General features: G+C 38.9%; 3 protein-coding genes across 9 annotated transcripts in view; 2 read left to right on the top strand and 1 right to left on the bottom strand.

Annotated features, from left to right (window-relative positions):
- The first annotated feature begins 44,216 nt into the window (after positions 1-44,216).
- LOC139453259 (clathrin interactor 1-like) lies at positions 44,217-87,070 on the top strand. Of its 7 annotated transcripts, none has more exons than XM_071234890.1 (15): positions 44,217-44,373; positions 52,194-52,395; positions 56,256-56,394; positions 56,910-57,029; positions 59,791-59,953; positions 61,028-61,343; positions 65,737-65,899; positions 67,530-67,602; positions 68,026-68,344; positions 69,725-69,814; positions 70,974-71,078; positions 73,453-73,500; positions 76,960-77,086; positions 81,074-81,226; positions 81,865-87,070. In XM_071234890.1, exons 1-15 carry the CDS (start codon positions 44,342-44,344, stop codon positions 81,999-82,001), a joined length of 2,187 nt encoding a protein of 728 aa, XP_071090991.1. In that variant the 5' UTR covers positions 44,217-44,341; the 3' UTR covers positions 82,002-87,070. The 7 variants fall into 7 exon arrangements, with proteins under 7 accessions (XP_071090991.1, XP_071090990.1, XP_071090989.1 ...); XM_071234889.1 differs by having other exon boundaries at positions 56,910-57,044; positions 76,963-77,086; positions 81,865-87,069; XM_071234888.1 differs by having other exon boundaries at positions 56,910-57,044; positions 81,865-87,069.
- A 1,385-nt stretch (positions 87,071-88,455) lies between these two features.
- LOC139453346 (actin-interacting protein 1-like) lies at positions 88,456-123,948 on the bottom strand. Its single transcript, XM_071235017.1, has 16 exons — positions 123,846-123,948; positions 120,148-120,269; positions 115,586-115,676; positions 112,371-112,518; positions 109,605-109,785; positions 107,364-107,441; positions 106,462-106,539; positions 105,542-105,633; positions 104,534-104,675; positions 103,897-103,978; positions 101,936-102,089; positions 100,247-100,328; positions 99,636-99,740; positions 98,603-98,773; positions 96,186-96,336; positions 88,456-95,676 (listed from the first exon to the last, which is right to left on the bottom strand). The coding sequence occupies exons 1-16, from the start codon at positions 123,859-123,861 to the stop codon at positions 95,570-95,572; spliced, it is 1,800 nt and encodes a 599-aa protein (XP_071091118.1). The 5' UTR covers positions 123,862-123,948; the 3' UTR covers positions 88,456-95,569.
- Positions 123,949-139,189: 15,241 nt separating this feature from the next.
- The window catches only part of LOC139453350 (cyclin-J-like), a 6,454-nt gene continuing 1,464 nt past the window's right edge, over positions 139,190-144,179 (top strand). Inside the window, exons 1-3 of the mRNA XM_071235022.1 lie at positions 139,190-139,466; positions 140,558-140,869; positions 143,693-143,852. Of these exons, the coding sequence (XP_071091123.1) occupies positions 139,190-139,466; positions 140,558-140,869; positions 143,693-143,852 (749 nt within the window). The remainder of the gene's footprint in view (positions 139,467-140,557; positions 140,870-143,692; positions 143,853-144,179) is intronic.

Raw genomic sequence — 144,179 nt, 5'->3', positions numbered from 1 at the left:
CCACTCTTCTTGCATTGATAAAACAACATTGATCAAAAGGAGCTGCAAATTCCATCATAACTGCGACTCCAATTTGCAAATAGCATCAAAGCAAAACGGCAAAGGGAAAGCCAAACGATACGGAAGTTCATTGACGGGGAAATGTCCCATTCAGTCGGTGTCCCATTCAAAGGTGAGCCTATGAATTTGACAATCGATAATTGAGAGAGGACCACATCCAAGTGTATTCTAAGTGCTTTGAGAGTTCTGGAATCACGTACTATGTATGACTTAGATTGGATCCTATGATCGGACAATGTAGTCTTTTGGTGGATTTAGTGCCCACGAAAAACCTCAGTGCTTATCAGCTTGATACTTGGTGAAGCTTTTTTACCAGTAAGCGAGAGTTAACAGACAGGAACTTAATCACCTGCAGCACATGGTGGGAACCCTTGCTGAACGTAACGGCCCCGCTTCTGAAAGGAACCGTCTGATCTCATCCACTTTGTCATGATCGCCCTTACTTATGTCTGCTGACACCTAGAATAAACGTATGAGAGACGATCATTATCATCTGAAGAGTTGAGATGACATGAAGCCGTATATTATCATGCCTTGATCACTACAGCCTGTGTTTCATGACCTGTGATAAGCTGCATAGTCGCTTTGCTGCAATAATCGGCAGTGACACACCTAATCATTCCACTGAACAGGGCCCCGACAACAAAGTATGTTTAATTCTGCACTAAACCCATCAGCCCTCCAACACGTTAGTCCTTTATGCACTTAATTTATCGAAAATGGTCAAAAAGATAATACCCTTCCACAAAGCTAGAATAACAGAGACCATTGAAATTTTCGAAACAGCCTCATCTATTTTATGTTTAGGTTTCTGCATAAAGATTGAGAATGACAAACACTATCCACAAGACTGTATGACAAGAGGGATGACTTCAACTTTGCAATAGGCATCTTCCCCTTTATGTCCAGGAATATCAAAGCAGCTTACAACTTTACAGCCGTTAACGCTCTTTCTACTAAAATTTCAAAGAGCGTAATACGCCAGGCGCCATCAGGGGGATAAAGACCAATACACCGTAAGCCACAACTAAACTAGGTATGTTTTTTATCAAACACCATATCATGGTTGAAATTTCTTCTTCTGAAATACATACCACAGTTTGGTTTGATTAGGCCTGCAAGGAAACAAATAAGTCACAAAATCTGCGTTAAATGGAAGAATGATCAGTTCTTCAGTTAACAAACTAAGGTCTCCACAGGCGAAGAGTGAGTGAGTGAGTGAGTATGGCTTTACGCCGCTTTTAGCAATATTCCGGCAATATCACGGACACCAGAAATGGGCTTCACACATTGTACCCATGTCGAACCCGGGTCTTCGGGATAACGAGCGAACGCTTTAACCACCAGGCTACCCGATCGTCCCACAGGCGAAGAGCGTACAGGAACAAACAAGCTTGAACCGATTTCTTATTCAACTGATAAATACAAGTCATTTAATATATTAATATTTAATTCATTCATTCATTCGGGAAAATGCAAATGCATACTAGAAATATTCCTAAAAAATTAAAACCTATCAAAGTTACCCCACAACTTTTAACCACTGTATTCATGTACTTAATGATGTACATATATTTTTAAAAAAGAACGTGAAATGCATCCGTTATAACGGTCGTCTTATATACAGGTATATAAATTTTACAATAAATTAAAAATGGTGTTCATTACAAGTGGATTACAGTGAAAAGAAGAGGACTTGAGGACTTGTTTCTTATGTTCTCCGACCCGTGAAGATCCGGGGTAGAAAAGGTCTTCAGCAACCCATGCTTGCCGTAAAAGGCGACTATGCTTGTCGTAAGAGGCGACTAACGGGATCGGGTGGTCAGGCTCGCTGACTTGGTTGATGCATGTCATCGACCCCAATCGCGTAGATCGATGTTCATGATGTCAATCACTGGATTGTCTGGTCCAGACTCGATTATTTACAGACCGCAGTCGTAAAGCTGGAATATTGCTGAGTGCGGCGTAAAACAACAAACCAAACACTTGGCAATGACGGAACTTCCTTTTCCTCTCTTTTTTACCTTGATGATAGAACAATTCCTTGAATAACCTATGCTACCAGCGCCATTCGAACCTTTGAAGTCCTCAACGAAGGCTATCGAATGTAGTCTTCTGCCACGGCGACATGGGATAAATTATATGAAATTGACAACTAAACATTTAATTACATCTGTGAACTGCGAAATGTGTGTTTTATTCAATTTTTATACAGTATGTTAATCTATGCATTGTAGTATTTGTATGTACTTGCATTTCATAACCCGAGTCGACGAAGTGCGAGGTGCACGTGCGAAAGTCCAGGGGAACACATTTCACGTGCATTACGCAAGGGCGACTCTCACAGTTGAGCATCGAGTTCTTGAATATCTTTCTAAATACCTTTAACAAAACAATGTTCTTTAGGCATTTTAAGTGCTATAAATGTTGGACCATGGTGTCTAATCGTTGAAATGGTTAGTTAGAGTCGGACTCAAACAAACCATTTCAACGAATAGACACAAGGTCCTCGTGCTCTAACCTATACGTAAATGACAGATGTTTCAAAATGTGCGAATTGACGTGTTTGGCCTCATGTTTTAAAATCAAATCATTCTATAATCACGTACAGGTTTGCACGTTTTACGTCGGCTGATATGAGTTGGTTTTACCTGCTTGGATAATTTCAATTTTAAGAAATCATTTCTGAAGACAAAAGGATAACGGTGCAAACATCTTCATGTATACGTCGCCATATGCAATAAACCAGAAGTTGTTATCCATAAAGTTGTACGTTTTTCTTACTTAAGACAAAAGGAATTGGTGAACTAGGTAGGGCTACAAAGAATGGGAAACAGAAGTCTCAGTGTGTCACTGGTCTGTGTAGTAATTTTCCATACTCAAAACTGACTTCTTGTCAAAATAAAAAAATGAACTTGATTTGTTGAGGTACGTACTTAGGAAAGGAGCATTTTAGTTTGGGGCGCCCTTATTCGACTTTCAAAGGAGAATCCATGCTTTTTTATCTGAAAATGCACGACCTAAATAGAAATATTTTAGCAAACATCCAGTTGCATTGCATGCTAATCCTTACAAATCGATTGATGAAAAGGTAATCAGATTTTTGTCGATGTACTTTGTTTTTTTACAAAACAATTTAGTTAACGACTTAATGGGAACAAAAAGCGGGATTTTCTTACTTCAAGTCATAATGGCATCGCAAATCTTGTAAAGGCCGCTTTCCTGTCCAATTATATGTGTATCATTGGTTGAAGACTTTTGCCGTGTGAGAGTGGCATTAATGTCGGAGCCGGTCTGTTTCAAAACACTTCTTTAAAGCCATGAAGTTGAATAACATGAATAATCAGGCTTGTTTTATATTTGGCGATGGAGAAAGTCAGAGACGCCTTCCCAATATGGAAACGATTCCAATTAAATAGTTAGCGTTACCTAATAGCGTTTCTTTCATTTCCTTCCTTCCATGTAACAGTAAATCAGCAAAATATCATTAACATTACAAGAATCAACAGTTATTTCATTCAAAACAATGGTAATCTATAAAACAAAAACCTGCATCTTTGAGAACAAAATATTTTTTTTTATTTAATGAAGAAATATTAACGAGGATATCATGTACATGTCTATCTTAACAATCAAGCTAACTTAATATTAACAAAGTATGAACATAATACATGATAGACCCCTCGGCAAGTGCTACAAATTCAAAGGTTTCTTGATCAAGTGTCATCTGTGCAAAAAGACAAATGATTTCTTTGTGCATAGGGTTTGCGAGTCAAGGGATAATTCTTTTGAAGGCGGAAGCCGCATCAAAGATCACAAACAGCTTAAAAGCGAAATGGCTTTAACAATTCAAGGTAATGATTGAATCATGACATAACAGATGGAAGAATTGGTTCCTGTACTCTGAATACGTTTCTGTTGCAGGGTTGGTGTTACAGCATCGCCGCTCTTCCATTACTGAAGTGAGTTAGAAATAAGTAGATAGTTTATAACACCGATCGTCTTGTGGTAGGGGTAAATAATTCGTTGTCACTTCCCCTTTTCGCCCCTACTTACCTTGTACGACCCATGTACGTTTAACGTGGTCTTTTGCTTAAAACATTTCTGGAGAATATCCTCTATACCAAACACAGTTATATTAAACATGAGCCGTGAACTGGATATAAATGTTGAATTCCATCTTCAAATAACATCAAAGACTTCACACATTGTACTGATTATGTGACACATTTAACTAAAGAATAAATGGATACATAAAATATAAACTATACTATCAATGCAAAGTGCTCAGTGCTCTGAACAAATAGTTACAAAACCCTCAGAACATTTCTCTGTTTCATTCAGTTCTGGTTTGATTATCAATCCAACTGCTCCACAATGTGAAAAGGCTAAATGCTGGGGACTTATTCTCTTTTTATTTGTCGAATAAACAGCTTCCTCTGTTTCAATCAACGACCTTGAACCTGCTATAGATCATGAAATCCGATTATTTGATTCATTCAAAACTCATTGATGCACAGGAATACCATGGCGCGATTTTGCACTCTACTTTAAGTGATGAAAAACAACATTGATCAAAAGCAGCTTCAAGTTACTTAATTTGGAAACAGCCAAGCCATCAAAGCAAAACGGCAGTGTGAAAACCAACCGATACGGGTGTTCATTGATAGCGAAATGGCCCTATTCGGTTGTGGTCCTTTGTGTATTCTGTCTTCTTTGAAGAAAGGTGAGTGTGTGAACTTGACAATCGATAAACGTGAGAGAACCGCATCTATGTTTACTCGTAGCTTTGGGATTGCTGGAATCGTGAACTGATACTAGTGATAATTATTTTGAGCAACCTCATACGCCGTACGATGATATTCAGTCAACCAAGACACTGAGTCTGGCTACCCGGTCCATAAAGTTGCCTTGTATAACAAGCATATGTTGCTGAGGACCACTAACCCGAAATCCCGAGTGGAGCTGGTCACGGCAAGAATCACATCACTGATACTTTCTCACCAATCAAAGTCTATTTCCATATTTTGACACAAACATGAAGCGTTGTTGTGTTTTTACAATCGTAAACATTGTAGCGCTGAATACCAATTGTGACGTTAGCTGATGAGGTTTATAGACAACTATAATAGAAACAAAATCATGTTTAAGTATACAAATATCCAAACATGTGTACATAAAACATTTTAAATGTAAAGCAACATCTCACATATGTGGCCTGCCATAACAAATGAAGGCGTGTGTCTTCGTCAAAACATGGTAACCCTCTACCCCATGTGATCAGATGCCAGGGTGTTGCTTTTATTATAAAGCTGCAAAATATTAGGCAGCAATCCGGGTTCGAACCCTAAACCACAGTAGTATATGCCTTATCACTCGCTCCAAGCGTTTTATCCATTATACCAAAGACACTTACTCAGACTGAAGTTGATCTTTTAAGTATCATAATAAGCAATTACATTTTAATTGATGTGAAATGTTAAACCAAGTGTTCTGCACTTGGCCTATTAAACATGCTTAAGTAAACTTACAATGTGCAGAACTAACATTCAGTGAAATGTTAAACCAAGTGTTCTGCACTTGGCCTATTATACATGCTAAAGTAAACTTACAATGTGCAGAACTAACACAAAATATAGTACTGCAAAATACAATTGCATGAATAACAAGCTGATGATGATGTTCAGAAAACTATAATAGAAACAAAATATCCAAACATATGTACATAAGACATTTTAAATGTAAAGCAACAACTCAAAAGAGTTACAAATTCAGCGTCAAATGGAAAAAACATGATAGTAAGTGTCACTGACGTTAATATGCTGACCACATTAGTCTCCACTGACTTAAGGTGTACAAGAAGACAAACAAGCTGAAGCCGTTCAACGATTTCTGTTTCAACCTATAAGTGTAACATGTGTTATCAGACACTATTTACAGATTATTTAAATGTAAGAGATGTTTAAAAAATCTGGGTTTTTTTACTTAGTCTATAAAATAAAATCATTCTATAAACACGTGTTGGGTTTGTTTCGCATTAGCTTATGTGAGTTGGTTTATACGCGGGGTTAATTTCATTTCTGAGAAATCGATCATGAACACAAAATAGGATTGAGTGACAAAAGTAGGAAAAAAACAGAAGGAGACTCAGTGTGTCACTGGTCGGTGTAGTATTGCTCCGTCCTCAAATTTGACTTCTTGTCAAACTAAAAGTAACTAAACATGATTTGTTAATCTATGCACTTAGGGAAGGAGCATTTTAGTTTGGAGCGCCCTTACTCGACTTTCAAAGGCGAAACCATGTTGTTTTATCTCAAGATGCACGACCTAAATAGAACCATTTTAGCAACGATTCAGTTGCACTGCATGTCAATCCTTACAAATCGATTAATGAAAAAAGTAATCATATGTATTTCGCTGAACTTGTTTTTCAGAAAACAATTCGCTTAACGACTCCATGTGAACAAAAAGCAAGATTTGTTACTTCAGGGCATCGCAAATCGCCTAAAGGCCGTTTTCCTTTTCAATTATATGTGTATCATTGGTTGAAGACTTTTGGCTTGTGGAAGTGGCATTAATGTAGGAGCCGGACGGTTTCATAATACGACTTTAATACCATGAAGCTAAATAACATGAATGATTGTTTGATATTTGGCGTTTGAAGCTTAACGAATATGGTAAAGATTATAATTAAATAGCTAGCGGTACCTAAATAATCCTTATAGCGTTTCTTTCATTTCTTCCTTCAATGTAAACGTAAATCAGCAGCTTGTCAGTAACATCTCAAGAACCAACAGTTGTTTATTCAAGACAATGGTACCCTATAAAACAAACACCTGCATCTTGGAGAACAACAAAGACTTAATGAAGAAATATTGAAGACGATATTATATAAATGTCTATCTTAACAGTTAATATTAACATAGTGTGAAAATAATATATAATTAACCCCTCGGCAAGTGCTCAAATTCAAAGGTTTCTTGTCATTTGTGCATAAAGACAAATGCTTAGTTCGTACATAAGATTTTGGGGGCCAAAGATATATTCTGTAAATGCGGAAGCCACATCAATGATTATAAAGCTGATAAGCTAAATGTCTTTAACAAATCAAATCAATGATTGAAACACTACATAGCAAGTGGAAGAAGATGTCTCTACACAATAGAGGCTTGTCTGATGTGGGGTTGGTGTTACAACATCGATATCCTTCGATGACTAAAGTGATTTGGTAATAATTAGATTATTGTATAATACCCATCGTAATTCGTTTTCACTACCATTTGTCTTGTGCTATCTTACATGCAAGCTTAACATGGTTTTCTGCATTAGACATTTCAGGAGAATATCCTCAAAATCAAACAACTATAACATGCAGATGTCACAGGGTCACAAGGGTCTTCCGTGTGACACGGAATACTTTAACACATTTAACTACATGGACGCATAAAGTATGAACTAAACAAGCAATGCAAAGTTCGATGGTCTAAACTAATATTTACACAAACCTGATTAATTTTTTGTTTGATTATCAATCTTACAATCAAACAAAGGGAAAAGGCTAAATGCTGGGAACCATTTGTCTTTTTGTCTGTGGAATAAACAGCTTCCTCTATTTCAATCAACGACCTTGAAACTACTATGAATCATGAAATCCGATTATTTGTTTCATTCAAAACTCATTGTGGTCACAAGAATACTATGAACAGGTTTTGCACTCTACTTTCAGTGATGAAACAACATTGATCAAAAGGAGCTCCAAGTTACTTAATAACTGCGTCTCCAATCTGCAAATAGCTGAGCCATTAAAGCAAAACGGCAAAGGGAACACCAAACCGATACGCGAGTTCATTGACAGAGAAATGACCCATTCGGTTGTGGTCCTTTGTACATCGCGTCTTCTGTAAAGAAAGGTGAGCCTGTGAATCTGGCAATCAATAACGTGAGGGAACCACGTCCAAGTTTACTCGAAGAGTATTGAAATTGTCGGAATCACGAACAGTGTATTAGTGAGACTGGACCCTTTTACCAGACAATGTATAGCCTGTTGGCTGATCTACGTAAAGATCAATGCTCACGAAGAACCGCAGTGCTTATCAGCTTGATCCTTGGTGAGACTAATTGACCAGTGAGATTAATTGGCATTTTCACAACTACCTGCAGATCATATTCCTGGGTTTGAACAATATCTTATCTCAGTTTATCGCCATTGATAAACGTTACTGGCTGCATGGTATGCAGGTAATGCCAAAACTCAGAACATATAAATTGTTTAAGTCAGAATTTTATTCTGAACCCTACACTCAACTACCACGCCATGATATCCGTCCGTGCTTCCTAGAGATGTGGCTCCCTCGAGTTGGAGACTGAAACGGGCCGATGCAGTAACCCACCAGTCCTAGCAAACCAACGTTTTCGTAATTTCTGTTCCGATGGTGTTGGAAATGAAGCCATTTCCTACTTCAATATTCTTTTTATCATGATATTCTCTGACTTTTATTGTCTTTATGTTCAAATGGTGAGAAATGAATAAACCACTTTGTTTGTTTGATTGATTATCAGATGGGGACTTAAGCTGTTCAGCACTGGGGAAAACCCTTGCTGAACGTCACGTGCTGAAAGGAACCGTCTGATCTCGTCCATTTTATTGTGATCGCATTTTACTTATGTCTGCCTGATAACTGTGTGGGAGTGGATCATTATTTCCCAATGATGTGAGGATGACATGGAGTCGTACATTTTGTCTTGATACTGTTATATGGCAGGGAGTGAGTAAGTATGGTTTTACGCCGCTTCTAGCAATATTCCAGCAATATCACGGCAGGGAACACCAGAAATGGGCTTCACACATTCTACCCATGTCGGGAATCGAACCCGGGTCATCGGCGTGACGAGCGAACGCTTTAACCACTATGCTACCCGACCGCCCCGTTATATGGCAGTGTATTTTAATGTTTAACAATGATTGTAACTGTGTTACATTGTTTCTGTTGAGATTCAGTAGACGCTTATTGCATTGTGTTTAGATAGTGATCAGGAAGTTAATATATTTAGATGTTAGTGTGGTGTGTAAACTTCCGTTATGCCGTGGACTCATGTAGGATTTTTTGTAATGTTCTAGTGCCGCTAGAGTGGTGAGGGTATTGTGTGGAACTTTTAAGTAGCTAGTTATACCATAGAGATAGTGGAACAAGAGCGTGTTTACATATCCTTCACGCATTTCATCACGTCAAGACCAGCTTTCATGTGAGGATCACTCACTGTATTTCTGTATCTAATACTGACCACTCCCATCATATTATATATGGCCATTGACTATTGTACTGCCACTCTATTGCGTACTGCCATTGTAATTGCTGTGCAGTAGTTTGTATTGATTTGCACACTTAGTAGATTTTTGTAATACAATAAAATTGTTAATTATACCACTTCTTTTTTTGGTTGGTTACTGGTTTCACACGAACATCTTTTACGTACAGATTTCTGTGTTAACATATTGTTTCCATTAGGGCAGAGACAAGTAACAATACCTCCAGTCTATGTTCACGTCGTTTCGCTGTGAGAGGCTGCGATTGTCCAGGATGGTGTCGTGAGAAACTGTGTGTTGTAGCTTTACTGTCAAATATTAGCTCCAGTCATGAACTTGATGATACTACAGGTCCCATGAACAGATCCCAAAGTGATCATAGCACCACTAGTGTAACCCTATGATGATATATATGAGAGAGAGTGGGTTTGATTTAACTTCATGTGAACATTATTTCTGGAAGGGTCAGCATTGATATGGGTGTCAAATGTAGGAACAGTATCAGAGAGATTCGAACCCACAAGCTTCTGGCACACCTAATGGACGTAACTTTGCTGCAAAATAAATTCCGTTGCCTTCAACGACAGAACCATCTATTTCTCATTTCTTATAGCTGTTTTTTTAATGTATTGTTCTGTCTAGTGATGTAATTTTATGTTTCCATGCTAGTTTTAAATCATAAACTGTGATAAGTCTAGTTATTTTTCTGTCCGTTGTTGACAGTTTGTTTATAGTTTATGTATTTATTTATTTTTTTATTATTATTATTATTATTATTATTATTATTATTATATACTTTGAAAGTCACGATATGGCTAAAATATTGCCGATGTGACTTTAAATTTTAACTCACTCACTCATTTCAGCTTACATAATGTAGTTGATCACACCAAAATAGTATAACCAAAAACGGAAAGTTGTCAGCCATTTGAATAATTTTCCTAACTATTGTTTTCCATAAATATTAAATTACATATTACCATTATGTCCAATATGGGCCCTTTTCACACCTTGTGCCCCAGAGCATGGCATTCAATATTACATAAAACGTCAACGCCAGAGAATAATCAGTCTCTATTAACTGCCGAAACAGTTGCAATTACAGTGAGTGAGTGGGGTGTTAACGCCGCTTTGAACAGTATTCTAATTATATCACGGCGTGAAGTGATGCAGGTCTTAGACGTTTACCACTTTGGTGAAACTCACAAGCGGTGCTGACAAACCTAAAAACATAATTTGGGCGAACCGGGATTCGAACCATCAATCACGGGTTTTTCTGCACAGCGAATTGCGGCGCCTTAGACAACAGGACCACCCTTGCCGCAAATGCATTTACACATTGTCTCACACTCAGGGAAACTGATGTCCCGCTGTGATATACATCAGTTTCTAACGCCAGATAAAACAATATTTCAGACATATAAAGCCGGGTCAGTTTAATTTTGAAGGAAAGTACAAACGTGGGTCTATCTTGGACTTTTCTAATTTGATGAAACTCCCGGGCACAGAGCTAATGCCACAGATTCGAACCAATGGTCATTTGATCCTAGCAAAGGGTCATAAGTTGGTGGATTTCTAGGATGCCCTTACAAGCTGTTCTGAATAGACGTGTTCTATATTAAAAGTATTAAACGTTCAGGCAGCTTGATTATGTTGGACTTGGAGTGTATGAATACATTCGTGACCAACTCGTGTTATTCCGGGACAAGCCGTCTTGCAGGTTACGGGGCGAGTGGTGACGAATGTGTATGAATTGTGCCTTCCATGATAATGTGACATTCTAAATTGGCCTTCACAACTCTTGCCCGACACTGTGTGACGCCAGACGTCATTTAGGGCAGCTGTCTGTATTTTCGGTCAGTTTCTCACAACGCACAGCTCATTGGTTCAATATGGCTAAATATCGCGAGACGATACGTGACCAACGCCATTTTCTAGGGAGAATACCCAGACAATCTCGGGCAAGTGTCGCAGTAAGTCGTTCTATCTATATCTTCTTCATAACCATAAAAATAGCTGGCTTTTGAACTGGATAGCACTTGGCGGCGTTTGATGGTTCATTTCATGGCGTTTGTGATTGGTTCTTTATAAAAACAAATTGCTTTTTTAGCCTGTCTCGATTTCAAACAGTATTTTAAGACCACAGCAGTACTAAAAGTGACGTTTATGCTGCTTAGTGCTGTCTGTGTTAAAGACAGCTGGGATCAAAGAAGAGGCTGGTTTGGTAGAAGTCGGTAACCAGGTAGTTTTTGGTGCACCATTCAGGTATGGCTCCAGGTTGTTTTATTCAATTTAATATGTTCATAAACTGAACCAAGGCCATTTTAAAACACCAACAGCAACAAATAGTGTCATTTCAACACCAAGTAATGTTGTTTTTCATTTTTCATTTTCATATTTCTGACACTCGTTTCCTAAAGTCAGCCTTGCTCACACTAATTTTACAATATGTTTTTGTCATCTTAATATTAACATTGTAGTTGACGATGAATTGACTATAATACTCTAACAATAACATCCCTAATTTCCTTGAAGTATGAAATATCACGTTCCCTCGGCTTGAGTCAAGTTTTGTAATTAAAGGGAGGCAACTATGTGAGTACAATTCTGCTCGGCTTCCGTTTGTACAGTATCTGGCTTTTGAGCTTGAAAGCACTTTGGAATTTGATCTTTATAAAATTAATTTCAAATAGTATTTCATAACAACAGTTGCACTTAACTTGTTGTTTATACTGCTTTGTACAATCGTTCATTTTTCAAAAATACAGCTTGGTCCAAAACAAGGTACGCATGAGTTGGTTGGTTGGTTGTTTAACGCCGCACTCAGCAATATGCCAGCTATGTGACGGCGGTCTGTAAATAATCGAGTCTAGACCAGACAATCCAGTGATCAATATCATGAGCATCGATCCAAGTAAATGGGACCAAGAAGGCGAGCCTGACCACCCGATCCCGTTAGTCGCCTCTTACGACAAGCACAGTCGCCTTTTACAGCAAGAATGGGCCGCTGAAGACCTATTCTACCCCGGATCTTCACGGGTCGGTACGCATAAATAACCAAGTACTTTTGACGCACCACACAAACTTTATTTATTGTTCCAATACACAAATGCCAGGTCCACATTTCGGATATTTGTTCAATAATCAATGTGACAGTCACGCATCCTATTTTTTAACCTTAAAATAAAATATATGCCTCATCTTTCACTTGTGGAGCAGGAGGGGTGTTGATCAAAAACGTTTGTGTTTTTCAACATTTCTCTTACATTTTCAAAGTAAACTAAACCACCATAATAAAACGGCTGATAATTTGTTTGTTTGTTGGTTGGTTAACGCCGTGCTCAGCAATATTCAAGCTACATGATAGAGCCCAGTAAATAATCGAATATGGACAAGATAACCCAGTGATTGATATTGTGAACATTGGGGTATATTGTCACGCTATCATCCAAATCAGCGAGCTGACCAACAGATCCATTAGAGTCGCCCCTTACGACCCGGTCCAGTAGATCAATGTGCACTCGATTTTATTTCTCAGCTCCCCGGGGAGCTGCCTGTGAGGCGCTAGAAGGTTAATGGTTACAATACCATCTCCTCTTACCAGGGACCCATTCAGGGTGAACAGACATATTTCAAACAAAGTGACTTACCTACGGAGACACCACAACTGCAGCATGTGATTCAGTATTGGTCAGCACTGAAGCAGTCAAGCCGCCGAAGACAACCACCCATTCAACTACTCTCCGCGATCAACGTTGCTAAACTTCACCTGATTTGTGACCTGTGCGCTGCATACGACACCACCCAAAACCAGGTACCAGAGTATATCACGACTACCCGTAAACAGATCGATTATGGGCTAGACAATCTAGTGGTTGATAGCTTAAACAACACAATCATACATTAGTCGGACCTTGTAGCCACAGGATCCTAACTTTTGTCCGTTCCAATCACACACAGATTTCTTTAAATGGTGGCACAGAGATATTTCTAAAAGGTGATGTACTTCAAATAAATTATATGCCATATACGTCTAAAAGTTTAATTCGGGAAATAAACTGCGTCTGTGCGTTAACATGATTATTGTGCTACAAACGGAAGGGGCGCTTCCATGCATTCTCTCCCCGTACAGCCACCTCGGCATCCCCCAACCCCACCATCTGGAGCAGCGTATGTCCCTACAGTTGCATGAATGTCGGCAAACGCAATCCTGCCTGTTGATATTGTTTCCGTGTATCTGTCACGTGGTATGTCTAATCAATACCTATCTTCTCGCATGATCTGTCACTGGGGGCAGCCTAGTGGTAAAGCGTTCCTCGTCACGCTGAAACCCCTGTTTCGATTCTCACTTGAGTACAGTGTATGTAGCCCATTTCTACAGTCCCCCGTCGTGATATTGCTGGAATTAAAAACCACCCTCACACGTTCAGAAAAGTAATATTAATGTCAACATCGAACCAAAATAGTTTCCTTATCAAGCATACTCCTACCAGTATTATATTATAATTACGGGAATCAAACCGTTCTTGTGACAGCTGTTGATGAGATTAGTGAGTGGGCGCCCAACACCGCACGTCATATTCGCAGCATCAGCAAGAATGAAGTGGGTTGTGTAACATGGTGACGTGATGACATGCCAAGCCGCGTGTCACGTGGCCCTGAAATGTACACGGCTCAGGCATGTGAAACATTACCACTGCATCGACGAAAAATGAAACATGTTTTATTGACAGAAAAATGTCAGCAGTTTTTGTAAATGGTTAAAAACTGAAATCCTTTTCTGCCGGAACATATCTATTCCATGTTTTATTGCGAATGTGAGAATACACGCATGGGTCGATGACGCACAGATATTGCACCCATCTTGTTGCTAGATTTTGTAAAATGACCATGATATTAATGTATTATGACGTTCGAGCCGATTCTGGCATTCGAACCCTCGGTGAAAAGAGGATTTATTGAGAGGCCATCTAAAAGTAGGTGGGTTGTTAAAAGCTAGATATTCATTTCGTAGTTATAAGAGATAAATTCCATATAATTGTTGTCATGATAACAGACTATATTTCGATTCACAAGAAGTGAAAAATGAACGATAGTTTGGAAAGGGTCCAAATATAGAGACATTCATTCATTCCGGGGGTAAGTTTAAGCAAATTCATTTTTTTTCCCCGCCGGGCCAGAATGGCCAAAGGGGGATTATGTCGTGGCGCAGTCCGTCCCTCCGTCCGTCTGTCCGTCCCACAGAGGGTACTAAGCTTGTGAAATCAACTCCTCCTACAGTTTCCAGAGAATATCCCTGACACTCTACACACAAGATGTCGACATGTTGATGATACGCATATGGCAGTCCCGTTTGATTTCGACTAATTTTGACAGAGTTACTGCCCCTGTTTTAAGGAGCTTCATTTGCCTAATTGTGAGAGAGGGTACTAAGCTTGTGAAATCAACTCCTCCTACAGTTTCCAGAGAATATCCCTGACACTCTACAGACAAGAAGTCGACATGTTGATGATACGCATATCGCAGTCCCATTTCATTTTGACAGAGTTACTGCCCCTGTTTTACGGAGCTTCATGAAATCTTCTCCTCCTCCAGTGTCCAGAGAATATGACAATATCTAACTACAACTATAACTATAACTATAGTTAGTTTCCGTGTATAAGGCTTTTGGGGGTGAGCTGCATCCTTATGGCGCTAGCATTCAGAGTGGATTACACCAAACAAAATGTTCTGCACAATTTGTTTCAAATGCAATGCCATCTACTGTTGTTATTTCATAAAATACAAAGAAAATATAAACTCATTAAAAAAATTCATGCGGGGGATGTACAAGTAGTTGGCTTGGAATTGTTGCCACGAATTCCTCACGAGACATGTACATGCGAAAATCGTTAAATGAGCAAAGAACTCTTGAGATTTGGCTGGTTTAGAACTTCTTCAAATTTAGCTGATAGAACTGGGTTGTTATTTGTCTAACTTTACTTTTGTGTCCCATCGCTGCCATCGGTCGGTCATTCGTCCGTATGGAAGAATCAGTGACATTTTACGTTCGCTTCAAAAGCCCAATTGCTCATTGACTCAGTGACATTGAAAATTGTTTGGGTGGGATGGCCACGGTGCTGTAATTTTAAAAAGGAATTTGTTCTAGAAAACACTTGCAAACTATAAAATCATAGAAAATTATCCTAGCTTCATCAAATTTCAGCATAACTCAGCACACTTCACCCACCCCACCCAAACCGTCCACCCAACACTGTCCATCCCCACCCACAAATATTAAATGATATGCACCTTATTAGCCCTGTAATAAAACCTCCATTACTGTTTATATCGCGTTGAAGTCAGTCAGCATATTTCTGTATTGTGCCAATAACCTAAGCGGTATACTCACTTCTCTTCGAACTGTAAATCAAAAACTATAATTTTATATCCATTTAAGAAACTTAAACTTGAACGGCAATCAATACATGAACACTTTCCAACAAGGTACTGAATGTTCTCCTGAAAGGACAGATTAACATTCTATACAAACTTTAAGTTGTGTCATTGCATCCATTCTTGGAATATTTATTTGGGAATATGCGGTATAACTTGTGTTTCTTGGTTTCGTTATTCGCTGGAATACGGAATATACGATAGATAATCGATTTTGTATGATGTCAAGGATAGCGTGTTTTCTTGTTTGTTGTTTAACGACGCACTCAGCAGGTTATCATCTGTATGACACCGGCCTGTAAATAATCCAGTCTGGACCACACAATCCGGTGATTGATGTTATGAGCAACGATCCACGCCGTCAGGGTACGATGCCACGCAAGTCACCTAGCCTGGCCACCCGATCCATTAAGTGCGACAAGCACAGATAGATTTTGACCTATTCTACCCCTGGTTCCCACAGGGGCCTGGGTAGCTGCTATCACCCCATAGGTGGATTTGTCATTCTCTCAAACACCCAACCACACCACGTCAGAGTGTACCGACACACATAATGTCAACAGAGACATCCGTACGCTTGTGCAGGCAACCGCTCTGTTTCGAGTGAGTTGGGCCTTTGAACAGTATTCCAATTACATCCCCGCGTGTCAGCTTAATGTGGAGTGAGTGAGTAAGTATGGCAATATTCCAGCAATATCACGGCGGGGGACACCACAAATGGGCTTCACACATTGTACCCATGTCGGGAATCGAACCCGGGTCTTCGGCGTGACGAGCGAACGCTTTAACCACTAGGCTACCCGACCGCCCCAGCTTAATGTGGAAGGAAAACCCAAAGTGATGCAGGTCTCCGACGTTTACCACTTTGGTGAAACCCACGAGCACTGTTATGGGATTCGAACCCGCAATCATAGGTTTCTCGCGTGCCAAAGGAACGCAACTCTACACAGCGAACGACCAACCATTACGACCAATCCCAGATATGCCAAGTCTTTAGATGGTTAGTTGGTTAGTTGGTTAGTTAGTTGCTTGGTTAGTATTCTACCCCGGATCTTCACGGGTCCAAGTCTTTAGAGAATAACCTTCACGTGAAATAATGTGAAAAGTTAATACAGACGGCACAAATAATCCGCGATTCCGTCTTGCGAGTAGGTTATGCTAAATATTTGGATATGATGCCAGGCTGCTATGTTGGGTTACGGAAACAGTGTAAACAATGGAACAAGTGTCATCGTCCAGCCAATCAGCATAACCCAAGAAATATGACGTTCAGTGATAATTTGATATGGAGGGGTTGGGGACTTTGTATGGAGGCTAGAAATTCTTTTATAGCTACATCTGCTGTAAATATTTTTAATTAAAACGAGCCTTAATATTTTCTTTTCTTTTTAAAAAAAAAAGAAGCATCTCGCAACAATGTTTTTTTATGTGGCAGACAATTTCTTCTTTTCCAACATTCTGAAGCATAAATATTTTTATTGAATTTTCTGAAATTCAAATAAAATTATTATTGTTGTTGTTGTTGTTGTTGTTGTTGTTGTTGTTGTGATAGTGATATTTTCATTGCATGTACATAACACTTGATATTTAATTGCTGTGAACATTACACTTTAACGGAACCAGTGTCATACAAGAGTTACCTCCCCTCATATGGTCTCCCTTTATCGTATGGTCTGCGCCTATACAAGTTGTTGATTTCATTTTAACGTTAGTTTCACATTGACAAGGGAAAATAATGACAGATCGATGTTTATGGAGCTAATATGCCGTTTGTTATTGTCTTGAAAATGTCTCGTTATAAACTGTAAATTTCTTATTTAACTCGTCAATCGAGACTGATCGTTTCGCAAAGCGCCATTTTTGTTATTTGACCAGCGTGCATGCATTCTTTTGCTTCCAACAGCGGTCTCGTAATTTTCAAGAATATTATTTGTTTAAGTTGATTTTCTATATAATCATGTCTATATGTATGATACAGAATGTTCGTGACCCAAAATATTATTTGATACTTTTGTTTATACTGTCTAAGATTTTGCAAACACAAAACTACTTTTATATTCGCAAATACAAGGGGTGGTAAACCGTCCCTGTGTCTTAGGTAGAGAGAAATTGGGTTTCAAGGTTTTACATTTGTAATGCAATAATGTAATTTTCCGGTAGACAACTACACAAAAAGTATATAATTAATAGGATATTCTATGTGTCTCGTGAAATATCCTGTTTCTCTCATCTCGTGACGGGGGAAAAGGAAGTATGGCTACACTTAAGGGAGTGTCTGGTGAGTTCTTTCCCATAGATGAAGCTTGGCAACTAAGATAAACACAACAACAGAGCGATCGCATACAAAAGCGGGAGAGATATGACAATCGTTTGTTTGTTTGATTGTTTGTTTGTCTGTTTGTTTAACGCCGCACTCACAAATATTCCAGCTATATGACGGCGATCTGTAAATAATCAAGCCTGGACCAGCCAATACAGTGCTTGATATCATAAGCATCGATCCACGCAATTGGGATACGATGGCATGCTTCAACCATGTCAGCGAGCCTGATCACCCGATCCCGTTAGTCCCCACTGACGACAAGCATAGTGGCCTTTTACGGCAAGCATGGGTTGCTGAAGATCTATTCTACCCTGGTTCCTCACGGGCCTGAGACAATTAGGAGAAAAAGTACAGGTCATCGACGTGAGGATTGCGGGAAATATGCATAAAATGGACTTGTCCGATATTATCGAGGTCGGATTCTTGTTAGGGAGTCATCATTTATAATTTATTAAATGTTATTATTATCTAAATATTTTTAGAACTTGTAATTTTATCATCATCCTTATAGATGCCGTACATAATGTTAATGTCTGCTCATGGTTTATTCTCCCTGCAGTGTTTCATTGTACGATTTTGTAGGTCGTCTATTTCTTAAATAACTTTACTTCAATAGGCATGTGTTTTTTCTCTGAATATGTCGACGTCGGGTAGGCTAGATTCAATGTAAAACAGCATATGTCCTGTTGACTGAGTACAAGGATAAGGAGCCACCTGTCACCTTTGAACTTTGCATCGGAGAAAATATGCTAACTATGTGTGTGTAGGTAAGATGTGGGGAAGTGAAGGGAGGGATAGACGCCTCTTGTGTGTTCATGTCGCAGTGTGTTTATTGTGGGGTCACTGGATTGTGCATCTTGACTTATCCTTAGTCATCTCAGTGAAGATCTGAAACATAAATATAGATCAGTAAAATATACGCATTGTATTTGTGGATGGCGTTGGGAAAAATGTAAATACTTTAGATTGCAGCAGTAATTGCAACACCCTTTAACACCCTACAGCCCCGACACTTGTGACCCATGTTCGCAGACACGACCCCAATCCCTGTGTCAAATACCACATTTGAAACTTCACTTCCACAAGCTCACATGACAGCCACCCGCCCTACAACCCATACTTACAAGCACACCGACACACAGTGACGCGCACAAACACACGCACGCAAGCACGCACGCACACGCACATGGTCCTCTCACATACCTGACACCTATTATTCTGTTGCTGAGAAACCGGGTAGGTGGAATAATCCCGAATTAATTGGTGTTCCTCGTCCATCTGTGGAGTAGTGGTGATAGATGACCCTCTCCCCAGTTGGTGGTCCTGGTCCGTCTGTGGAGTAGTGGTGATAGATGATCCTCTCCCCAGTTGGTGGTTCTGGTCGATCTGTGGAGTAGTGGTGATAGATGACCCTCTCCCCAGTTGGTGAATCTGGTCCATCTGTGGAGTAGTGGTGATAGATGACCCTCTCCCCAGTTGGTGAATCTGGTCCATCTGTGGAGTAGTGGTGATAGATGATCCTCTCCCCAGTTGGTGGTCCTGGTCCGTCTGTGGAGTAGTGGTGATAGATGATCCTCTCCCCAGTTGGTGGTTCTTGTCGATCTGTGGAGTAGTGGTGATAGATGACCCTCTCCCCAGTTGGTAAATCTGGTCCATCTGTGGAGTAGTGGTGATAGAAGACCCTCTACCCACTTGGTGAATCTGGTCCGTCTGTGGAGTAGTGGTGATAGATGACCCTCTCCCCAGTTGGTGAATCTGGTCCGTCTGTGGAGTAGTGGTGATAGATGACCCTCTCCCCAGTTGGTGAATCTGGTCCATCTGTGGAGTAGTGGTGATAGATGACCCTCTCCCCAGTTGGTGAATCTGGTCCATCTGTGGAGTAGTGGTGATAGATGACCCTCTCCCCAGTTGGTGGTCCTGGTCCGTCTGTGGAGGAGTGGTGATAGATGATCCTCTCCCCAGTTGGTGGATCTGGTCCATCTGGGGAGTAGTGGTGATAGATGACCCTCTCCCCAGTTGGTGGTCCTGGTCCATCTGTGGAGTAGTGGTGATAGATGACCCTCTCCCCAGTTGGTGGTCCTGGTCCGTCTGTGGAGTAGTGGTGATAGATGATCCTCTCCCCAGTTGGTGGTTCTTGTCGATCTGTGGAGTAGTGGTGATAGATGACCCTCTCCCCAGTTGGTGAATCTGGTCCATCTGTGGAGTAGTGGTGATAGATGACCCTCTCCCCAGTTGGTGAATCTGGTCCATCTGTGGAGTAGTGGTGATAGATGACCCTCTCCCCAGTTGGTGAATCTGGTCCATCTGTGGAGTAGTGGTGATAGATGACCCTCTCCCCAGTTGGTGGTCCTGGTCCGTCTGTGGAGTAGTGGTGATAGATGATCCTCTCCCCAGTTGGTGGTTCTTGTCGATCTGTGGAGTAGTGGTGATAGATGACCCTCTACCCAGTTGGTGAATCTGGTCCATCTGTGGAGTAGTGGTGACAGATGACCCTCTACCCAGTTGGTGAATCTGGTCCATCTGTGGAGTAGTGGTGCCAGGTGGCCCTCTACCCAGTTGGTGAATCTGGTCCATCTGTGGAGTACTGAGGACAGATGACCCTCTACCCAGTTGGTGGTCCTAGTCCATCTGTGTAGAAGTGGTGCCACATGTTGCGGCCTCAATGACCCTCTACCAACTTCATGGTGACATATCGGCTGTTGTTCACAATGTCAGCATGTTGGATCGGGTGCAGGGAAGAGGTGGGATGTCTTTGGTTCTAGAGCAGTACAGTGAGGCCTCTACACTGTGGTAGGCCGGACTTCGCCTTCTACGTCGTGGCAAGGGTGGGAAGCTAAAATGTAATAGATATTTCCTCTCGATAGATGGCTGGAGCAGGACAACGAGGAGGGTGTCGACACTCATCTGAAGCTGGTCTGCAGGATGATCGTGTTTATTTCTATACCTCGACACTATGCCGTCTTGAGTGTTGATAGTTGCCCGAGAGGTGTGTTTGCAACATATCCAGTGAACAGTCTGACCTCTCCAAGACTTCATGCTGAACCTGTACCAATCGCTCAAGTTACTTTGCAAACTACCACACATGTTACATGAATAGATACTTAAATATATACACTAATCAGCATTCATATTTTTAAAGAAAGTAGATGTATGTCAAAACATTATATTTGATTATATTAATTATACTCAAGGTAAAAGTACTTGTACAATAAATATGGCCTAATTTAATCGAGTAATTTATATATTTTAAATACATTTGGCTAGGTGAAAGATTTAGTAGAAATTAAGTCGATTCAATGTTGGAGAAGAGCTTCACGTCTAAAAAGATAATGTAACTCGCCTCCAACTGCAGTAGAATTACAAAACTGACAATGGTGATTATCTCTGGTAAACCACGCCATCGGCCTGTCTCAATGGGTATGTTACGATTAGATGTTTGGAACTTTAGTATGTGGATAGACATATTTTGGGGGAGAAGATAACGTCCAGATATCCCATGTACAACAAGTGCTGACCGCCTCCACCTTTAGGAATAAATTCCGTGTTAATTTGAGCGTTTGGCATGGTGCAAAGAATGTCGACTAAAGATTGATTCATACTAATGGTCTTCTCCATGTAACAACTGACTGAGATTAGTTCTAATCATTACTTCATATGATTTAATTTGTTTGTTTGTTTGTTTGTTTTTTGTTGTTTTTCTTTGTTTAACTAAGCAATATTCCTGGCTATATGACATCTAATATCTATATCATCCCAACGCATCGACACCCTCCAAGAAATACCCACAATTCCACTTTGATATCCTATCCCCGAATCCCACTTTGGGGTCGATCATTTGAATTTGATGGGAGTTTAACGAAAAACATTATTGTCTTGAAAATTCTTGAAATAAATTATGCTTTGGACGGTTGAAAAATAAAAACAAATTGTCTGACAATATGTACATTGATGAAAGGTGTTTATTTTAGAAAAAAAATGTTTAGACCCATAGTTTTAATTAAAAGAGTATCAAGTTTTGAAGCTTTGGCTGAAAAAATATCTAGTCTCCATACAAATTCACCCCACCCCATACAACCCCAGAATATCAACTGGTCGGTCCCTTACCTACTTTCCATATTCACAACCCCACGACTCGGAACGCCACGACCCGGAACCCTACTCTCACATACCACGTATGTTCACATATACCACGTGACCATGATAGTTGAGGCCAGAATAGGCGTGAAATATTTCAATAGCGGGGTGTGGGGTAGTTTACAAGCTGAATGGAATGATAGCGATATCAATACCGACAGACAAATCATGACGTGAAATGATACTAATCGTTATTGGACACATGTCAGAACGACCCCCATTCAACGTGATAGCATTGCCGACCTTGGTCAACCTGTAATGCTGTATCCATGCAAAACGAATTTGAAAACAAATAGTCCAGTTTGTCGATGTTTCAGTCTACCAATTTATGTGAAAAGTATGTGTGTTAATAAAACACAATAAGCTTAAAACATTCTTAATATGGTTATTTTACAATGTTTAAAAATATATTTTTTAAGCTGAGAAATTTAAATCGCCATGTAATAACTGACTATTTGATTATACGTTCGCGTTGTTATATAATGACAATACAACTGGATAATTCTGCAAAATTCATAGTTTATTTTATTGATCAAATTGTACTACCGCGATGTTTATGTCCGAGATGTTTTTGTGGCTACCACACGGAAGATGCACTTCATTTCTTTCTTACGTGTCCCTTAAAGGGTACATTAAGGCAAAATTTGTAGTATTTCGTGAAAAGCTACGATTTGAATTCACATTTAACGACTGTAACAAATCTTGAAATTTTGAAATCCGTGCCCAGTTTTATTCTATTTTCTTCCCGATTTCGAGACTTTGTCTGAGTTATTTTTGTTTTTGTGTTGTGTTTTAATGTTGGCTTTGCTATATGATACTGCGATGTTGTGTTGGATGTAAATAATAACGTAGCTGCTGTAACGAATGATAAAACACTTCCAGAACAAAACTTATCTTTAATGTCAATTATGTGTTGTATGCTATTTCTCATGTCACTTTAAATACATAATTGTAATTTGTATATGTATCATGTTTTGGAGAGGCATTCAGATAAGCAAAATTTGCTTGCTGCCAATGGTAATAAATATGTTTATATCATATTTTCCTTTCAACAAAGGGTTGAGAATACTTACATGTCTCACGTGGATAATATCTTTTATTGTTCAAGTGCTTCTGGCAGTTGCCTTGAAATTGATTATTCTACCAACATCTGTTGTTAAATTCACTGTCACGCCGATATTGGGTTACGCTGTTCTCTGACATTAAGTAGAATAAAATAAAGTATTGACATAGTTTCCTTTACCCCGTACAAACACAGTGCGCCTGTAATGAATTACAATGTATGTTTAGTTTTCTGTTAAAAAAAGAGTTCCTTCTCCACCACAACCTAAAATATGTGACGAAGCTGCACGTGGGATAGGTGTAAGTTGTTAAACATAAGTGCACGGATATAATCTCACGAAGTCGACCTTTTGTTATTTGAATATGTGTGAGTCGGGACGCTTGCTGCATTATTTTAGGAGACTTGTTAATTGATGTAACTTTTTCATGTCCTTTGGCTAAAATAAAGCCAGAGACGCACTCCTTCAGCTATCCTAAACACAGTCCTGTGTGTTTTATATCTTTGATCCGCATTCATTAATACCATACATATTCAACATGTGTTATGCAATTCAGACGATGCCTCTGTGTATTACTATACGGTCCTGATCCCTTTTATTGTTAATGTTTGTCACATTTCTTATAGTCATTTAAAATTCATCAATTCAGCTTTCCACTTCTATGCGTGTCATTTTTTTTCATTTTTTTAGATCTCTTTTGTTGGGTTGTATACTAAATGCGCAGTTAGACACATTTTGACCTTAACCTCTACCCGGTGTCACTTCATCATACTTGTATAACAATACACCCACCCAAAGGCATCTACCCGTGTCGGATAATATCCTGTTTCACGAAACAGACAAAACAAGTCTAGTCCCAAAACACGGCCCTGCAGTAGACCAGTCTTCTTCCTTTTTTTTAAATACGTGCGGGACAGGGGAGATTTAACACGTACATCATCGTGTGGTGTATCTTTCACCACCCACACAAGGGTTTCTCTGACTTGTAAGCCTACCGCTACAGGTAACAGCTGTAATTCCAGGTAAAAATACGCGCGTGTGTACCTGTAATTTATTGCCAGCTTTGAGAGAGACGACTCGATCGATGCGGCTGGATATTACCACAAAGGCCGTCCAGCGTATTGTGGATAGGACAGCTTTAGGAGACGAGCGATTTAGAGATTTGGCATGGACTTTTCACCCTCTTTCGGATATTAGCAAGGTATTTGAACCTCAGGGGACAGTCAAGGAACATTCGACCACGGTTTGTCTTCACCAGCTGTTTAAAGGTGTATGAGGGACTTGATTTGCAGATCAATACGTGGCGTGATGTTGTAGATGACAGAAAGCGGATAGTGTAGTAAGCAGAGAGAGGTGAACAGAGCATTGCTGGAGACAAGGATAATAGGATATTGTTCATCAACCACCTCGCGGATTGTGACAGGTTTTGTGGTAAACGTTCTGGGAATTCTAAAGAGGAGACCATTGTGTGGGTATTTGTTTTAATCAGAAGACAAAATACCAACAAGTGAAACTGATTTGAGATTTATCGTTTTCAAAAAATTATGTCAGATTCTTTCCCGGAGGATGACACCCCAATAAAGGACCCATACCAGTTTTATAATAACAGGTATTTAAGGAGGCATGATGGCAGTTCTCCTCAAGTCCATTCCTATACAGGAGAGAATGGGACGGGACAATATCGGGAGAAGAGGAAAATCAAGCTTTTTCCGGTCTTGGGGGACATGGGCTCCGATGGAACCTTTGTTGCCACCGATAACAAGATGGATGGGACATATTCAAACGGGGACCAAACCTACGAGCCCAGCGATTACCTTCCTGCTCAGTTAAACGTTCAAGACTTGTTACCAGGTAAACAAGATGGCGACAAGCAACCGCTACCAAATGGAGATGTTGTCATAGTAACCGCTCATGACTCATCAGTTCTTGGAGAGATGAAAGTAAACTTGGCGGCTCAAGATAACCCTTACAATCAGATCAACCAAAAGTTCCACTCAGCGCTTTGGTTTCCGGTATGCATGTTCCTGTTTTTCCTGTTCTGCATCCCAGCTATGATGCATATGAGGAGGTCAGATGAAGCGTATGCCGACCATGACTTCAAACTGGCCAGAAAGCATGGTGCCATGTCAACCGCCCTATATATTGGCGGAATAATCTTCGGGTTATGTTTCTACGCTTTTGTCATATTCGTTGCAATATATTTCACAAAATACTACTAGACTTAGACTGTTCCTTATGGGAAATAAAACAAGGTCGTCATGATGATTTCTTTGAAATTAATTTCGAGCTATAAGCTGCCATAACCATGGCAGAAGAAGAAAACTATTTTTTTAAAGGCTTCGGGGCGAAATGAATGTATTGTAAATATAAAACGTCAACCTCAGAGAATAACCAGTCTCGATTATCCGACGAAGTAATCCATAAGACGTAAAAGACAAAGGCACACGGGGACATGGTCATTTTTAGAAATAGAAACTTTTCAAATGACTCTTTTGAACAACTAATGTTTGTAGTAATAGCATGGGCTCCTCCGTCCAAGTTAGGTCCTTCTACTGTATACATTGCTGGCAATGTAAACCTGGATAAAGGCTATTTGATCAGCCTTAGTGAGCCCTTGAAACTAATGGTACCAGGATTTTGAATTATGTATTGGGTAATTTTGGACGGTTGTGGGTTCGTATATTTTTCTTTATTTGAAGTTAGCATTTCGTTTTTGTTTACTCTGATAATTATCATGTGGTAGTGAAATCGTTTCTCATACTGGTACTGAAGACACGATGTCAGACGTGATAAGGATCCGGAAATGAGCTATCGACGTGGTATCAGAGACACTTTTCTCATTGCTGGTTTGGGAAACACCATTTCAAAATGTTTTGAAGACAAATTATCGAAGTGGTGTTGGAGACACTCCTTCAATGTGGCACTGGGGACACTGTCCTCATACAGTTACTTAAGAAACATTTGTGGTATTGACGACACACTTTAAACTTGGTATTAAAGACACGTTTTCAATGATGCATTGGAGAGACACTTTCAATATGGAATTTGAGACACGGTCGACGTGGTATTGGAGACACACTTTCAATTTGGAATTTGAGACACTGTCAACGTGGTATTAGAGACACACTTTCAATATGGAATTTGAGACACTGTCGACGTGGTATTGGAGACACACTTTCAATTTGGAATTTGAGACACTGTCAACGTGGTATTAGAGACACACTTTCAATATGGAATTTGAGACACTGTCGACGTGGTATTGGAGACACACTTTCAATATGGAATTTCAGACACTTTCAACGTGGTAAGGAAGACAAACAGCCAAAGTGGTATAAGAGACACAGTATCAAGGTGGCACATTATGTCATATTCCTTTGGGACACACATTCTGTAATACTGGAGAAGAGACATACTTTCAGCAAGGTTATTGGAGACACGCTTGTCAATGTGCTTTTGGAAGCACCCAAGTGAATGTGTTATTTCATAACGGTACAGCTGTGTCCTCTAAAGGCGGTGTTTCGAGTTTGGAGCTTAAAACAACGGATATGCTGCACACCTCTCCACCGTGTAAGCATTTGGAAATACTATTGTAAAATAAGTCAACTATATTTTGTTATCTATCGTCCAGCTCGGAATATGACAAGTGTTGATGCAAAATGAAGTCGACGTCTCTTCACCGTAACACGTTGTGTTGGAAGTCATTGTATACAGGACACAAAATCCTATGCCCTGTATGTCGTGTATATGTTATTGATTTGTTTACTCGATATGTATGGCTAGCACTTATATAAACTTACATGTTAAATATTAGAAAGAGAGTTTATGGATGACAACGTCTTTATTATGAGGAACACAACGTTTCGGACCATCAATAGTACTTTTGTTGTTTTTAAATTTACATATATATTCTCTCTGCCTTACAGCATTCATTCACCTGATGAAGGAGAAAGTATATACTCTGAAACGTTGTGTTTCCTCATAATAAAGAAGCTGACATCCGTAAACTCTCTTCCTTTTGTGTATCACTTCTAAATGCCTTTCCAAGACATGTAATTTATTTTTTTAAATTCCACGAACCTTACAATAGCCATAGTCTAGTTATTTAATTTAAGTATGTCTTATCTGCCGACCGATCGTGTATTCCCTACCGATCCTTTAGATAGTAAGATGTATATAGAATATTCATTAGATGTAAGATTAGCTTCGCCTAGAATAGATTAATTATTGAATTACGATGCATGTATAAACAACCTTTTAAGATCAACGAAATACCAGCCACGTCAATGTATTAAGGTACGAACTTTTTAAAAATACAGGTCGAGTATTTTTCGAAGATGAACGTGTGGAATTCTAAGATAATAATAAATTATAAATCTTAAGAAGACAACCGTGGATATTTCACTTAAGGCCTTTAAAATATCAATATTTGCACCATTTAAGACTTTATGAATTATTTGCGTTACATTGAATAAACAAGCCGACCCCTAAAGGACCGTTTAGGATGTCTGAACATTGAAATTAGGCGTTATAAAGAAACATGAATACTTCCTCTACACTACCCATACTTCCACATGGTCCACTACAATTGTTTCCACATGTTTCACCTTCTATACAGTGGGAACCCGTGGCGTTGCCGGGTAACATAGGTCCCTTTCAATCTATGCTGGTCTACTTTGGAGATTGGATGGTCAGGCTCGGTGACTTGATTGATTGCATGTCTATGATGTCAATCACTGGATTGTCTGGTCCAGACTTGATCATTACAGACCGCCGACATATAGCGGGAATATTGCAGACTACGGCGTTAAACAAGTACACAAATTATACAGTGTTCCTATGAGCTTTATTTACACGTAACAGTGAAAACCCGGATGAGTATTCAGACTGAATACAGTGATAAGCTTCCATTATTAAGTATTTGTAGACTAGAGGTAGATCGCTTAACCTTCCAACACATACCTTCCTGTTTAAGAATTTGATGCAATAAAACATGTGTGGTAGATCTTGGTGCTAAGAACTTAAAGAAACGCACATTTATAGCAGAAATATACAATAGGATATAATAACAACTCGTCAAGTCGAACTCTTTTAACTCGATATAGCGTTTGAGGCAAAGTTACTTCATAATCTCGGTAGAATCCTTTAAGTCAATATTTTCTTCTATCGCACTCCGCTTGTCTCCAAGTACGGATAACTCTATTAGAGTACGGTCCACAACGATGTATCGAGTTCATGGGGTTCTAATTCACGAGGCTTTGTTCGCCCTATATATTTCTGGCTTTGAAACAGTGTTGACGTTATCATAATAACTGTTTCATTGTGCCTGTGACGTATTCTTCTGTTAAACACGTAACATTGTAAATATTTTCACCTTCTGTTCTACATGTCGGCAACATTGTGTTGACACAAATATCCAAAGGAAAGCACGATACGTATCCAATATATCTCGATCACTATCTTTAAGTCGAATAGTTAGGGGAACAGGTTCGATCCTTGCTATGACAATGGTTAGATAAGGATTCAAAAATGGATGCCAACGTTAAACAATTATTGATACACGTCAATTGGATGTTAAAAATAAATTCATCTGTGGAATACATATAACTAGTTCGCCTTTTCTGCTGCCTCACAGACCAAGCGTATATTAAACGCGAATGTATTACAGAAAATACCGTGACAGTGAACACAGTGCTCTGTCAGCCTAAACCCAATTATCCTACTATTCGCACGCTGTTAGACTTGCACCAGTCACTAAGGCAATAATGATTAGTTTAAATCATAACGTCTAGATTATATAAAGACTAAGAACAAGTGGTCCTCATAAATGACAGGCGTCCGCTTATCCAGGGTTGTTATTATAAGGATAGATTTACTATACACACCATGGACTTATCATTCAGTAGAGCCTTGGAGCAAGGCTAGTACGCTGTCCGAAACACAGCCTTGTCATACAGCCCCTGAAACAAATATATCCAATACAACCAATATAAGTCTATAATATTTGGCAAGTCTAGACAACTGCAGTATCTGAAAATTAAGAAAGTCTCTTGACCCCTTTTTTATCATAGTTTATAACAATAATTTATCAACTGTTTTTTCTGTAAAATATGTTCACTTCAGAGACTAGATGTTCGTAGTGTTATGACTGGCGAAGCGTGTGTTACAGTATTATCTTCACGGATCTTAGTTTTCTAGGTCGCACAAGTGAGACTATAACAATCTTGGTCACAGACTTCAAGGTTCGTACATAAACATGATGTGTGAGGATAACCAGGGTAGTGATTTTGGATAGCGGCACGGACTTATATAAGTTATTCAGACCCGTGATAGCGGGTAGATTAACCCCACGGGCACGTTAAGGGATGTGTTACAAAATGGAACATAAACATTTGAACATGTTTAAGTGAGATTGTATGGTGCGGGTGACCAAGTCGTCTTAAGACACTGCCTTTTGTTTTTCGGAGTAGCCTCCCTTGGTAGCTAGTGGGTTCGAATCCTATATTCGACACGTTTATGATGCTTGGTTTGTTTGCCCCATACACATGCTATTGAGTTTTACCAAAGTGGTAAAGGTCTAAAACTTGTATCACTTGTAGCTGAAATACTCAAAGCTTGCATGTACTGGGGAAACGGGATACTGCAATCAGGGTAATAGCGGACAGCGTTATATGTGGAAAACTTCAAATTTGTGTCGACTTTTAGTTTCCTGAACAGTCAGTTATACCTATTACTATTCATAAGTAGAGATGCAATAAAGATAAACTGAATTCAGATTAATTTTATAGATTTAAATAAAATGATTTAAAAAATCTAATTCAGATTCGTGTATTTGCTCAAAAAAAGGGGGGGGGGGGGGGCGTGCAATATATTAACAGAATTAGATAAATATGCATAGCATGATTCAACGGAGAAATGTCATACATTGTTAAATACCCATGTACATTGAGAAAGGGAACAAGCCATTATTCTCTTTCTAAATTAACATAAATATGAGGGGATAAAATTAGTGATCAGAACTGATTTGATCTTCTGTTTGATATATTTAGAAAGGGTTCTCAGATGTTTGGTACTGTTGTTTTGCAGAAAATGTTAACTAGTTATGAATATGGGGAAATATATAATAATATTGAGGAATATTGGGGTTTTTTTTAAGAAAGCAAAGAATTCACATGTAAATAAATAATGGAATTCACCAGCTACACCAGGGGAATAATAACATGGTCCTTCTACACACATTAATGTGAATCAACACCCCTAAAATCAACCTGTCAACCACCTGCCCGTGAATACAATGTACTGTTATGTTGAAAACAGGACTGATAATGATTTACATCATTTATATTATGTTGGGTTCGGTGTCATTTTATTTCTTCTTTCAATGCACGAGAGGTTAATATTCAAACTTCACCTGGTGTTATGCCATGGCGATGCCGTATTAACACGGTGTATATGATCTTTTCTACTCAACTTTTCATAGGTATTCTTAGATTTAGATTTCTGATATGATCCCGTCCAGAAAAGACTATATATTTGATTCCGATATATACTGTGATTTAATGAATATTCTCTTCACGTGTTCATTGCAGTGCCTAAGGAATCAAAACTGCCGGCCAAAGAAAGTATACACCCATGTTTGATGGTGGATAAAAAATAAACCAAAATGTAATAAGGAAGAGAATATATGGATGTCAACTTCTTTATCATGAGGAACACAACGTTTCGGAGTATATGCTTACTCCTTCCTCCACCTGATGCCTAATGAAGGAGTAAGCATGTACTCCGAAACGTTGTGTTCCTCATAATAAAGAAGTTGACATCCATATATTCTCTTCCTTATGTGTATCACTTCTTAAAATGCCTTTCAAAGACAAAATGTAATGGTTATTCGATAGTGATGTATTTGATATGGGTAACATCGTTGTGTGTTGGACTTTAAGGTTGTTGTGTTTCGGTGACTGTTTCCACTCAAGTGACGTTTTCATAACGTTTGTAAGTCTTCGGTCGAATCCAGTTTTCAGGTGTATACTTTCTTTTGCCTAGCAGTTTATTTCAAAGTACAAGTGCTTAAACTATTTTAAATGCCATTGTAAACACCAATTGTAATTCCCTAAAACATGAACTGAATGTCTATAACAAGATATATTTTTATTACGTTTTTCCTCTTTGATCTTTTACCGTCCATTGTACAATGGTGTTCATTGCTCTTCGCCACTGCAATATGTTGCCTTGCCTGGCGAGCAATCAATACATTTACTGTAGGTATCGAGTAAGCGCGTTGTGGTTAGGGATTTGGATCTATGTTTATTATGTATGTGCGTATATCAATATATGTTAACGAGACCTACACACAAGTGTATGCAATGTGGCTGCCATTGCGTCTGTAAGCTTGGTGGTCTGGGACAGCAGAGGTCTGTTGGCCTTACATACGAATAAAGAATACAAAATATCCTTTCGTTTTTTGTTGTTTATGTTTAGTGTGGAACAATATTAGGGTGAAATGTGGTGACACTGGGTTGAATATCGTGTTCAAGATTATTGCACATAAATAGCGCTGTGCATTCACGCGTCTGTCTGTCTGTCTGTCTGTCTGTTCTAGTCCGAGCTACAGTTCCAGCCAACTGATATACCATGCCGCAGTTTAACATGGTTACTCAACTCGTTAAACTGGCTCTGAGACGACCAGAACTTGTCTTATTCCCTAAATGCCAACGCCAGGGTAATAACAAGGGCTACTTTTCAACGCCTCTTATCACGCGGCCGGGGATCGAACCCCCGACTTCTCCAGGCAGATGCTCTATCTACTTCAACACGGAGGCAGTCAAACAAACTTAGGCAGATTCATGGGGGGGAGTGCGTCTTTGCAGTGGTACCTAGGACACAATTGGTCCGGACGCGAGTGTATAGCACGGTTCACCCTTTCGTCTTTCTGCAAGATGGCAGCAATGATGGGAAGCGCCGGAGCGGAAATGACGCCATAATGAAAATACAATTTGTTAGTCATGATATCTGTTAATGTGGACGATATCACTATGATAGGCAGCATCCGGATTTTATTGGAAACGCAGACGAGCGGATTACCAAATATTCTCTGTAATCGATGTCCCGTGGAAATAGTTTTGTTTTTTATCTGTCTGCATCATTGATGTGAATGATAGCATGACCAATGCATCACGACGTCGGGAACAGATCACATACAGTGAGACAAGTATAGTCGTAATTATCGGTCAGTGATAGCATGAACAATGCATCACGACGTCGGGAACAGATCACATACAATGAGACAAGTATAGTCCTAATTATCGGTCAGTGATATCATCAACAATGCATCACGACGTCGGGAACAGATCACATACAATGAGACAAGTATAGTCCTAATTATCGGTCAGTGATAGCATGAACAATGCATCACGACGTCGGGAACAGATCACATACAATGAGACAAATATAGTCCTAATTATCGGTCAGTGATAGCATGAACAATGCATCACGACGTCGGGAACAGACCACATACAATGAGACAAGTAAAGTCCTAATTATCGGTCAGTGATATCATCAACAATGCATCACGACGTCGGGAACAGATCACATACAATGAGACAAGTATAGTCCTAATTATCGGTCAGTGATAGCATGAACAATGCATCACGACGTCGGGAACAGATCACATACAATGAGACAAGTATAGTCCTAATTATCGGTCAGTGATATCATCAACAATGCATCACGACGTCGGGAACAGATCACATACAATGAGACAAGTATAGCCCTAATTATCGGTCAGTGATAGCATGAACAATGCATCACGACGTCGGGAACAGATCACATACAATGAGACAAGTATAGTCCTAATTATCAGTCAGTGATAGCATCAACAATGCATCACGACGTCGGGAACAGATCACATACAATGAGACAAGTATAGTCCTAATTATCAGTCAGTGATAGCATGAACATTGCATCACGACGTCGGGAACAGATCACATACAATGAGACAAGTATAGTCCTAATTATCGGTCAGTGATAGCATGAACAATGCATCACGACGTCGGGAACAGATCACCTACAGTGAGACAAGTATAGTCCTAATTATCGGTCAGTGATATCATCAACAATGCATCACGACGTCGGGAACAGATCACATAGAGTGAGACAAGTATAGTCCTAACTTTCATAATTCATGTAGGAGTAGTGCGTGAGTTGACAGGTAGTTTACAAATATCATTATATGAATATGTTGTGCTAATATGGGAAATATCTGATAGGCATTGCCAAATACCATGATATAAATGTTCTATGTAAATTTGGAGGATATCTTACAGGTATTCCCAAATATCATAATATGAATATTCTATGAAAATACGGGGAAAATCTGACAGGTATTTCCAAATGCCATAATATGAATATGCTTTGCAAATATGGGAAATATCTGAGAGGTATTCCCAAATATCATAATGTAAATAGTCTTTGAAATTATGGGGAGTATCTGACAGGTATTCTATGAAAATATGGCGATTCTGCTACAAAGCAGCTGACGTCGACAGAAAGGCAACACTGCGGAATACCAACAACCTGTTACATTGTGTTTGTCACAGTCAATCAATATATTGAGGTTATGGGTATAGGTCTGTCTGTCTGATATAGAAGCGAAATCCATACGCAATGCTCTCTTACTGCAATACCATTTCACATGGCGAGATACGTGTTTGTATATCTACAGGTGTCAAATGTGAATTGGTATTTTTACAGGTGTCAAATGTGAAGTAGTATGTTTACAGGTGTCAAATGTGAATGAGTGTATCTACAGGTGTTAAATATGAAATACTGTATCTACACGTATTAAATATGAAATACTGTATCTACAGGTGTTACATATGAAGTACTGTATCTACAGGTGTCAAATGTGAATTAGTATCTCTACAGGTTTCAAATGTGAATTGGGGGCACGGGTGGCCCAGTCGTCTGAGGCGCCGCGATTAGCTGTGCAGAGTTGCGTCCCTTGGGCACACCAGAAACCTATGATTGCGGGTTCGAATCCCGGTACGCCCCGATTATGTTTCTAGGTTTGTCAGCACCATACCCGTGCTCGTGGATTTCACCGAAGTGGTAAACCTCTGAGACCTGCATCAATTCGGCCTTTCCTCCAACGTTAAGCTGAAACGCCGGATATATCTGGAATGTTGTTAAAAGTGGCGTTAAACCTAACTCACTCACTCAAATGTGAATTAGTGTATCTTCAAATGTAAAATGTGAAGTGGTAAAACGTTAAGCAGCATATCTACAGGTGTCAGATGTGAAGTTGTATATCTACAGGTGTCGAATGTGACTAAGCCTTGTTCGGACGAAGGTGGTAACGAGTGTGAGTAAAAGTCAATGTGTGACTTAAGTTTGCTCAAACAGTTGATCAGTTACGTCAAGGCGTGTCAGCTAAAACATTCTGGGATAGGAAGGCGCGAAGTGATGCAGGGCAAAGCTTTTCATGCATGGATTGGTGCTGAAAACCCATGAAACTTAATGGGATTTTAACCGAAAACCATGTTTCTGGCACGCCAATCTGTAGACGACGGTGCGACATGTACCACCTCGCCCTCACAAGTATCTGCGTAAGACATGCATTAACTTTGTACACATGCGTAGTATTTGCAATAGAATGTATATTTGTCATGTGAACGCATTTGCTTTCTGTCTCCCAGATCCAAGAAAATAAATTAAGAAATTAATCTAACTAAAATCTAGAATGATTTGGCAAGTATAGATTGCCTCAGATCTGAAATTAAGCATTGTTCTAGTCTCCATTTCAATCAATTCTTTTTGTTTACAGCTATATATTGTTAAATAAGATACCTCTATTTCTGGGTCTCAATGTTAGTCCAGCATTTGCAAACGTGTGCATACGTGTAGATACCACAGGGGTAAATTTATTGCTATGGAAATAGTGAATTGTTTGATAGGCATATATTTTAGAAGTTGACGGAATACAAAGTTGTTATCCATGATTGTGTTTATTTGTGCACACAGTGCCACGTGACAGAGGAGGACAACCGGCGGACGGCGGTCACCATGATGATCCATGCCCAGTGGATGACATACAAGCACGGCTTGGCAGGACAAAGGGGGACGAAGTTCTTCACATAGAAAAAAAACATTTTCTTTTTGTTGTGCGGAAGGTTTGAACTGATCGTGGTCAAAGATTTCCCAAACAACATGATTCCACCGTTCACGGGATCTTTCCTTCATTGATATTCTTTGTATCCTAGGCTGGCTCAAGAGCAAGACCCGTTTTCAAAACGTTGTATGTTCAACACGACTGGTGTTGAAAGACTCGGAAGCGATAGCCCGTTCGCAAATATCATATTACACCATAACATTAATCAGATATAAACAGAAACTAAATATGCTTTTCCTTCCACGTGTATTTTTACTTCATGTGCGACAATATCCGCATCAGTAGAAGTCTGCACGTGGATGGGGCTAGGATGTGACGTTTCTAAAATTTATCCAAGAGTGATGTCCGATGTAATTCCATATTTTGATGTTCCCGTTTTTTTCAGGTGAACATTTGGCTTGCCTTTGAATGACGATTGTAATGGCGGGGGTGATGACGGGGGTATCATCACTATCATCACTATTTGATAATGTCAGGTCTCTTCCTTATTTTCGACCGTCTCCGTGGTCTAGTGGTAGAGCGTCCGCCCGGAGAGCGGAAGGTCCGGGGTTCGATCCCCGACCGCGTCATACCAAAAGACGTTAAAAGATGGTACTTGTTGTTACCCTGTCTGGCGCTCGGCATTAAGGGGCTAAAACAAGGACTGGTCGGCTCGGAGTCAGTATACTGTGTCTGAGTGGGGTATTCATGTTAAACTGCGGCATGGTATCTCAGTGGGCTAGCACTATAAATCGGCATCAGTCCGGACTAGTACAAGCAGCCACACAAACACACACACGTACATGCACGTCGCTACATAAGTGCAATAATCTCGGACACGACGTTAAACCCCATTTTACCTCACCTTATTTGAAGGTGATTCACAAACACATGATCAAGATCTAGTCGGAATCGTACAATCGACACAGCACAGATTTCTTATCAATATGGAAAGATTTTGTCGCTTTTATTTAGCTTTCGGCATACATAACTTCCCTTTTCACTCAAAGGGTTAAGATGATGCGATACTGATCCCATGATGTCTCCAACTAAGCCGACAATATGTACGTCCCAGGGCAGACTTAGCTATAAACTGAAGAACCGGGGGCTGAGGTCGGCTAACATATTCAAGTGGACAGCTTATGTGCCCTGATAACTGTTGACACTGCAGGTGTAAAAGTACGATCGTAAATATGAAAGAACCGTTAGAATGTGGCGTGTTTGCATATCCACGTTAATGCGGAGCGATACGCATCACTTATATGTAGATGCGGCCTGGAGATATTCTATATAAAGATGTACGTTGTAATAAATTGTTATCAACCTACTATATTCGAATCCACGAGGTGTAATAGTGCCTAAAGTATGAATCGTTGTCTGCAACATGGCTTAAACGGAAATGTACAGCTTATTTGTCGTTTTTATAGGTTTTTTAGATATCGCTATACATTTGTTTCTTTTAATTTGTGCCTGCGAGATATAGGTTGACACACAGTGAAACACGTATTACGTGAGGTTAGCAAGTATGTGTTGCACCGCGAACACACCAATGTTTGTAACATTAAGTTTTGTGCATAATGTTAAAGAAAAATACTTAAGTTTTTGTGGGACATTTATTTGTTCAGAGCTCAAATTAATGTGTGAAAAACTTTGTGACAGTCGGTTTTGTGTTTATTTAGAGCTCGACACAATATGTGAAAATGTTCGTTCGATTTAGGAATGACAATAATATTGATTATGATGGATGTAAATTATGCAGATACAAGTTAAACATGTGCACTGTTGTTCCCCTAAAAATGCATTCCCTCCGTACGTAAAATTTAAAATGTGACTGGAAAATTTCTCAGCTCTCTTTTATGAAAACACACACCTCCAACCCCCAACATCGATGTCCCCTCTCGGCCACCAAAGATATGGCAGTCAATGCATTTGGAATGGGCGATCGATAGCAGCCTGGGTAAAAAATAGAGTTACGTCCCTTTGTGCGTCTGCTCGGCTTGCTTTCCCGTGACTATGCCTTCCCGCCAAGGTGAACATGTATTTACGGACATACACGGAATTTAGGGAGGATTTATGAATTGATACATTTTACAACTTGGTGTTATGATATATGATAAAAAGGTTATCTTATGGCACATTTAATACCATACCCTCGACCCCATATTCGCTGTCTTGTCTTCAGCCATCGGTCTGATATGTGGGTCTCGGGTTGATATGGGGTAGTATATGAAAAGTGCCATATAATAATCTCTAAATATTAACGCAACACAACGTGTGGTTCCATGAGTAACACATATTTTTCCTCTGCATGACAATTAGTTTTACAGCCTGTGAAAAGATAGATGTTCATTATAATTGGGCAAAAACACACAATCCAACTGTGTTGGGAATCGATCTCGGGTCTTATGCGTTGATAATGAATATGTTTACCACTCCCTCGGCGTAATACCACTCACTCACTCACTCATTCACTCAGGCGACTAACAGGATCGGGTGGTCAGGCTCGCTGGCTTGGTTCATGATTCATGTCATCGTATCCCAATTGCGTGGCTCGATGTTCATGATGTCAATCACTGGACTGTCTGGTCCAGACTCGAGTATTTACAGACCGCCGTAATATAGCTGGAATAGTTTGCTGAGTGCGGCGTTAAAAACAAACGAACGAACGAACACTCACTCACTCACTCACTCACTCCGAGTGAATGGTTATGTTTTCCAGATTAAAGGGTTCACAGAAGAAAGAACATATGGTGAATACACTCCTAGCATCAATCTTCAGGTTAACGGAGTAGCGGTGTCTCGACTAGAAAGGTGTCCGTAGTATCCTGATCAGGGGGCCTGTTTCGGTTACACAATAACAAGTATGCCGTCCAACAGCGTTAACCCCAGGTACACAATTTACTGCCTCTGATCATTTCATTGCTATGTCAAACGAGGGTCAGTCGACACTTTATTAGTGAGTCCCCGACACTCCTGACAGGGAGTCTTAAAGTGTAGAGACTTAGTGGGAAACAGATCCGATGTTATACAAAATCACAGCGTTTAGCTTGAGAACGGTGTTGATCATTACTAACACTGGATCTAGTGTAACCACAAAGGCAGGCATTCATGGGATGGTTCATTGAGCTTTAAGTGTACCCGTCTGACAAGATTGTAACCATTGATTTCAAACCCTGGCTTTAACCATGGTATCTGAATTTGATACCTTGTCACAAACAGACAGGGCATTGAATATAGTGCAGTCACGTTAGTCCAGAACTCGTTAATCCGGAACACCCTATATTCCGGACATCTGGTTCTATAGGGACCTCTGTTTGAATGAAATGACAACGCAGAAACAGTGATTCGTTAATTTCTAACACCCTCGATTCCGGACACTTGGTTATGTAGGGACCCTATTTGTATGAAATGACACAACGCCGATACAATGATTCGTTAATCCGGAACACCCCGTATTCCGGACACTTGCTTCTCTAGGGACCCTACTTGTATGAAATGACACAACGCCGATACAATTATTCGTTAATCCGGAACACCCCGTATTCCGGACACTTGCTTCTCTAGGGACCCTACTTGTATGAAATAACACAACGCCGAAACAGTGATTCGATAATCCGGAACACCCTCGATTCCGGTCACTTGGTTATGTAGGGACCCTACTTGTATGAAATAACACAACGCCGAAACAGTGATTCGATAATCCAGAACACCCCGTATTCCAGACATTTGGTTCTAGGGACCTCTAATCCGGAAAGGACAGGAAATGATGGGAATCTTTTCGGGTCATGTGACCTGCATAATTTACGAAATTAGCAAGGACTGGGTATTCTCCTATGATGCGAAGAAACTGCGGAAGCAGCTGAAGAAGTAAGCAAAGCAACTATTGTCATGGAATAGTTACAAAATATATCTTTACATAATCGATTTCGGATTCTGTGTTTCAATATTAGCCACTTTATAAACAGAAACAAATGTGCTTGTCGGAAAATAAATACAGTGCTATTTATAAAAAAAATAAAATCGATAAAGTTGTTAATTATTTTCCAGCTGTGTGTATATACAAGGGCATTATCCATCATTCGTTAATCCGGAAAATGTGTTCATCCGGGTTTTGTCCTGATTAAAGACGTTTTATAGTATATGTCACGTGCAATTTCTAATTTCACACCCAGCAAATGACATAAATGATATTTTTTTTCAAATCCAGAAGTGTCGCAGTATTACATGAAGCATGCACATACTGTAACTTGTCACACAACGGATCTATGTGGATTCGAACTCGGAAAACTTGATACACACTAACACAATGACGTCTGGTCTCGGTAACCGCCTCGACATATATTATGTCGTCCCACAATCGCTTGACTTAATGACGCGGAACCGTCACTTCCTGGTTGACAATGGGCATGTCAGCAGTGAATGCATTATTAACCGTTCATGGACCTGTTAAGGAGCCAGGAGAAATCAATCTCTCGACAAGCAACATTTAGTTCAAAAGGAAATTCAAGATATTGTAAAGTTTTTGTGGGTTTATTTAATAGGCATTCCTGTGTGTAAGAGCTCAACATTGGGAATATATGACTCGTGAAAATCCCGAATAAGAATTGGTCTTCAGCAACCAATGCTTGTCATAAGAGGCGACTAACGGGACGGGGTGGCCATGCTCGCTGACTTGGTTGATGCATATCATCGTGTCCCGAATGCCAAGATCGATGCTCATGATTGTCTGGTCCGGACTCGATTATTTACATAGCCCCGTCATAGCAGGGATATTACTGAGTTCAGCGTTAAATAACAAACAAACATTGGGAATATAATTATAAGAGGAAGTACACGTACTTGTGTTTTAATTGCACTGAGAGTTAAACAATATGCTTGAATAATAAACTGTCGAGCAAAAAAAAGTATACACTTGAAATTTGGATTTGACCCAAACATTACAAACATTATAAGGCTGAAAACAGTCGCCGAAACACTGCAAAGTTCAAAGTCGTTACTCCTACTTCATTTAAAGCGTCATTATCCTCAACTCACTCACTCAAAGCATCGTTACCCCCCAAGTCACTCACTCAAAGCGTCGTTACCCCCAACTCATGCACTCAAAGCGTCATTATCCCCAACTCACTCCCTCAAAGCATCGTTACCCCCCAAGTCACTCACTCAAAGCATCGTTACCCCCCAAGTCACTCACTCAAAGCGTCGTTACCCCCAACTCATGCACTCAAAGCGTCATTATCCCCAACTCACTCCCTCAAAGCATCGTTACCCCCCAAGTCACTCACTCAAAGCATCGTTACCCCCCAAGTCACTCACTCAAAGCGACGTTACCCCCAAAGTCACCCACTCAAAGCGTCTTTAGCCCACAAGTCACTCACTCAAAGCATCGTTACCCCCAACTCACTCACTCAAAGCATCGTTACCCCCCAAGTCACTCACTCAAAGCATCGTTACCCCCCAAGTCACTCACTCAAAGCGTCGTTACCCCCCAACTCACTCACTCAAAGCGTCGTTACCCCCCAACTCACTCACTCAAAGCATCGTTACCCCCCAAATCACTCACTCAGAGCGTCGTTACCCCCAACTCAAACACTCAAAGCGTCGTTACCCCCAAGTCACTCTCTTAAAGGGTCGTTACTCCGAATTCACTCAAAGCGTTGTTACCACCAACTCACTCAAAGCCTTGTTACCCCCAAGCCTCTCTCTCAAAGCGTCGTTATACCCACAACTCACTCAAAGCATCGTTACCCCCCAAGTCACTCACTCAAAGCATCGTTACCCCCCAAGTCACTCACACAAAGCGTCGTTACCCCCAACTCACTTATTAGTCATTAATGTATAAGGTATTGCCATTTAAAGTCCCCATGGGATAATAAAGATGTATCTTATCATGGATGACACAACGCAATTCAACAATTCCTACAATCATATCACTTTTGACAACACTTAAAAACCGCCTCCGTTTAGTGGATACAGCGTCAGTCTGGTGAGTGGAATGTACAGCTGGTAGGATACCGGGGACCCCCACTTTTTCATAAAAAGTACTTGTGTGAACCCATGGGCGGATACAGAGCCCCTTTTTATTTCGAAAAAAAACTTTATTTCTGTATAAATTACCACCAAAGACATTAAATAGATCTTAATTGTGCACCACCCCCACCCCCACACCCCCTTTCAAAAAAGCTGTATCCGCCCATGGAACCTATCGAGTTCCGGGTTTACTTCGTGATTTTGGGAAATTAGGTACCTGTGTGATATACACGAGTACATCCGCGGTCAAACCTACGCCCACAAGCAGGAACACCACTGATCTTATATACGATATCTGACCACGCCATACCCGTAGGCAGTGCCTGGAATCCCAAGGGCCATGTACTAAGTGTTGCTGGTTTGGCGTCAATTTCAGAGATTAGCGACAGTGTCAATTTCAGAGATTAGCGAGACATTCGGGACATCCGTGTAACCACTCAGCTGATAACGAGGCTGATACGGACTTGGTGTTGCAATCTGGGTCAGCTCCAGTTGAAAACCAGCATTGCAAAATATTGATATGAACAAACACAAAATGCACTGTAGGTACGATGCAAGATATGACATGACCGAGTCAAGGGTGCGTTTGTTTGTTTGTTCTTGTTTTTTCGCCGCACCACTCAACAATATTCCAGCTATATGACGACGGTCCGTAAATAAACGAGTCTTGATCAGCCAAACTATAGCGTTGATATTGTAAGCAACGTTCTGCGTCGTCGAGCAATACAGATTTTTGGGAAAGATAAATAAATGCTTGAAAGAATTAGCGATTGAAAGAGTAGGTTACTGAATGAATAATTGAGTATGGTTTTACGCCGCTTAAAGCAATATTCCAGCAATATCACGGCGGGGGACACCAGAAATGGGCTTCACACATTGTACCCATGTCGGGAATCGAACCCGGGTGGACGAGAAACTGTCGACAAAGCATCGTTACGTGTTCATTCTGAAAAAGACAGGCAACAAAGTACCAAATGGCTGAGCAACTATCAACACTTATCATAATTTAAATAATCAGGTCGGGACATATCATATTACAGTATATTGGGGTTCAATCTCGTTTCCCACCGCAGTCAGCATAACAAGATTAACCTCTCACGATGGCATTTAAATAATCGAAGTTTGAAAAAACAGTAATTGCTCATTGTATTAGCTGCACGAGCAACGATCCACGCCATGGGGCATCTGTACGATCCACGCCGCGGGGTATGTTGACACGATTTGACATACCTGTTATGCAAGTACAATCAATGACCATCCTCGGTAAACCAGTGTATAATATACCACGCATCAATTATGATACTAATGGATGCAAAGATACTGCTCCGCAAGAAACATTTCAACGTGTGGAATGTCAGTGATCTGTCAAACTAACACTTATAAATATTTCTGACTATCTAGGTTAATATTCTGCTAAATTTAAAAACAACAACAAATTAATACACAATCAACTTTGACCACACGATTATGCTTCAAGGGTGGAGTGTGTGTGTGCGTGTGTGTGTGTGTGTGTGTTGGGGGGGGGGGGGGGGGGGGGGGTAAACGCGTAAAGTATTTTAGCTCAAGAAGCAATAACTTTACTCAAAGCCTGCTATAAATGTCATCCATACGTGGCATAAAGCTGTATATAGTGTTGTCATTATAGTACGTGTGTGTTGTGCTTGACCTGGTATTAACACATGGGTGTGGCCTTTAAGAATTATTTATGACCTAACAGAGTGTTTATATTATGGTCATTGTGAATGATGGGATTTCCCCACGAATGACTACGACATACATTTTATGACTTTGTGTTTAAATAATTTGGAATATATGTTTAATAACTGTTATTCAAATACAATTTACAAAATGTCACACTGCCCCAGCAGTGACTTTAACAGGTAACCGAAGTTACAGAACCTATCCAACCCGGAATAGTCACATGACACTCAAACACGGAGTAAGAACGGACTGTTGTACTACAAAGGTATTCAACGCCTGTACATAATTAATGTTGATTCAGAGTAAGGACGAGGTGTTGTACCGCAAAAGCATTCAACAGTTAATCTAAATAATTCACGTTGACTGAGAGTAAGAACTAGGTGTTGGGCTACAGAAGTATTCAACACCTGTATATAATTAATGTTGATTCAGAGTAAGGACGATCGAGGTGTTGTACCACAAAAGCATTAAACATTCAATTTAAATAATTCATATTGACACAGTGTATAAGGACGAGGTGTTGGACTCCTAATATCAAACACTTGTAATATTTATGAATAGGCTTAATTAGCCCATGTAGTAGGTCATATAAAACTTTAAGTACCGATAAATAGATGTTGCTAGATCAATTATTTTAACAAAGATAGTCTTTACAAATTGAACTGATGAAATTACTTCTTTCTAATGTCACGAGATTCCCATTCAACATTAATGTGTTTTTTCTAAAGGGAATTTCAAATTTGTTGTCAATTTAGGATTTATCCAACCACAAATATCTTTAATAATAATATAGGGAAATCCAATACTTTCACAAGACGCCTAAAAAATGTGGGAATGTCACAGTGGTTAGAGAGAAAAGGTGATTAATGGCAGTTGAATAACAATATATAATGTCACGTCACATTCATATCAGACCGCATATTTGTGTGACGGTGAGGTATCGGATTCATTTTGTAAGAGAGCGAATTCGAAGTGCTTGTGGGTCTGGCTTTCTCAAGGTGAAGGTTGCTCAGATCACGTGACAACGCCATCTTGTTGGTTAGGTTATTTCCGGCCAAATAATACATCCGAAAAATCCACTATCATCGGGGTTGTTAATAGAAATCCATCCATTTTGGCTGGAGATTTTGGTCCACTGATATCTACCAACCAAAATGTGGAAGCTTCGTGAAATAACCGACAAGGTGTAAGTATATATCGTATTAATTTTGCTGAAGGTGTTGATGGTTGTCAACCGGTATCCTAAATTTGTATCATGGCGTTGATGACCTCATATGGGGGTCCACGTAGCATATGTGAGACCGACATGTCACTCTTGTCAGCTAAACATACATTTGCAATAAAATGGTCTCTTTTTTGTCGCGTGGTTAATATAAATCGCAGCCAAATAATTGTATTTCTGATTGAATGTCAAATCAATTATTTGACAGTTTTCATAGAGGGGAGGGGCAGTTTAGGTAAAACGGAGCATCTGTCAAACTGACCAGTAGCAATGGTCACCTTTTAGTCTAGGTTTTGTTTCTGTGAGCCGATCATTAAATCTTTAAACTTATAAGTAATGATTGAGATCAAGATCAAACGGCATGTACACCTAGACAATTTGTAAACACTCTGCATCATGTCGTTACAGAACTGTTGGGCTGACGAGCAGTTTCCAATAAATTGTTTACTTTAATGTCCTAACACGTAGATCTTATGATATACGTGTATCATGATATAGAAAACAGTGACATGAAAAAGAGGATAGGGCAGAGTTGTTGACCCAAATGGATGCAGATCTTTGGAGTTTCAAACCAGGAATGCAAAGATGCTGTGTTTTATTGTTGTGTTGCCAAATTGTTTTGAAAATGAAACGATGTAAATATGAATTTACCACGTTAGGGGTCTAATGTAACTATCCTAATAATCCTAATGTAACTATCCACATTTGAATGGACTATATCCTTTCTATGATAAATGTAAATACTGTCGCTGACACATAAATATAGAAATAACCCTTATCTCATGACTCATGCTTTGACCTACAAACATATGTATATTTTTGTTTTTCTTAAGTCTTTGAAATCTGCTATTTCCATTGATATTCAACGTGACTATTCCTGCTGAAAAGAGTAGACTAATTTTGTAAAGTAGCAAAATTATGCTGTTCACTAATTTTCTGAGAACATTTTTGTGATCGTAAACAAGAATAAGATGATTTAGATATGCTAAAACATGTTTCCATGATAAGTGACTATGAGGTTGTTATCAAAATTGAGACTCTTCATGAAATGCATGTATTACCTAACCATTAATATGACTGTAAAGACTTCCTGGAATTGATACTGCTTGTGATTATGTGCAATACTTTTCATCAATACAGGGAATAACATCAGCATAGGGAGCTAACTACTCTGATCATAGGTATAAGAAAAGTTCCAAATTTTAGTAACCACTTACTCGAAACAGTCTATATCAATTACTTTTGAGTCTACTAGCCCGAACGTGGCTCTAAGATCATTTTCAGTAGATTTTAGTGTTATAATATGGACTTCAATTAGCTCATCTTTGCAGACCGAAGAAACTTTATCTAGACACAGGATTCAGACAAATGGCTAACGTCACAGTCTGCTTTATCTTATGGACACCAAATATGAATTTTGGATGCATAGTTTTTATCTATACCCAAGAATGGACCTCATTATGAACCCATGATGTGGACTAATTCAATCTTGTAGCAAATAGCTCAAATCTGGTGATCTGAACAAATTTGTCTGATGTTAAGGTGTGGTACGCTAGGGGATTCCTCTGTGTTATCACTAATATCGGTTAGTACTAGTTGATTTTAAAGGTTTAATTATGTGCCTGCAAAATATTATGATGCACTTATAATCAGTTAACAGCGCTCTAGGGTGTGTTATTTTTGTGAGGGGGCCAAGCAGCTCCTGAAAGCAATATTTTAGTAGTCAAACCTCTGTTTTTGAGAGCCAACAGATTTTGTCGGCAGTTATGTTTACTTTTAGATAGCCAAGTGGTGAGCAGTCAATAAATTTAGGTCGCCAATCATAGATATAAGTCGCATTTGGCCAGCAAAATGGTATCTACTTGTTTTGGTTGTTTTGTTGTTTAACACCGCACTCAGCAATATTCCAGCTATATGACGGCGGTCTGTAAATAATCGAGTCTGAACCAGACAATCCAGTGATTGACATCATGAGCATCAATCCACGTAATTGGGATACGATGACATGTATCAACCAAGTCAGCGAGCCTGACCACCCGATCCCATTATTCGCCTCTTACGACAAGCATAGTCGCCTTTTACGGCAAGCATGGGTTGCTGAAGACCTATTCAACCCGACTCTTCACGGGTCTGGTCTCTACTTAGAGGGCTGGTTAATGTGGACCATGTTTGAAATTGAGCATTTGTTAAGTGTTGTCCTTGAGTTTGTTTCAGTTGAATATGAATCAAGGTATTCTGTTAGACTTAGTTTTTAGCATCAGGGTCATGACAAGGAATCCATGACATGTATGTTTAATTTCAAATACTGGTTATTGTGAAAAATTACACTCTTGAAGTACATTTTGAGTCATTGTTACTATGTCTGTACCATGGGCCTGACTGCCTTCGCTCCTGAATTAAATGCAAAATACTAACAGGGATTTCTCTAGACCTGATTAGAGTCCGATATTCAGTCAAAAGTCTGCAGCAAATGTCACAAAAATTCCCAAATTGGAATGAAACATTTCCCATTTCAAGCTGTTATACAGTCAGACTCCAGTATCTTGAACCTAGCAGGACCGTGTTGTAACTTCGCGATGAACACCCAGACAGCACAAGTAACCATAGTAATAGATGATGGCATGCACAAGAAAGTAAGAACACAGCAGATGTATTCAATGACAAATTAAAGAGTTGGTTGAAAAATGTGTTCAAATTGCACTGTACGTTTACAGCGATGTTAGGAGAGGTCTTTTTTCTGGTCCTCAAAATTCGGCTTATCTGCGGACATGTACGGTACTACAGATGTTGGAGAATTGCTCATCGCTGTGTGAAATGCACATTTGCAGTTCTCAATTGTGGCAGTATGGCAAATACCAACTTCGAGATAAAGGTACAAAATTCTGCAGTAAAGTCGCAGATACGACTAAGTCAAAGGTTTGTGGTAGTGCTATTTATTTTTATCTCAAATTCAAGATATTAGGTCAGATTTATGTAATTTGTTACATTGAGGCTGTGGGGACTAGGGAATAGGTTCCAGATATCGGTACATTCAAGATAACAGGGTCAGACTGTATTAATAACTGATGTTATGGCTTTGTAAGGTGATTTGTATTTCACTGATAACAGGATAATCGAGCAAGAGCTTAAATGCCTAGTTTAACATTATTGCATTGAATGCATTTTTGACATTCAATGTTAAATACCTCTGAATGTAGTAAAATGAAAACTTTAAAATTATTACCAATTCTCAACAAAGCAATTTTTCCCAGTTTGCCTGCCAAGGGCACTTAGATTGAAATCCTGATTAAATCCCTGCCTAATAATATGTCACCAACAGGGATACAGCATCCAGAAACATGTTCTTTCCCATTGATTGTGAAAACACATATAAGGACATAGGGCTGCAACGATACAGGAAGGTCACGATACGATACGCATCTCGATATTCTGGTCACGATACGATACGTATCTCGATACGCAATGATAAATAAAACAAGACTTAAAGCATGTCAAGATTGAACCTTGATTTTGGAACAGTCAAAATTATTGTATAATAACAAGAATACTGAAGTTGGAACTTTCTCTAACTTTCCTTAAAAACAATTCAAAGTTCAAACACCAGAAACTAATTAATGTACTCCACAGGTGATACAACTTCAAAGAATTTTATCAGGAATAATATATTTCAATATCGTGTTACCTTAGTTGCAGCTTTTACTATATATATATATATATTTCAAATTATAAGAACCACAAGTGTAGCATTTTGGTACTGGTGATTGCTGTTGCAGGATATTTTTACGTATGGAACAATTTGATCAGTCACCTTAGGGACTTCCTGTGCTACATGTATTTCGATTGCGAAAACGTTATGTTGACATATATTCGCCAAATTGCCACACACATGACTTTTAAGGAGTCAAAGTATGGCATTTTTAATATATGTATCCATTCTCTAGCAACTAAAGTTCGTTTCAATACGTCAAAAGCGGTAATCTGACCGTGGTTGCAGTATCTCTTCACACACGATTTCACATAACTTAATGAAAACAATATTAAATGAAATTTTGAATAAAATTAATGAAATATATTACAAACACAAGTCCAGATATATAATGAACACGTTTCAATAACAAGATAGTATAGTAATGGTATTTGATTGCGTACTTCAGTTCGGATTTGCTGACAGGTATTTCCGGTGTTATGTGCTTGCGGGGATCAGCTGATAATGTTTTTTGAGATGGGGAAAAACATGTCGGTGTAAAACCTGAGCTTATTAAAAATGTAAGTACGTTTTGGGGAGCCATGCGTTACCGCGCGCTATAACCAAGTTAGCGGTTTATTGAAAGGCACAATAGCGAGGAAACGCTTTACTTGAGATTTGCGTTCCGTATCGTGGCGTATCGATAAATGGGCCCACGTGTATCGTATATCGTATCGTGGGTCAAGTATCGCGATGCATCGGAATATCGGTGTATCGTTTCACCCTTATAAGGACAGTAGGACACCCACTAGAAAGCCTGAAATTCTACTAGCCCTTAGGTAACCTTTACATCAGACTGACTGACCCAGGCTAGCGGCTGGTGATAAGTTGCATCCCTGCACCAACTTTATGTCAACCAGTGATCAGCTGAACCACTCCTGGTGTCAGTTGTAATATGTAATTCTTCATATCCTCAGTTGTGAGGTTTTGTTGAGTGATGTAGGATCTCCAGTCTCCACTGACTGCAGCCTCAGGCTTATTGTCATGCTGATGTCAATGTTGCCCTGTGGGCTGTTACATGTGTTTGCATCAGATGTTTGCTTGTGTGCAGCCAGGACCATAGATTTAATACTGATATTACTCACTGTCCTTAGTGACCCACTTTGTTTGGACACTTACCACTCTGGTCATGGCTACCTGTGTTTGGAGAATCTGAAAATGTGAGCCTGATCACCTCAATCCATTAAGAAGGTCTGGGTTAGAATAGGTCTTCAGCAACCCATGTTTGCCGTTAAAGGCTACAGAGCTCCAGATAAGCTGCGTAACTGCGTAAAATACGCATCAGAAATGCAGAAATACACAGTAAAATATAATCCAAGCGTATCAAATACGCAACGAACATTACAGATACGCTACAAAAATAAAACTTGTGCGTATCATCAAAATATTGTGAAGTAACCCTGCGTATTCGATTAGCAAATCAGCAACCTATTTTGAAAAAAACGGGCATTCCGTCAACCTTGCCAAACACCACGATGACAGTTACATCATGATTATTTGCCATCACACTTTCTTGTGGAAGTATCGTGGTATTTTTGAGTCCTATAAAGCTCTCGAACCCACACGACACCAGTTTGCAGGGACTAGAATAGTGTTTTAAAATATTTAACTTAAATACCCACATGTGTAAAAACTAGTGGGTAACAGAAATTTGAATACGCAGATATAATTACTGATACCCAATGATTTTAAAATGCATGGGTAAAATACCCACAATACCAAAAGCTTATCTGGAGCTCTGAGGCTACTATGCTTGTTGAATGAGGTGACTTACGGGTTAGGGCGGTCAGGTGCATCTCACTGTATCCCAATTGCATGATCAATGCTCATGATGTCAGTCACTGGATTGTCTAGTCCAGACACCATTATTTACAAACAAATGTCATATAGCTGGAAAATTGCAGAGTCCGGCATTAAATAACAAAGTTGAAAATAATTCTGCTGAAGATGCTGTTTCATGCAACTTCAAATTTGTATCTGTTTGTGTGCTCTGAGTGTGTAGCATGTCACATACATTCACAACAGCGAAATACATGTCTTATTAATACTAAACAAAACTTTTTCATATATTATTCTCTGCAGTTGAGTTCAGGTATGTGTGATTCCTGAATTCGATCAGTAATTATAGGTCTGTAAATTGGTAAATTACGCAGAGTTGACATTCTTAATGCATATTTGTACCCAAATAAGCCTAAATTGATCAGGCCATGGTGATTTCTGCAAACAATTAACATGCAGCTGATCTGGAGCTCTGTTGACATGTGGTTAACATATTGAAAGGTTAAAAGTAATAACTGTATGCAGAATATTTTCACTGTACCATTTTTCGAAAAATAAAGTCTAAATTTGAAAGTCTATGAGTTTAGTAGCTAATACTGATGTTGATCCCTGCTTTTCCCTTATACTATACCATCTAATTAAATAATATGCAGCTAGTTAGAAAGTCCAGCCCCCATGGGGATTGTGGATTAATACTGGTCCTTGTCATTATGTCAACATATCGGTATGCTTAAGAGGCTTGATGACTTGGATGATTGCATGTCATCGTACCCTAAGTGTGTCATAAGTGAACATATCAGATAACTAATGTTGGTAAGCCAGGACAATCATGACAATTTGCAGAAGAGTATATGTGATGATGACATATATTTGATGATTTTTTTGTCGGAGACCTAAAACACTTAATTTTTTTCCAAAATAGCTTTTGAGAATTTTTTCAATTCTGTTTTTCCTTTTTCTACTTAAACATTTGTACAACCTATAACTTGAAAAATACTTCATGGATTCTGTTCAAATGTAGCGAACAGTGTCCATACTGATAACAATAGAAGAGGTACAGTGCAAAGTATTATTTTGATATGTGTATTTTCTGAGAAAATATGAAGTTTTACATGTTTTGGACTTAGAATTTTTTTTTACTTCAACATTTGTGAGACCTATAACTTATAAACTACTTCATGAATTCTACTTCATGGGGGGGTACAGTTTCTAAACTATGGTAATAGGAGAGGTGCAGTGCAAAGTTTGATTCCGATAAGTGGATTTTCTGAGAATTGTCCTCTTTCTTTTTCATGTCAAGTGTACCATATCTGGCAAAGCTTGCCAATGATCATGGCTTCATTTCCTGTGTGCTATTTGTTATTCTTGTTGTACATTTGGCTTCATCCAAGTAACTTTATGCTACTTGTTATTGTTATTAATTGTTGTTGTCTATGTTAGTCTGTTGCTTATCACAACATCTCATCCATATGTACCTCACATCCCTTGTTTGTTGTCACACTAGCTTCATTGCGGTGTAAGAACCCACATCGGAACACCGCAATAAAGCCAAAGTTGTTATCCATAAAGTTGTATGTTTTTTACTTGTCTAGATCTGCTTCAAGGCCAATATTATCAGCAGTAGAAACTAACATTTTTAGTCCGCTAGTCCTGATAATGATAACAAATAGCAAAACACTTGTAAGTAGCATATTTCTACTTGTCCTTATGATACCTTAACTATTGGGCAGTTTGGCAAGGACCACAGAACTTGTGCAAGTTTCTAACCCTGATATTATGCCCCAAATCTGCAGCAAGTGTCTCTACAAAATTCCCAAATTGGAATGAAACATTTCCCAAGTCAATGTGTTATGTGCTTTGTAGAGGTGACTTGTATTATACTGATACAGGATCAATATAGAGGAAGAGGCTTTCGTGATTAGTTCAACACTATTGCATTGAAGTTGAACGCAATGTAAAAATTCTCTGTTAAAAAAATCTCTATTTTCAACAAAATCGCAAGTTTTCCCAATTTGCCGGGCAAGGGCACTTACTTTCAAATCCAAGATAAGTCCCTGCTGGTTTTAATGCCTTCATGCCACGCTCTCATAGTAGGAACACAGGAAGCTCAAGGTGTAATTTGAATTTACAACCGCATCAATTCCAAGTTCGGGTTTGGTAAATGCTTTTAATTATTTATTTCAATTTGTATCTGTAATCAGACTTGATGAATTGTGACCCAAATGAGAAGAATTAGCTTCAATGTTGCCTTTGTTTTCAGCACCAATGTGGTGATGAACTACAGCGAAGTGGAGGCCAAGGTGCGGGAAGCGACCAACGATGATGCATGGGGTCCGCACGGCTCCTTGATGAACGAGGTCGCCCAGTACACATTCACATACGAGCACTTCCCGGAGGTGATGGGCATGCTATGGAAGAGGATGTTGCATGACAACAAGAAGAATTGGCGCCGTGTCTACAAGGTTGGTGACTGTAACTTTTAGAAAATTAAGAACATATGGATTGATCAGCCTTAGAAATTTGGTTAATTTTAAGGCTAGTCCAGAGGACATGTGTCCTTGTAGCTAGCTGGAATGAAACAGATATGGGAACTATGTTTCCATTTTCTATCAGTTTAGCTCAGTTGCAATTTGTAGAAAAATTGAAGCATTGAGAACTGGTTCAGAGATAGAGCCCTCAATGAGGACTGCCATCATTGAAGTTAACTTGTCTTCAGCCGGTGTCCGAAATAAGTGCCTGCCCACCTTCCCGCGGCTGGTGACTTTTCTGTCGGGCTTCATGTAATGCTCCTTCACCTGCCCAACTGTCTGGCAGAGAATTTTAAGCCAACTTACATCTTCAGTTTTGTCATAACTCCTCGTAGATTCTCACAAATTATATTGCATTATTTCAACTGAATCTAGATGTGATTTGTCTCATACTGTCATCGGCATTCCTTTATTATATAAATTATTAACGGTGGATGAGAGGAAGTGACTAGGCTTTCATTGGTCAATCTAGTCTTAATATCAGTGTATTTGGATTGATATTAAGACAGAAATAATTTCTTAGGGGCTCGAAAAAACAGTACACTATTCTATATTCTAATAATGTGGGGAGGTATCTTGAAGATGGGCATGCATCAATTATGTCTTTTTTTTGTGTTTTGAAATTGTTTCAAACACTGGCCCTAACCACAGTTTAGTAGTCTTGGGCTAGTGGACAAGTTTGATTTTCAGAGACTGTTGACTCAGTCCATGGTTTTACTGCTGTGTCCTATGTATACACATAGAAAACGTGAAGTGACACAAGTAAGATATATTGCAAGTCTTGGGAGACACAATAAAGTTTGTCTGTTTGAATCAAAATTGTTGATAGCATGTTACACTTACCTGACGTTTCTATTCTGGTAAGAAATAAACTAGAAGTTCAGTGTGTCATTGGTTGATTTTCTCCAATCTAACATCGAATGTATGATGAGCTTAAGGCTTTTGAGCATGTCCATGATATGACAACTGCGAAAGTTTTGGAAAATCAAGTATGTCACATGTCACCAGACTTAGAAGCCATGTTCTGGCCTTGAACTGCACCAACTGTAACTGAAAGTCCCTTGTCCGACCCATCTACAGGAGTACAGGACCCCGTGGGGATTCCAGTTTTTACTATTGCTACGATTGTTGCATCACAACAAATTGTTACAAAACCCTGATTTATCGCTTATGTTATCATATAAAACGTATGTATGTAACAAACTCTCTTCAGCCAATTAATGTAAACAGCGAACTGATATTTGATCCTGACAAGCCCAAATACCACTTATTTGTGACATGTAAATGAAGAGCAGACTGAAAACTCTCACTCAGTGTCAATTAGTGTCACTGATAATTGACTGATAATAGTCAATCAGCGGTGAGGATTCAACCTTCTTAAAACTTGCTTTATGTTAATCTTACCTGTAATCTGACTAGTCATGTATGTAAAATAGACATTATTTGCCGTATATAACAAACAACGAATATAACAAACTGATTTCTCTGAACCCTTGTAGTTTGTTATATCCATGTTCTACTGTATTTATGTTATGTGACAATGTGTGTACTGACCGACAGAATGCTTTGAGGTGGAATAATATATCACAGTTACTGTATTCGACGTAATAAGCGCCCAGGGCGCTCTCAAAATTACAAATAGGGGGCCCTTATTAGAATATAATTTTGGTGAAAGAGTTGAAAGATCGTATATTACGTGGTTTATGCTGACATGCTGAAATGATACAAAAGAAAGTCTGTGCGTATTATACTCAACAGATATATTTTTCCAGAATTTAATTGCCCGTAATTAAGGGTGCATATTATACACGAATAAATAAGTCTTGTGTACATTGATCATTCGGAAGGCGTGCTAATTGGGATTGTTCACTTGCCAATATATTAGCAAATATCGCCGTGGGCACTTATTGTGTCAAATACAGTATTCATAATTCTTTTGAGAATTCCCCAATATAAGGCCCAGGTTGAGGTAAACTCTTGTTTGACAGACTTTTGTTTCTGCTTTAAGACAAAAGAATGAAAAGAGTTGTGACAATCTTGAAACACACCTTTTCGTACTCAATTACGTCGACAACCAATCTAGAGCAATTTGTCATGACTCGCTGCCTCTGCTGTGTCACAAGCTGAGGGATTAGAAGAAGTACATGTAGTGGTGTATGTCTGTGACTTTGGCTTCTGAAACATGTTCAAGGAGCTCTGAATGTTATGTTTAGGAGTGTAACAATATATCAAACTATCACAATTGTTTGGCCTACGATAGTCCTATGTCCCACCATGGTGGTCTCACTGTTAGTATGCATAACAATCAATAGTTTCGATAGTTGCAATTACAGCCCAGGGCTCTCTCAAAATTAGAAATAGGGGGCTCTTATTAAAATATTATTTGTGTGAAAAAATTAGAGTTGAAAGGTAAATTTCGTGGTATATGCTGACACTAGTGACAGCCTGAAATGTTTATATCCAACCGATGTATTTTTCCAGAATTTAATTGCCCGTAATTAAGGGTCCATAAATACGTCTTGTGTACATTGATCAATCAGAAGACGTGCTAATTGGGATTGTTCACAAGCCAATATATTGGCAAATATCGCAGTGGGCGCTTATTAGAGCGGCTCGCTTATTACGTCGAATACAGTAGTTATAAATAATATGTATATTATGCGAATTTCAAACCTGCCTGTGGGGTTAGTTAGCAAGGATTACACAACTTCAGATTTAGATCACTTTCCTTTGGTTTGAGTAGTAACAGGGAAGAAAATTGCCATCTTTGAGATTGTCAGCAATACTTTATTCATTTCTATTACATTGATTAATATTATTATCAAGCTGTTGGTTTACAACAATTGCAATACTATTGCCATAGTTGACAACTATCACCATTCTATTGCATTAGTGCAGGGCACTATTGCAACACAATTGCCCCAAAAGTCACCCCTAGTCTTGTTATACATGGCTCAAACAGGGGTTTACTTGGTCCATTACTAATAGAAATTGGGAATGGACTCAAATAATATCCATTGCATGTCCTTTGGGATGCAAAACAGTATGGCTGTTAATTGTATTGTAGATAGCATCTTACTTGTAACTGAGAATTCTATTCTGATAATATACATGTGATACCTCCTAATCTGTCCGGGAAGCTGCCTGATTAGTGGCCCTTATCAAGGTCAATTGCCAAGGAGGGTTGGATGAGTCTTAACTGCTAATTAAATCCATGTGGTGAACAATTTAACAATGTAAAGAAAACTCTGATACTAGTCCTAATAGTTGTGTGAAAGGAGTACTTATCCCTTCCTGATATGATCTGTTCTCATCTTCATGTTTTAAACATGTTTATTCCTGCATAATTTAATACAAATGTACATATGAACAGCTCAGTCATACATGGCTATATTGGTTGTCAGATTTATCAGAAACTGTGTTATTAACTTAAGATACATAGAAATACACTAAAAGTTCAGCATGTCAGTGGTTGAGTTCTGTTCAGGAGATATGCTGATTTATATGGCTGTCCAATGAGATTACACTTGAGGGAGAAATCCTGTGCTACATCAATAACAAGGATATTGATTGAGATGGGCACTTCTGAAAGTTATGTAACAAGCACCAGATAATGGCCTTTGGTCTCGTCAGTACCATGAATAAGGATTGATTGATTGAAAGCTATAGTGACGAATGGGTTCGGGGTATTTATCATAATAGAATGTAGATATGATACCCTTGATAATGGAGGATAATTTACCGCAGGGGGATTCAATCTGGAGTTGACTCAGATTCGTGTTCAACATTTTCAGAGTTTGATTCTGTTGACATACCTGGTGCGGAACGGCTCAGAACGTGTGGTTACCAGTTCCAGAGAACACATCTACGATCTGAGGGCGCTGGAAAACTACACCTTCTCGGATGAAAATGGCAAGGACCAGGGGCTGAATGGTGGGTAGTAGATGCAGGCATACACCATCAGATTTATCTCGGATTGCAGACTAAGTGCTCTGGGCATGCAAATTGTCCAAAAAATCATTGTATTTTTATGAAGTTCTTATTTTTCTAAATTTCAAATGTATTTTGACCTTACATTCAGTGCAATAATGAAAAACTAAGCATTAATCCTCTTTATTGGTCCTGTAATCAGTGGTGGCAGTGGGGTTGCCAAGTGGTTAAAGTGATCGCTTGTCAGGCGGAGGTCCAGGATTCTCCATTTGGGCCCACTTCTAGTGTCCACACTGTGATAATGCTGGAATAGTGCAAAAAGCAGCATAAAACCATATCTCACTCACTCACTCACTCACTCACTCACTCACTCACTCACTCACTCACTCACTCACTCACTCACTCACCCATGATCGTCAGGTTGGTTGGGTTATCAGTTTTGTAAGTTTGGGATTGTATTTAAGAGTTGTGTGGGTTTAGAATCAATGACTGATGCCACCAACATGTTTTTTTGTTAGTACGCCACAAGTGCAAGGATCTGCTAGGCTTCATCCAGGACGACGACAAGATCAGGGAGGAGAGGAAGAAGGCCAAGAAGACGAAGGACAAGTTTGTGGGCGTGTCAGGAGAAACTTCAGGTTATAACTCCTACAGTAAGTGTTGTAATGTGAGCCTAGGTTGTAGTCAGCATGGCTTAGCATGATTCTCCTACTGAAGCACCTGCTGCAGTACTTCCAGAGCGATGGAAACACTCCTGATTAATACTTTGGTTGTCATGCCGATGACCAGGATTCAATTGTCGAAGGATTAATTCAGATTTGCTGCAATTCTTGGGGTCACCAGCCCTGATATTGTTGGCACTGTTAAAACTTGGCTGGGAATACCGTAATGGAACAACATTACAGTTCTGCTTTATGTGATTCTTACATAGAGAGGCCAATAATTATGATTTTGGTGGAACCATTTCAATATTTGGAACCAATTTCCACCAATGCTATCCTGACCGCCTCCATGGTGTAGTGGGTAAAGCATCTGCTCAGAGAACACATTAAATTATTGTACTTCTTACCCTGCCTCGCGCTTGGCATTTAGGGGATAAAACAAAGACTGGTCAGCTCAGGGTCAGTGTACTATGTCTGAGTTGGGTATCTTTGTTAAACTATGGGGTGCTATCTCAGTGGACTAGCACTAGTCCAAGCAGCCACTAACACATGCATACATGGCTGCTATGTAAGTGCAATAATCTTGAAAGCCATGTAAACCGGTAACCCCATTTCACATCATATCACTACCTTATTGACATATGACCTTGATATTGACCCTAATCTAGTGGGACATATAATGTTTATATATGTTATCCCAGCAATTGTGGTTTCAAAATTGATTTCATGGACGGACATGATAGAAATCTAATTTATTTTTGTCGATACCACAAGTTCTGCATTATAAGGGGAATAACTCATATTTTCAGTACTTGACCCATAATATCAACATACAGGTGAATAAAAAGTGACATAATATAGGTGAAAATTTATGACTTGTGTATGACCTTGCAAGCTACAGAGCTTCATGAGATTTTGTCATGAAATATTTTTTGTTTGCCTGAGCATGCCTGCCTGATTGTTACTTGTGTATTAGTAGAAGATGTGATTTTTCAGCAAGTTGTACTGCCTTTTTATGTCAGGTTTGCATGTGTGTTATGAATGTTGGCGTATTCTTTTACTCCAATACAGTACCTCTCTGCACAATCTCATTGAAGTCAGATCTTAGTTATCACTACTACTAAACAAAGATCTAAGGACATCCATCCCATTATCAGTGAACTTTGTGAACCTTTGAACGACGAGAAGTCGATATTAGCTGCCGATCAGAAGGCAGCTTTCTCATATTTAAGGGCACTAGTTTCAAACTAGCGACCAATCTACGAAACATTTTGGCAAATTCTCGATTAAAAAATTGAAAACTGAACAAAAGAACATTTTGGAATGCCTAATAGATAGGGGTGTCACGATTAATCGAAATATAGATATATTGCTATTGGTAAGCACTTAAAGTCAATAAATCGATTGTTAAATCAGTTTCCGATCAATAATCGATTTCAGTTAGGAATATCAATAGTGACAATTGTATTTACCATATCAATAAAATATATGCAATGCTGTTCAAATTTGTTTTTCTTTTGATCATGAGTGGTAGTAATTTACACATGGTAATGTGGAAGTTTCTTTTTCTGAAATTATTAGGGTAAAGAAAAAACAAGAGCTCCATGGTATCAACACCAAAATAAGAGTACCATTGAAGAAATATTTGTTATGCCTGGGATAAGTTTGGTTAACATCAAACTGTCTGAATCTAGGTGGTAAAAGAGAAGCCAAATTTGCTGTCTGTGACTTTAGCCAATAATCTGAAGCCCAAATCTCGTAAAACTGTGTTCAGTTTAGTAACAACAGCTAAAATATTCCATATGATTATACTAACATGATGCTTAGAGCCATGTCCAGACTTGTTCAAACTGAACTTGGACTTGACAGTTCACCTTCTGTTGAGGTGAGCTCAGATATTGACACAGAGAAGTATTGAACAAATGTTAATGAAATGGAGTAAGCATGTGTGTGTTTGTGGATCAGTGTGTCTACACAGGGATCTTGAAAACATTTATCTATCATCTTGTGGTCTTGATTCAAGGATTTGTCAAAAGATTTGTGTAACCTATGTAGACAGCAATTTCATTTGAAATATCCGACTATTCATCAAACTATTTTATGGGGTATCAGGGATTTACCCGGCTTATTTGTTTTGGGGTCCAGGAGACTCAAAGCCTTGGATTGAGGAGTCCCAGTTAAATGATACAACACTTGAAAATGGTACTCTGCCACGAGTGACATAAGATTGGGCATGCACGGATGCAGAGAGGCTGTTTGTTAACAATAAACATGGAGTTCACCAACTGAAACAAATCTATGTGCACTTGATGATTATGAAGCATTAGACTGTATGTGGTATTTTGTAAATGATTACATACATGTACAGGATTTAATTTTTTAAGTAGAGCCAAATTATGACAAAGCAGCATTTATTCATAAACATGCACTCTCTGTTTTGTTTGCGTCTGTTTTCAATTTTGATGCATGTAGGAAGCAGGATTTCTAGCCTGGTAAATCCCTGGGGTATAAGTTGAATTTTGAAGATCAACATCCAAAAGGTTTGGTACTTGAAATAGATTCAGTCATCAAGTTTTCACAATAGGTAGCCACACGATGACTCCAGACAAATCAGCAGCAGCGAACTAGTAGACATTCTAAGGTAATTTCCATCCTGGTAATGTAACAGGCTTCATTAAACTTGGAAAGGTGCCATCTGGATTAACAAGGTTTCAGTGTAGATGCATTACCTATCTAGGTGACCGGTATGAGGAAGAGCCACGCAGGACCAAAAAGCTTGATGACATCGATGACTGGGGCGGCGGAAAGAAGTCCATCGCCAACGAAGCAGTAGACAGGGTCAAGGATGTATGGAACAAAGTCACGGGCCGACGAGGGGGAGCAGAAGCACCAGACTTCTAGTAAGTCAGCCTCTTCATCCTCACCATGGAGATTCTGAGGCAGAATAGGTCACCTTGATCTTAATATACTTCTTGTAACAACTGACAAATGAGAAGCAAGGGCATTTTAGAGGTCACAATGACAATCCACGTTATAAAATAATGCAAAGACTTCCACCATATTTATTGGCTGAGAAGTGGTCACATGTTGTTTGGCAGAAACACAAATTGACTCCAAGTGAGGTCTGATAATTATGGTATTCACTTGAGCCAATCAGATGTCTCCCTTTGTTGTACCTCCTAATGTTATTTTATATATTGTTTTATAACATCGTTTGATATGTTGAGTGTGCTTTTTTCTCTTTATCATATAATAGACCAATTAGATTTTGTTCATGTCCATAAAAACAGGTGTTGAGCTCATATAAAGTCTATAATTGTGTATTATTCCACATGCTACAAGCCACTGTTTTGTCGGATCCAGATTAAATTATTTCCATGTCTCTGGAAAGTTTATTTGTGAATGTGGTATAAAAATATTCCCACTTCTATGACATTTGGGGTGACAAGTATGAGTACTATTCGAATACAACAGGTAAAGGGGGGTTTGCTCTATTACATAGTAACAAGGGTGGCCCAGTCGTCCCAGGGCACCGCAATTCCCCGTCTTGAGTCAGTTCCTTGTAGCACGATATGGAAATCACGGGTTCAAGTCACATATTTGTCTTGATTAAGATTCTGGTTTTGTCAGCGCTGTACCCTTGTTCATGGGTCTCACCAAAGTGGTACATATCTGTGGCTGGCATTACTCTTGACTTCTCTACCACATTGAACCTACTCCCTGTGATATGACTGTAATATTTTTCCTGCAATAGAAACTGGCATAAGTCCTATAGTCCTTGCACAACTTCTCAATAGTTATGGTATCATTAGGACAAGTAGAAATGTGCCATTTTTGAGGGTTTTGCTGTATGTCATCATTATGAGGACTGGTGGACTAAAAGTGTCCTTTTCCTTCGCTGTTTTCAATGCAACATGAAAACGAACTCCCTTGTTCTTCAATTTAATGAAAACAAAATATGATTTTACTTTCAGTGATGATGATGATAAGGGAAGTCGCTATGACGACAAAGTCAGTCGCTATGACGACTACAAAGAGAGGAACCGAGACAGAGACAGAGACCGAGACAGAGACCTTGATCATGATGATGATTACAGTGAGAAAGATAGAGACCGTCCAAGGGATCGTGATCGTTATGAATATAAAGATGATGATGAAAATGAATTTACATCAGTTGAAAGAACTCATACAACACGTACAGAAAAAATTACGACAAATAGACGATCAAGACAAGCAAAGAAAATTGATCTCGGAGCTGCAAGCAGTTTGGGCAAAGATTCTGATTCAGTGGTAAGTCACAATTACTTTTGTTTTGATACACTTTATACCAGATAGCTGTTAGCCATATTTGTTTGAAGCTTCTAATCCAGTCTTTTGAAAAATAGGGAGATGAAGCTTGAAATAACCAGTAACAATGACCCTGCTTGCACTTGTATGGTATATGATTAAACCACAAACTTGAATATCAAAGCAATTCATTAACATAAAAAATAAGACATCAACTACGAAACATAACTCTATAAACTTCTATAATTGTATATGGCAGCCTCATCAGTTACATGCATTAGGATTAGAATTTTTTGGCAAGCCATCCCAAACTCCCTGTTACTGGTGTTAATTTAGTACTTTTTTTCCAAAAAACACAGCTGTGTAGAAGGGGGTGCGCATTATACACGAAATAATGAGTTTTGATGTTTTTTCCCCCATGGAAAGACATTACCGTGGGGCACGTTACACCGGAAATACCATGTCAACAAATCCATACTGAAGTACGCAAATTAATCATGTAATTACACTGTCTGGCTATAAAAAGTGTTCTTTGTATATCTGGACTTATGTTTGTAACTTATTTCATTAATTTTATTCAAAATTCCTTTTAATATTGTTTTAATTAATTTCGGCGAAATCGTGTGTGAAGCGATCGGAAGGTTGCACAACTCACCGTTATTAACAGCAACCACGGTCAGATAATCGCTTTTGACGCCTTGAAACGAACTTTAGTTGACAGAGAATGGATACATATATCATAAATGCCATACTTGGACTCGTTAAAAGTCATATTTGTTTTTGTTGGACGATTCTATGTCAACATGTAATTCTCGCGATCATGTGCACGGGAGCCTTGACGGTGACTGGTCAGACTGATTCCATGTAAAAATTATACCCGGCAATAGTGATCAGCTGCTTCGCTTAGGGTTATTATTATTTTAAATATGTTTAGTAAACGCTGCATCTAAATTCACAAGATATTGGAATATATTATTCCTGATAAAAAAATAGTTTCAGATACAATTTTTGCCGATCCTAGCATTAAAATCCTTTAAAGTTACATGCTGTGTCCGGCTTAGTTTACGAGAAAATACACAAGGTAATCTTAATCCCTGGATATAAAACAATGCCTAGCAGAACAAAAAATACAATTTAAACGGTAAATCAACATGTCTGGTGATTTTTTATCTCAAATTTCGAATTTGTACTGACCAAGTTTCTCATCACCCGTTCATTTGCCGGACTTCGCTAAAGGGGTATGGTGTAATTTTTTTTCCGCTAGAGAGGGGTGTGCATTATACATGGGTGCGCACTATACTCAGGTATCCGGTATATTGCAGTCTGAAATACATTGTGCTTGAACTATCATAATCATGTACCATGGTTTGTTAACAATAATAAGTGTGTCTGGAATGAACACAAGTCAAGCTTAAATTCCTTGTTACGAAATCAATGTAGGTCCCAAGTAACCCATGAAAATTAGAGGTAACTGACCAATGGCTTGGAGCTCGGCATTTAGAGGATAAAATAAGGACTGGTTGGAGTAAGTAAACTGTGTCTGAAGTCTCAAAATCATGAATGACCCCCTACCTACATGCTTGGAGGAATGGCATGATCCACATGCCATGGTTGGGGTTTGTTGTGGCGTTCTATCTCTGGCAGTCATTTTTCAAAGTTGATCTTTCTTCTGACAACCGTTCACAACATTTATATTTCATGATGCTCTACGTCTTTTAGGAGATGATATATAGTGAACAACAAAAGTTCCTGTGATATTGAATAAGATTTAATGCAAAGTTTTGTTTTTTACCAAATCTGAAACAATTTCGGTTCGCAACAGATAAAAGACTCCTGTAAGTGTTCAAATGGTTTAATTTGCAATACTGACTTCAGAAAATGTGTGATTTCATTAAAAAAAATATGAACATGCCAAAATGTCAATTTACAAATCAATAGCCTGTGTGTCCACCTCTGGTTGCGGTGCAAGCAACACATCTTTGTCTCATGGAATGGACCAGGCATCTGTGGGTTATCTGTCCATATCTGCTGGAGCATGTTTCGAAGTTCCTTGAGTGTCAGTTGGAACACGTGGTTAACGTCGAAGGCGCCGATCCATCTCATCCCATGTGTGATCGATTGGTGAGAGATCAGGGGAGCGAGCCGGCCAGGGAATGACATTCACATTGTTTTGTTGAAGAGAATCCTGAACAAGTCAAGCAATTTGAGGCCGGGCGTTGTCATGTTGAAAGGTAATGCCAGGGCCATGATGAAGCAAAATCGGTAGAACAACAGGGCCGATGATCTCGTTGTGGTAGTGCTGTCCATTGAGATTTCCCTCTACCACTATCCAACGGGTCCTCTGTCTTGCTGTAATCCCACCCCATACCATAACGCTGCCGCCCCAAAATCGATCTTCTTCCATGACACGATTGACGTAGCGTTCACCTCGACGTCGGTATGCTCAAATCCATCATGATGTGAAAACGAGACATGTCAGTGAATAGAACTTGTCCCACTGCATGGCCGTCATGCGTAGACGCTGTCTGCACCTGTAGACATGCTTGACGGTGGTTTCCTGTCAAAATGGGATGTCTGGCGACAATCCCGATGTACGGTTGGTGAAGATATTCGTCGAAGGCCAGGGATGCTTCTTGCAGTCACTGTTGCTGGCTGGAATCGATTTCGTAGGTGTGTTGTTCGAATCCAGTTGACTTGTCGATTATTGGTTATGAGTGGCCTGCCACTCCAAGCATGGTCTCTGACTGCATTCGTCTGTTGCCATCGATGCCATAAACACAAATTGGTGTTTCTGTGGACGTTAAATTGTCTTGCAACATCATGTTGACTCGAACTTGCTTCAGGCATACGAATGGCTCGCAGACGCTCATTTTCGGACAGGCGTGACATTTCGTAATGTTGAATAATTGCATAATTTTGTTGTTTTTCTGAGTGGTTGTTGTAAGCACGATGCTAAACAATGCATATGGAAAGCCGTTAACGCACATGCTTTTATACCCATTCTTGGGTAGTGAAATGCATGGGGCTTGCATAAAAGTCAACTTTTACATGGAATGCATGCTTTTCTGAAGCAGTTGTGTTTTTGTGACTTGATTCCATACATGTACTACAATATTGAAAACCAAACTTTACTTGTTTGAAAAATACACTAAAATATTGGTGTCACAGGAACTATTGTTGTTGAGTATATAATTTTTATTCCAATTTTAGAATTTTTAATAACATTTTCTGCAGACTGGGGCAGAATATCAGCCTCTGAGCAGGTTTAGATAAATCCTGAAACTACATCCCTGATCACACTAATGATGCAGATGTAAAGCTGATGTCTCCAATGCCTGTCCCACTTGGTACTGGAAATGTTGAGATAGTTCTCACAGCCTGTTTTATATCCCTGCTAATATTGATTAATCTACTTGTGAATGTTATTCATAGATAATTCATATTAATTGCAAATTTAGTTCCGCCACGGAAATTCATGGCTTCATTTACCAGTTGGCAAGTGCGGTATTGATTAATGTGTCAATGTGTACCTTCCCAGCATGCCATGTGTAACTAATGACAACAGATTCTCGTTTGGTCTTTATCAACAACAGTAGAAACTCACTGATATGATTATGAATGTGTGCCTTGAGTGAAATAATGGATGATTGGCCCTAATCTTCAGATTAGGTTTCAGTGTTAATCATGTTGGTTGTGTTCCAGTTAGAGGACTTCATTGATCATCAATTGTTGATGTTGGGTGATTCCATATGCCTTCCAAAGAATCAGTCATGAATTCTGTAATCTGTTAGGCTTATTATTAATAATTATTTGGTTTTAAGAATTGTTGGCTCAAAATTCAATGCAGGTGGTCGAAAAAAACCTTTTAGTACTGCTACTGATTCATGCAGAACAAGCTTGTAGGTCACACAATCACAGAAGTATGATTACGAAAAAATACCAAAAGATAATTGATTGGGATTTTTTTTTGTTAGAATAAAGATATATTTTATTTATTTCTTATGAACAACAGTGATAATATTTCTTGTTTTTCATTTCACCTAATTGTGAAAACAGTTATCCACATTCATTTACTTGCAAAAGTGTCTTTTTCTTCTTCTATTAACAGTTTCCCTTTGTCAGACAGTCTCATCAACCAGCATTTTTTAAGGCCTTATGTTCAAATTATATTAGTTCATTATTTTCTAGTTCTGTGGGATAAGATTGAGTATAAAGAATCATTTTACAGGTCTTACTTGAAAGAATCGTTTATACGTTTTACCTGAAATTTGCAAATGATATGAAAAAGGATTGTTCGTATTTATCTGAATGATAGTACTAGAAATGTTCTCTATAAATATATACATTTAGCTGTTTTCAAGTGATTATGATATATATATAATTTTTTTTCTTTCAGAGTGTAAATAGTAATAATGTAGACAGTGCACCTAGTCTTATTGATATGGGACCTCAACAGAAGACGGGAGATTCTTCATTTGCTGATTTCAGTGGATACCAGTGTGCAAATGCAAATGGAAGTTTTGATGAATTTAACCCTAGGGCAGCAACAACACCTCAGTGTAAGTGGAAGTTGATAACCCTGTGGATATTCCAGGTTGATTGGTCCCCAGCAACCTAGGAAGTAGCGGCTTCATGGATCGGGTGGTCCAACTCACTGACAGTGTGTATTGTGTGTCAGTGTAACCTACAAGGCATAGGTCATTGCTCATAATATCAATCACTGGATTGTCTGGTTTAGACTTGATTATTTACACGCAGTCATTATATTGCTGAGTTCAGTGTTAACATGGTTGCATCAAACAAACAAACAAATCTAATGTGATCAGTAGAATGGCTGAACACCTGATCACTACTCAATTTGTGATGCTTTATGTCACAGGGTCGACACAGGGCTTGAAAACACTTTAAATTTCAACAGCTGTCTTGAAAAAACCATGAATTCAATTGAAAATACTGAAAATTCAAAAATCATCCTAGAATTTCTCTCGTTGCTAGATTTATGGGCCGTTTATGTAATCAAGCAGCTGTCAGTTTGAACTGGCAACATAACGTGAAGTCAACAAAGCTCTGTGTTAGGCTTGATGTGTCTGGTTCCATATATATAGGAGACCCGTCTGATGCAATCAGTTTCGCAATTTGGTATTTCAGGATTGTATGAGAAGTGTTATGTTGTTGCATTTTTTGGGGAAAAAATTGACACTAAGTGACTCATGTCTCCTGTTAAGTAATTTTCTGAGGATTGTTTTGCTGTTTGGAAACAGAACCTCACACCGCAATCTTCAACCTATACAACACTGGGGGTATATCATCTTTTTTTTCTACTACTTGTCATTGACTGGGGGTTGTCAGCTATAGGCCTGCTCTCAGTACCACAAAGCGATCGTTGCGCTAAGATGATCGTAACTCTCATACTTCTACATAGACTTACGGCAGTCTTAGCGCTAAGATCGCTTTGTTGAACGGATCCCTGGTGTTCCATACACATCCTTCAGTTAGATTGGGTGGTCAAAGTTCGTTCGGGGTTATCCGTTTCTCAGAAGGGATTGTCAGCTAATCACTCCGAGATAATGTAAGGATGTAAAAGATCTGATATCAATGTGAGGTTTCATTGCCCATGTTTTTTCTGGGCCAGACTTGCTTCTTGGAATCTCTCTGACAGCACCATGCATTCACGTTCTCACTCACAGCTTCATTATGCATTCCCATCCTATTCCAAGCGTAACTGGTGCCTTACGCTCTTTTAAACTTTTTCCAAACTATTTTTTCTTGTGTCTATGGAAACAATTTCAACATAGCCTCAAATAACTCTCATCTTTGTTTCTGAGCCTCCACTCTCAAACCAATGAATATTTGTGCATGGTTCCATACATGTGCAATGACAACATGCTCAACTATTGCCTTTTCATATTTTTGAATTTTTCATGTTTATAATTTCTCTGTTTCCATGGAAACGATTTGGACTTAGTCTTAGTCAAAGAAGTAGTGATTGTTCCCACCAAAACTCTACAGCTAATAAATATTTCTGCATGTTATCATTATCTCTCCAGGCTATAATTTGCAATTATTGTTTTGTGGATTTGCTGCAAGGACATTTGTAGTAATGACTTGAAATATTGTATCAAAAAAAGGAGGGGGTAAAAAAATATGTTTCAGTGAGTAAAAACACATTCTACTTGTACCTGTTTTCAGCACCAGGTCAACCAGCTGATTTCGGTGACTTTGCGCAATTTCAAAATGGAGGAACAGTCTCATCTCCCACAGGGTAAGATAGCATCATGAGCCATCAGTAGATCGTACATGAAAACGTGACATTTGTCTCGATCATAAAACATGTTTGTACTAGAGTCAGCTGAATGTACAACGGCTGAAAAACTTGTATGTATACTGTTAGAAAATAAAAATGCAATGATTTGTTTTTCCCCATACAGTATGTCCTATATAAAACATTTTTGTTATTTTTGCCATCATAATTTTTTCACTCTAGATGTGACTGAAAATGAGATAATAATGGATTGTTTTGCTATTCATGTACCCACATGATTAATTTCCTGCAACAGCTGAAATCCTGAAAATCTAATAAATTGCTTCCTTAAGACTCTACACACACATTCTAACTTTGACTGGTACATAACAACGGGTGATAAAACTTGGTCTCTCAGATGAATACGGTCTCCTTGTTTCCCAGCTCTGCCAACTTCGCAGATTTTTCTCAGATGAACACTGCCAACTCTCCGACGTCACCCAACACTGGAACACCAGCAGCTTCCAACACAGCCTCCGCAACCAACGATCTCTTTGATATGTTAGGATCAACGTCCCCCAAGTCCAACCCCATACAACCTATGCAAACAGCCCCCAACCTCATGTCATCGCCGGCTGCAGCCCCTTCAACCATGATGCCAGCCCAGCCTGCAATGGGGGCGACATCACCCATGATGAGCAACCCCCCGATGGGGATGGGGATGCCAGTTAAACCAGGGATGCCCATGGGGCCGCAGATGGGGGTGAGCGGGTTCATTCTTCGGAGAGCAATGTAGGCCTTGGTGTCACAGAACAAGGATGATGGTTCCATATGGATATACAACTTCTTTATTACGATGTATACAATGTTTCGGTGTAGATACTAACACCACAATGCTTGATAATGGTGTAAGTATCTACACCGAAACATTGTGTACATTGTAATAAAGATATATCCATAGAACTATCTCTATTGTTCGTCATACCAACTTCTAAATGCCACTTAAGGATGCTTGTCATAGGCGAATAATGGGATCGGGTGGTCAGGCTCACTGACTTGGTTGATGCATGTCATCGTATCTCAATTGCATGGATCGATGCTCATGATGACAATCACTGGATTGTCTGGCCCAGACTCGATTATTTACAGACCGCCGTCATATAGCTGCAATATTGCCGAGTGCACCTTTAACAACAAACAAACAAAACTTGCGGAAGTTATCCGTGGCATCACAGGTTCGTGCAACATCACTACACATTCCTGCCAAAGTATGATTTTGGTAGGGATTAATCTCACACAAATGTAAGCTGTCACACATTTTCAGTTGTGAAATGCAAGACCAGTGGATATCTCCAAAGATACAAAAAGTAAGCTATCAAAGCAGCCTTTGAGAGATCTTGCTACAATTTTGCATGTGACAATATTACCATGGTCCAATAACAATTCACATTACAAAGTGGATTATTCCGCAGTGCATGTTAGGAAGCACCTGATGCAAGTAGGTCATTAGTGCATGTTGTCTGACCCAGCCTCTAGAGGTATGATATAGCTGGATCATTGCTGACTGCAGCATACAACAACAGACAAATGTATGGAGGGCAGGCATCCTCTTGGGGGTTCCAGTGCAGAATAGGGGCGGTCGGGTAGCCTAGTGGTTAAAGCGTTCGCTCGTCACGCCAAAGACCCGGGTTCAATTCCCGACATGGGTACAATGTGTGAAGCCCATTTCTGGTGTCCCCCGCCGTGATATTGCTGGAATATTGCTAAAAGCGTCGTAAAACCATACTCACTCACTCACTCACTCCAGTGCAGAAAAGAACCTTGAAACCTGCTTGGCGTAAGGGTCGACTAACGGGGGGAATGAAAGTGGGACTAGAGTGACTGCTTAGCATTGTCTTGGCATCATTGCATATACTATCAAACACTGTTGATCTAGCATAGGCTTAGGTAAAATAGATGTATGTGAGGAGAAAACAACTAGTCATTCAACTGGTACAAAAGTCTTGGACCAGCTGACTTGGGGCCTTGCTCTACCCTACGAAATATGATAAGTTTTGTCAATACTTAATAGTTGGGGGTCACTTGACCATGGTCCTTCTTGGAAGTTTCCCGAGTTTTGGCAATTGTGACTGGTGTTTTTCAGATGGTTGGCATGGCCCCCGGCATGGCAATGCCAGGACAGATGCCGATGGGGATGATGCCAGGGATGTCGCCGCACATGATGGGCCAGCAGGTGATTACCGTAACATATAACTTCAGCGCAGCCATTGTCCAGTGATCCACTGCCATGTCCTGATGCTCAATATTACCACGAGACTTCCTCTAACTTTATATCAAGCATTAACAAAATAAGCATGGTTTCTTTGAAATTGTGTTTCTTACTGTTAGGACAGATAAATCTGATTTCTTGTTTTACATACCATCTTGGTCAGTAATACATGAAATAATATAAATTATTTTTAAGACTGTCAGTGTTTATTTGAAATTGTCCCAGAAATTCAGGTTTCAAAAGAAACACAAATCTAAAAATGGTTTTAGAAATATAGGGAAATGTTGTCAGTGAAACAAAGGAGGTAATTTGATTTTGACCAGTGGGAAATAAAAATAACGATAACCTCCATGTTTGGCAGTGTGTGGAGGCTGGGAAGCTCTCTGTGGTGATGTTTGTGCATGCTTGTTTTGTGTGATCACTACTGAGGCTTCTGCATCACTTCTGTTTGGCTTTCTGTGATCCTGGTTTCTAGTGTGTTGTCAAAATGGAATAGAGATTATGCTTTGTTATAGTTATTATATGCATATCTGCTTTTGTATAAGTTTAACATAAATCAAGTTAGGCTTAAAAAAAGTAAAAGAATTGGTTCTCAGGCAATGACTTTTGAAAATATAGTCCGGACGGGCGGTAGTTTCTTGTCGTTGTTTTTGCTTGTTCAAACTAGTATGTAACCAAATAAACAGTTGTGTACCATCAACCTGGGAAAGGGCCTCCCTACATAAACATGCATACAAACAAGCAGGAAACATGCAGCGGACTTTATGATGATGCAGAAGGTGCCTGAGAACCAAGACTATTATGTTTTTTAGCCTTATGTTGTACATGTTACAAACGAAACAAAATAATTTCTACTGAAATTCTTCATAGTTTTATAGAAATTGTGAAGAGAGTTTCCTTGGGCACGACATTAACCCCTAATTTGGAGAATATTTTTTCAGTACCTGAGAGTATATCCTAATGCTTCAGAATTCCTTGATAAACCATCAGTCTGTGTGAGGTTGAATCAATAACACACAGCAAGGAAAATATTCCCTGCGATGGTATTGCATGTAGCGCCCAAGGAAGGTCTAAATGTTGTTGGTGCTAGTAGTTAGTCATCACCCTCTCCTCCCCTCCCCAGCCCATGATGTCGCCCATGGCAACAGGTATGATGCAGCCCATGCAGATGACTGGTGCAGGGTTTGTGCACTCCTCAATGCAAAAATCCATGTCCTCTTCCATGCAGGTAAGATGGTCGTCCCTTATCATATATATCTGTTTGATGTTTAATATTGTTCTGCAGCTGAATATTTGTGTTCGTAATTAGTTGTGTGACTATTCAAGGATTACTGCTTTGATTGGTTGATTATATAAATGGAAAATAAACAGTTTTAGTTGGTTTCTGTTGAGGTGAGTATGGCAGGTAATATGAAGGATATTGTCTAGTATGTCCATGTCTGCTTTAAAGCTATATTTATCAGACTTTTTTGGTGTTTCAGTTTGTCAGCTTTGCACATTGAATATAAACAGTATTGTGCTTTGTGTGACGCCTGTAATATATGTGTTTCAGACTTGAGTAGTTATTGGGTTAATATATGTAACATTCAATCTGTATATGTTTTGGCATTGGTGGGTGATGTGAAATTTGGATGTTTACCATGGTAACTTGGATGTGTGATCTGGTAAACTTGGATGGTTGACATGGAAAATTTGGATGTGTGAAATGGTAAACTTGGATGGTTGACTTGGAAAATTTGGATGTGTGAAATGGTAAACTTGGATGGTTGACATGGAAAATTTGGATGTGTGAAATGGGAAACTTGGATGGTTGACATGGAAAATTTGGATGTGTGAAATGGGAAACTTGGATGGTTGACATGGAAAATTTGGATGTGTGAAATGGGAAACTTGGATGGTTGACATGGAAAATTTGGATGTGTGAAATGGGAAACTTGGATGGTTGACATGGAAAATTTGGATGTGTGAAATGGGAAACTTGGATGGTTGACATGGAAAATTTGGATGTGTGAAATGGGAAACTTGGATGGTTGACATGTGGTAACACTGAGTTTTTAGACAGGTCTGACATCTTTCTTTTTTTCCCTCTGTCATGTGGACAGTGTGTTTGTTGCATAATGTCAATTATGTTGAACATTAGCAGCAGGAAAGAATCTTGATAATTCTTTGAGTTTAATCATTCATTTTCATTTTGATGATTAAACTTTATTTTGTTCTTTGTTAGCAGTAAATCATCCTTGAGTATTAGGACCAATTCATCACCAAGCACGGTTTCTTTGGTCACGTTGAATGGATGAATATGTCCACCCCATTTCCACCCCATGTGCAACCCATGTTTTTTACCCAGTCTTCGAAAGTGCCACATTTCTGTGCCTAATTGTTGCCCTTGGCTGTGCCAAGATCTGTTGCTCATCTTTTTCAGTCGCCAGATTTATTTTTATCCTATGATTCTTGGTTTGTCAGCGCTTTACTCATGGGAATCAAAAGAGTGATAAATGCATCAATTTTCAGTTTTCGAATTCAATGGGGGTTGTGGAGTCCTTGAGGTCCTTGCCTCTTGTATTGGTAAAGTCAAGAGTGCTTGTCATAACACCAATGTTAAGATTCAGGGTGTCCTAGACTATAGCAGCAAATAATTAGGGCACCCTTAGTTTTGAACACTGGTTATAACAGCCTGGGTACTCAAGGATGATCAGCTGGAAAGAAAACTTTTTATATTTGGAAAGCTATGTTCTTTGATATATCATGGGTTTTTTCTGAAATAACTGTAGAAAAGCTATAAACTTTGAGATGATAGGCTTTTGGGTTCCAAGGTTTAAGGGGGCAGGGGTGGCCCAGTCTGCTAAGGTGCCGTAATTTGCTGTGCAGAGTTACGTACCTTGGGCATGCCCGAAACCTATGGTCGTGTCTTCAAATCATGGTTCGCCCGGGTTATGTTTCTATTTTGTCAGCACCATACCTGTGCTTGTGGGTTTCACCAAAGTGGTAAACGTCTAAGACCTGCATCACTGCGGACTTTCTTCCACATCAAGATGACATGCTGTGACACAACTGGAACACTGTTCAAAGCAGTGTTAAACCAAGCTCACTCGCTTCAAGCTATTATACATCCTAATGTTCTTGTTAAGCCTCAGCTCCTCTTCTTCAGCTGAGAGATGGAAGATGCAAGACCTATGTTTCAGTTACTATCCATGACACTGACAACTGTGTAAAAGCAAAGTCAATAAAGGACATGAATAAGTTTGCAGCAGGACATTATTTGATAAATGTAAAATAATATCGTATGAACCAAGAATCTTCACATTTATGCATCTACTTTTCTCTTGAAATGTGGCTAGACACTTCATGGTATCGCATGAATCTGAAGTTCTGACAACAAAATGTACACTATTTTATACCCTTCTTGGTCTTTACAGTAAAACACCCCTTTGCATCTTCTGGAGGGGTGTGTTTGATATTTACGAGAACATAAAGTTTGTTTTTTCAATCCAAACTGATCAATGTAGAGATCAGTTTCAAAATGGCTGAGCCTAAGCATCACCGTAAGCTGATTCTATGTCTACCCCTTCTCTCACATTGTGTTTTCTGTACACGTCACTCAGGACACCTCAACCTCTGACCCTTCGTCAGCAGGGCCACAAACACCCAAGGTTTGTTTCTCTTTTTTTCTCACCCTTTAAACCCCAGCACATTCAACAGATCAGAATACCTTGGCTTCAAGCAGTAGCTTCAGAAGTAAGGTGTTCGTGGATAATGAGGTACTCTCCGCAGTACTGTTTTCTGATGTAAGCTCAATTTGACCATTACAAAAACAATTTATGAGTAATTGGGAATGTTTAATGTAACATTTTAGACATATCTTTAAACCAGTAATATATATTTCATAAACCATCATTGCTTAATGATTTGAGAGAACAGGTCAGTGATTTTTAAAGATATACCTGTCTAAACATGTAATGCCAACATTTATAAGACAGGTGTTATCTTGAGCCCCCAGATCTTTTCTTTGATAATATCTGTTATTTTTTCAATAAATTTAGTTTGGTTGTGTAAAAGCCAAGATATGCTGATATTACTGCTCCACTACTCATTTTTTTATGCATTTTGATTCAGTCATGCTGGTTGGCTGTAGAGTAGTCGCTTCTCAATCTGTCACTATCCACGTCCCCGCCCCTTCGTTTCTCTGTATGCTTGATGAACATGACAGACATTGTGTCTCCCTTTCTAAAATTATTTGGTTTACCGATCTTTTTGTTGGTGGTTGAAATTAAATTATTTATTTTATCTTTTTACTTTATTTTTGTTGATATTGAATTTGAAATTTTGATAACTTAAAAAGAAGTGTCTTTGAAAATTAATATATTTTTATGTTATGACTTAAATGGTGAAGTAAAGTGAGAATGAAATGAAAGAAATAGCCCTTGAGAATGACCAAGTCCAAGAGTTGCTCCCTTCCTCTTTCGACCTACTTTGACAAATGTACAATCACTGAAAGTCAAAATCAGTCCCAACAACCCAAAATAATGTTGTTTGTGTTCTTATATTGTGAAGTTTTGGTTTGGGTATCTGTAAACCAAATAGCATCATGGATGTTTTTACATGAGATGTAGGTCCTAGAGATGCGGAGGCGGCATGTTGCTGCAGGGCTGTTGACTTCATTAATATCCTGTCATATTGAATTTTGTCCTGTTGGTGACATTTCAGAGTAAGCATGTTGACTTGAAAGGCTAGAATAGTAGGATATTTGTTGCATCTACCTTTTGAGTCGTACAATCCAGAGTTTCAAGATGCATGAAAGTAGATGGTTTGACATGATTACGAATCATGGCTATCCACTGTATAGACTCATGTAGCTTGTGAAACTGTACTTCTCCAAAAAACTCATGCAACAAAGATCTCTTGGTCAAAACCCTGCTTACTGAATAGTACATTTACTAAAAGCAAGTCCCCTGTGTTGATTCAGGGTTTGAATAGATCCACAGTAGTGTGTTGCATGTCAGGGACATGGATCCGGTTGTCGGGCTTGGTGACCTGGTTGATTGTGTCATTGTACACTGCCTGTGTGGAACATTGCTCGTGTTATCAACCACTTGTTACTTAGCTAAGCCCTGTGACCACAAGAGTATAATGTGTCTCCAGCACCCCATTGCTAGTTGTAAGAGGTGACTAAATTTGAAATCTGCTCCAGGATTCCTGTTGGGATCTTGTTGCTCATGATATCAATCACTGGGTTGTCTAGTGGTATATCGCTGACTCTGCAATAAAACAACAAACTCTGGTCAAAACCAATGATTAAGTATGCATGTGCAAGGAAAAGCGGAAATCAATGGTATTACCTCGCACTCTAATAGTTGTGAAATTTGTTACGTGTTAATTTATTTTGACAGGATGGGAACTTAAGATTATTGATCTGGCCACACTATTGCATGCCATGGAATAACAGGCAGGAAGGTCTCTGGAACACTGCTTTTGCATCTTGATAAGTGCTATACAATGTACAACTGTGTCGATATGCATTCTGTGATTGTTTGCATGTGGTATGCTGTAGACATAAGGTCATTGTCTGTTTCAATGAAAGTGTGGATGCCAAGAAGGCACATGTTAGATTCAGTAGATGACAATATCTTAACTCTTAACGAAATGTCCTGTTGTGGGCTGTCAATCAGTGTTTATTGTGTTGTGTTTGATTTCTGAGGCAGATATGGGTAAGATATTCCTGTAGTTGACTCCTTCCTGTTAAACCCCATTTCACCACACCTCAACTGTTTCAGATTCTTTCCATGCTTAGTAAAACTTAAAATTCAACAAAGATATTAGTTTGTTGTAAGCAAGTTTGAACACTTTTGAGAGTGAAGTATATGGTAGTATTAGAAAACTATGGTAATCAAACAACAATGATCAAAGTTCCTTTTATTTTCAGTGTTTCACTCTCTTTTTGTATTTGTCTTTGGTATTCGGTGACAGATTTAAACTGACACTTAGCCTCGTCTTTCACACGCTATCTTACACTGAAGCGGGAGCTGGTGGTAGTAGGGATGATCAAACCTGTTGGTCAGTTAGCTTGACCGTGCCATTGACCTCATGTATCTCATTATGATACATCATACCCCCAGATGCTTGTTGTAAGAGTTGGCTGAAATGAGTATTAGGTGATCAATGTTGCCTTGGTTATTTATTGTGTGTCATTGTATCCCAATGGCATGGATCTGTGCTCATACTGTCAACCACTGGTTGACCTGAGCCAGACTTATTGTTATGTCTGAAATATTGCCGACTGCGGCATTAAACAACATTCGCTTATTCATCTGTTATTAGTGTAAATAATGTAAATATAATTGAATTTTGCATATTGTCTGAACTAATTTCTAAGCTGTTTTGAAGACTTCTTTAGAGACCAGTTGTCTTTTTCTTTGTGCACTAGAACATGTAGAATACTAAACCATTTCCTTTGTTCAGTTTTACAATGTGAATACCATTAGTTTTGCATCCTCATTCTTAAAGGGGAAGATTGTGTATTATGTGTCTACAATGGCGACTACCAATGAACATGCTCATAGATTGTACACGACCAGGAATATCAACTCTTGGCTATAGCCTGACTGTATCACAATTCCCTGGACCAGGCAGTATGTGTGGCCCTGGTAACTGGTTTGGTTGGTCCAGGCCTCTCTGATACAGCTGTCATAATGCAGATTATTGTGAAAGCTCCTAGCTCATCTATACTTCCTGTATATGTGCCGGGCCACGGCTGGCATAGCTGTCTATGCCGCATTGTGTTCCTTAGGATGGCCAGAAAGTGATTATCATGGGTTCGAATCCCAAATTTGCCCTGATTACGTTTTTAGGTTTGTAAGCACCATACCTGTGCTCGAGTGTTTCACCAAAGTGGTAAAAGTCTAAGACGCCCATCTCTTTCCTCCCCATCAAGCTGACATGCTATGATGTAACTGAAATATTTTGTAAACTCACTCACTGTATAAGAGCTTTTCTACTTTGTCCCATCTTTAGTGGTCATCACCATGGACACTGCTAGGGTAAACATAAACTGGTGCATCATTAATGGAGTTTTGTACAATCAGAACAGACTTTTTAGGGAGTAATTGTTTCAGAAGCCGAACACCTGGTCTGAGTCAAAGGTAGACATAAGCCTGGACACCCTCAACCCAGCGAACCGGTTCCAAAAGCAGGCCCAGCCCAGCATGAACCAGCTACAGCAGCAAGGCATGATGGGATCAGGTGGGCACCATAGTAAATTACAGCTTTAGTTTTGTATTCAGTTCAGTAGTAAAAATTTGGGACCTGTTCCACAAAACGATCATTGTGCTAAGGTGATTGTAACTCCCATACATCAACATAGACTTGTGAGTGTTGTAGTGCTATGATCGCTTTGTGGAACAGAGCCCAGGTCGTGGTCAGTGTTCGAAACTTGTCTAAAATCACCTTGAAACAACTATTTGTTTAGTAAAATAGATATGGTTCTTTCACAGAAATTTTTACCAAGTCCTGATGTAAGAAATGCCAATTTCACACTTTTGACATATTCAAACACTGCTTAAGACCTGAATATTAACATCATGGAGGGTCAGGTCATGGATGTTTCTTTGAGACTTGAAATTATTATTATTTTCCCTGTGTATTAACAAAGTTGTTAGCTGTAGAGCTTTGTAAACTGAACTGGCTTACATGTGTGTATATTAGAAAATAACTTAACATGCTTGCTTATCTAACCCACTTTGACTACATTGTTGCCAATTATCTTGTTTTGGCTAAATTCGCTGTGCAGAATTCCATCTCCCAGTGATCTTAAGACGTATGATAGGCACCTATGTATGCAGAGTTTACTAACAAGGAGCAACCTGTAGTTATGCAAGTTAAAGACAACACTCTCTTCTCATTGTCAATACGTCACTGGTTTTGTGTGCACTCTTCCTCCATCACCTGTGAATATATACAGACGAGTAGTGACATATGGCTATTTTTTTCAACAATATGAGACCGTGCATAACTCTCAGATGTCAAATAAGCCCTCCTACTTCATGCATAACCTTTTTTCTGAATTTTTCGTTACTTGGTATTGAAGCAATGTGTAGAGCAGACGGCACTTGTATGAAAAATAAAACGTAATATGAACGCTCATTGGGCTGAACAATTTCAGGTATCTCTCGCTAGAACCAGGCCCTGCCTTGATTCATTGGTTAAAAATACAAACTACAACACAAATTGTCCATATGCATTCATAGGTGATTGAGAAACGTAGGGTATACAAACTTGTATCGTGTTGCCAGTGTGTCCTCGGAGAGATCTAATGTTGTGACTGTCGTAAGTCTGGTTAAAATGTTGAGTTGTAGAACTAGGGCCCCCCACTGGTTGCGTGGAGGTGTCTAACCGTCACTGTCTCGCTTCTCTCCCAAGGTGTTGTAATCTGGTACCCTGAGATAAACTACACAGGTCTGTACACAGGGTCGGCCAACGTTCATGCATGTGTTCAGTATGGCAAGCAGGGTTGATACATATGTGTGTGTGTGTGTGTGTTACTCTATTCATGTGTCTCATTCAGTGTCATCAACACAGCATTGTAAAATACACACTTTGGTCAGTCATGAGAATAGACTTATGTATACATCAATTAGTCTGTGACTTTAGCCACTAGTATGAAGCCCTGGTCTTGTAAAATGTCTTTCAGTCAAGTAAGCTCAGCTAAACTGTATGCTCATATCCTAACAATAACATTACCCCAAGATGATGTCAAGTTCGGGCTAGTCGAAAAATGTATTTTTTGCAGAAACTGGTATTATATTTCGAAGAATTGGTACATCATACTTTTTTCTTATTTTGAGATTATTTATTTTCCGTAACTGATGTCAGATTGGCTGATTGTCTTGCCCTTAGAGATCACCAGATATTATTTAAAGAAACTACCAGGTCATCTTAGGGTTCTTATGGACAGAAAATCCTTTTAAGATTACCCGGTAATTGTCAATGGAACAACAATTATGGAAGCATTCAGAATAAATGGAAATTCTTACATCTTGGAAGCTTAATTTTTCACTGGGAATAAAATAGTCTGCCAGAAGTTAGAGTTAGAGGTGTAGTTTGTTCATTTGGAAAAGAAGACGTTATAGAGAACATTACATAGTACAGGACCCAATCTCATTAAATTCACATTTTTCACTCCGATTCGATACCTGTCTTTGTCAAGATCTGTGGACACCGTCTTAAGTCAGATGAAACCAGAGCAAACTTTGACAGTCCAATCAAAATGAAGGATGCATGGGTTCTTGAGCCAGTCAGATGACAGCTTTCTTATCAATTTAACTTCATTTCTATTCCACCTCAATTTTGCAAATTTTTATCTTTATCAAATATAACCGCCACCTAACACAAATGTTCCCTTGATAGCACACCCTTTTGGGTGTACCATGGCGCTTATACTTCATTAAAATTGTTTTCAAGATAAAGAAATCAGATATGCTTGTCTGAATACTTCGCTCACTTGTACGGAGAATTCAGAATCCTTGACACTGATTGGCTCATTAGGAAGCTTACCTGACTTTGAACTCCCATGGAGATGTCATCAAATCTTCACGCAGAGAGGTACCGTATCAGTGTAAAAGATTTGATTTTAATAAGATTGGACATGAACAAGCTGAGAATGGATGTTTTTGCATGGAAATATGCATGCCATGGACCAACTGCTCCTGTCCTGTCCAATGCTTGGAGAGGGGACTGAATATATCCTACCTTCATCTCTCCTCACTTTAAAAATTTTCCAAATTTCATTTTCTATCTTTGCTCACCAGATCCTTCAAGACTATGGATGTAATGTATCTGCACCTTGCTTGCTCTCTCCCTCCTCACATATATAACCTGCATGACATGATATTCCACGACTGGAATGTTTGTTATCTGTTCGTGTCTTCAATACTGGGTTTTCTCCATATCCTGTGAATACATACGGCTGATATCCGGTGTACCAGTGATGTGTTTATTGTTTGTACTCTTATGAAATGAGGCCATGTAAAACTCACAAGACGAAGGCTGCTTCTTGACTGGATGGCTTCATGCTAACCCTACCATTGCCTGTATTGAAACAATGTAAAGAGCAGATGGCCGCAGGGATGTTGCAATCTAAGCAATCAGTGGTTTCCCGTGTGTTAGAACCAAGCCATGGCTTGATACATTGTAACAACTACACCACAAGGCTGCCCTATGTATTCACCATTGATAAAGGAGCAAGTGCATACAAACCCATAAAGTATTGAGGAGGACGATATGTTTATGGTGTTTATGCATCATGCACCACCAACTTTTCAAATTTATATTGGAAAAAAGCATTCACCATCAATAGTATTTGTACTGTGATGCTATACATCTGGAAAGCACCGTGATATGTTGAAAAGGGTCTCTCGTTTTACACATGCACATTGGATGCAGAACCAAGAGCAGTATTATGTCAGTTGCTATGACTACAGCACACTCTTCTCACCGAGCACCTGCAGCAATGAAAAAGTGGAGATGTTAACACAGGACCAATTCACAAAGTGATCACCGTAAGAATGCAGGGATTTAACTGCACATGCTCAGAGGCCGATATTTGCAGCAAATGTCAGTAAATACCCCTAAAATTGCTATTACAAATTTCCTAGTTCAACTTATAGTAATAACTAATGTTATGACATTTTACAGATGATTTGTATTTCACTGACAAATCTGAGCAAAATTTGAGCAAATTTTGTTTTGTTATTATATTTTATTTTTTTCCAAAAATTCCAAAAATTGTAATAATTACATTGCCAATGTCATTAATCAGTACATGTGTAGGGATATTATAGTATTATCAAGTGTAAATCCATAATTCATCTGTGAATGGTGACATCCCTAGATCACAGTGTTTCTACGACTGTTTCAGTGTTAAAGTATATGAGTAGGTTGGTATATGATCCTGCTGCTATGATCACTTTGTGTAATGGGTCCAGGCCTGCAACACAGCTGACTGGGTTTATTTTCCCACTTGAGTGACTTTTTCATCACCCAGTTGCTCCATGCTTATGATCAATGACTGATCTTAACTTCGTGGAAGGTTGCAAGCCTGAGTGGTGATACTGGGGAACACTTCAAATCAAATTTACACTGACCCAGAAATCCCATGACATGAGTTGTACTGTGAGTCTCGTGTTATTCAGCCTGACACCTCTCCTGATAGTGTGGCTTGTTCTGTTGAAGGTATGGGGGGAGGAGGTTCACCCTCTGGGGGCATGTACCCCGGTCAGAGTCCGGCCATGATGGGGGGGATGTCCACACTCAACCAGGGCATGGCCAACATGAATGTCGGGGGACCTCCCCGGATGATGAGCCCACAACCCATGATGGGACAAGGTATGTAGCATATTGTGGTATGCAGGGTGATTGTTTGTATGTAGCATATTGTAGTTTATTACCCATGTTGGAAGTTTTTGTGTGCAAATATCACTTCTCGTGCACCAGTGTATTGTTTCAGGCCTCTAAATGGCACTGTTGACGTCATTTGAGTCTTATTGTGACGCAAGGTCAGAATGACTATGCTTGTCGTAAGATGCCACTAGCAGGATCGGGCAGTCAGGTTTGCTGATTGATTGATGCATGTCATCATATCTAATCTGCGTAGATCAATGCTCATGATGTCCATCACTGGACCTTATGTAATTTGAATATGGCTGAGTGTGGCGTTAAAAAAATCCAAACAAACAAATCTTGGATGGTTATTTATTACATACCCTTGGGATTTCGGGCTAGAATAGGTCCCTAGCAACCTATGTTTGTCGTAAATGGGAACTTAATGGATCAGATGGTCAGACTCAGTGACTTTGTTGACTTTGTCATTGTACACCAACAATGTGGATTGTTTCTCATAATATCAATCTCTGGATTGTTTGGTACAACCATAATCATTTTCAAGTTGCTGTCATTTAGCTGGAATATTGCTGAGTGTGACATCAGTCAACAAGCAGTATTAATGTCCCTCCATCTGTTTCCAGGAATGAGCATGCAACAAGGGATGATGGGAGGGATGCCCCAGGGCAGCATGGGGATGCAGACCACCACCGTGTCGGGACAGTCGTCGTTCCAGAAGCGCACAGACTCCGCCTTCGCATCCTTCGGCAACGTCAAATAGTGTAGCCCACCATCACCATCAGTCAAATAGTGCATCCATAGTCATACTTACATCACTTACACATATACACCCATCCAAAGATATCATTCGTATCGCCCTCCTAGGCCTATTTTCTATATAATAGTACAGTGACAATTTTAAAATTTATATCTACCTGTCATATTATGAGCTCTTTAATAACACAACATCCTCGATTAACCATGATTACATCCATTCTATTATGATAAGTACCCTGGATCCCTTCATCAACGTAGCTTTGTTTCCAAAGTGATGTTATCACCTCCATCTCTCTTATCACCAACTTTGCCCCAGATTTCTCTTGCTTATAAGCTTGATATCAGCAACCCAAATCCCTCTTCTGAACACAGTTTCAGCCTCTATCTACATTCAAAACCTGGTCTCATCTGAATGAGAGTATAATGTATTTGATCCATTTACATACAGTTATAAACTAACACTTAACTTGAAGAGGTGTTCTTCTGTTTTTATGACTTGGGAAAGAAGTCCTTATGCTACAAGACCTGAGACAACTAAAAAAAAATGGAGTTTAATACTGACCACGGTGATAGCACTGCTTGTTTCAGTCTCACTGTAATGTGCTTTTGAATGTCTTTTTCATGTCATTTGAACCAGATCAAAAACAAAGATGGCAAATGGGTCCAGAGTAATTGTCGTTATGGAATGGAGATTTAATACACTGCATAATCGAGGATGCAGACACAGTGGTGTAGTCGTATGTGTTTTGCCTTATGGGTATGTCATTTAGCACAGCTGGAACAGTTTCTATCTAATTATATGTAGATGTATCGATATTTAATATGTGTTAGATCTTTAATCTTTATACAAGTTTTATACATTGAAGTATTTTAAGTTTAGTAAGATTATTAAGCATTACATCAAAATGTTAAATGAGTGTATGTAAAACTGTGGCTGTGGAGCTTGTTTGTATGAGCAGGGCCAAATAGTATTCTGATTTCTGATTGGTTGGTGTCATGGGGGCATATATTTCACCCACCTGTCACATTGTGACAAACATTGGCATCACATTTTGCTATATTTTTACTGGACTCTTGAAACAGAATCATTGCTTTGGTATGGTGCAGTCTGGATTTTATTAGGTTATAGGGCCTTTGGTTAGGTGCACACAGATACATTCCAGAATGTTGTCATATCGATTCTGTCTTACATGCCATGTTTTAAATAACATTAAAGGAACAAAATAAATACATGCTAGGAAAAGGCGCCGTTGCAGTTAAAAAAAGAATTATTGTAGAATAGGTCTTCAGTAACCCATGCTTCTCATAAGAGGTGACAAATGGGATTGGGTGGTCATTTGGCTGATGAATGTCATCGTATCCCAATTGCATGGATCGATGTTCATGATATCAATCAGTGCAATAATCTTGGACGCGACGTTAAACCCAGTTTCACCTCACCTCATGATATCAATCACTGGAATTTCTGGTCCAGATTTCATTATTTACAGACAGCCTTTATATGGCAGAAATATTGCTGAGTGTGGCGTTAAACAACAAACAAACAAATATTGTTTGCTGTAAAGTTGCTCGAGGGGCTTTGTTTTCATTACCAAGGATGAGGATCTGGAAATGGCTTGTACTTGTAGAGCTCATCGTATCAAAATGCACATTTTATCATTTGCCACAATTACATATGTTCTTTTAGCCCAATGCCAAATTATTTGTAAACCACATGACACATGCTGTAATCTGCTAAGATTATCTTCCAGTTTTCTATTCTACCAAGATTTTGATTTATTAAAATTCCATGTTGCCATGGTAACAGATGTACAGATAAGTTATTGTGGTAGAGGGGCTGTGGCTGTGTATTTGTCGAAGCAAAATAAAGAGAAGTTTTAAGATTGATTAAGCCAAATAAACTGTTTAAAAAATTTTTGGGCAAAAATGAAAAACATAAAAGTTGTTTGATTGAAAATATTTTTAACATTTTTTTTAATGTAAGTTTGTTGAAACTATATTTCAAACTATATAGGTTTTAAGAAAGTATCCTAAATTCAAACCTGACAACATATTTGAGTTTTCTAAAGTTCGGCTCCTGTTCATTTGGTACAGGTATATTGAGACAAGACATTTATTTTGGCCTGTCATTGATTACCATTAGAAACAGGTTCTCAAAACGTAATTTACTCTGGTTTGGTAGTAGTTAACACAGAATAGCATTTTATGAATTGTCAGCACTCAAACACCTTCATGAGAATTGGATCAGAACTTTTAACAATATGTTCTGTTACACTACCATACTGCCTGCAGTTTGGGATAATTCTGTATTCTACACAGCCTCTGTAACTAATTCTCATTCCTTTCAACATATATTTCAATATTAATATTTGCAATATTCCTGTGTTCAGAACAGACAGCACATTTTGCATATTCTAGACTTTGAAGACAAGCATTTAGTTACTCTTGGTAAATATGACAGACTTTCTTTATAGCATTGTTATTTTTTGCTCAAATATGTGTTATCTCAATGGCCCTATTTCTCTCTGAGTGTAGGGATAAAATATATTTATTGCATACTAGTGATAGGTATGAATGAACTTTGTATAATGTGATTATTGTGGGATGTGTATTAGAGGTGTTTATGTATACATGGCAAGAAGACATTTTACCTGGGAAGTCTCAACTCGGCAATTCTCCAGGCATTGGGATATTTATATCATCACTAGTAGATACAGTATTTGTATAAGTAACATCGTCCAGTACTTAACTTCTAATGTTTCTTGGAATTGGGGTGACAAACTGATTTTCAGTGCTTTTAATTTGCTTTTAGCTTTAACTAAATCTGAGGTTTCATCACCAACCACTTCATGCTGTATGACATATTCTACACCTATTCAAGCAATTGTTATAAGGCGACTATCGGGATCGGGTGGTCAGGCCTGTAGACTTGGATTCATGTCATCGTATCCCAATTGTGTGGATCGATGCTCATTATATCAACCACTGGATTGTCTGGTCCAGACTGGATTATTTATAGACCCCTGTCATATAGCTGGAATATTTCTGAGTGCGTCATTTAACAACAAACAGACAATTGCAATCAATACTTGGTAGAGGTTCGAAAATGCATTGCATTGACCAAGGGAGATAACTCCTAGATAGACAGGCAGTGGTTTCTTTTTTAAGTTTATTGTGTAAGCAGAAGGAAAAAGAGCTTTACTCAGCTCCTATGATGCAGTGTTAAAGTTCACCATGTCAAGTGTGTATTAGTGAGTTTAGTACCCACAGTACAACTAGAAACAGGTAGCCTATGTCACACAGCACCAAGCCTAGTCTTAGAATAATTCACCTGCAAGGCTGGTGGACTCGATACAATACATGATTGGGGATTGTCACAATATTCAATGATATTTACAAGTTGTGCGGTAGTATGTACATTGTCAAGTAAACTGAATGAATCCAGGTTTGGTCCAACTGACCAGATTGGCTACATCTCAAATTAAAGCAATGGCCTATATCAGTGGGTTGGATGAAAAGACTTATTCTTTTTCTAATGCTCAAATTAAGTGAAAAGAAGACTTTAACTATAGACAGTGGGTTTTGGATGATGATGCCATGTCCTCAACTCTTGCTAGGACATAGTTTCAAACCGTATTGTATCGAGGGTCCTACATTGTGATTTGTATCTGTAACTTCAGATATGGTAGCATCCCAAATTTAGTCAATGATTGTTTTGTGGGTTTCTGCACTGGCATAGTTTAATGTTCAATTCTGTAGTTGTGATCAGTAATGACAATTTTGCAAGGACATATCACTTAGTGTTACAGTGGGGTCTGACAGTGTAGATATGTAGAATTCCCTCAACAGATTTCAATACATGGCATCTGACTCTTATTTAATGGATAGTCTCCAGTACAGGGATGACATTATCTATCTACAGCACTTACAGAACAAGTACTGGCGTACAGGGCCCTATTCCACCAAGTGATCTTAGTGTAAGGTGATCGTACCATAGCCTTACGAAGGTTGTAGCACTAATAACGCTTTGTGAAACAGGGCCCAGGTCTAGAATCCTTACCCATGTTCCATGATAAACTACAATACTCAGAAATTAAAGGAGTTTCAAGATGTGGATCATTTTTTTAGTCCTTACGACACACTTGAACTAAGTTTTATTTAAAATAACCTAGCATCTGGATGCTTCTATCTATTTATAGCTGTCCTGTAAATGTGTTGCTTTGTGTGTACAGACATCTGTGTAGTCAGAATGTATATTCAATCGAAATAAAAGAACGGACAGTTGTATCTTCATATAGGTAAGTGTTAAAATTTATCCCATTTACAATGAAGGGAGATCACTCTATTTCTTGCTTCATATTGGAGCAAATAGATTTTTAGTTAATCGGTCTGTTTACATTTTCTCCCGTCTGTTGCAGATTTTAATGACAGTTGTTTCTGTTCATTGTTCTTCAAGTCCACCATCCAGAATTACATATATATATTCAGCTGAAATATGTTGGCCATTTCATATTACTTCTTGTTTCCCAGAAAGCATGCTCACTCTGTGGAGATTTTAAGTATTATCTTTCTCTTGGATAATTATTACTGTTGGAAATGTCAAATAGCAAGCATTTTCCCAATATGCAACTGACTGTAGCTAATTTAAAAACTATTCAGATGTGTTTTTTACTCCAATTTGTTACCTGCCCTGAGTGATAAAAAGTTCATCCTGAAGGCTTACACAATGATCCTCGGAGTAGAGTGGAAATGTCCATGTCATCCCATTCTTTTTATCATAATTCTAGAGCAAGGTATATCGCTTTGCTTGCTTTGATATATCAAACACAGTGGTGTACGAAAGTTGTGAATTTTCATTCCAAAATTAGTGAGATGTACATAAATCCTGATGTTAGTACATACCTAGCGACAGTTGTTTGTACATGGTTCTGTTGTTGATTATATGTTTTATATGGAAGTGTATATAGCATCACTGTTAAGACCTCAGTTGTGAGGTCTGTGTGTATATGTACTGATACAGAGTAAACATGTTATGTAAAGAGATCATGGCTTGTGTTGTTCTTGTTATGTGGGGATTCCTTTGTCACAGATGACTAAAGATATATTTGGTTACCATATGATACAGGCCTGAGTGAGTGAGTGAGTGAGTTTGGTTTTACGCTGCTTTTAGCAATATCACAGCAGGGGAAATCAGAAATGGGCTTCACACATTGTACCCATTTTGGGAATCGAAACAGGTCTTCGGTTGGACGAGCAAACGCGTTAACCACAAGGCAAATCGACTGCCCCACAGAGGTCGACAGTAATCAAGTGTGGATTACAGTGATTGATAGTGTGAGCAATATTCTTCTCCAGTAGGATATGATAGTTTCGGCGACAAAGTTAATGACATGCTATCACCCAATCCATTGTTGCTTCCTAAGACAAGCAGAAGCTGCTTAGGGCCAACTCTAACCCAGCATCGCCAGTCTATCAAAAGAGGATTGGTTGGTCAGACAATGCGACTTGACTGATTATGTGTCATTGTTCCCTTGTGTCCGTTTGATTCCATCTGAGACCGATGAATTGCTCGCTAACTCAAAATCTAATAATTGCAACAAAACCAAAATGTGCACAGCGACATGAATTGGACAGACCAACTCTGATGGTTTGTCTCATAATTTTGGACACCCGAATAAAAAAATTGTTTCACAAACGATCATCATATTGTTGACATTTTTCGCCGTCCCATACCAGGGAGGACCAGTCGCTCATGGAACAGCCAGGTATGTGTAGCTGCTTGTACTAGTCCGGACTGATGCCGATTTATGGTGCTAGCTCACTGAGATACCCCACTTAGACCCCGAGCCTTGTTTTAGCCCCCTAATGCCGAGCACCAGGCAGGGTGACAACAAGTACCATCTTTTAACGTCTTTTGGTATGACGAGGCCGGGCATCGAACCCTGGACCTTCCGATCTCCGGGCGGATGCTCTACCACTTAACCACGGAGGTGGTCCCGTCACAGTCATCAGATTTTTTAGTCCAGATGAACACTATGAACAGTAGCATCTGTATTAAGAGAGGTTCAGTGTATTCCAGCTGTCACAGCAGTTGATAACACGATCAACAATGAGTCTGTCGGGTCAGTTGTTATGAACACTCAACAACCAACAAGGATGGGTGCTGGAGACCCACCATGTCATCACAGACAACCATACATATCATTGATTATTTGTAGTGTGTAGTGGTGTTTGTAGTGGTGAGGGACCACATACAATGTATTTGATCCAAATCAGACAAATACCATGAATACAGAAGTTAAGCTGACTCGGCCCTGATCCATCCAATCTGTAAGTTGCAAAATAACAAAAAATGTCAGGTTAGTTGAAGCCAGAAAAGCTACAAATCCCTGGCCTATATTTGTTCCACATAATGAACGATCCTTTGCTTCTCACAATACAGAACAAACACACACAAATGCATTATCTATTTTACTAGTTGCTAAATATATTACAGTCTGCTTCAAGGCAGCCACATTGCATATTAGTAACATAGCACATCCAACTTTGAAAGGTATCCACATGTTCTTCATCGATGTACAAGAATATTGCTATGAAACCAGTGATTTCTGCATCCTTTCTGCATCGACCTTCACCAGATGATCCCACTCCAACTACTCCTACCCTGCTTCCTGCTAAACAAACTTGATCACACCCTGACAACCATACCCAAGGACTGCATTATCCATGTAGTTGACAACAGCAGGGGTGGAAGGTTTGCTATTGGGCAACAGTGCACTGGCTCACCGACTCACACGTAGAGCATTAACACGACGTGCACCTCCGCAGTCCCCTGTTCAATGGACATGAACTATTCCGTTGCAAGACGAAAACCTTCTGTCCCAAAACAGTTTTCACGTTTATTTTTCTGAAGTCTGTTTAGCAACAAGTTCTACTGATTTCCATTGAATCAAGACACCATATCACCATGTGTAAAAAGGTGTTCAAATATATTAAATGTATATTAATGCTGCTTCAGAAACAAAAGCCCCCCAAAATAAGAAGTCCAAAATGAAAAAAGCACTTCACCACACGGATGTGTGCAAATGAATGCAAGGTGTTTCTGAAATTGAAATGATTACAGACCGATCACCATATTCCCTCCATTTACAACTTGTGGGAATAAAACTATATCCAACAATTCCTGTGTTGTTTAACAGAGAGAGTGTGTCATACAAGATATCTATTGGTACCTGCTAGTCAGCCACCAAAGATCTGAGACTTGTTCGTTGAAACCTTTCTTATAACCTTCTTCAAGCTGGGTAGAAGAGTTTATTTTTCATTTCATCTTTCAAGCAAGTACGAGTATTGCGCTGACAAACCTTGAAACATAATCGTGGCGAACCCAGGATGTGAACCCAAAATCTGGAGTGTCCAAGGGAGGCAACTGTGCACAGAGAATTGTGGCACCTCAGACAAATAGACCAACCATGCCTTCTACAAACCAATAAGAAAACTGATTCTAATGTACCTTTGGCCACATTCTTGCGAATCAAAGCTTGAAGAGACTGTTCCAAGGCCACAGCTAGGTCCCCTGAGAATCTGACACTCTTAATGGCATAGTGCATGCATAAAGTTGGGATCTTGTGAAAAAAATATGACTTGAAACTTTGTTAAAAAGTGCTTAAAAATGAAAAATATATTAGGGCAGGGGCAGAAAGGTTATGAAGTACACAACATTAATGTAACAAGGCTAACTACACTAATCAAAGATGGACACTGATAGCTTCATCAATGATTCACATACCCCTGGGCCTGCCAGCTGAACCGGCAGTGTACCCAAACATCCATTGATCTACCATGTCTTGTGGCAGATGAAATCGTGTTGGGCTTGTGCATAATGCCAGACTTGAAAGGACAAGAATCACGAGGAAGGTTTGGACTAACTGTAACAATTAGGAAAACATTCAGAAACTTGAAAGTTTTCAGAAATCGTTAGAAATAGACTTTGCTCTTTGCAACACTGGCATGATTTGGACTTACAACACCAAATTTAAAGGGGCTGCTATAGTGTGTCTAAAGGGCTCATCTTCCAGGTTTTCAGGAAGAATTTTTCTCATATTTGAGTCAGAACAAGTTTTGAGAGTTAAAAACAAGGTGTTAGTGTTGTTCTGGATGATTTCAGTTCAACATTTTTAAGGTATACAAAGAGGAAAAGCTAGGTGTTAATCATATGAACATACCCGAATACTTTCATTATATCGTAAAGATTTATGTAGCCATAAAATTTGATTTTTCCAGTGGTCCCCCCCGAAAACAGTATCGTACTATCCTCTGACCAGAAATGTTCTCCTACAGTCACTGCATAACATTCTACAGATGTAGGACACTAACTGTCCCTGTACACTAACACTGTCTGACTAATCACAGTAGTGATATCTACACCCTGTGTAACCCTATCTGTTTGTGGTTACATCGACATTACTTGTCCATGCACACGAGTAAACAATGACTCGCTGATCCAAATGGTAAAATCTACACCCTGTGTAACCCTATCTGTTTGTGGTTACATCGACATTACTTGTCCATGCACACGACTAAACAATGACTCGCTGATCCAAATGGTAAAATCTACACCCGGTGTAACCCTATCTGTTTGTGGTTACATCGACATTACTTGGCCATGTACATGACTAAACAATGACTCGCTGATCCAAATGGTAAAATCTACACCCTGTGTAACTCTATCTGTTTGTGGTTACATGGACATTACTTGTCCATGTACATGACTAAAAAACGACTGACTGATCCAAATGGTAAAATCTACACCCTGTGTAACCCTATGTGCTAGTGATTAAAGTTATGTTCACGATAAGGAATGACTAACACTGCCTTCATCCGTATTACAGTTAACTCACAGCAATAGTATGGTGCTGACAAACCAACTATCATAATCTGGAATTCAACAAGTATTTATGCCTCATTATAATGAAACTCTAAGAAGCATTGATATACGATTAGTTAAATTATTTAAACTGCAATAGTTAAGAATGTGTCAAATTCACATGTCAAGAAAAATAAATGTGTAGGTCGTAGACATTTCCTTGTGTGAAACCACCGACTTGTTTATATAGTTCTGGTAGGTTTCACAAGTATATATTATATACTTGTGAAACCTACCAGTACAGGTACTAACACACCAAGGATCATAATCAGCATTAAAATGGGATTTGAACCAATAGCCAGCAGATCCAGGCACTGATAAGGGACACAACCCTGCACAGCAAATTGTGGCTCCCTAAACAACAGGTTCACTTATGTACCCAAATGTCCAATAAGCAAATTTTCTATTTTATTTAAACCTTCTAAAATATGTTACAGCAACACCAATTCCATATATATTCTGACAAAAATTCCTTTCTTTGTTGTGGCCCGTCAGAAGTTAATGCAGATACCTCCTTGTAGATGCTAGGAAAAGGGATTGCCAATACAAACTTCTAAGTCCACGTGAAAAATTAGCTAAACATATTCTGGTTCTAACAACCTAAGCTATTCTTAATAAAATACTGGATCATATATTCCATGAACATTTCTCTATCAAATATATAGTTTCAGTCGAACACATTTTCTCCTCATGCTTTTTTCAGCTATATACAGTTGTTTGAATATTTTCAAAAAATAGGCTGACAAACTGACTAAATCGCCACTGAATGTGTTTTCAGGTGATCATAGCAATAAGCATATACACTTGCACAGATGTTGAACAGCTACATAACACTATTAGAAAACAAAACAAGCACAAAGTGTTCAACTAAAGGAATTACTTCAGTGTACGAAGCCCAATTCAACGTGGAACGATAAAATAAAATATAGTATTCGACCCAATAAGCGCCCAGGGCGCTTAAGATAAAGACAGAAGGGGTGGGCGCTTATTGGGACCAATTCAGAGTCAAATTGGCGTAAATGCATCAGTAAGCCTATCAATATCCTTCTGTTGCTGGAGGGCTGGAGATAAACTGTTACTTACGTTTTACTGGTGAACATCTCCTCATTAACCGACTACAAAAGATTCTTGACCGTATGTAAAAAACAGGTGAGTAAATCTTACTTGGGCATCCGGGAAAAGGGGGGGGGCTTATTGGGACACGGGCCCTTATTGGGTCGAATACGGTAGACGTAACAAGCATATGCAACAACATCTTGAATTAGCACAATATACTTTAAACAAAGCAATGCTTCTGTGTGGAAACCTTGAAAGCTGAAAGACATTTGTGGATGGTCATCTCTTGACTGTTAAGTGGTGTTTTAAATGATGCCTACATAATGCATACACAATGCATAGACTACAACCCTGGCAAGAGCTGTGGAGACATTCATGGACAAGAAGCAAGCTTTATCTACACCAAACACTACTCAATTCTGGGCACTTGAGACCTGATCAACCTCAGAACTGCATTGTGCATTAACGTCATTAACAAATAACATTAAATATTTTATTTTCACTACAAAGATCAAACTGTCATGATGTTTTTTCAGATAAAAGTATTTCAAAGCATATGTTTTTAAAGTCTTAGGCAAAGCCTTTCAGAAACTTAGTTCACGGATCAACCAACTTACTCTGCAAGATAACTGAGACCTGTTTAACACTGCAAACAGGAGAACATATTCAGAAATGTTTGGGCACAATAACTAATGCTCAAAAATGTGTCTTTAATTATTTTCAAACCTACAAACCAACATTTTTTTAAAAAAGACTGTAAACACAGAAAATATTATTACAATGAAGACTTTGTGTTACCATGGTTACTCACACCAGCAAGACAAATCTAACTTATTCAACAATTTCTTTCAAATCGTTCAACATATTCAATCAAAATCAGGAAGTTATAACATTCAGTTGCCAAATTATAACTTCATAATATAATAAGTGAAAATTTCAAAATTCAAAGGCACTTATAGTAAACTGTGTACATACTAACACTCTCACACCAAGCACTGAAATATCCACATTGCAAATAATAACCTTTGATGAAAGTTCAAGAAATATATTATCATAACTAACTTTGTACACAATGAGTGACAGGAGAGGTCAAGGCCAGAGCCTTGAGCAAATCACCAATGGAAGCCACTCTTACAAATTTGAACCATGTCCTTAAGGACACCCCATCATTGGACAATACACGAGATGTGATACTTCCAATAACATACTACTCAAGTAGTATGGGATATGATAGGGATATCGTCATTGTCCAAGTGGGAACGGAATTGGACTGAATGCTTCAAGATGTTGTCATGAGAATACTATTCCATTTAATCATGGAACTGGCAAATATTCTGCTTCATATGAGATATAAGAACACATGATTTAGAGTTATTACAGCAGGTTCTGCATGCAATGCAGTGTACCTCGCATCAAAAACACAAGCATCTTTGCAATGTTTATTAAGTTTCAGCTGTACAAATATACATGTACTTCAGAGTTAGGGGGCTGAAGGCAGAGCTGTCCCCTGCAGATAAACTTCTTGTTCTGGTATCGTGCTGCTGTATTAAAACAATATTCATAAACACAAAAAATAAAAATGCAAATGCGATCAAAATACCATAATAGGATGCAGGTTGCTCCATCAACACTCCAAGTACCATATTCACAGTAGGATAGGATAGGATAAGTTTTATTCCATACTGAAAGGCCTCAGGCCCAGAGTACAATTCTGTTTCGCAGTAATAAGCACCCGTGGCGCTGCAAACATTTTGAGGATTATTGACAAAGAGGTGTGCCTTGTAAATGCATATTATGAAGATTAGGGCGCTTATGAAGATTATTTTGAGGCTGGTCTAGAAGTTGGTCGGGGGCACTTACTGGAGTGTGGCACTAATACAACAAATATGGTAACTGAAAAAACCTTATGTTCTCATTTAGCCTTCCCAAAGGGCACCTTTACACTTGTTTCTTAGATTCTTTCACTCAAATATGTCTCCGAATTGCTTCCGATTGTCTTAAAGCTAATATGGTTCTTTAAATGCATTTTGAATTAACACAAGGACTACGTTCTTGTCATGAATTAGAAAAGGAATTCAACATATTTTGTTCGGTAGGCAGAGAAAGAGATTAATTACTAAAAACCCAGCTGGTGGCCATTAGCAAACCCATATATTCTGATGTGGCCTTTAAGATGGCCAGTACTACAGGTAATTTCAATGAACATCTCCAAGAAACTTCCATTATCGATTTGACCAGTAAAATATAAACAAAAATATAATCATTTATTACAGGCTGAGGGTGGTTTGGGGAAATTCAAACATCAATAAGTAGTTAAACATTTAAAATTTTCTGGATCTTTGACAGACATCATAATTACAAGTGAATTACTTCTTGACAATAACAATGAAACTAGCACCGACATCCAGGCCTAAAGTAGTTCTAGCACTAGGATCAGTCTTGATCTGACTGTGGGCTGACTACAACACAAATACCGGTATGCGAGCATGGTCAGTAGATGCTAATACATGTATATACAAGCATAGTGCACAGAGGTTACTCCTGAGAAATAGGTTATGGTGATTTCATAATATGTCTAGCGAGACATCATACAATGATGCCTTCTCATTCTGCTGGCAGCACTTCTCAGCAAGCTTATCACACCATTTCACATTTAATTGGCAATTTTCTAACCATCTTGCTAATAATTACACACACACCCTTCCCAAAGAATAAATGGAGCGTGCTGCACCTCTCTTGGCCCTATGGCCAATTGTTGTATAGAGAGAATAGTGATATAATAGTCATAAAAATAGCCTATTCTTCAACACAGGCTTACAACAGTCGTAAGTCGAACACCTTGACACAGACTTAAAACAATCAGAACTGCTATGCTTCGACACAGACTTATGACAGTCAAATATTACTTGTGAAAGTATGTCTTGACATTTTAACATATCACAAATCATCATAAATGTTGACTGAAGATGTCCCCACAGAATTAAGATTTTTCACAACAAGAAGCTTCCTAGGCCTCCATGAAGAAAGCCTCATATTTACAAACAAGAATAATCTAGAAGCATGGAAACCGGGGCTCGATTTAAGGAACTTGACATAACTGCACATGGTGCAGTTTATTTGGTTTATCACAATTGAAACATAGCCCCGTCTGCTGCTAGTGTCCCAAAATTAATGCCGCATTGCTGTAAAACGTAACATGTGCCCATAATCTTGAAGCCATAAGAAAGCATGACAAGTTACACACAACACATGGATCAGTGATGTAGTTTGGTAACTTTACTTTATTGGTGTGTGTTCAAAGATCCATTTGTGTGGCCAAGTAAGGGTTAGTCAGACACACATTTGAAATCTTTTTCCATGCATTTGCAAACAAAAATATCTGAAAGCGTTTTTCAATAATAGGTCTATTATAGCTAAATCGAGCCCTGGTAACAGTTAACCATAAAATAACAACACACTGAAAGCAACCAAAGTTTGGAATCAAAATATTCATACATATAGAAATTATGATAATTGGTGTTATGAATGGAAAATACTGGTGAGAAAATTGCTAATCGATGTAAACAGGGAGACAGCATCATCTATAAGCTGCATCAGAACTGTACACTCCACTGCTTGATGTTGGAGTCCTGCCCCACGCTCACAAAAGTGTTGTTGTCCAACCACCGGATCTTGTTGGCGAAGCTCTTCTGGTGAGCATCTGGTGGGACAAAATTGTTAGTGAGTGAGTGAGTGAGAAGTGTTTTATGCTGCTTTTACAATACTACACCAAAATAACGACAGGGGCTACCAGAATAGAACACAAGCCTCCGGGATGACAAACAATGCCCCTGTCGGCTCATCTTGCCGGCGCCATTTAAAGTATCCCTCCTAATCACCAGATGCTAATTAGCGTTAACGGCCCAATGGGCTTTTGGGACAACAATCAAGGACCTCGTTGACAGTAATGGGGTGAATCATTGAATTTGATTGGATGATGCTTACGAAAACCTTTCACCTTGCAAATTTGTCTGCGTGTGTACATGTGTATGTCCAATTATGTAGTTTTGTATACATCAAAACTGTGTATGTATTATTTTTGCAACAATGAAGTTAAGTTCATATACTCAAAACAACACTGAGAATTTGAGAATAAAACACATGAGAAGGTCAAGGCTGGTTTGTAAGTCTAGTCCAAGCCAAATACATACAGTAACCATAGTAACATACCTTTCACTGTAGCTACTCTATTCTGCAACGACTTCACCGGAATCCATACTGCAATGCCGCTGTCAATAGAGCAGGTTGCTAAGTGACTCGAGTCAGGTGACCAGTCTACGTCACAAACACGGGCAGCATGAGCCACAGAGCTAAACAATTCCTGCAACATTGAAACAATTCCTGCAACATTGAAACAATTCCTGCAACATTGAAACAATTCCTGCAACATTGAAACAATTAAGTGCAATATTTTCAATCATCTTACAAGAAAGCAATCTTGTCAAATTTCCAGGCACAACTTTGTTTGAAGGACAGTTTATCAATTTTTTTCGGAAACAGTCTTTTTTGGTGAGGTTCAAATATTTCATTTGTTTGCTTGTTGTTTAACGCCGTACTTAGCAATATTCAAGCAATACGATGGCAGTCTGTAAATAATCGTGTCTGGAACAGACATTCCAGTGATTGACATCATGAGCATCGATTCACGCTATGGTATACAATGACATGTATCAACCATGTCAGCGAGCCTGTCCATCCAATCCCGTTAGTCGCCTCTTACAACAAGCATAGTCGCCTTTAACGGCAAGCATGAGTTGCTGAAGACCTATTCTTCCCCAGATACAGATCTAGGTTAAAATAAAACAAGATATTGGAGCATTTTAATATTTTTCATTAGATTTTAACATGTTTAACAACAAAGTAAGAGCTAGTTTGTTATCGTAGGACGTAAAGAAATTGCTGAAGACCTATTCTTCCCCAGATACAGATCTAGGTTAAAATAAAACAAGATATTGGAGCATTTTAATATTTTTCATTAGATTTTAACATGTTTAACAACAAAGTAAGAGCTAGTTCGTTATCGTAGGACGTAAAGAAATTGCCAGCTCTGTTTGAAATGCATTATATTTACACTCTGTACAGGTTCTCGTTCTGTTAATGAAATCAGCCAAATATACAGATTCTAGTACTATAAGGGTAATGCTACTTTTCAGGGCATAATCATTTGCAGAAGCCTGAGGTCTTCCATTTACTGAACGACGAAGGAGGGCAGTTGAAAAGACTGAGGGTTTCTGCAAATGATAATGCCCTGAAAAACAGAGTTACCGTTATTATAGCTAAAATGGACGGAATTTTTTATGAAATAGAAAGAAACAACAATATCAGTTTTCAAACATTTACTGCAATCAACACGACTGTCACTGACCCACTTTTACAAATATGGAAATGTCATAGAACAAACCAGATGACATCACTGTTGAACATGACGTCACATATCCCTATCCTATGACGTCACCTAACAACGGGCGTGATAATGGCCCATCAAGAAATATGAGGTTACAGTGGCCCGCTCATTTTTGATAACAGGCGGGCGGTTTAATGATAATTCTATCCATTTTAGCTATAATGTGAAATATCAGGTCACTGTTCAAACAGCATGTCCATGTTAAACTGGCTTGTTTGTTGTCTATAGCCGCACTCAAATGACGGCAGCCTGAAAATTAAGTGTGGACCAGACAATCCAGTGATTGATATAGCAAGCAATACTCCACATCATTGTGGCACGAGGATGAGCAATCAACCAGCTCAATGAAGTGACCTCAGGCCCCACAAACCTTCTTACAAGCCACACGTGTTGCTGGGAATCTATTCTAACCACAAATCATGACAGGATTAAACTGGCAGGCCATCAGTAATAATTTGTATGGGCCAGTCACTTATTACCTATCGTTTTTAAAGCCTTGCCATGTCAGAAAATTTGTTCAGAGTTACCTGCCCTTGCAATGTCCATAAATATGGAGTAAGTGAGTTGGGTTTAACGCCGCTTTCAACAGTATTTGAGTTATATCACGGCGTGTCAGCTTAATGTGGGAGGAAAGCCCGAAATGATGCAGATCTCAGACGTTTACCTCTTTGTAGAAATCACAAGCACGGGTGTGGTGCTGACAAACCTAGAAACATAATCGGGGCAATCCGGGATTCGAACACACAATCATAGGTTTCTGGTGAGCCCAAGGGACGCAACTCTGCACAGCGAATTGCGGCACCTTAGGCGACTGGGCACCTGTGCCCCTAAATTTTGAGGAAAGTATTTTTTGTTAGATCAAGTATAGATTGACACAGCTGTGGACAGTGTTCATAAACTGATGATATGTCAACTTGTTTTTGAAGGAAACCAAGTGACATTGACGTCTACATTTAGTACTTGGGGAAACCCATATGCCCAGGAATGTTACTGATATATGCAAAGAATTTAATGTGACTATTAGTGGATCTTGACTTGGCTAAGGGACACAACTCTTCATTCCACCCCTTTTTGACCCCATAAAAAACAAGACAGAAACATCTCTCTCTTTCAGCCTCGTTGGCTTCGCTCATGATGGAGCTCCAGAGATAAAGATTACTTGATCAACACAACACACACTCACCTCATAAGTGTCAACACTGTAGCCCATGACCCTCTTGTTCGACCCTACAACGGCAAGGGTGGCGCCATCTGGCGAGTACCGGACGCTATTCACTGTACACTCAGGAATTGAGATCCTCTTCACCTCAGACAAAGTACCATTACTGAGTTGGTACACCACAAACACATCACTCTGAAAATAAAATAAAGTCATGGGTGGTCTTAGATAATGTTTTCCTCATATAAGTTGTATTCCCTAGTTTTCAGGCATAAACTTTCACTCCTGTGTTTATCTCATGAGAATAACTTTGTGTTGAGGGTGAGAGATGGGGGAGGGGAGGAAGGGTGGGTGGGTTTGGGTGAGGGTAGGAGGATGGGGGATTGTGAGGAAGGGTGGGGTGGTGATTAGGGGGTAGGCATGGGGGGGGAGATAGTGGTGTGGGGAGGAGGGGTGGCATGGAAAGGTGGGTGTGGAATGCGATGACGAGTTGGGATGGGGAGGGAGATGGGATGGGGGGGATGGGATGGGGAGGAGGGGTGGGATGGAAAGGAGGGTGTGGAATGAGATGAGGGGTTGGGATGGGGAGGGGGGTGGGATGGGGATGAGAGTGTGGAATGAGATGAGGGGTTCCGATGGGGATGAGGGTGTGGAATGAGATGAGGGGTTCCGATGGGGATGAGGGTGTGGAATGAGATGAGGGGTTCCGATGGGGATGAGGGTGTGGAATGAGATGAGGGGTTCCGATGGGGATGAGGGTGTGGAATGAGATGAGGGGTTCCGATGGGGATGAGGGTGTGGAATGAGATGAGGGGTTGGGATGGTGAGGGGGGTGGGACTGAGATGAGGGTGTGGAATGAGATGAGGGGTTCGGATGGGGATGAGGGTGTGGAATGAGATGAGGGGTTGGGATGGTGAGGGGGGTGGGACTGAGATGAGGGTGTGGAATGAGATGAGGGGTTGGGATGGGGATGAGGGTGTGGAATGAGATGAGGGGTTGGGATGGGCAGGGGGGGTTGGGATGTGCACTCAATCCATTGATGCTGCTGTGACTTACCCCTCCAACTGCTACTTGTGACATGCCTGGATGTATGTCCACACACTGAGGATCAAACTTGGCAGGAATCGCAGACAGCTTGTGGTTTCCCTCCAACACCATCACCTACAACACAGACAGTCCGACATCAGACATTAACTGGGTAATGGCAATTTAATTTACATATTGTACACAAACCTTGTTTTGTATTTTGTATTTTACCCTGGTCCACAGACAGACAGTGTGATAGGTTCATTGACCAAGTCGACAAAAGGACTGCATGTGTGTTGCCGCACTTAGCAATATTCCAGCGGCCTGTAAATAATCAAGCCTTGACCAATACATTGACCGACATTGTGAGGAATGATCCACGTCATTGGGGTTGTGATGACACACCATCACCGAGCCTGCCCACCCAATCCTGTTAGTCTTTTATGATCAGCTTAGGTAGCTAGGGACCTATTCTAACCGAGAATCCCCTCAGGACACTAGCACTGCAAGAGTATATTGTAGTATCAGTGTATCCTAATGAAGTCTCACAACAACTATCATCAAACCATTTTCACAAGTATCAGTGATAGGCAAAGTTATCAAAGCTGGTACAAATGAATCGTCAATGAGTGTATACTCACATGGTTGATGCAAGCCACAACCGACATTCCTTGTTTCCTGCTGACGCTCTTCGGCTGGGAGTCCAGCTTATTGCTGTTCAAACTGAAACAACAATCAAACTATAAGGCTTTTTTTGGTTTATGATTTTTTCCCCTTTTTTATTCATTTCAGAAGGATGTTGCAGTTCAAGCTGTTCAGATATATAGAGGTTATCATGCGAGTGTGTTTGGGGATGGTAAATATCCTGCATTCGGAATAAACATTGTATTTAGCGAGCCTTGGCGAAAACAAGGTAACAATTCAAACATATTTCGGCCAAATCCAACTATTTTGATTTGTGGAGACGGTTTCACAAGCAGAGGAGAGGTCCACAAGCACAGATATGGCTACTGATCCCGCTTGGCTACGCCTCATGCCCTCGCAAAATTGTTTCGAAATTTATATCTCCAAAGTTGCCAAAACTTATAAAATGCCTTAGCTACGTCACAGTTAGACACTGATTTTCAGTATATTAGACTGTTCTTTTGATAATGATAGCAATTATCCCTGTAGTTTATCCAGATTCCCGATGGTTAATTCTGACTCGATCGCCGAATGATGAGGGCGACGCCATGTTTGTTTATAAACAGTGAAAGTAGTCCTACTTGACCTTTGATATATGCATCTCTATCCGCATATGAACCCAACGGATATCATTTTTATCCGTTGTCTTAATCCTGCCGAGAAACCTACCCATTATATGATAAATGTTTTTACGTACACTGAGGGGTTTGTTTGTTCAGACGTATGTTGTTACCTACATTGTCAGGGTTTGTTTGTTCAGACATATGTTGTAACCTTCATTGTCAGGGTTTGTTTGTTCAGACATATGTTGTAACCTTCATCGTCAGGGTTTGTTTGTTCAGACATATGTTGTAACCTTCATCGTCAGGGTTTGTTTGTTCAGACATATGTTGTTACCTACATTGTCAGGGTTTGTTTGTTCAGACATATGTTGTAACCTTCATTGTCAGGGTTTGTTTGTTCAGACATATGTTGTTACCTACATTGTCAGGGTTTGTTTGTTCAGACATATGTTGTTACCTACATTGTCAGGGTTTGTTTGTTCAGACATATGTTGTTACCTACATTGTCAGGGTTTGTTTGTTCAGACATATGTTGTTACCTACATTGTCAGGGTTTGTTTGTTTCGTTGCTATGTTCTTTGTTGAACGCCGCACTCACCAATATTCCAGCTATTTGACGTGATCGGTAAATAAACAAGTCTGGATCTGACAATCCAGTGATTGACATCATGAGCATGTGTGTGTGTGTGTGTGTGTGTGTTGTGTGTTGTGTGTGTGTTGTGTGTGTGTTGTGTGTGTGTTTTGTGTGTTTTGTGTGTGTGTTGTGTGTTTATGTGTTGCCCTGTATATGTACGTCCCTGACAAGATCAGTAAATCAGGATATTTTCATGAAATTGTGTGCCAAGTCTCCACCGCAAAAGAATATCCCCAAAATATGGATGATCCCTTAATGTTCTTGTTCAGTCGTCACCAATCAGGCTAACTGAGAGGTGTGTACAGTACAGGTGAGAGAATGCTTACTGGTCAAAGGAATATCATATCATAAGAACCATCAGCCCATGAATTTACTGGTTTCAAGCCATATTTCTCAGGTCAATATTCAGTTTATACCCAAGATTGGAGACACTGTTCTACCAAACTTACCTATATTCATTACTGACTGCGCTGGTGTCCCTCAGTGTGTCGTCGAAGCCAACAGTTGTGAATGTGTCCCCGTCCATGGACATGTCCTGCACCTGAGAGGAATGACCTTTACCTTTCATCTCTTCCGACTCACCGGAGGACACGTTCCAGTAATGTGACCATGTTAAGGAAAGTCTCTACCTCACTCTCCTACCCAGAGTTACATACGTCTACCTCTTCCACAGGCCATCGTTATGTGATGATTGTCACATCTTACAGTCCATTCAAGATACAGTTAACTACGTTTATAACAAACACATATATAACAAACTAACTGATAAAACAAACTTATTTTTCAGTCCCGACCATTTGTTGTATATATGCTGTATGTATGCTTATAACGAACTACAGTTATTACAAATTAAAATTAGTGGTCCCTTCAGGTTCGTTGTAACCATAGTTTACTGTATTGCATATGTTTTTCATCTCTTTCTTTTTTCACGAGTCTACACATTTTGATAAACATATGTCATGGAATGGTTAACTTTCATTGTGAAAATATCCCAAAACATGAAAAACTATTTCCATGTGTGTAGTTTGTTTACATTGGTTGTACGGCTCCATGTGCTGTCATCGAAGCCCTACAGAGAGCTCGCAATACTTTAATGTATTAAATTTCTGGTCATGCACCTCACTGTCGCAGCTTTAATAGCATATCTATACAGTAGTGAGTGAGTTGGGTTTAACGCCGCTTTTAACAGTATTCCAGTTATATCGAGGCGTGTCAGCTTAATGTCGGAGGAAAGACCGAAGTGATGCAGGTCTCAGACGTTTACCACTTCGGTGAAACCCACGAGCACGGGTATGGTGCTGACAAACCTGGAAACATAATCAGGGTGAACCGGGATTCGAACCCACAATCATAGGTTTCTGGCGTGCCCAAGGGACGCAACTCTGCACAGCGAATCGCGGCGCCTTAGACGACTGGGCCACCCGTGCCCCCTCTCTATACAATAATGCAAAACAATACATAAAGCGCAGCTAAAGCCTTGCATTAGGCCAGTCGGTTCCTACTTCAGAATAAACATGTTTGTTTACAAGAGAAAAGTCCAGTCACGTGACATGGAAGTTAGCCTGTGGCAGTGATGTAATGCAAAGTCACGACGCTGCTGTAGTGTCTCCACCTATGACCATTCTCAATGAACTCATTGCTGACTTGGAAGATGAACAAAAAGCAGATGCCAACCCAAAAGTGTAATTCCAGAAATGTAAATAGTACCATGGTGCAGGTTTTCACTTCAACGTTTTCGTTAAACCTAGACACATGTGAACCATGGTCTGATGCTAGCCACACAGGACAATGTCACTATTTGAAAAATAGGGTGAAAAAGTTTGAATGGTTTAAAATGACAAAACATTAAAAAAAATTGGACATCAACACAAAAGTACTTGGAAATAGAAGTTCCATAACGAGATGCAACAACCTTATCAGTGACATCCATCAACACTCCAACTAACTTTGGTAATTACAAATTACACTTACATATGAAAGCATTTAATTCAAGCAGTTATGTGGGGTCCAGCCCCCGCCAAAGCCCATTAATTTAGCGAAGCGAGAGAAGAGTGTTGGGATACTGTATTCCTGCCAAAACATGCCGTCTCCACATGTTCATAAAATGCATCATGTGACAATATTAACTGTATCACGGAGTGGTGTTTCTAGAAATACTGTTGTACATACAATTAGTTCCCTGTCGATAGCTTCACTTTATTAGTACATTAACAATTTGATCTCCATATTTTAAGTGTGTTGATAATTCATGAAAAAAAGTGTAAAACATTTGGGGAGAACAAGCAAACTTGCATAATATTAGGCTCAAAAGTGGAATTATCACACTAGAAGGATAATTGTTGGCATCTCTGAACAATTATTATCACACGCCTGGATATATCAGCTACTTAGCTTCTAATTGTAAGGATATTAATAGCTGCCTCACTGGTACCCGTGTAAATCCTGGAATTGTCTGTCGTGACAGCAAGCGCTGTGATTGGCTTGTTGTGGCCCTGAAATATATAATGACAATGTTTACTAAAACATATGGGTTACATAGCTTTGAACAATACTTCAGTTACCTCATACCCAGCTGAAATTGGGAGGAAACCTGAAGTCATACAAGCATTATACATTTAATAATTGGCATACACTAGCATGGTGTTGACTTGGCCACACCAGCTCAGACAAACCACCAGACACAGCAAGACTTGGCCACACAGACCCACACAAACCACCCGACACTGCACAAGAAGACTTGGCCACACAGACCCAGACAAACCACCACACACTGCAATACTTGGCCACACAGACCCAGACAAACCACCAGACACAGCAAGACTTGGCCACACCGGACCAGACAAACCACCAGACACAGCAACACTTGGCCACACCGGACCAGACAAACCACCAGACACAGAAACACTTGGCCACACCAGCCCAGACAAACCACCAGACACAGAAACACTTGGCCACACGAGCCCAGACAAACCACCAGACAATCAGGGGTACAGTGACACACAATCAGTTCTACAATAATATATTATATATAGATGTGAGGTTCTCACCTTGATAATACGGAGAGGCGTAGTGGGGTTGTTCTTGTCCAAGTAGTTGATGTGTCCAGACAAGGACACAGTCAGTATGTGTGACCCCTGCCACAGACAGCCCACCTGCATGTCTCGGACCTCGGTGCCCATTCGGAACTCACTGATCCAACATAAACAGACCTTACAGACACTCATATTTGTACAGTCCCAGACAAATTCCCAGAAAGATTTGCAGAAAAAGTCACCTACTGCAGAATTGCAGAAGCTTTCCACCATTATCGTATTTTTCTATCAAATTTTGTACTCGAACATTTAACATGCTTTCCAAACATACAAGATCCAACCCTACAATGAAAAGAATGAAATAAATAATTATCTTTTTTCACACTCTTGTGGTATTATGACTACATAAAGCTGACATGTTAAACCAAAATCTGAAATTCTATAACAGAATTTTGATAAATTTACAGCAGAATTTATCTGGGACAGATTGTACACACCAAGAAATAAATTTGACAGCTTTAGGAAACACTAACCAACATGTAAATTCACCAACACACACTGGTGAATATGTAAGTGATTGAGTATTGAGTTTGGTTTTATGCCACTTTTAGCAATATTCCAGCAATATCACAACGGGTGGCACCAGAAATGGGCTTCACACATTGTACTCATGTCGGGAATCGAACCCGGGTCTACTTGACCGCCCCCAGTGAATACATCAAGTTTAATAAGTAGATTGCAACAAAATAATATGTTTATATAGTTATTTGTAAGTATAGACAATCCATTGATTGACATCATGAGCATCAATCTACGCAGTTGGGAAACGATGACATGTATCAACCGAGTCAGCAAGCCCTGACCACCCAAATTCTGTTAGTCGCCTCTTATGACAAGCATGCCTGCTCAAAACAGATAGTTATTAGTACATATTGTGGCTTTGCACAGTAAATGTCACTGCAATGAGTCATTTGGGTGTTAATCATCATGTTTGTTAAATTTGCGCCACCAATTCTCACTCACGTGACAAGCTGTCTGGAGGGAACATCCCATATCTTGGCGGTTTTGTCTCCTGACACAGTCAGCACTTGACTTCCATCTGGGCTGAAGTCAAGCTGGGAAAGAAGGGAATCAGTGGGCAACATTAATGTGATACTGTATCAACTAGGAGCGGTTCAATCAACATCGTAAATACAGACAGACACTGGTAATACTCCTACAAACACAAGGGAATCATTAATAGCATTATTTTATTTGATTGTTAAACACAGATCTCAATAATATTACAGCTGCATGACAGAGGTATGGTGTTTGTTTATTTGTTTGTTTGTTTGTTTAACGCCGCACTCAGCAATATTCCAGCTATATGATGTCGGTCTGTAAATAATTGAATCTGGACCAGACAATCCAGTGATTGACATTATGAGCATCAATCTACGCAGTTTGAATACGATGACATGCATCAACCAAGTCAGCAAGCCGAACCACCCGATCCCGCTAATCGTCTCTTACATCAATCATGGGTTGCTGAAGACCTATTCTAAACTGGATCTTCAAGGGTCGGCGGTGGTATGTAATAAGTCAGCCTGGGACAGACAAACCAGTGATTGATATTACAAGCATCGCCCCATACTGTGGGACACCCAATCAACCTAAGGCTGACCATCTGACCCATTGTCATCAGCTCTTGCAACAAGCAAGAGTCATGTGACAGCAAGGGTCATCAGTACCCCCAGCCCCTACAATAGCAAAAGGCACCACATCAGCCCCTGGTTAAAACAAGTTTGGATGAAAATCTTTCACTGATTCCAAGTTATGCTCCGGAAATGCAATATGAAACACGGATGACAAGATGAAGACTATATATCCCGCATTATATGCCGGGGGGAGATAATAAAAATACCAAACATGGTCTGTCTGACCAGCTGAAACATGCTGCTTACTGCATAGATGCCGCCTCCGTGGGCTGGAGCACCCAGTTCACCAATCTGCTCCCCAGTCTTGCCATCAAACACATAAGCCTGGAAAACAAAGAGTCATTTCATCATGTCACGAAAGGAAAACTCTTTAGATGCATCACTGTCAAAGTTAGGCGCCGACAACTCATAAAACAATCAGGGTGAGTCTGGGTTTCCGGTAGGGCTGAGCATTGCCTGGAATTGTATACATTGCCCTTTGATGTGTTAAGAGCAGAAAACCTTGGCTTTTCCCCTCTTGTTGGGAATAATTGCACAGTTGAGAAGCTTGGCACTGTTGTAACCATAGCAACGCTTAATCAAGGGAGGTAACAAATTGACAATAGCTAACTGTTTTGCCTGAGATGACAGGGCCAACTGCGTCCCTATGTTTATAAGAAGTTAAGAGTAATCTCCTTCACTTTGAAGTTGTAATTTGCACTGGTATCTTCTGTGTATCAGATACCAAAAAATACCAGTCTGAAAACACATAATCTCCAAAACGAGTGACACGAGCTACATTGTAAATGTATGAGCCTTACGACAAGCACAGGTACTGGCTCATACTCTGACCTGGCATCCCTACCGTGGACCATAGCAAGGGTTGGTCACACTGGCAATATGGGACCTTGTTGGTCTTTGTTTGTTTGTTTGTTTGTTGATTAACACCACACTCGGCTATATTCCTGCCATATGACGTTGGACAGAAGTCCAGAACAGACAATCCAGTGATTGACACCATGAGCATTGATCCACACAATTGGGATACAGTGACATGCATCAAGTCAGCAAGCCTGTCCACCCGATCCCCTTAGTCACCTCTTACGGCAAGCATGGGTGGCTGAAGACCAGTTCTAACCCTGATCATCACATGGGCCTATTTCTCGTACCCTTGCATCAGCACCACCTGTGATGAACACATCCCCTGCGGGAGAGAAGCGAACGCAGTTGACAAAGTTGGTGTGGACCTGCAACAGGGGAGAGAAGTGAGCTACATTAATAACTTAAACATAGACCACAGATACAATCACACTCTAAAATATGGGGAAATGATGGACAAAGTAATAGAAAATTGGTCTGCATCTATGTTGGAGATATGCTTATAAAACACACAGGTGAGGTGAAGGTGAGGCGAAATGGGGTTTAACGTCATGTTTAAGATTGTTGAACTTCTATGATGATGTCCATGTACGTCTGTCTGTCTGTCTGTGCGTGTGCGTGTGCGTGTGCGTGTGCTTGTACTAGTCCGGACTAATGTAAATGTAAGCATTACATGCATTAAGGACTAATGAAGGATAAATTAAAAACTTGTACTTTTTAGGGTAAAAATATCCTTTATACCGTATTTTCTTGAGTATAGTGCGCACCCATGTATAATGCGCACCCCCCTCTAGTGGGTTCAATATTTTGGAAAAAAAAGAAATTTGAATATTATGCGCAGAAAAAATTTACACCGTACCCTTTCAGCGAAGTCCGGCAAACGAACGGGTGCTGAGAAACTTCGTCAGTACAAATTCGAAATTTGAGATAAAAAACCACCAGACATGTTTATTTACCATTTAAATAGTATTGATTGTTCTGCTAGGCATTGTTTTATATCTAGGGATTAAGATTACCTTGTGTATTTTCTCGTAAACTAAGCCGAAAACAGCAATCAGCTGTACACACGTTTTCTTGGAATCGACCGGTGATTCGGTCAAGACACACCCAATGAAATAACTTTATAGGATTTTTAATGCAAGGATCGGCAACAATTGTATCTGAAACTATTTTATTTATCAGGAATAATATATTCCATTATTTTCTTAATTATATGCAGCCTTTACTAAACATATTTAAAATAATAATAACCCTAAGCGAAGCAGCTGATCGCTATTCCCGGGTATTATTTTTTACATGGAACATGTCTGACCAGTCACCGTCAAGGCTCACACGCACGGGATCACGTGAGCGCGAGAATTTCATGTTGACATAGAATCGTCAAACAAAAACAAATATGACTTTTAACGAGTCAAAGTATGTCATTTATGATATATGTATCCATTCTCTGTCAACTAAAGTTCGTTTCAAGGCGTCAATAGCGGTATTCTGACCGTGGTTGCTGTTAATAACGGTGAGTTGTGCGATCTTCCGATCGCTTCACACACGATTTCGCCAAAATTAATAAAAACAATATTATAAGGAATTTTGAATAAAATTAATAAAGTAAGTTACAAACATAAGTCCAGAAATACAAAGAACACTTTTTATAGACAGACAGTGTAATTATATAATTATTTTGCGTACTTCAGTATTTCCGGCGTTTCGTGCTCACGGTAATGTCTTTCCATGGGGGAAAAAAACATCCAAACTCATAATTCGTGTATAATGCGCACCCCCTTCAACACAGCTCTGTTTTTTCGAAAAAAAGTGTGCACTATACTCAAGAAAATACGGTACTTATCCTGACTCATACTAATTGCTCATCTCATCTTACTCATAGTGGAAACTCCTGTGCTGTGTTCCCAAATACAGAGACAAACATCTCACCCGAACACACCCCTCAGCCGCGCTGACGCACTGGAAGCATGTGATCAAGCTGGTACACTCGTCACTCTCTCATAACGCTTACCCTTACAGCCAAAAAATATATACAGGAAGCGGGGATGGCGGGATGGCCACTTTAGCATTTGAGTATTAATGATATTTTTACCCTAAAAAAACATATTTTCAATCAGGTTCCCAATTCATAACTACCCCATGCTCCCCTGAGTGATTCAGAACATGTGTGAGTACGATTGTGTCAATATTATGACCTTTTCTTAACACAAGAATCGTAATCTGGAATATAATTCTATGCTCATTTACAAATCTCTGGATTTTCTCCTACTCTCACAAGTGCAGAGGTGGTTCCCCACTATAGACTGATGTCCATGAAGATTAACAAGACCTTCCCATGGGGTTAATTGAACTGATCACGATCTGAATCATGCATTAGTCGGAGTCAGGATAAGGTAAAATTGTCCCCATTTGGTCAATCAAATCACATTCTTCTTCATGACAAGCATACTCTTTCACAGTTCAACACAGTTAACTGGTTAATGCAACCTGCCAATTTAACAATACCAACTAAGATTGATGAAAGTGCTTACACCGATAGTCTTGGTGTACTTGAAGGGAGGTCCTTCCAGGAATACGGCAGTTTGATCCTCAGACGCTGTCACAATCCTGAAGGGGCGTGTCGGCTTGTAGGAGCACGAGTTGGCCTCTTTCGTGTGGCCAGATATTTCTCCAACATTGTTCCCCGAGTCATATGTAATGCATGCTCCGAACCTTGAGGAAATGAATGGGCTTTAACACAGCGATCATCGATACAAACAGATAGATTCGTTTTCATCATGGTCCAACCAAACATAGACAAACCTTTACAAAAATACAAAAGAGCAACTACTTTCGCATGAAGATAGCTTCAGTTTAGTGAGTGACAAATATACTGTAAATCTTGAAATTAACGCAAGCGTGAATTAAATGCGGTGGTCTTTGTTGGCATTAATGATTCTTCGAATTCATGTCTCCAAAATTTATATCAACAATAAGACAGCCTCACTGCACACTTTGGATAGCAGACAAACCAACATGAATATTAACACAAACACGGTTTATTGAGCAGCAGTTGTAACAAATACATTACAAAGTCATTTAAAGAATAGGAATTACACAATAGGCATCCGGTGAGTTATCACTGCTGGGGTCAAGAGTTCTACCCACTCATGTCCAACTAGGCATCATTGACCACTCCAATCAGTGAACTGTTGTTGGTTTAATTATTTTATTGTCCTTGAACTTCCTTAATGCCACTCAACACAATACACATATAAACTGGGTGTTGTTTTTACATGTTTTAGGAAAACACTGTTTTTTTTACGGTGCTTTTCACTAATAAGCTGTGCTATTTGCTGTTTGATTGGATTAAGGATAGGATGGATTAAGGTAAGGATATGTATTGTTTGATAGGCACTACTTAGAAGTTGACAGATGACAAGGTAGACACAATTTTATGGATAACAACTTCTTTGATACTGTAAAAAGTGACGTTTTAGTATAGATCCTTATACCGTTGTCAAGTAGTACAGAATATATATAGTGGGTGGAGGATTAACAATTGCATACATGAGTGGGATAACATGAGTAAGTGTTGAAAACAGAAGGATAATACTGTCACAACATGATGGACAGAGAACACATAAGTGGAAGCCAATGGGACATGAAGCCAAGTAAACATCCCCTCCCATCAACACCAGAATCAAAGAGAACCTCAACCAGAAAATCAGACAGTAAATCAGCCATCTTGGACCATATCAGCAACTGTCCTAATCACAACATCAACTGGGACAACGCCCAAATCCTCTCCAACAACCTCCATGATATCACTAAAAGAAAACTAACAGAAGCAGTTCACATTCACCGCCACAAGCCATCAATCAACAGAGATCAAGGCTATTTCATCCCATCCGCCTAATATGAACTCATCAAGCAATAATCACTTATCCTGTTTAATTGGCTTCATGTCCCATTGGCTTCCACCTATGGCATTGTGTATTCATATGTGTTCTCTGTCCATCGTGTTGTGACAGTATTATCCTTCTGTTGTTATCCATAAAATCGTGTCTACCTTGTAAGGATATGTATCATTCCATGGGGCATGGGTTAGGGGGAGCCACATTGATTTTGAGTCCCATTTTTAGCTAGGGGACAGCAGTCGTATCAATTTGGAGACGCATTAATTTCAAGATTTACAGTATTCCTTTGTCACTTTGTCCGGAATTGTTACCATGGTTATGGGGCAATTGGAATTGTTACCATGGTCACCATCATCACTGTTATAACTCACACTGGGTTCTGATAGTTTTTTTGTGTATTCAATATGTATCCCCCCTGGGTCCACTCTATCAAACCAGAGAGTAAAAAATGTTTCTGCTTAAAATCATCCTTCAAGTGACTTTGTAACTTCATCTGTTCAAGTGCTGCCATCTGGCACATGTCATACAAGCAAAAATTGGCCTTGTCTCAGTTGATGTGCATTATTGTGCATTATTCACTGCAGTGACGTTCATGTACATACATGACACCTGCATTCAATCGGTACATAAAGATATGTAAAAGAATCACTGGAGTACATAAGCTGAAAAGTCTCCATTGATTAATTACACAGTGTTTGTCATACTATTTTTTCTCATTCATACTCGTATGCAAGGAACACAAAATCTATTGAGATTAAGCAATGGTTTATGTGGTATATGATACCCGAATCCACAGTAGCATCGAATGCTTTATTATCGCAGTAATCAGATTCATAATGGCGTATACATACCCGGTACTAACCTATTAAATGTGTCACGCAAAATTTCTTTCTTGTTGTATGTTCAACTTTTATGACACATTATTAAGGATTGATCGATGCTGATTTTCTTCAGCAAAACGGTTAACAAATTATCGCCATTAGTGACTCAAAGGGGGGCAACTCTATATCATTGCAGTATCACTATTTTGTGGTGTGATATGTGTGGATTATGTGCTTTACATCACTTCCTGTTAAGAATCATGCATAATCAGCATGCATATGACCTAGGTTGGTTCAACGGACATCATCCAAACAAATGGGTTCTTTTCCAGGCAAGTCTGAATGGAGGTAGGGGGAATGCCACTTCAAAAACATTCCAGAAACTGTTATCAGGAAGTTAAAAGTTTACTTACGAGTAGTTGTGACATTACGTAACAAGTCCTTTATATGATCAAGCCATGAAATATCGTGCTTAGATTTGTAAACAGTCAACAGGGGATGTGCATGACGAGTTTCTGATACCGCAATAACACAGAGACTGCGATAATATGAAACTGTGTAAGATACAGGCTCTTACTTTTCCTTGCCAGCTCCGACTAAGACGATCTTGGAGTTGTCTGGGGACCAGTCAAGGTCTTTAATCTTGCCCCCAAGGACATGGAACTCATTCTTCAGGATGTGAGTCTTGTTCACGGTGTCCCAAATCCTCACCTTGCCAGTGATGTCTGCAAATAGAACACCGAATAACCTAGCTACAGAAAGCATGTGATAGATTGTTTGGTGTAGGGCTGGGACGAGTCCAAATTTACTACCCGACAGGGGCCCGGAAAATTTTAAATCCCAATCGGACATTTTCATTTATGCCACGCCCCCTTCAAACAGCGTGTTTTAGTACGACGTTTTACACACAAATTACAATTTGTTACGTATTCATAATATGATGAATTATGAATTGTTTCAATTTAAATTGTTTAAAATTCACCGGACAATTAATAACAAATAATATCATTTTAGATATACATGGAAAACATACGTTTGTTTCTGTTATAATAACGATCTGTCAACGTTGTGAACGGTCTAATTAATATTCATGAGTCTGCTCAAGTGTACGCGTCGTAACATTTGGATCGAGATTATTATCCCATATTTGGTTATCACGTGACCTCAGGGGAACAGTTTTTGTTTAAAACTAAAGATTATTTAAAAACAAGACAGATAATATAATCCAAAAGCCTAAACTATCGTTGATAGCATTGACCATAAAAAATTTGATATCGATCGTCACAGAAAGCAAAATGGCGGTCAATCAAGATTCAATATACGAGTAGCTACTGAAAACAATAAAATCTGCAAATCCTCATTGTATGTCAACCAAGTGAAAGTCGTTAGCCACGACTTACAAAATGATCATTCAGACTTTGAGGGTTTGGCAGATCCGCTCGACTGATCTGCATCGGTCGACTGGCTGTCATCACGCTTTTGCTTCTTGTCTGAGGTTACGTATCGTAGCATTGTGAGGATAATGAGGTACATCGATGATGCAAGGTATTTATGTACAGTTGTAAACACATTTTACTCAAATTAACAAGATGTTCTCAGTAATAAATCCTCGATTAATCAGTGTCAACTCAGTTTATTGCCTATTACAGTGATTGACCGATTGGACTATCATTCTACATGTTCTAGGTACGATGTATTTACAGCAATCAAAACAAACAAAGCTTGTCAGTGTAGATAATCTTCATTGTGTTACAACTGCAGACAGAAATTGCTCAGTCCTAACTGTTGATCATGTCCGGTCAAAATTTAAGAATGTCTGGACAATACTTTTTAAAATGTCCGGACAGAAAAAATTTAAATGTCCGGTAAGCAATATTTTAAACCGGACATTTGAGATTCCCAATCGGACATGTCCGGCGCATAAGAGGGTTTCCGGACCCCTGCTACCCAAGTACCCGACCCCACCTGGGTGCCCACTGTTCATTCAGTTGGTCTCGAGAGGTGGGTACAAAATCTCTGATTTGGAACTGTTTTACCAGAGCCCTGGCAAAAACTATTTAGATACACATAAAAAATCTGATCTGATCATGCATGCACTGAAGTTGACTGAAGCTTAGTTTTTACTCAATCACATGAAAGGAATGCATGTTTATTATATACTTCAGTGTAAAAGACATTGATGGTGGTTGATGGTCTGGATTGTTCTTACAGGGTTGATGGTGTAGGTAATTGTTCTTACAAGGTTGATGGTGTAAGTAGTTGTTCTTACAAGGTTGATGGTGTGGGTAGTTGTTCTTACAGGGTTGATGGTGTGGGTAGATGTTCTTACAGGGCTGATGGTGTGGGTAATTGTTCTTACAAGGTTGATGGTGTAAGTAGTTGTTCTTACAAGGTTGATGGTGTGGGTAGTTGTTCTTACAGGGTTGATGGTGTAGGTAGTTGTTCTTACAGGGTTGATGGTGTAGGTAGTTGTTCTTACAGGGTTGATGGTGTGGGTAGTTGTTCTTACAAGGTTGATGGTGTGGGTAGTTGTTCTTACAAGGTTGATGGTGTGGGTAGTTGTTCTTACAGGGTTGATGGTGTGGGTAATTGTTCTTACAAGGTTGATGGTGTGGGTAATTGTTCTTACAAGGTTGATGGTGTGGGTAATTGTTCTTACAGGGTTGATGGTGTGGGTAATTGTTCTTACAGGGTTGATGGTGTGGGTAGTTGTTCTTACAGGGTTGATGGTGTGGGTAGTTGTTCTTACAAGGTTGATGGTGTAGGTAGTTGTTCTTACAAGGTTGATGGTGTAGGTAATTGTTCTTACAAGGTTGATGGTGTAGGTAATTGTTCTTACAAGGTTGATGGTGTAGGTAATTGTTCTTACAAGGTTGATGGTGTGGGTAGTTGTTCTTACAGGGTTGATGGTGTGGGTAGTTGTTCTTACAGGGTTGATGGTGTAGGTAATTGTTCTTACAAGGTTGATGGTGTGGGTAATTGTTCTTACAAGGTTGGTGGTGTGGGTAGTTGTTCTTACAGGGTTGATGGTGTGGGTAATTGTTCTTACAGGGTTGATGGTGTGGGTAGTTGTTCTTACAAGGTTGATGGTGTGGGTACTTGTTCTTACAGGGTTGATGGTGTGGGTAATTGTTCTTACAGGGTTGATGGTGTGGGTAGTTGTTCTTACAAGGTTGATGGTGTAGGTAGTTGTTCTTACAAGGTTGATGGTGTGGGTAGTTGTTCTTACAGGGCTGATGGTGTGGGTAATTGTTCTTACAAGGTTGATGGTGTGGGTAATTGTTCTTACAAGGTTGATGGTGTGGGTAGTTGTTCTTACAGGGTTGATGGTATGTGTAGTTGTTCTTACAGGGTTGATGGTGTTGGTAGTTGTTCTAACAGGGTTGATGGTATGTGTAGTTGTTCTTACAAGGTTGATGGTGTGGGTAATTGTTCTTACAAGGTTGATGGTGTAGGTAGTTGTTCTTACAGGGTGGATGGTGTAGGTAGTTGTTCTTACAAGGTTGATGGTGTAGGTAATTGTTCTTACAAGGTTGATGGTGTGGGTACTTGTTCTTACAAGGTTGATGGTGTGGGTAGATGTTCTTACAAGGTTGATGGTGTGGGTAGTTGTTCTTACAAGGTTGTCAAGGGCCATTTTACAATCATTCATTATCATGATCATATAGCTCAACCAAAATATTGCTAGCCACAGGCTAACGGGCAGGTGGCTATTTTGCACACTCGGGTGCCCCGAGTTAGAGGACAGCGTGACAGAGATTGATGTAATGAGACATCCTGTGCTGTACGTACCTGCTGATGCGATGTAGAACCCACTGGGGGAGTACTTTGCTACGGTGGTCTCCCTCGCATGTTCAGAGTAGATGTCCACTATGGCTGGGTTCTAGGAGAAAGATAGGGTGTGGTCAAGAATCAAGGTTGAAAATCGCAGTGAAATTCTACCATGACTTTGGAAAATACCAAATTGTCAATCAAAGGTTTCAAATCATAACAAGGCAAAAAGTGAGCAGGGCTCACTCATACCCCCGACCTCAACATTTTCCAAGTTCAGAACATGAAAAAAAGGAATATTTTCTTAGAAAATCCAATTCTTAGAATAAAACTTTGCACTGCACCTCTCCTATTGGTAGAGAAAGTCTTCGCCAAGTTTGAAAAGAATCTAAGCAGCAGTTTTCAACTTATAGGTCGCACACAAAAATGTCCTTGGAAGTACGGAACGACGGACAGAAGGACGGAATTCCTTGATATAAGTATATACCCCCACCCCTTTAGGTCGGGGGTATGATAATCATTAGCATGATTTTGATTAACTACATGTACACATGCACATTTAGTTCCAAACTCAAATAAGCATTGTCAAATCTCCAGGTACCATAGATCGACGCTGAAAACACAATAATAGTGGCCCTCTAACTAGCTCCACCTGCAAGGCCATAACAAGTCATACAGACCCTGAAACAAATATTTCCAATACAGCCCTTGCAAGTCTATAATATTTGGCAAGTCTAGATTACTGCAGTACAGTATTTTCTTGAGTATAGTGCACACTTTTTCCACACAAAAACCGAAGCTGTGTAGAAGGTGGTGCACATTACACACACCATAATGAGTTTTGATGTTTTATTCCCCCAATGCAAAGACATTGCTGTGAGCACGCAACACCGGAAATAGAATGTCAACAAATCCATACTGGAGTACACAATGTAATCTTGTAACTACACTCTCTGGTTATAAAAAGTGTTCATTGTATATTTGGACTTATGTTTGTAACTTATTTCATTAATATTATTCAAAATTCCTTTCAATGTTGTGTATCTGAAAATGAAAAGAGTCTTTCAGCTCCTTTTTATTATATTTATATAACTATAATTAAAACAACTGATCTTATCTGATCTTAGTCTAGCACTTCCTCTGTATAAGAGGGGTGAAACGATACAGGAATGTCACGATAGAATAGGTACACAATACATAGTTTGTGATACGATACATATTGTGATAAACATGTTCCTATGATATCGAGTTGAAACTAATTGACAATAAATATTTCAGAGCAGATTCAAATGGAAAAGTATAGCTGTTGGCACATGTTCCTAGAGGCTGTTTTTAGTCGTGAACTTGAAATGCGAATTACAAAATTTTTAAGCAGTAGTAATCATATTTTAGCAAGTGTATTGTCTTGTATCAATACAGTAAAAAATTACAGTGTTGACGCAAGAAAATTTACAATGCATCAGTGCACTGATCGTTTCATCCTAACTTCAAAAGCCTTATCATCTGGTTAAGGACCCACAGGAGTTGATGAAGAATGTTCCCACTGTTCCTGGTGGTAATCACAGCCCCTGGACACCATGTCTATCATCATACCCTGTGGGTATGCAGAGCTCCAGATAAGATTTTGGTGTTGTGGGTATTTTACCCATGCATTTTAAAATCAGTGGGTATCAGTAATTCTACCTGAGTATTCAAATTTCTGTTACCCATTAGTTTTACCACATGTGGGTATTTAAGTTAAATATTTAAAATCACAATTCATCTTGTCCCTGCAAACTGGTGTTGTGTAGGTTCGAGAGCTTTTTTGGACTCAAAAATACCACAATACTTCCACAAGAAAGTGTGATGGCAAATGATCATGATGTAACTGTCATCGTGGAGTTTGGCAAGGTTGACGGATTGCCCGTTAATCATTTCAAAATAAGTTGCTGATTTGCTAATCGAATACGCAGGGTTACTTCACAATATTTTGATGATACGCACAAGTTTAATTTTTGTAGCGTATCTGTGATGTTCGTTGCGTATTTGATACGCTTTGTTTTTATTTTACTGCATATTTCTGCATTTCTGATGCATATTTTACGCAGATACGCAACTTATCTGGAGCTGTGGGTATGTTATGGGCACCAATAAGGCTATATTCAAAAGCAGATGTTTCTCAGGCTTCGGCGCATCTCTTTAACCCCCTGGATGCCACAGGGACATATATGTCCCTCCCCTACAACCCTCACTTTGAAGTTGAATAAAATTCAAAATACATCACCCGCACAGATACACTTCACAGTTTTGAATAAGATGGGAAATTCCCTGTTCTGTGATATCATCAACTGGCATTTTAGGCCAAGCAAAAGTACTGAAAATGACCTCTGAAAATGTCGCCATTTTTTAAATAAACAATCATCATAACCAAAACGTCGCCGATAACCCTAAGATTGTTTAGAATCTTTTGGAAAATACACAAACACGAACGCCGAAGTGAACTTGCCGCCATATTGGATAGTGTTTACCATGTTTACAAAATCATGAGACGCCTGTAACATCACATATATTTCAAACTTAGCTGCGATACATACATCCTTGAATTCCTCATACATTTTAGAATCAAATGACTAATGGTCTTTGTCACCGATGAAATCAAGCAAAATAAGTGAGTGGGGAAACAAACGATGTGCTCGAAAAACTGCACTTGTTTGAAATATAAACAAAGCAAAATTCAGATTTTACACAGTGTAGCATTTTCTCCTATTTTGAGCTATTCATTTGTCTATTCGTTCAAGATATTGGTTCAACCTTTTCAGAATATGCATGGGAAGAGAATCGTAGGAAAAATTAGGGACTTTAAAAAAGATACATTGCAATGATTTGATATTTTCAACAGAAACTGTCAGAGTTACCGCCCAGTGTGACGCCATGACTGACGCAAAATTACGCACAACGACAACGGTATTTATCGGAATTGCTGACTATTTCTGTTGGTTTCAATGAAAAATATAACAACAAATAACTGTACATAGATTGTCAGAATGTTTCTGATTATTTACATGTCACATCTCTGTATGTACTGAATCAACAAAATCCTGCGTACTGTTGACAGTGAACACCCCGTTTTGGTCACCAGAAGTGATGTCATACATCAACATTGTACAAATTTGGTAATTTCTTTGAGGTAAAGGTCCTTGAATGAGAGTGCACATGATCATTGTATCATACTGTTTACAGTGTCAGTTATCATCATGATCATGTAGATTTTGCAATTCTTTTATACATTTTTTCACACAATTAATTTCACTTTGGATATTTGTCAATGTTCAAAATGATATCATGTGTAAATATAGGTCACAACATGTATGAACGAATAATAACATAATAATGAACAAATATATGTCCAATATTGAATATAATTTGGGTTGTTTTGAAATATTCTTTTGGGTATTTCATTATGTAAATTGATGCTAAACAGGTGCGTGTCTTGTCCAATTAAGATACACGATAAACTATCTAATTGTTTATATATCAAATATATTATTTACTTGGTGAAAGCAGTCATTTTATGTTGTGTCGAAAAAATATCAAATTCTGTTTTACACATCGAGATTTTCCATACCATGAACGAAAATTAGGGGAGATATATATGAATCAAAATACCAGTGTCGTCTTTCTCCGACGTTATCAAAGACATAAAACCAGCCACGGCGTCAAATAGAACGGTGTTATTTTTTTTGTATTTCATTACATTTGACGATAAGGCTAGTGTTCCATTAATAATGGTGCAATATTAGTCAAATTAAACTTACACATTCAGGAGAATGTTTGAATCTAAGGATTAAGTTATAGGTTAGATAGGGCCATCCATTTCTCTATTACTTCTTTTTTATGAAGTACGATTTCATAATTTCTTATGGGTTTTTTTTATAACTAAAAATATACAGTTTCAATATCGATATTTGTGTTGGAATAGTTTGGTTCCCCGTGAAAAAAAACACACCATGAAAACATATTGTCATTGCAGAGTTTCGTGCAAACGAGTTCCTCACTTTGAGAGTTATGCCTTGGAAACAAAGCCTAGAGTTGTTTGAGTGAGACTTAAGTCCAAATAGTTTCTATGTAAACATAAAAAAATAAAATTTTGAAAACATTTATAGAGCTAAAGCCACCATCACTTGCATATGCCAAGTTTCGTTGAAAAATATTGAACAGTTTTCAAGTTATGTCTCTGAACAGGATGGGAATGGCGAGTCAACGCCAACGAGAACCTAACCAAAAACATGTCTCCCTTCCATTAGTTTCATTTTTTGGTTAAATTGTTCATATGCCATGGAAAAGAATCATGTAACAAAATCTGCTAAGGTAGAATTCTACCATATTACTGTATAAGTTTATTCACTACTGCCCAATCTCTCACAAAAAAATATAACTTGTTCTGTATGGTTCTAATAAGCCCACCCTTGGACGATTTTTTAAGTGCCCAAGGCATTTATTACAGCGTATATGTTACATATCAACAGTATAATCTTAACCTGTCATTAAAATGTATTTCCAAAGAACAGACATTCATACATATTCTTCAAATACGACTCACTTACCTCGATATCACGAATGTAAACATTGGTGCCGTGACAATAGAGGAAGTTCTTTCCCTTGGGATCTTTACCCATAACTATTGGACGACCCCTCTCCGTGCGAGGCAGGGCGGCGAAACAGCTCTCTGAAAAAAAAAAAGTACTGAGTAATGCTGGGTTATGGGGAAATCATAAAATTTCCATAAACATAGTACTCTGAAAAAAATGAGTGTTGATAGCCATAGTTTCCCCCATCTTCCCGAGGCAAGGGAGTTATCTGACGGTAAAAGCCCAATTTCTGATTTTCACACCCCAAGGTCTCGTATTCGACTAAAACATCTGCTTTAATCATGTTAATGCAATTGCTCATCCTTCCATCTTTGGTTTTCAACTGTATTATATATGTACATTCTATTTTGACAAATATCCTGGATCCATTCACCATTAAGTTTCGCTTTGAATTTGATTCGAAGACATGATGCTAAACATATTCATCCAATCAAATGAATGTCTTTTCCAGTGATATCCACAGTACTTGAAAAGCTTGGTTTCATCCCATCTTAAATACAACTGGACATGTAATAAATGCTCTTAGTAAAGCACAGCTTCTAGTATTTTGGAGGGTTGAGTCCCATCCAGGATTAACCTAATTATACCGGTAGCTTTTGTTACACTTGACCACTTTTTAAATTGCACTGGGTATTCATAGCTTTCAGCCATGGGAGCCGTGCCAATTTACACTTGACAGAGGGGTACAGAAAGTATGTGGTCTAGACAACCAGTTGTCAGACTTCCATTTTTGTGGAAGCTTCAGTGGCTGATTGGGTTAGATCACTGACTTGGTGTGCTGATGATTAGGTGCCTCACTCTGATAGTCAGTGTGGGTTCCAAAAATGGATGGGACTAGAATTGTACTTGACTGAGAAAGCGTTATCCCAAATATCAGATTTGTTACATTTGACCACTTTCTAAATGGCATTGTGTATTCATAACTGGATACGCTTCATAGTACGACTTGAAACTTATAATTAGATCTATGCCTCATTCAGAAAAGTCATTTTAGTTGGTTGTTGACTTCAAGCAGAGGATGTGCTCAGTTTGTGATAAGAGACACAGCATCACTACCGAAATGACGCTATGGTAGCAAATGGTTCCTGGGTATTCATCATTATAGAATGGAGACATAATACCCTGGCTATCATAAAGCAAGGATGGTGATCCCCTCCCAGTCTAATGGACCATTGAACATTTCCATGGGACCACAGTCTGCTCCGTACTAGGTACAGGGTGTGATAACATGAAACATTTATGGCCCACAACTACTTCATTGTTTGTAACGACATTTCAGCCTAATTCTTCCCCTCCAACATGTGAATCTTGCACTTCATCATACATCTGATGAGGGAGCACAGAGAAGCCCTGAAATATTGTTATACAAACAAAAATGGAGTGTGGTAGAGTTTATGAATAGGTGAAGCCAGCCTTTGATCAGTAATTATAAGCCTATCACTGTGTTCACCTTAATAATGACAACATTGGTGTATAATAATAACTTTATTGATAATCTATAACAATAATGGCTCTAGTCGTGGCAACTTCCAAACTTTCGGGAAGTTGTGATCTATCGGACCGTCACGATCTGAAAAATACTATCATGAACGTGTATCCCGTAGATAAGCCGACCCCTTTCTACAGAATCTTTTTTCTGGTCCTCAAAATTCGGCTTATACGCGGTCATATACGGTATGTTGCATTGGGTTCCTGACAAGCTCGGGCAAACCTTGTATTCATTACCTGTTCATATTCCAAACCTAGGTTTTGAAATGGGTCACTTCGAAGCCTGTTTTGAGGTTTTACATTTCAATTGTATTACATTGGTTTTACAATTGACATTTGTTTAACCTGCCTCTTGACATGAACACAATATTCATTTTTGATCAGTTAAAAGTCACAGTTTTTTCACATGAAAATGCCATGACATGAATCGAATCTGCAACCTCACATATCGTGTAAAGTTTTGTAATCCACAGTTTTCCCACTGACTGAGTAAGCCACTGGGGCAGACAATGAAAACATGTTCCATTTAACATAATTTTTTAATTTGAAGTTTACACGATGAACAGCTTTTCCATTGGACGAGAGGTCGGTCACATGACCGCAAAATTGTCATTCATAAGCATTGATAAGTGTATGAACGACACAATTTGACGTTCATACGTTTTTTCACGAGATCTTGCTCTTGAAATGACGTAAACATCGACAGACTAATTCCACATTCTTGGGGAAAACCCGGGAAATTCCCTAGCACGAATACATACAGAAGCGTTCTTTCTGAACATTGAGACCCTTTAATCTTGAACTCAGCATTTCAGTATACATTGAGAAATGTCAGAGAACATCCTTGCTACGACCCCTCCTAATGAACAAACGAAGAAATGCACTACCAAACTATCGCAGTGTCAACTCGATCTATGTCTAGGCTGAAAGTCTACAGCAATCAATGAATTTACCTCAGTGTCTATTTGACACATCTTTAATCACCTTTCAATGATCAGCCAGTTGATCAGTGATGACTAAAACATGTAACCTGCCACAGATTCATTAACAACTTCCAAAATCTCTCCCATCACGTTTATCGTGTCGGCCATCTTGACGCCTTGTACTTGATGAAAATGTATTACGATGGCTCTCACTCTATGAACTCACACAAATAGAAAGTCAGTTCTTAAATGTCACGACTCCAGCTGGTCCATATGCTGCACATGTTTTTTCTCTCTCCCCGCTTTGATCTAATATATTCTTTATTCCATGACACGCTGTATTGTTTCACTATATAAGATACCTCGATGTTTTCTTATTTTTTCTTGCATTTAGAGGGTTCATAAATTGGATAAAAGACACCTCGGTTTTGGTTGAAAATGTAAAACATTGATGAAAATTAAGTGACAGGTATGAGAGATGTTCAGTAATGCATGGAAATTATCAAAGTCACTTGTTTCTTGAGTGGTCAATGTATGAGTCCTCCGCCTTTGAAAGGCGAGGCCTATCTAATTAAGAGGATTACCTCTGTACATCATGTAGTAAAGTAGACCTGGACACAATTACCTGGGTACAAATAAAGCTTTCATTTTTACATAACGGTTACATTTTGTTTGATGCTTGACATTTCGAGTCACAACTTGAGACAGAAAAACTTCAACCTGATTTATGAGTAGGTGTGAAATCTCATGTCAAGAGCAGATAACTCTTTTGTCATTTTACATTTCACTCACCATACTAAAAAATCACAAATAATATCCAACAGACAATGAAATGCGAAACGTTATGATTATTAAATACAAAATGTTACAAGTAAACAAGTGACCTCACTGTCTGACATTGCCCAACGCGGGAGGCTTACCAACATACGGCGCACCTGCATCCTATATTGTTTGAAGTTCCTAAAAATCCACACACTGTCCAATGATTTATCCTCGTTACGTTTTAGACATTGAATTAAACAATCGTGCCATGGAGGCAGCATTATCGTTAAAAGGAAAGGAATTTAAGGATGATAATGGCTGCAGTTCAAATATCAAGTACGACTCGTTTAAAATTCACCGACTGGATGTGCCGTGTAGATTGTGCCTAAGGGGAGGCGTGTGATACTCCCAATATTTCTGAAAAAGACAAGCAATGGACATGTTTTCCATGTCATAACAAACTTCAGCTCTTGTACTCACTCAGAGAAGCGGACATGTTGGTTATTGCTCTATAATCTGACAGCAGATAAATGGTATATCACAAACTTTAACTCTCTTCCGTGTTTTCGACCGGTGTGCTCCCCGGAAGTGAGTCAAAAGCATTCGAACGATGTATGCGCATGCCCATCGTACGGCTTTACCATATATGGTTGTCGTCCAGGTGAGCGCGCCATTTCAGATCAAATATTGTCCGTGTTAGGATATATTTATTTATAATATTGACCACGTTGTTGTGATTGCACACAACTGATGGCAGGTTTCTGTACTGTCCCTGTTTAATCAGTCTGCAAAGGCGATCGTCGTGGAATCCCTTTGTGTTTAAAATTGAAGATTATTCAGCTGAGCTGGAATGAGGTTGTGACGACATAAAAAGTTGTTTGAAATCGTTTAACCGTAAACAAAATATAATGAGATCGGAATTCGTTCTAAATGTTCTGTTTGTCAATCGACGTTTGTGGTGTTTCAATATGGATAAGTTTAAAACAACAATAAACAATTTAAGATTGTCAAAATATAACCATACTGTAATAGGGCTGGGTTGGGTGTCGGGTGGGTACTGAGTAGGACCCGGGTACCCACAGGACTACCCGGACCCGTGGTTAGTCACGTGATTATATTGTTTAATGGCAAAAATTATCTAGAACTCTATGGTTACACTATAATTGACAAACGATCACATTTTTTCCGACTATGCACACATTCCTTCTGACTTTATATGGTTGCATAAAGTGAGTGAGTGAGTGAGTGAGTATGGTTTTACGCCGCTTTTAGCGATATTCCAGCAATATCACGGCGGGGTTTGCATAAAGATAAAACTTCAGTCAACTTCAGTGTATGCATGACCAGGTTATTTTATACGTGTATCTAAATACATTTTGACAGGAGTAGGGTCAAACGTTTCCCAATCGGACATTTTGTACCTTTCTCTTGAGACCAGCAGCGGGTACCCGGGGGATGGGTACCCGGGTAGTAAATTTGGACTCGTCCCCGCCCTATACTGTTATATACATATATTTATTATAGTAAATACGTACGTAGGGCCAAGTTACCAGAAACGATTTCTTCAGTTGGTCAATGAGAAAAGGTTTAATTACTTAATCTTAATGGGTTTCACTGTGTTTTAGCATGACTTAATTATTGTCAAAGGGTCATTTCCTGTATCAAGAACATCACCTATTATGTAGCTATAAATGGCTCTGACGGATCAACAGAGAGACGGTGTGGGTGACTGGGTAGGAGGAGGGCTCATGCGACAAAATTCCTAGCATATGGGTCAGCACCAATTTGGACTTCAAATTCCAACTCAATTAATTAAGTTGACACACCTTAACATAGCCGAAACACAGTTCAAAGACAGCCAAGCCAAACTCAGTCACTTGAAGAGTTAAATAAACTGCCGGGCAAAAGAAAGCATACACTAACAAATTGGATTTGATAACAAATTACAAAAGTTAGCAGGGTGAAAAAAGTCGCTTGTTGTAAAAGGGTCACTGGTTTGGTGTGTGTAATATGGCCTATTATACCCGTATCAAAATACCTTGGAATAACCATTTCTTCTTTGTTTCATTTTAGCCACATGGGCATATATACTTTCTTTTCCCCGGCAGTTTATTCTATTTTTATTTGAGGTTGGTGGTAAAGAGATACAAATTGATCTCTTTGCCCTCAGATTTTACATCTGCCCTTGTGAAGTGGCGTGTAGATCCGGGTGCGTACCCACCCACCCAACACCCGTTTTGATATAAATTTATATAAAATCGATCCCGACTATGCCACTGCCGATTACCAGGGAGGGTATAAAATACTCTTATATTCACTTCCCGCCAATGTATGGATTGTGAGGGGAATCTGCGTACAAGTTGCAGTTATAAATTATCATTTTTAATTCGTTTTCTTTTAATCATTTTTCTTAATTTACTGGATCATCCTCGATTATCAAGTGTATGATATGTCTATTATATTCGGATATTGATATGGAAATATTCACAGAATAATCGCGGGTGGGGATGAATATACAATCATGTATGCATATATTTTTCTATATGTTTGTTCTTTTTAACAGAACCGAAAACAACATACGCGAATAAAGAAACGAGGACAGGTGTAAAGGAGAGACACTTTCAGTTTGAAATAGTTTTCAGGAAACTCCCATATTCGCTGTTCTACAAACGTCACATATCATGAAGCATTGAATGAAACTGCTAGAAACCAGCTTGTTTCCCTTGGTCATCGAGGTCACACTATTTTTGCATGCCAAAACAAACTTCACCTGAGGCTTATATTTTACATGTCACTGGCACATTCCAGTGTCCGCGCCTACTCGCTGTGGCGTGGGGGCAATAATATTCGTGGGGAAAAAGACAAATAATTACATTTGTGGCGATCAATCAATTAAATTGTTTTTGGTTATTTATTAATGCCGGAAGGGTGTTCGACAGAGGGAAAACAGAAAAACGCAATGGGAAGAGCGGCGTGAAAAAAATAGAATTTGTTGAAAACGCTTGAAATAATGGACTCATGTGATCGTAATACAAAATTCCCTTTGCGACTCCTCTGTGGGGTTTGGGTGGGTGTGGGCGGGGTTATTATATAGGCGCATCGGTGGGGGTATCATTTTAAGGACACCCTATAAATAACTTGAAAGACCAGTCTCAAGTCTAATTTAGATGAGATAAACTACATTACGTCACGCAATTCTTAAAACAGAATGGTCTCTATTTATATTGGTTATTTTACTATTGTACAAAAGGCATCACGACATTAAACAAACATGCATCTATATCTGGCAGTGAGACATTGGGATGAAATATAGTTGAAGGAGAGAGGGAGGGTCGCAAGCCATTCCAATATGGCCGTTTCCTTGGTCTTCAGTAGCAGCATCCAAGGAGTTGAAAAACATAAACAAGCAACCAAGATGGCTGACAAATCATTTTATTCACCCTTCGCAACGTCTCCGAGCTGTGATAAGTGATTGAAATATTATGTTATATATACTACTCAAGAGAAGTTAAAGAACTGCTTATTTTATATTACTATAGATTAACTATTCAACTGAGTCCAACATCTTACTGTCGTATGACTCATTGCGTCATTTCTTCAGCTCACATCTGTTATTCTGCATTTTATTCGTAAAACTCCGGAAAAGAACTAAACCCATTTATTCCATATAAAGCACATGACACATTTTCATAGTTTAATGTAAGCAATATGCGTGTCTTGGATTAGGCTAACACGAGCATGCATTAAGTGTTTCTTTTCATACTGAATACGAGTGTGGTAAGTGGCAGTATTAACGAGAATGTGAATGTGAAATATATTTAAATATGTGTTTTACAGTGAAAATTAAACACGATCTATGCGGGTTCCTGTTTAGAATGGTGACAATTCTTTTATTGGATACCTGTCGTTATATAGACTTGATAGTTAACGGAATATTGCCAATATTTGCATGTAATGTATATAGATACATACTTAAGTTTCCAACATATTCCACCACTGACTTGATAAAACATACCGCGTTTGTAATTTGTATATTTATACCGTTCACGTCTTTATTTCGAAGCTATTTCCTATACTCTTTCAAAATGGGCCCAACATTTAGTTTACTTCAGCTTAAAAAGGGTCGATAACTCTCATGTCTAACTTCCGTTGTTCATAGGTGGCGCTTCATCATGGAGTCAGAAAACTTTTCACTGGCGCGACGTTTGTAAATCGCCAAAAGACGAAATATGCCTCCAGTATGGCAATAGTCAAGAAGTAGGTATACATGTGACAATTCCCACGAATATTTTCCACATACTTACATTTTAATGTTTCAAGACCGCAACTTTGGTTTTCATTATAATCCTAATTTATTTTTCTTACACAGAACTGACGTCTTACAAAGTGTAAACCTGTTATACGCCACAAATGAATTATTATTTTACAAGCTGGAGCAAAACATGCAAGCAAAGATGCAAATACTTAGGGCTTGTATTCTTATCCAGTCATTATTCACCTACAAAACAACCGATTTTAGGCCTAGACCTACAAATTCCTACAATATTGATTTTGGGTGTTTGTTTGGTTTTTTTAATGTCATGCAGCTGGCTCAGAAACTTTTGAACATCTGGCAGTGCCAGACTGCCTGAACTCAGACAATGGCTGACTTGTAATTAGTGAAAACAGTTAACTGAAAAGGCATTGTTTCCTGTTTGTACATTTTCAGCCAACTACCCACTCTTCCTGAAGCCTAAGTAAGTCTAGTAGAAATCTGTTCAGACTAGTCATATCAACTAATAATAGTCCAAGCCATTGAAAATGATGTTAAGACTGGAGCCAAGTTCAGACAAGTAGTAGACTATTGTATTTGTATATATCTCATTGCAATATATAAGGGTAAAGAAACAGAAAATCTGGTAAAAACAATACTGGTGTGTATTGTGAAGTCATTTGAACAGGAAAGCATCAAATCAGTGATTAGAAGAGGCTGGGACAGGTAACACGGGTACTTGTGTCGGTTGGGTACTGAGTAGGACCTGTGTACCCACAGTACCACCCGGACCCATTGTAAGTCATGTGATGTATTGTTTAATGACAAAAATTATCTAGATGTTTGCATTTCTTTCTGACTATGCACACATTCTTCTGACTTTATATATGTTTGAATAAAGATAAAGCTCCAGTCATTGCCAGTGTAGGCATGATCAGATTGCTTGATACTTGTACATAAATATATTTTGCCAGGGTAACGGTCAAACTATTTCCAATCAGAGATTTTGTACCCATCTATTGAGACCTACAGCAGGTATCCTGGTAGGGTAGGATAATAGGGTTTGGGGTACCTGGGTAGAAAATTTGGACTTGTCCAAGCCCTAGTGATTAGATAGGCTCTCTCAGGTTGGTCAAGAAATCTATTCTAAAATTTGACAAGTGTGGAATTCAATTCAATTTTTTTGTCTTGCTTAGTATGTAGAACAAGTAATGAAAAAAATGAAAGTAGGCAATTGACTTGTTATTTCCTGAATCTTTCTTTTTCATATTTTTTTTCATATTTCTTCAAACAGACAAGACTTTAAGCATTGACTTAAAGAAAACCATGTTCATTAAATTGTATTTTTCATTTGACCACTGTTCCTGTTTGGGAAACCATGTAATGACAAGGCATTAGCATTGAAACTTGTCACTAAAAACAGCTAGTGCACCATTTAACATTCTTATTATGTTCTTACTTGCCATGGGCTAATTGGGTAGTGTAGGTGTCGCACTGTTTTCATGGGCCAGTACATTTCTTTTTATGTATGGGAGTGTCCAACCCTGATATTTACTGCTTAAGCCAGCAGCTGCATGTCTGATAAGCTGCAAAGATTGCATCAGAGGATAGACCTGACAATTATTCTATGCATGACATAGAGACTCTGCTTTGTGCTGACTATCAAGGTAGCATGCTGAGCAATGAGCTTAATTGACTATTCTCTACCCAGCAGAATCTGTTACTTAGTGCATGTCAAAAACCATTTCAATAAGGAATCAAACCAAATATTATTTCACTATTTATTTGCCTTCATTTGATATAACTGGGTTTGTAAATATATAAGTTCAGTCTTGTATGAGTTATCATATACAAACAAATTCTACCATTATTTTTATGTGCAATATAATATACATTTTGCTGAATATGTACTCAAATTTTTGGGATAACCTCTTGGGAGGGGGGCACATTGGCCTAGTCGTGTAAGGTACATGCATCTCTTAGTAGCCAGAATAGTGATAACATATAGCGATCCCCCGAAAAATCCTGAAGTTTTACCAGCTCTTAGGAAAAGTATGACATTAGACAAATTACTCGTGCTAGTGGGCTAGCATCCCTGATACCAGTGCTAAAGGGTTTCACCAAAGTGATGAACATCTAAGACCTGCATCACTGCTGGCTTTCCTGTCACATCAAGCTGGCATGCCATCATTTGACTGAAATACTGTTCAAAACAGTGTGAAACCCACCTCACACACAAACTCACCTTTTATTTTGTCATGGCAACAAAACAATAGTAAATATACCATAGTTATTAGGGGACAAAGGGTACAAAAGTCACTGTGCAAAGAAGTCTTATGTACAAACACACATATTTATTGCAGTGCATAAATTAATGTCTAAATTCTCCTCAGATGTCCTGTACAAAAACTTGTGCATCCCCAGGACCGAGACATGTTTCTGCTGTTACAAACATTCATTCTTAAGTTTATTATGGCAAAGACCCTTATACAATTCCACCAGCTTCGAAGACAGTGGGCAGTTCAATCAGCTTCAAAAGACAGTGGTCAAAACTACTAAGCAAAATGCTGCAATAAATACAATAAATACAGTACAACTTAGTGGTACATATAACTAGAGCTGGGGGCTATAGATAAAATAATCAGTCAGGGATTTGATGTCGTCAGAACAATCGTCATTTACTATAATGTCACATTGATATGGAGCAAAATATGGAGGAATATGAATATGTTGTATGATATATATATTCCTCTGTAATATAATTGCAATAAACATGACATCGCAACAGTTACGATAGACTAGTTTTCATATGTAATAGACATATGACTTCTTGTGTCATCCCAGAAACCTATGATTGTGGGTTCGAATCCCGGTTCGCCCCAATTATGTTTCTAGGTTTGTAAGCACCATATCCGTGCTCGAGAGTTTCACCGAAGTGGTAAACGTCTGAGACCTGCATCACTGTGGGCTTTCCTCCCACATTAAGCTGACATGCTGTGATATAAATGGAATACTGTTAAAAGCGGTGTTAAACCCAACTCACTCACTCACTATTAGCCACAGTAGTTTTATGTTATTCTTCCATGACTAGGGCTGAAATCATTACATTTAAAATCGATTAACATGCAAGCTCTGATTATCTATATGAATAGTCAAAGTGATAACCAGTACTATATATGACAGTATTGTGACCCACCAGGAGAGAAGGGACCTAATGGGTGCTAGGATACAATTGTGCTGGGATATCATAAGACATTTGACATTTGAAGAAAGCCATGTGTGATATTATGTATCTTTGTAATAAATATGAATTGGAGTTTTGTGTACCAAAGATGCTGTAGTTTTAAAATATAATGAAAAGTCAAAATGGGATTTTTTCACCCATAAGGTCCCTTATCTCATGGTTGGTCACATTTAATGATAAACTTACATATTTAAATGTGGAAATTTAATAAAAACAATAAATACATAAAAGTTTTTGAATATTTGTAAACCACATATCCCAATGAAATATTAACAAAAATTACATTTTATTGTGCATAAAATATTGAAAATGGAATCATGTATATTGCAACGAATCACAGCAATGTAAATGATTTTCATTTTGCAGCTAAGTTATGCACTGATTTTTCAACTTGAGCTCATATCAACATCCAGTATTTGCAAACTGGATTATTCATCATGTACTTCAATACAAAGGAGCATATATGATCAGATACTGTTTGGTAAGACTACCGTACTTTCCCTTATCCTGCCAATCAGATGTTAATAAGAAAATATAAATTTTAGGTAAAGGGAACATACAATAATCTTTCCCATTGTACACAGGACAGGAAAATATAGTACATTACACTATTTTGAATTTTCCCAAGAAACCGGTGCACTGAGTTTGGAATTTAATTTGACTCCTAACTTCCCCCACCACTTAACTAAACATTTAGGTAATGGCAGTGAAAATTTGTTTTATTTTTTTCTTACAGTATGGAATAAAAATGCAAAAATAAATCTTTAGTTAGCAAAATAGATTACTATTTTTTAGTAGGAACATTAAGAAATTATACATAAATCCAACTTAAATCCATTTACTTCACATTATCAAAACTTATTGTTGTGTACAATTAAGATAACAGTGTCACCAGCCTAAGGTTAGGGTGACATATTGCATTGTACACAACCATACAATGGTAAAGCTTCTGTCTCAACACTCCTTTCATCCCAGAGAGGATTGCTATCACTTGAGAGCTTCCAAATTTATCAATGATTTGTCGCCCAGGCTTGTGTCTGTGCCATGCTACTTGACAAAAGACCCTGCACAGGTAATTATGGCTGACCAGATAAGGGAGTAATCCAGCTTTGTTAATTGGCCTGACTTCTTAAGCTGTTCTGCCAACCAAGCTGTTACATTAGGCTGGTAGCTGTGAGTGATTGGCCAGTAGGGTCAAGCCATTCATCTTCACCTATTCAACTGACCACACTGACTGGAACTGAAGTCCGGATGTGGTCTGTGGGATATCACTTTTACCTCACTCTAAACCTCAGTGCTTGAAGTGACTTGGTTGAAGGGCTTTGTGGATACTGGTACAAGATCTTGCTAGGCTGTTGTGGTGTGCTAGTGTTCTTTAATCCTTTGTATGCTGACATGTGATGTGCTGTTCCTGTCATATATAGGTAAGTTGGGAATAAGCTTGGGGTTTAATTGTGGTGCAGTGCACCTAGCAGATATGTTGAGTACATTATAAGAAGTGTGTCATGTTGTAAACACCCTATGGGAGCTGCCATAAGGATTTGAGTGTAAACATGGCTATTATTCTAGATACTCAGAAGTGGATTTTGTCAATAATCATTACAACCCCTGTATCAACATAGTACCAGTTTCACGTTTCTAATTTTATACGTAGTCAGGGCTAGATCTCAGTGATTTTGCGAGAGACAAACGTCATTAGGGCATTTTCATGATTTTTTCAATTTTTATAGGACACGCTATGCCTTACTGTGTTTGAAATTAGGGTGGTCCTTCATATTTGGTCCTATAGAGTCTAGAGACCCCCAAAATCTTTAAGGGCTATGAGAAGGACCCTTGATTTCCATGCTTCATTTCGAACTCTACTTAAAGTACATTTGTGGAGAAAGCTAAAAAGAAATTTGTAATAATTCACTGTAGCAAGTTTCACATTTTTGCTATGGACCGTGCCAAAACTTGTGTGTTGGTGTTTAAAAAGATATTACTTCATCTCAGCTCTAGAGAGTTCTCACACAGTGTTAGTCATTACATTTATGCTTTTTAAAAGGTCATAAGCTTTAAGAACAAATGCTTGCATAATTTATTTGGTTTCTTGTAACAACTTATTTGGTAACTAGATGATCAGACTAACACAAATCCTTGTACAGTGCATAGCATCAGGAGAAAACAGAACAAAATGGAGAACTTCTTAATGTGTCCACAATATTCGACATGTGTTTGTATTCTGTCATATCAACTCAATAAATCAATAAGTTGTTTATGTGTCAAAATTTTCTTGGTCAAAGAGCTTTATGAGTCATGACAAACTTTCTTGGTGTTTCTAGAGAGAAGTTTCGTAATTAAAAACTGTTTTTAAAATTAGTTTGTTTATTTTCAAAATTTCATGCAATTCCTCAAGATTAGAAGAATATATGTAAAGAATTGATCAGGACAACAGTGAATGAAATGTTGAGCATGTTATCTTGACAGCCAGGTGAATTACAAGGTGATATTATTATTTTTGGGACACCTTTTGTAAATTGATGCATGCATAACATATTATTTGATTTTCATGAAATATTAATCTGATCAAAATATAATATACAAAATTTTCAGAAACAGCTCACATATTTTGTCAATGAGTCATGTCACATTTGACCTAATTCTGAATTTATCACCATGTCTATGTAATTAATACCTTTCACAAGGAACAAGAGCACCATAAAATGACATTTAACATCCTCTGTCCCCTTCCTCACCCCATAGAGGTACCCCAGTGTCCTGGTACAACACCGTTTCCCTCCCCCAGCCCCCTCCCCCACTGCCCCTGGCAATGGTGTTGTTTTATTGTGTTGTGCACCAAAGTTCTTACCCAGCTGTTGGGCATGTATGGGTCAGTGTTTGGCAAGTGGAGCATGACCTATGACTGATTGATGTACAAGACTATGGATTTGACCACCACATGAACATTGCATTGGTCCTGCAGCAATCAGTCATCCTGGATGCAGGTTATGTAATTATATAGGCTGGCTAATCAGTCGCTGCTTGTCACTTGACATTCTCTTTTCATTTTGGTGCGATGAAGCATGAGGAAAATATCTAACGTATGTGTCAACATGGTCTGGTGAGTATCTTGTTGGTATATGGTATTTGTGCTAATGAAGGCATGATGTATGTGTTCAGGGGTTTATCTAGACCAGCTCAGAGCCCAATATCTGGCCCCATCGGTAGCAAAAGCCAGTTAATATTCCCAAATTGGAATTAAAAATCTCCCAATTTATGTAATAACTAATCACTAATTTTATGGTTTTGTAACTTGTATTTCCCTATAATAACAGGACCAAAAATCAAATGAACTTACAAATGCAAGCCTAAAATGTCAAAATAACTCTGGATTTAAATAAATAAGAACTATAAAAAAAATCCCAGTTTTGAACAAAATAATATTTCTTGCCCATATTTGCCTGCCTTGGGCACTTACTGACTTAGATTAGAATCCTGGATGAATCCCTGGTGTTTATCATGACACCCTTTCATGACTTAATCTCAGGCCCTGCTGATGGAGATACAGGGCCATGCAACCAATGTCGGCTTAATCCACAAATTTGAATCCAAACTTTCCCCAACTCATGTTACAGCTGTGACCACTGATGTAATTGACTTGCAATTACTGATAGCAGTACCACTAAAGGGGATGCAAGAGGTTTTATTGAGTTCTACACTATTGCTTTGAATGCAGTGTTAAACAACTCCTATAAGAAAAATGAAAATCACAATGTTGAAACAATTATTTTTTTCACGGTTAGTCTGAAATCTGAATATTTGGGATTGGTTTGTAAAACCACAGACTTGTTATATAGGTCCATGGTAAAACCAAATAAATCCCTGCCCTTTACATACAAGTGAGTTAGGTTCAATGCAGCTTGGAAAAGCATGCCAGTTTTATCACAACGTTTAAAAGAAGGTGGTTTGGGTGAAAACAGAAACATGTTGTATATTTCACAATGCACTTTGTGATTTGATATTTACATTTTTGTATGTTTTATAACCACTGTTGTGTTTATTTTGTTCCTATGTATGTGTCAGATTAGCTTACAGTTGCATGAAATAGGAGGGTATGTATAAATGAATAGCCATAAATTATTCTTTCAGAAATCTTCAGTTCTCTGCTTGGAACAAGCACATTAATTATTGTATACGACAAAACAGTTTGCAAAAAGATACCAATAATGTAGGCATATTACTAATTAAATGTAATCAAAACTAGGAAAAGAATCTACTGATTTAGTGAACATTGGGAAATGTAGCTACATAGCTGGAATATTCTGAGTGCGGTGTTAAACAGCAAACAAACCATGAATAGATCTTTGTAGATCCTGCTTAATACACTTAAAGACAGGCCATTAGAAAATATTAAACAGTTGAGATTATTTTCCTTTAAAAAACCTTTGAAAGGTTACAAGCAATAAAAAATCCTTAAATTTATTTTGCTCATGAAGTGTCTTATCTTTAAGTGTTGTAAATTGTGCATAATTAAGGGTAAATTTTCAGTTAATAAATATAAGGATGTGTCATAAAAGACAGAGATATTGTGATTACAAGACATTTGTTTGAGTTACATTTATTTATTTAAATGTTAAATATGGATTTTCGTTAATTTCTTCAGGTACCAAAACATGTTTATAAGGCCCTGAAAACAAAAGAAAAAACTGAACTGAACATGCATTAAATTCTACCCATTTTACAAAGAAATACCATACATATTGAAAGGGTCTGTGTTCTTCTACATTATCTGACAAGCAAACAACAAAATGTCCCTTTCACAAGGTGCAAGATGTGAAATCTACAACTAGTTGGGAGCAATAAACATCAGCGTGACGGTTAGAATGTTGTGATAACATCACAGAGTGACAGAGGAGAGATGAAATGTAATTAATGGATCAGACAATGATCTGACTCTAACTGAGGGGGACATGCCAGACCCCCAAGGCTGCCAGTGAAGGGTGTCAGGGGCTCTGTGCTAATCCCCCTCTGAAGGCGTATTATGTTACCTCTGACCGCTGGCCTGTAACAGAGTAATGGTAAATATTTAAAGTGATAAAGTTTGCTAGAAATTACAGATGTGACTTCAAGGGATTATGTTAGAATTCAAAGAATAACAAGGAACAGTAAGCTCCTTGTAATGTATCTGTGCAGAATCTTTTCGGATATGTTTCTCAATTGTGTATGTAAATAAGGTATCAAAATATTCACCTGCATATTTCTAGAATCAGTTCTTTGAGATATTTGCGATAATGATTTCAATATGATCGGTAAAATTGGTCTTTATTTACAAATTAGTGTTGTCAAGTCACAAAAACGCCTTGTCATTCAAAGAAAGAAGTAATATTTCCTAACACTAACTTTTAGCTCCCCTGAAACATGTGCAACTGTTAAATAAAATGAAAAAGATTTTTGGAAATATTTTTCTTCCACCACTGACAATTAGTTAAAAAGGCATATCTGTAAACCAAATATATTATGAATCTAAGTTGCTTAAAAGACATTGCTATGACAGGCATAAAATGGAGACACCAATTCTCTGGTGATATAATAAGTATTAGAATTTATATGGTGTAACCCAAATTACTACTAAGTAATGTCATTTTTGTAGATCTGATTAGAAGAAATAGCCATTATTAGAATATTAGAATAATTAATTCCTGTTTCCTGTATAAAGAACATTGTAAACAAGATTATTTCACAGGCCAATGCAAGTTTGCATATTTAATGTTAACTGTACAGAGGTTGTAAAACTGCCATAACTACAAGCTGTTTCCTTTGTCAGTCGGTGTATTAAACCTTTATGAGTGCACTCATCTCAGACCCATCCCAGTTCAGTGGTAAGGCCTTGCAATATTTAATCATTTATTTGACAGCCAAAATGCGGAGCACTTTACCAATTTTTCATGTAATGAATGTATAATGTATTGTGAAATATTTTTATATATTTCTCTTTGCAAATGTTAGGTACTCATCAACATTATTGATTTTTCTAAATTGCTTTAATTGTCTGAAATACCTTTGCTGACTTTTGAGTCTATTTGATTATGTCATCATAATGAATAATGTGTATAGTACATTGTGAATTTCATGAAACTCATGGAATTATATTTCTTATGATTTTCTATAGGGTTTGTGTTTATATATGCACATTGTTTAGAATAATTACATATCTTATTTGAAAAGTTTCATCATATGATATAAATAAACATAATTTCCCTGAGAAAGTGCTTGATATTTTTTAATTGTTCGATCAGTATTTCTAAGTTATCAATTAACAATGTAGACACAAATGTTTTATGGATAACAACTTCTTTCTTATACTGTTAACTGCAATGTTTCAGTAGAGATCCCTATTCTGTTATAGTGGTACAAGAATCTATGCCAAAATGTTGCAGTTACACTACAATAAAGAAGTGGTTATCCACAAGACATTTTTGTTTGCTTTGTCATAATATTTTTATCATTCACAAAGAATAAATTTTTAGAGCCCACAGCTAAGTTTATCTGTCAAGTGAGAATTGATATGGTAACTACACACACAATACGCCCCATTGAGAGGAGCTTGTTTCTTGTTCTTCTCCTTTCAACTCAGGTGTAGGACTAATAGCCTGACACAAAGTATTATCCCCCCACCACGAGAAGACCTCAGTGCTCCAGCATGGCAGTGCTATAGCCTCCAGAGTGTGTTGAGGTGATAGGGGTGTAGGCATTGGACCGACCCATTTGCCATGTGCCAACAATGGCATGTCCCGATGTACATTGCATGCTTGGGTTGACAGTTGACACTAGGGGCAGGTCAGTTGCAGAGAGCAGCTCTTTGACAGCATAATAGGCTTGATGTGATGAATGATCTGGCAGTGTGTGGATTTAATGTGGGATGGGTGTGCTGCTATAGAATGTAGGCTTTTGTTGCTTTTCATATTTGTAACATATTTGATACATTGAGCTTGTGTTGATAGGGAAGTTGTTCTGTTTGCTTTACATGGTCAATGTGATGTTTTTTTATATATTTTCCAACGTACCACCATTAATGTGTTTATATTTAGGCTTCTTGTTAGGATGAATGTTTGTGTTTCAAACTGAACCTTTTGTTTCAAAGGTCGGTGTTGCAATTGCTTAGTGTTAGTGTAAGATTATTTTCATTACAGTTGTCTTTTTCAGAAATGTATTGTTTAAGAAAAAGAAAACGCTTTGACTTTGTTATATTTTCAAATTTAAAAAAAATCAATGTAGGGATTATCTAGCCACCAAACTGCTGAAACTGTAGGCATAAATTCCAAATTGGAATGAGCATTGTTTCCTTATTTATGTCCTAATTAAACTAATGTAGCTTTGTAATTGGGATGGTCAATTATATATCAATTGATACTTTGTTTTACACCACTGCATTGATTCAGTGTCATGTTACAATACCTAAAACTTGCGTATGTCAAGAAATTCAGAACATTCTTGACTGATAAATTTCTATTTTCACAATTAACATCAAAGGTTTATGGTTATTATTTTGAAAGTTAAACAAAATATCAATTACAGTGTTGTCTAATATTTCATTTAACACATGACACAAGATTATAGAGGGAGCGAGATGGCATGCTCATAATATCAATCTCTAGATTGTCCGGTCCAGACTCAATTATTTACATGCTACCATCATATAGCTGGAATATTGTCAAGAAACTCAAAAGCTTTACAAGCGATCCGTGAAGATCCAGGGTAGAATAGATCTTCAGTGACCCATGCTTGCCATAAAAGGCGACTATGCTTGTCGTAAGAGGCAACTAATGAGATCTGGTGGTCAGGCTCGCTGACTTGGTTGATGCATGTTATCGATCCCAATTGTGTGGATCGATGCTCATGATGTCAATCACTAGATTGTCTGGTCCAGACTCGATTTTTTTACAGACCGCTGTCATATAGCTGGAATATTGCTGAGTGTGGCATTAAACAACAAACAAACAAAGCTTTACAAGCCCAGGTAACGATAGAATGATCTTATAATGTTAAAACAATTGGGAAATTGGGACATTTGTACTAGCCAGCTGGAATTTGTTCTAGCCTCGGGCTAGTGGCTAGTGTTATGTTCTAACCCTGTCAAGTGCGGCATTAAGGCTGGAAAGTAAATCTAACCAACACTCCCAAAGGGGTCCTCGTGGGTGATTGTTATGTTCAGATCAGTATCAAATGCATAATAACTAGCTTCTCCTTCCAGATAATCTAACGTGACCCAGCAGCGAAGTGCCTGGTCGACCATCACCCATCCCATGCCTCGCATCTCCCCGGACTGGACCACACCCACTACAGGCAGCCATGATGGACATAGAGTGGTGGAGGAACCTGATCGCGGCCGACATCTACGCCACGTTGAAGCAGAAGGAGCAGGAGTTGCCAGTGTTCCACAGTCAGGGCTTCCAGCTGTCAGCTCGCACGTACCTGGTGGACTGGTTGTCACTGGTGGTAGAGCAGCTCCAGCTCTCCAGCCTCACTCTCCATCTAGCCGTCTTCCTCCTCGACTTCTACATGGACTCGGTTGATACCGACAGATACAAGCTCTATCTTCTCGCCATGACATGTTTGCGTGTGGCTTGTAAGTGTGTTTAAATTGTAGCTTGACGCTTACCATGACGAAGCCATGTGTTCTGTCACTGTGCAGAGTTGCATTCCTTTGTTTGTCACAGGATCTGCTAATCATGGTTTTGCATCCCAAATTTACCTGGAATAGGTGACCCTATGGTCTAAGAAACTTCAGTTTGCTGTGCAGAGTTTCATCCCTGTTTTGTGTTAGAATCTGATTAAGGTTTGAAATCCCAGAACCAACTTGACCATGATTCTTGGTCTGTCAGCAGCTTCCCTATGCCTTTTGGTTCCACCAGTGACAAACATCATTGCTCTCTGTAATCTTAGTGTTTGTCCTACTTAGAGCTGAAACACAATGGTTTAACGAAAATACAATTAGAAAGCATATTGAACTTGTTGTTAGAGACGACTAACAGGATCCGCAATCACTGGATTATCTGGTCTAGACTCAATTATTTACAGACTGCCATCATACAGCTGATATATTGCTGAGTGCAGCCTTAAACAAGAAACAAACAAACAAAACCAACTTGAAAGTGTTCTGATTTGCCCAGCTGTTCAAAGAGACACATTGAATTAATAATATCAGAAGAAGTGTGTATCATTTAAACACAAACAGCCTTGATATCATATAAATAAATAGCAGGTACATTGTAAAAGCTTCATTCAAATGTTTTAAGCGATAAGATACTATTTAAGAAGTTGACAGCCATATTATAAAATACAGTTTTCCTCCCCTGACTCATGCTCCTGAACATGTGGCAAGAGTTACTGGGAATAGCCCTTGGCGTGAATTGTATTCTTCCCTTGCATATCATGTGGTGTGTGGGTGATCATGTGGATACTTACTGCTTTAATACAGGGTTCAACATTGACACATGTCCACTAGTTCAGGAAGGAATGGTGACATTACTTTTTTTCCATTAGGTAGATGGCCACTCCCTTCAGACCATTTATGCAGACTAGTGAACATAGATAAATTTTTCAAACCCTGCAATTTGGATCACTCACTCACTCACTCACTCACTCACTCACTGCTTTTTTCTATCTGTTATCATTCCCGCAGTGCCTATTTCAAAGCAATTTTATTTTATTTTTCAGGTAAATTTGAAGAACACATTGACAAACTACCTCGTCCCTCTGTGCTAAATTCACTTCTCCCAAAGACTGTCGGTATCAGCCTTGGCTATGACGGATACCTGCTGCCAGACTTTCTGGACATGGAACTCAGTGTGTTGAGGTTCCACAATTGGCGAATCAGTGCTCCAACCACCGCCCATTTCCTCCCGTACTTCCTGACAATAGCTGCTGACGAGGGTGACCTACATAACGGGGTGCCCATCGTCTCCAAGACTGTAGTGCTGCCATACCTGGAGAAACATGCTAAATACTTCTCCGAGATCTCTTTACAAGGTATACAGACTCCTGATTGAAATTGGGTATTTAATGTCAGTGGTCATAGTAATAACACTAATGTGGAAAATTATTATAGGGCTCCCTGAATTTAAATACGTAATAGCAAACATTTATGGCTCCAGGAGGGCCTCACTTAATTTCCAACCCTGTAGAATATTTACTTTCAGCTGATTTCAACAGCATTCAAGATTTTAGCTATAAGTCCCTCTATTCAGGTATTTGTCTTTCTGCTCCTAGAAATGGAATTTGACAAATGGTGTTATACACTTCAAAACTTATAAAACTCTAGCAAGTTTTTGCCTGCCTGAATTGAAGGCTTACGTCCCTTTAAATTATGGTGCATTTTGTTAATAAAACTATAGAACTAAAGCATTTTTTTGCTCGCCTGAATTGAAGGCTTAGGTCCCATTAAATAATGGTGCATGATCTCCATAGGATATTTAACATTTTTGACACTGATAGAATTATAGAATCATGTCTAATTGATACTTAGCCAACAGACATTGACTTAATATGGCTTTCTTGCATCATTTTGACATGCCCCCAGTTCTAGTAATACAATATTTACACCTTTCACGGTTTTATTCAGCTATGGCAGCCATATTGCAAATGCCCGTTTTGTCAACTGGGAAAGTTGATGTCCTTTACGCAGGTGACTTTCTGTCGTCCTGATTATAGTATCAGTTGGTTAATAATGTATCATTGCATAATTTTATATACAGTGATTATATATCTACAGATTTTGTTCTAAAAGAAGTTGTTTTTTTCCTGCAAAGATCTGCCTTAATTAATCATTTCTTTTGGCTCAGTGCTAGATGGTTGAGCTTTGTTAGTTGAGCTGGTCTCATCTGTCCTAGTGGGGCACGATAGTTAAAGATGCAAAGTCAAAGGGGGGTAATGTTCCTGACACCTAAGTTATCTCCCCTTGACCATATTGCATACAATTAGAAGATAAATACTATGTGTGTCTATTCGGGGATTTTATCGAGTATTTGCATCTTGGAAATTCATCTCGAGACCCAAAAGCGTTTTATTTAGAAAAAAACATGCGCACTCTTTAACACCTCGTACTTTCTTGGTTGTGATGCGTCAACATCGAACGTTCTGTTGCTGCTATAGTGATTGTGATTTTGGTAATTAACGTACACCGGTAATGAGACGCAAATACCATCACATATATTTCAGCTGCGATACCTACATCCTTGAATTCCTCATACATTTTAGAATCAAATGCCAAATGGTCTTTGTCACCAATACGAATTGTCTAAATGCAATGAAGCAAAATAAATGAGGTGTGAAAACGGATGCTGAAAAAACTGCACTTGTTGGAAATGTAAACAAAGCCATTCGTCTATTCGTTGAGTACATTGGCTCGAGATCTGCATTTTCAGAATATACACGGGAAGAGAATCGTAGGAAGAATTAGGGAATTAAACATATATACATTGCAATAATTTGATATTTTCAACAGAACTTGTTGAAGTTCCCGTCCTGTGTGACGCCATGACTGACGCAAAATCACACACAACGACAACGGTATTTATCAGAATTTCTGACTATTTACGTTGGTTTCAATGAAAAATACAACAACAAAAAACAGAACACAGATTGTCAGAATGTTTCTGATTACTTACATGTCACATTTATGTATATACGATCCCTGAATCAACGAAAGTCCCCTCGTTAAATCCCGCGCACTGTTGACAGTTAAACAAGCCATTTTGTAAAACTCGGTCACCGGTAGTGATGTCAAACTTCAACAGATTTGTTGTACATATTTGGTAATTTCTCTGAGGTGAAGGTCCTTGAATGAAAGTACACACGATCATTGTTAACTGCTTTTTACTGTTTCATCTTTTGTACATTTTTTTCACACAATTAATTTCACTTTGGATATTAATTTTAATTAAAAATTTAAAATCCCATGAATAGAGAAAATCAAAATATTTGTTATGAATGTTAATGTTGTATTTCAAATTGCGTCCATTGTTAATTAGTATGCAAAAAATGCTGAGTAATTGTGTATTCCTACACAGTGATTCGGTCGCTTGCTTCAGGGGAAGCAAATCATATTTTCACTCTTTGACATTTGGTCATGTGACCCAAATTAGCCAATCACAACACAGAACACTCTTTCTATAGGTTTACAATATTCATTAACAGACTTGTAACACTTATCTAAATGAGTTTGTAAGTACATGTTAGGACTCTTGGTCCCCACCACTCCAGTGCATGTTGAAAGAGTCATGGAGCTATGGAAGCACTGAATTAGTTGAAAGTATGACATCATGCCCTGTTGATGTGGAATTTTGCTCATCATAACAACCACTAGTTTGGCTACATAGAGATTATTAGCCAGGCTTGTTTCCATATCATAAATATCATATTAGGAATAACATCATGCAAGCTGTTGGCCACCAAAATATTGATTGTTATACATAATAATCACTCTATCATATAATATCATTTAAAAAATAATCAATGTTTAAGACATAAATTCAATCACAGAGGCAACTTTACATAAAGTGCTGGAGTGAACCACCCCAATTATTATGTACTGCAAAATGATTTGAAGCCATGTTTGTAAACAGAAACATCCACACATCAAAACAAATTCTAAACATATTGGGAGCTTTAGGCAACAATTTATTGAGCAAGTAGACATTGCATAGATGCATGGACCTTATTAAAAGTAGTTCCTGTTAGCTATGGGTACCTCATTTGCATTGTGTTGGATTGAGCTACCATGTATATCAGAATGGTTTATCTCGTAGATAACAGTAATTCATTTTATAAGTGTTGTTTTCTGTGGTGTTTCAGATCACACATTCCGTGACTATCCTCCATCCCTGACCGCGGCTGCATGTATAGCAGCGTCGCGGATATGTCTCCATCTGTCGCCGACCTGGCCCAAACACATGATGCTGCTGACAGACTACTACCTGGAGGAGCTCCTGCCCTGCATGCAGCTGATGCTGAGGTACATGGCTTGCTTGATTACGTCTTGATTGATTGCACCATAGGGCCAACTATGTAGGTGGGAACAAATATCAATCTGACATTTCAGATTTTGCGTGTTCTTCAAAAAGTTGCCATATGAGCAGTGTCAGTTGAGCAGTGTTAGATGGTTGAGCTTTGTTAGTTGAGCTGCTCTCATCTGACCTAGTGGGGCATGAGTGGCTCAGTCGTCTAATTTGCTGTGTGTTGCAGCCCTTGGGCACTCCTGAAACTATGATTGTGGGTTCAAATCCGGAATTATGATTTTAGGTTTTTCAGCACCATACCCTTGCTCGTGGGTTTAAACGAA

This window comes from Haliotis cracherodii, unplaced genomic scaffold (assembly GCF_022045235.1).
Source record: "Haliotis cracherodii isolate W230 unplaced genomic scaffold, xgHalCrac1.p SCAF_9, whole genome shotgun sequence".
Classification (NCBI taxonomy): Eukaryota; Metazoa; Mollusca; class Gastropoda; order Lepetellida; family Haliotidae; genus Haliotis; species Haliotis cracherodii.
The sequence above is the reverse complement of the archived record's forward strand: the minus strand, read 5'-3'. Positions and strand labels throughout refer to the sequence as shown.

Coding starts and splice junctions, on each gene's coding strand:
- LOC139453259 (XM_071234888.1), top strand. CDS start 44,342: ATGTGGAAGCTTCGTGAAATAACCGACAAGGT. Junction 68,345..69,724: donor CCATGGGGCCGCAGATGGGG/GTGAGCGGGTTC, acceptor GGTGTTTTTCAG/ATGGTTGGCATGGCCCCCGG. Junction 81,227..81,864: donor ACAACCCATGATGGGACAAG/GTATGTAGCATA, acceptor ATCTGTTTCCAG/GAATGAGCATGCAACAAGGG.
- LOC139453346 (XM_071235017.1), bottom strand. Junction 107,442..109,604: donor AGTACACCAAGACTATCGGT/GTAAGCACTTTC, acceptor CCCCTGTTGCAG/GTCCACACCAACTTTGTCAA. Junction 96,337..98,602: donor ACAGTGTTGACACTTATGAG/GTGAGTGTGTGT, acceptor TCAATGTTGCAG/GAATTGTTTAGCTCTGTGGC.